Genomic DNA, 136776 nt, shown 5'->3' on the forward strand with positions numbered 1-136776 from the left:
GAGTAGCTGGGCATGGGCCAGCATGCTTGGCTAATTTTTGTGTTTTTTTGTAGAGACAGGTTTTCACCATGTTGCCCAGGGTGGTCTTGAACTCCTGGGCTCAAGGGATCTACCTGCCTCAGCCTCCCAAAGTGCTGGGACTACAGGTGTGAGCCACCACACCCGGCCTCAAAAAACATTTACTGAGAGGCTGCATTGTGCCAAACATCTTGCTGCATGCTGGGGATACAGAAATGAGTAAGACATGGCTGCTGCTGGGTGGGGCAAACTTACCAGCCGATTTCTTTAGAGCAAAGGACATTTGCTAATTTGTATTTTTTCCCACATTACATATTTTAAAGAATAAATAATTAAGTAAAATACAAATATCATCACATAATATCTTTACTCTTAAAGACCCCAAAGCTGAAAGTTTAAATAAAAAGTTAAAAAATCTAAATCTGTAATATTTTCATTGATTACCATGTAGTAGAGAGAAGAGTGGACTGGGTACCAAGATCATGGCTCACTGCAGCCTTGACTACCTGGGCTCAGGTGAGCCTCCCACTCCAGCCCCCCAGGTAGCTGGGACTACAGGTGCACGCCACCATGCCTGGCTAGGCAACGAAACCTTTGCAGGACACCAAGATCCTGCCCAAACCTGGCTCTTCTGCTAATTGTGTAAGTCCATGAGGCTTTCTGGGCCTGAGTTTCTGCATAAAATCACACTAATAACAGCTACTCTATGTCTCAGAATGTTTTGAGGATCATTGAGAAAATACTTCACAAACTGGAAGTTCTAGAAAGGAAAGCAATAATAATCACTTCTAAAATGAAGCTACTTGGCCAGGCACAGTGGCTCATGCCTGTAATCCCAGCACTTTGAGAGGCTGAGGCGGGTGGATCACTTGAGGTCAGGAGTTTGAGACAAGCCTGGCCAATATGGTGAAACCCCATCTCTACTAAAAATAGAAAAATTAGCCGGGCGTGGTGGCGGGTCCCTGTAATCCCAGCTACTTGAGAGGCTGAGGCAGGAGAATCGCTGGAACCTGGGAGGCAGAGGTTGCAGTGAGCCGAGATTGTGCCACTGCACTCCAGCCTAGGTGACAGAGCAAGACTCTGCCTCAAAAGAAAAAAAAATGAAGTGACTGCAGTGAAGTATCCCGATTCTTCGGTTATAGGTATCTTTGGCCTTAGGAGAATGGGATGATAACCTGAATCAATGCAAGACAGGGGGAACTGGCAGGTCTTCAGAGACAGCTGTTGAACCCAGGGATACTCATTCCCTTGGCCAGCCCCTGATTATGGCCATGGTCTCTAAGGAACCCGGATGATTGATCCCATAGGGAGTCCCCAAACATCACGTGGTCAATGATTTCACCGAAGGAACTTTTTCTGATGGACTGATTATGGAAGAAAATACATATAAGCCTTCTTTGCCTTTTCCACCTAAAAGTGGTCTGAAACAAGGAAGAAAAGCACAGATGTTAATCTGTTAAATATTATTTGGAAGTCGATTTGGTGGGAACAGGTTACAACTTGGGAGTCAGGAGAGGCCTTTCTTGTGGCATCCACCAGGTGGCACCAGATCCCCAACACAGTCAATAACAATCTTTCCAAGGGGCCACAACCTTTTCATCCTGGGGAGAGCAGGGAAATAATAGAAATTGGCTCTTGTTTATAGGTGGGGAAACTGAAATGGACATAAGTACATGCACTGACATGGGAACAGGCTCAAAGTCTGGAGCCAGAACGTTCACACCAAGCCTGGAGCCAGAAAGTTCACACCAACAATGCAATGTGGAGCACCCAGCAAGAAAGGGAGATTGGATAGGTGGAATTAGCCAGGGATTCAGTAGCTGCTGGTTGGATGTTGGTGAATGAAGCAATGTGCACAGCGTGGTGTTAAACATGGATGCTGAGGGAAGCAATTCCCTGAACAAACATTGCCTGGGCCCTTCCTCTCCACAGAAGCAGGGACTAGGTAGGCCTTGCCTCAGAGGTCAGTACAGGGGCCAAGAGGCAGAGGCCTGGGGAAACCTTAGGTGAGAAGGACACTAAGCAAGAAGGTGGTGGGGTCATAGGAAGTAGCATGTGCAGAGGCCCGGGGGTGCGGATGAGTGGGTTATGCTTCAGAAACTACTGGTAGGTCAGGCCAGTGAGTGGTTCATGTGGAGGAGGAAAGCAGAGGAGTGCATGGGAGCCCTTGGGGGCCTTAAAAATTACCCGCAAGAAGGATAAACCAGAAACTAAAGAGATGGTTGCCCACAGTGGGAAGGGTGGGTACCCATGGGGCAGCAAGATGGCGGAATGGAGACGGATTGGGAATGAGAAGGAATGATACTTCTCTGAGTATCTTTGTATTTAGAGCCATCGTAATGTTCCATGTACCCTGAAATAAATAATTAAACCCAACTAGGGTGTAGGGGAACCCAAGATGGAATACAAACAGTAACACATAAACCTAACTCATATGAAAACACAACCACACTGATGGGAGTGGGAGACAAAGAAAGCAACAGAACCAGCCCAGGCAATTCGGGAACCAGTATTTTAACTGGACTCTATAAAGCCAAAGTAAAACAGACACTAATACTGTAATGTAGTTAGTAAATGTGTTTCTTGCAAGGAGATGTGTTAGCAAATGGGATGTTACTTTACAGATACACCAAGATTGAACACATAAGGTAATACATTGTAGATGATGGGAGCTAAGCTGCTCACTGTAGGGGAAAGAAGTTACAAGTAAGGAAAGAAGGAAGGCCAAAACAAACCCCAGGTGTTGGACTGGAATTGGAAGCATCAGTGTCAATGTTTTTTTTTTTTTTTTTTTTTTGTTTTTGAGACAGGTTCTCATTCTGTCACCTGGGCTGGAGTGCAGTGGCGTGATCATGGTTCACTGCAGCCTCAACTTCCTGGGCTCAGGTGATCTTTCCACCTCAGCCTCCCAGGTAGCTAGGACTACAGGTGTTTGCCACCATGCCTGGCTAAATTTTTTGTATTTTTTGTATTTTTTGTATTTTTAGTAGAGATGAGGTTTCGCCATGTTGCCCAGGCTAGTCTCAAACTCCTAGGCTCAAGTGATCTGCTCACCTTAGCCTTCCAAAGTGCTAGCATTACAGGCGTGAGCTACCACGCCTGGCCATAATTCATGCTTTTTGATATATATATATATAAGACATAAAGATAGAGAGATGAAAATGTGTGTGTGTGTGCATGTTGAGGGGGGCTCAGTATAAATATTTGTATTTTCTAGCTCTGGTCACTGAGAGGGCTCGGAAGCAAATGGACCACAGTAGCAACAAGTACCAGTTGCTGTAGCAGGTCTTGATTTCTAAATGCCATTCTCCAATGAAAGGAACCAGGGCTCCTTGGAGAAATGGTTGATTCCAGGGCTGACGTGGGAAAGATACAGATGAGTCTGGAATATACTGTGATGCTGGAAAGTAAAGATGTGCCTAGGAAAGGTCGAGGACGCACTGAAAGGTCAGAGGCGGTAACCTGAGGGGCTCCCAATGGCCAGAGCTGGAACAATTTGAGAACAAAATAAACAACGGTAGTGTTGGATTATAACCTATATAATAAAATAAATGTCCATGATTCCATGCTGATATAAAAATCTACTGAATAAAGAAGTAACTAAATGATGGTGAGGGACAGCTCATGGACATTATCATTAAGTGGACATCATGGTAATGGCTGTGGCAGACAAGACCCACTCACTGATGGATGCTAAAGTGGGAATTCATATAAAGATACGTAGATACAGAGTGGGAAAAAAGCTGAGGAGAAACAGGATGTTTGCATAATCTCAAAGTCTCTCCACATGATTATATTAGTGTTCCAGTGGAGAAACTTGGCAGACACCACTTTAGCCAAGCAACCAAGGTAAACATTACCAGTAAGAAGACATATCGACATCACAAGCCCCTTGATAAGATGCACCAAGAAGGACATATTGCTTCTGGGGAATTCTTGCAAAAATGCATAACCTCACCCTAGTCTTGGGAAAGCATTAGACACACACACACACTGAAGGCCAGTCTATAAAACAACTGTCAAAGGTGTCAAGGTCACAAATGATGAGAAAAGACTGAGGGACTGTCACAGATGAGGAGAAGAAGGGGACACGTTGACCAACTGCAGTGTGGACTCCTGGAACACTGAACGGACATTACTCAATAAAGCTGTACCGATTGTAATTTCCTGTTTCTGATCATTGTCACGCAGGAGACGTTAATGTTAGAGGAATCTGAGTAAAATACAGACGGCAACTTTCTGTACTATTTTGCAAGTTTTCCTTTAGTTTAAAAATATTTCTAAATAAAAAGTTTTTAAAAAATGACTGATGCTTATGTCCTGCCCTGTGAGTGAAGGGAAACTCTCATGTTTGAGCTCTTGTTTTATGCCAGGTATACTCTGCACATTTCCTAATTGAATCCTCACAACCCCATGTAAGGTGAGCACTTGTCTTTGCACGAGGAGAAAATGAAGTTCGGAAATGTTAAGAAGGCCACATAGTGAGTAAGAGCAGGACTGGGTTTCAGAATCAATGAGTTAATGAAGACTACAAACATACAGTCTGATACCAGCTATTTAAATGTATTCATAGAAAAATGAGTGGAGGGAATACATCCAAATATATTTGGATAATTATGGGTTATTATAACACAACCCAAATGTCATCAGCCTTCCCAGCCTGTGCATATGAAGGCAGTCATGTTCACAAACACAATACTGAGGGCTGGTTTTTACTGACACGTGTTCACTGGAACTTCTGGCTCCCTTGCAGTGACCTCCTGCTCCAGGTGCTTCTGTGAGTTCCCAGGAGGATGCTTCCTCCTGGGAAACTGGTGCAAGCTCTAGTCACCTCACAGTGTCCTCTCCAGGTCCAGGTCCCCTGCCAGTGTCTGCCACCTGCACAGCTATGTGGGGGGCCAGCATTCATACCAGTATTGCTCTTCCAAAGCCAAATCTAGTGATGCCCCGGGGATGGAGGGGGCTGCTTCTGCAGATGTGGGAGAGCATCCCCTCCCCAAAGCCACTCTCCCACCACACCACACCTCCAAAAGACCCTCAGAAACAGCTGCCAGTGCCTGGCTCTTAGTCTCTCATCACATGTTGTTCAGAAGCATTCTGGCACTAAACCCCGCACCAAGAAGCTAACAACGCTGTCATCATCCTAACGCCATTTTATTTTTAAATATAAGATTTATAATTATCACTTAAAAGATATATACATCCTCTACGTTTCATTTTTTTATCCAGAAACTTTAATTGCAGAGATAGCTGGCATGTAAATGGACACAAAGGGCCACAGTGTCCCGCAGAAAGCAAATGGAAGGGACTGACCTACTGGTGACTTTCATTCTAGAATCAGGTATGTGTTGAGAGCTTTGTCCCGCAGGTTCCTCATCTCCTCGAGCAGCTCCTCTCCGGCCTTCTCTGCTGGTTGTGCTTGATCTTTCACTTCTCTGAGTATCAAAAAACCCCACAAGGAAACATGAGGACACTTAATAAAACCACGCAAGTCACCCCCCGCCAGCAGTGCTGGTGAAGGTCGGAGGAGCATTTTGTTTAATATACAAAGAAGGTTTTCACCACAGTTAGTAACAGTTTACTTACCAGTGAAAACACTGAGCTTATGAATGATTCAAACCTGGCTTCTGGCCTCAGCTGCATCAGTTTCTGAGCACGGGCAAGTTACCTAAGAATCCACAGCCCCTGTTTCCTGATGTGCGAATGGTGTAATTCCCATCTCCCAGCATTGTAGCGAAGGTGAAATTAGATCTTATTCACAGAGATCCTGGTGTGAGGTCTTCTAAATGCTCAGTCAATGCTGGCTGGTTTTTCATCTTTATGAATGAGGTAGATACACACTATTTCTGACTCTGGCAATGGCTCCAGAAGAGTGAATACCTCAGGGAGGGTTGTGCACCTGGACCAAGTAGTGGCTGATGTGGAGCCGAGGCTGATGTTGGTGTGGTGGGGATTGCTGGGTAGAACTTTGACTGGATGTGGTATAACATTGACAGGTGCAGTGGGAGTATACAAAGGGCTGAGAGATGGGGAGGACCTGGGCTTCTTAGGGGCCAGCTTGCCTCTTGGTGGGTTGGGGCCAAGGGTTAAGATGGAGACTCGGCTCAGAGACTGGATCACCAGCATCCAGATATGTGGGAGGAAATGATGAGTGTTTTGGTTAAAAGGATATATGTCTTGTTCAAAGACTGTGAACTCAGCTATATAATCTGCTTGGGCAATATAAATCCAATATAAAATAAAGTGCTTCTGAGACATTTTTTTAAAGAGGGTGACATGTTTGGCAAATGGCTGACAGTTTTGGAAAACCAGAAATACCTGAAAATGGAGAATTAAGATGTTCCCTAATGCACATAATTAAAGAAATTAATTGGTACCATTTTATGGAATCATGTTTAAAAATATATAGATCCTGTCTCCCCTTAGAGATACTGAGTAATACTGTGTTGATCTAAGGAGTGCTGAAAAATGTGTCAGCAACTAAAGTCACAATCTCACAGTTCCTTGAACATTTTATAGAGAATGTGATTCCCCTGTGGGTCTTGAAAGGGCCAAGACCGCTGTCCAGGCAGCAGAGAATCTCTCTGGTTAATTTCAGCCATTGAGAGAGAGCAGATGATTCTTTGCATCCATGAAAATAAATGTTTGCCAGAAACCAAATAAAGAACAGTCTTCAGGGGGAAATGGGACACTGCTGATGTGTTCTTTTTGTTCCGTCCCTGTCTGTCCAGGCTCTGGGTGTCTGGCAGGGAGGACTCTGTTGGCTTCTGGCTGGAGAGAAGGAGGTAAGGAAGAGGAAAAAGTAAGAACAGAGAGGAAGAAACTGAGCACAGGATTAGGCTTGATGTGAGCTGAGGAGAGTTTCTGAACCAAATCACTTTTGAAAATGGTCTGTGGGATATTAACTTGCTGAAATACTATGCAACAAATAAAATGATAATTATGTTGACAATTTTGGTTCACAAAAAATGTACATAAAATAATTTTACCTGCCAAAGAGGTAAATTTAAAATGTCATGGAAATGTTTATTGCAAATGTGTGAAATGTATATATATTTTTTGAAAAAATTAGAAGCTGACTTGATGTGCAGAAAATGTTTATAGTTCATTGTTAGTTTTTTTTTGTAAAGTAAAATACTAAAATTTTACTAAAAATACGTAAAAAATGATATACTAAAATTTACTAAAAATACGTTAAAAATGATATACCACTTTGGGTGAACATGTAAAGTAATAAATTCTATTTTGTTTAGTGATAATTTGATAACCAAATGCCATTCAACATTAGCTCCATGGTACGAAGAGTGAAGACTCATGTAAAAGAGCAAGTGAGTAGATAGGTATTGAATATCACCTTGCTCCTGGGGCAAGCCATTCTATGTCCAAGGTAATATTTGAAGTAGAAAAAAAAAAGGTTTTCATTTAAAACCCTATGTCAGGTTTTTGAAACTTGAAGCAAACACAAAGTGCATCTATGTGTTGAGGTGCAAGAGGTTTTATGTGCCGGGTAGCAGAACACAATATTCTATTAATTAACTAATTAGTTAATTAACTGATCAAAACAGATGCTTACTGGAATTCCATTTAAAATTTTTTTTCCTACATTTTCTTTTACCAGAAACTGCCAATCTATTTTCTGAGCAGTGTTGGCTGCTGCAGGTCTCTGGAACTATCACAGACAAACCAGAGAGACCTCATACTGCTCTAAGAAATGTGAGCACTCCTTTCAGAAAAGGCAGGCCCCCCACAACAAAGTAGACGACAAAATGAGAAAATAAATTTGCAGCATATATAAGAAAGGGTAATTATCTTTAATAAATGAGGAACTCTTGCAAATAAGGAAGAAATATAGGCAAAATAGGCAAAACAAGTCCCTCATAAAAGAAGAGAAATGGTTGAAAAGCATAGATAAGTTTTTAGTATAACTTGTAAACAAAGAAATTAAAATTAAAATAATGAGATGGTCTTTAAAAAAGTTCTGTCTCATTGATAAAGATGAAAAAAAAGATGACACTCTTCCATGTCGTCCAGGGCATTTGAATGCAGGCAGCTCTAACCTCTACCAGTAGGAGAGATGGTAACACACTATCTGGATGGTCATTAAGCAATATATATTAAAACCTTAAAATGCGCATTGATCTAGAATTTATCCTAAGAAAACAGTCTGACAAGTTTGAAAGGAATTATAGCACAAGGATGTTTGTTGCAGAACTATTGATAATGGAAAACACTGCAAAGAGTTTATATGTTCCTTGGCAGATTGTTGGTTAAATAAATTATGGTACATCTACTCGGAAATATAATAATTCATATGTATATTTATAAATATGTGCTTATGATATGTTGTTAAATAAAAGTGCAGAAGATAAAACAATATGTATAATATGATTGAATTTTGTTAAAACCATATGTATTTATATTGTATTTATTTATTTTTTTGAGACGGAGTTTTGCTCTTGTCACCCAGCTAGAGTGCAGTGGCGTGATCTTGGCTCACTGAAACCTCTGCCTCCCAGGTTCAAGCGATTCTCCTGCCTCAGCCTCCTGAACACTGGGGTTATAGGCACCTGCCACCATGCCCAGCTAATTTTTGTATTTTTAGTAGCGATGGGGTTTCACCATTTTGGCCAGGCTGGTCTCTAACTGCTGACCTCAGGTGATCCACCTGCCCCAGCCTCCCAAAGTGCTGGGATTACAGGCATGAGCCACCATGCCCGCTATTTATATTTTAAACCATGTATGATGGTTTCCATATATGTGGAAAATATATATTTAACTATATAGATTTATATATATTTAACCATATAATATATATTTAAACCATACACATGGTTTAAAATATAAATACATAATATAAATATATAAATATAAATATATATCTATATTTTTGGAAGACCATACATCAAAATGTATGTTACTACCTTTGGGTGGTTGTTTTTATCATATTTAAAATTTTTTATATTTTCTAATTTTTAACATAATATAAAGGCATTTTTCAAAGAAAAAGAATAAAAATAAAGTTTATACATGGAATTTCAAACTTATAAAGCATATGAACTATAGGTGGTTGACATTAAAAAGTATTCTTAAAATCTTTGTTTTAATTTGTATTTCTTTCATTACAATGAGGAGGAACACATTTTATATGTTTATTACTGTGTTTTTGAAACCAATTTTTCAAAGGATGATGCTTACTTGGCTAGTTAGCCCCTGATGGAGAGGAGGAGAGAACATTTACTGAGCTCTGGTTCACATCAGGCAACTGGCTAGGTGCTTCCATGGCTGGTAACTCATTTCATCCTTACATTTGCCCTGTGACAGGGAGATTTTATTTTCTGCATGCTACAGATGAGGAAACTGAGGCCCAGAGTTGATAAGGACAATAACTTGGCTTGAGATTTTCTATGTATAAATGGTGCAGCTCCAGATGGTCTGGCTCCAGAGCCAGTTCCTTATACAGAATGAAACTCAATCAGCTATTAATAAGAAACAAACATATCCTGAAATTGATTGATAAGCACATGGAAAATGGATTTCAGTTTTTAAAGGCTTACTTGATAACAAGATTTCAGGGAGTGTAATTGTGCCTAAAATAAAATACACATCTAAATATATGAAGCACCAGAAATGTGTCTTTCAAAGACTGAGCTATTTAGACTCAGACAACATGACAATTTTGTACTTTATGCAGAACAAATTTCATCCAAGATTACCTTTTAATAAGGCATAAAAGCATCTACTTACTTCTCCTTCCTGATGTCCTTGTAGTTCAACATAGGGAATTCCACTTTGATCATTTCTGGAGTCAACATAACTTCTACATTCTGCTCACAGAGCTCACTGCAAAGTAATAAGATGTTTAGTGGGCACTGCTTTTCCTTCCCAATGTAAAAATAGGAATGAAATATTGTGATCATTTAGGAGTTATGCAATTCTTGTGGTATTCAACTTTAGTTCCATCTACTTTTGTTGTTTACGTTAAAAGAAGCATAAGGTTGATAAATTGCTGTCCACCAACAAACAATGGTAGGCATAATGGTAGTTATTTATAACCAGAGAATATAATGCAATTTTTTAAAATGGAGGTTACAGAATTTACATTCTTTTCCAGTGCACATGGAACATTTACCAAAATTGACCATATCTTGGGCTGTAAAGAAAGCCTGAAAGATTTCAAAAGACTAAAATTAGTCAGAATATGTTCTCTGACCACAATGGAATTAGAATAGAAATCAATAGCAAAGAAGATCACTAGAAAGCCCACAATGGCTTTAAAATTAAACACTATATTTCTAAATAGTCGTCTTTTTTTTTCCCAATGTTTTTGTGGTCTGCTATCCCTTAGAGCAGGGATCAGTAAACTTTTTTCTGTAGAGACTTAATGGGTCATATGGTCTTTGTTACAACTACACAACTTTTTTTCTTGCTGTTGTAGCAAGAGAGAAATCATAGAAAAATACACAAGTGAATGGGTGTGGTTGTGTTGCAATAATACTTTATTTACAAATATAGGTGGTGGGCCACATTTGGTTCTGAGCTATAGTCTGCTGACCTCTGGCCTAGAGCTTTGTTGTTTGATGGTTCAAGCTGGGCCACTGCATGTCTGGGTTTCAGCTGGAGCAAAGCAGGGAGGGATGGTGTGCAGGAGACACACTCACTCTTTTAAGAGCTGACCTCAAGAGTGGACTGTATCTTGTCTGCTAACATTCCATCAGCAAACACTTAGTAAAATGGACAACTTAACTGCAAGGGAGGCTGGGAAACTTAGCCTCCAGTTTCAGTGCTTCTAGGACTTTAGAAGAACAGGACAACTAATTTTTTGACAGCACCCATCTCCACCACACTCAATTAGAGAAATGCTTCCAAGACCATCAAAGGGCAACAAAGGCTTCAAAAGTCTGGAATTACAAACAGGGACACTTTACTCAGCAGTGATATATGTAAAAAGAGGTGGGCATCGCAATTTTCTATTAAGAAAAATACCCTTGAAATCTGCAAAAGTTGTTCTAGCCTCATTAGATTGAAAGCTAATATTTACTGAGTAGCTGCTACATGCAAATCACTATGCTGGTGCTTTGCAAACATTATCTTCCCATTAGCAGTTTCTTTGTCTCAAAGGTGGGCATAATAATAAGAGCTCATCATAAGGATTAAATGAGACTGTTTGCAAAGCACTCCCTGGCACACATTTAATGCTCAGCGAGTGTTGGTTATTATAATTACTATTCTCATCAGCATCAGCACCTCCTTTAATTCTGACAACCCTCTATGAAGTAGGTACAACTACTCCCATTTCAAAGATGAGGAAACGGAGTCAAGATAGTGTGCACATCAGTGCTGAATGGAGGAGGAGTTGGGTATGTTTGGATCTGCTGAACATCTCCCCAGTGGGCCTGGCAGAAAGAAGCTGAAGCAAATATGAATCACCCCACCCTGGCCGCAGCCCTCTCAAGAAATGCTGTCATGCAGTGATTTGAGTAGATGGCAATTCAACATTCCTTTTCAGAGCTGAAGTCCAAGCTCTAGAAGCTCAGGTATTGTCAAGTATCATTGCATGTGGGCACGTCTTATTTGCCTCACATATTAAGGATTCCACCAATTGATTACTTACTTGTAAAAATGTACTTAAACTATCAATATAGTATGTGTTTATAAAAGAAAAAATAGAAACCGTAATCAACAAATACTTATTTTTGAGTATATATGGTGTGAAAGATGCTGTAGTCTGATGTGTAATAAAGCATTTCCTGCAATCACAAGCAGGCTGGCAGTGATCCTAGTCTGATCATGACAGTGATAATTTGCTATCAGTGCTTGAGTTATCAGAATTTCTTTGCTTTATCACAGCTGATGGTGTAATTTAGAATGCAAAAGTTTTTATGTGTTAAGAGCAAAAACATTTTTGAACAATGGAGCTAAGGAGTGCAGATCAGTAGGGTTGCTACAGGAGGCCAGGTCCTCAGATGGCCTTGGTCAATCCAGCTCTTCCCCCTCTTGCTTGCAATTCTTGGACAAGGATGTACTGAGAATGCAACATCCTAAGATAAACAACAGGGCTGTGTCCTTGTTCCTCTCAGAACAGAATGTTCTGCAATGCTTAAGCTCAGCGATCCCTGTGACACTCAGGGAATAAAACCCAAAGTAAAGTGCTTTTGGGGTCCCTCAGCTGTGATGCAATGTGGGAGACATGCAGACGAGACTGGGTCTACCCTGGGCAGCTTTACTAAGCCTTGGTGGACTGGCTCACCCTGGATCCTAGGCTTCTGTTTATTCTTGCTGCCTATCTATGAGTCATACATCTGCTTTGCCTGACTTACTGTTCTTGTGTTCTGTCTCACTAAACTAGACCTAAGAACCTTTGCAGATGTCAAAGAAACAGAGAAATATGTTGATAAATATGGACGCTCCTTGACTTACAATGAAGTTAGGTCCCATTAGACCCATCGTGAGTTGAAAATATCGTGAGTTGAAAGTGCATTTTTGACTTATGATAATTTCTACTCATAATGGGCTTATCTGGATAGAACCCCACCATAAGTCGACGAGTGTACTGGATGAGAATAACTTTCACACCGCTGTAAAGCTGAAAAATCATAAGTCAAACCAATGTAAGCCAGGTACTGTCTGTAGTTTCCATAATATTTTGATAAGTGACAGGAGTTAAATACTGAGAGCTTCATTTGCGAAGTGAGAAAGCAAAGACCATGTATAGGCACAATTCATTCATGAGCCGCATCTCAAATAAAAATGAAGACATCCATCTCACCACAGAAATATACTTCAGAACACTTCCTTCACTCACTTCAAGGCAATGCAGTCCCAGGTAACTGCTACCAGCGCAGGAGTCAGAACCAAATGCAGAATGATCAGGCAGGCACAGGGCTGGGCGCTTGGCCTGAACAGTGATCACAGCCCAGACACTTCATGCCAGTACTTCACGCCAGTCACACAGAAGCACGCAGGAGCATCTGGCTTTTGGTAAAGCAGCTAAGCTGGCCTCTTGTGTTTCCAGCTTTTCACTTGTCCCCTCCTCGTGTTTTCCCAGAACTCCCCACTGGACCAGGAGTCTTCTCATTCCCATCACCTCTCCTGCCACTGACCCTCAAGCCTGAACTCTAAAAACGCTCTGGTGATTTTATACTGAGTTATAAGTGAGACTTAAAATGTTCCCTCCCCAGAGGTAGTTTAATAGAAACAAAGTGCAAAGCTAAAGGAATGGGTCTTCAGTAATAGGAGTTCAGGAAATAGCGGGTAGGGAGGAACTCTGGGACCAAGAGTCTTCCTAATGTGCCGGAGCTCTTGTCATGCAGGGCTGGTGGCCCTCTTTGTGCTATACCCTGACTCTGCTGTCACAGATACAGCAGCAGATCCAAGTGCTCCTTTATATCCCCAAAGATATGAAAAATCAAAATTGAAAAATATCAGAAATATGTATTCATCTTCTACACTTGAGACATAACACTGGATGGAGGAAAACCTCTTGGGACATGAATACCTCTTCATCTGATGTTTTGGAAATCTAACCATGTATCTTCTCCTATTCTTATTTTCTCATAATGTTACTATTGGGTGATACAACTTCATTCTAAAGTGAGCTGTTGCTTGCCTACCAAGTGTCAGACACCGGGCTAGGGGTTTGGAATACCAGGGTCATTAATGGTAGTATATCTAATTATCAAAACCTTACTATGTGTGAGGCACTGAACTAAACATTGGACATGTAGTAATTCATTTGCTTTTCATAGGCACCCATGAGATGGGTCCTGGGATCATTCCATTTGAAGATGAGGACATTGGGGCACTGAGAGGTGAAGTCAGTGGCCCAAGGTGTACTGTGAGTGAGTGGCAGTGGTGGGGGTGGTGGTGTTGAACCCACAGCCTACCCCTTCATCACACTATTCTATACAACATTTCGGGTGCTCTATACTCTTCTAATGGAATCTAATTTTAATGAGAGATGAGTTTGTATACAACCTTATGCTATGTTGGTTAATTAAACTAGAAAACTTAAATGAATTTTACTTTTGCCTGGTAGAAAGTATCTGCTTTAAAACATATGGAACTTCTAATTTTCTCCCTGAAATTATATGGTGATATAATAAGTAGCTAAGTATATTTTTTAAAAAGAGGAAGTAATGACTCAGATCTAGAGCATTTGCAAATGGGGCAATGCCAGGTGAGCCAGCTGGAAACACGTGTGAGCTGGACGTGCGAATGCTGTATGCTCTGGTGCTCATGATGGAGAAGCTGCCCTGGGACAAGGGCACAGGCTCTGCTTGGCTCAGGTTTCCCATTCTCAGCTCTGCTGCTGTGTCTGTGGCCATCAGTTGTAAATGAGCGTAGGGATAGGAGATTCAAGACCATTTTCACTGGCTGTTGCGTGCTGATCAGTAAAATCAAATGTAAGTGCCTTACTTCTGGACTTGTATTTCTTTATGCCCATCCAAGTCCTACCTATCTTTCACATACTAACCCAAGTCCATGTGACCACTGAAGCCTTCCAAGGCCATTTGGCACCACCTCAGATCTCCTCTCCCTTGAGCTACTGGAACAGCTAAAGATCAGGAAGCCGTAGAGCTTAGAGACTGTCGATTCTCCATCACGAATTTAACATCTTGTCTAGGTGATGGTACGGATGGGTGTTAGCCTTATCTTCTCATTTGAGCTGCAAGCTCAGGAACTGTGTGCTCTTCTGAAGTTCCTCACAGCACCTTACATATTTTTGGAAAACAGACCACATTAGAGGCCAAAGGTTAAAAAAAAAAAAAAAAAGTACCGTTCAACTGTTTCTAGTCTGTCTTCTTCTGGTAAGGCATCAAGAATGGCAGGGACGTCTATCGGAAGCATAAATGAATTGAAAGAATCGCAGCTGTGGAAAAACCACACAAGCAGTCAAAGATAGAGTCACACTAGAAGTCTTGGGGTCTTTACATAATTTTCTAAAGCATTTTTATTTTACCACTGGCGAGGCCTCTACTACTCTGTCCTCCCTCACTCTTGAAAAGCCATTTATGGTTCCCAGAGGCAAAGGCAGGGGATGCAATAGGCCCCAGGCAAACCCGGGAGAATGTTGCCAAGTAAGACACGTCCTGGAGTTTAAAAAGAATCATAGAATTTTTCAGTCTGTAGTGTTTACATTGTATTATCTCCTGGGGTGAGTGTAGTTAGATACTGATATGGTTTGGACCTGTCCCCACCAAATCTCACGTTGAATAGTAATCCCCAGTGTTGGAGGTGGATTCTGGTGGGAGGTGATTGGATCATGGGGATGGAGTTCTCAGGAATGGGTTAGCACCATCCCCTTGGTGCTGTTCTCACGATGGTGAGTGAGTGAGTTACCTTGAGATACGGTTGTTTAAAAGTGTGTGGCACCTCCCCGTCACTCTTCCTCCTGCTCTGGCCATGTGAGGTGCTGGCTTCCCCTTTACCTTCCGCCATGATTATAAGTCTCCAGAGGCCTCCACAGAAGCCGAGCAGAAGCTGTCCTGCTTTCTGTACAGCTTATGGAACCATGAGCCAATTAAACCTCTTTTCTTTATAAATTACTCAGTTTCAGGTATTTGTTTATAGCAATGAGAGAACAGGCTAATACAGGTAGTTTACTTTTGGTCCTAGTATTTTCCCTCCACCTTTATACTCCTTCTTAGACATTCTATTCCATTTCATATCTTCCTCCCCACCTCCTTGTGTATTGTTCAGTATTATAACTTTAGAGCTTCATATAAAAATTTCTGGGTATTGAGAATGTTAAAAGAATTGAGATAGGGTGGAAAATACATTGTTATTTTTAAACTTGGCAGCAGCCCTTTGTTTCAAATTGATGGAATGAGCACTTTTTTGGGGTCTCGACTCCTTCCATACACACATTTCAGATGACATAGAAGGAATAAAAACCGAACACACAACAGCAAAGAGAACAAGAGAAAAGACATTAGTGGATAAAAATTTTCAATCATTTTCTGGAATAAATTTCTAGAAGCCTGAAGAATGCTGTCTCATGAAAAACAGCGAAGAATGACAGAGCCTGGAGCCCACTCGGAAGGAAACAGACCTCCTCACAGATGCTGGAAAGGCTGAGGCTGAAGGTAGGGCAGGAGGCAGGAATGGAAAGCAGGGATTAACTGACGGCTCCTTTGTGTGTGCACATATGTCTTTGCGATAAGATTCTTATCTTTGTTTTGTTATTGTGCAAAAATGCACCCACTTGCCAAGTATGAAGACTGGCTGAAAAAAAAATTATAGCATCATGGTTTTGACTAATGGGAAAAGAATGAGGAAAGCATCTGTGAGCTGATGAAGAATGACTTTCTGGAGATATTAAGTGAAAAAAACAAATGCAGAAAAGCATATCTAGAATGACACTTTTTGTATAAGACAGAAGGGAAAATAAGAAAAATATATATATTCTGCTTACCATTATAAAGAGAAACACAGGAAGGATACGTTAGAAGACCAAGCTGGCTACCTGCCAGGGGCTGGAGGGAGATGGGAGGGAGTGACACTTCCCTGAATATGCCTTTAATGTAGTTTTGAGTTTGGAAAACATGTTAATGTTCAACATATTGAAAAAATAAAATTAAATCAATAAGAAAGTGAAATAAGAAACAGGCTGAAAGCAAACTGAAACAAATCATAATATTTCACAGAAATTCCATAAAAACACTGGAAGGAAAGAGAGAGAGAGACAGAGAGAGAGAGAGAGACAGAGAGAGACAGAGAGAGAGAAAGCTAGAGGAATGAGAAAAGAAAGAGAAAAGAAAAAGAAATTACCCAAGTAACTTATTACAAGTTATTTGACTACATACCCATAGACTTGGGTGGGAGGGGCTGCGGGGGGGACCTGGAAACCAATCTGAACTTATTTTGCATGTTTATTAAGGTGGTTATGGATCAAGCAATTCTGAAATGATTTTTGATGTATTATAAAATTGAGTAAGTAAATGCATTAGAAGCCAGGGTTCTCACAGTGGAAGAAGGGAGATACAAATATGGAATGGTGGAAAGCAAGCAAGAACTCTATGGATATGGACTGGAACTGTAGGCATTGGTGCAAATTCATGATTTCTAAAATATGGATATGTATGAGTATATGTGTGTTTAGATGCACATACATTACATATATATGTATGTTGCATATATCTTTGTGTGTACATTGTGTGTGTGTGTGTTTGTGTGTATACCTGACTTTGTCTGCTGAATAGACCAAGAAGCAAACCCCGCCCCACCCCAGAAGCAATGTGTATACACAATACCCAGATTTTGGTCTTTAATCCCATTTCCCACCAAAAGGAACCTGGGCCCTGAGACACAGAGGTTAGCCCTGTTAGTAACTGACTTCGTGACAAAGAATCCAGGTATTATTAGAAAATTCTACCAAAATTTTACTTTAGAACATGTATAGTCAGAGGGAATTCCCACTAAGAAGAGGGACTGAGAAGTTCAGGGTCTGGGCCACTCTCCAGGGACCAGGCTGGTCTAGCACAATGGAATGGCAGCAACCAAGAGCTTTTCATGATGCAAAACTTACCCAGTTTTTAAATTCTGAGACCATGTTCCTCTCACTTTTTTTTGTGTGTGTTAAATATATTCATTTAAAATTGAAATGGTGATGACAGTAGATGGTGGTTGGGCATTTTTTTTAAATTTGCTTTGCTTTGTTTTATTTATTTTTTAAATTTTTGTTTATTTTCTTTTGAGATGGAGTCTCGCTTTGTTGCCTAGGCTGGAGTGCAGTGGCATAATATCGGTTCACTGCAACCTCTGCCTCCCAGGTTGAAGCGATTCTCCTGCCTCAGCCTCCTGAGTAGCTGGGATTACAGGTACCTGCCACCACACCTAGCTAATTTTTGTATTTTCAGTAGAGACAAGGTTTCACCATGTTGCCCAGGCTGGTCTTGAACTCCTGACCTCAAGTGATTCTCCTGCCTTGGCCTCCCAAAGTGCTGGGATTATAGGCATAAGCCAATGTGTCTGGCTGTTGCTTTGTTTAATTTTAATGTCCTGCCTGGGCGCGGTGGCTCACACCTGTAATCCCAGCACTTTGGGAGGCCGAGGCAGGTGGATTGCTTGAGGTCAGGAGTTCGAGACCAACCTGGCCAACATGGTGAAACCCTGTCGCTACTAAAAATACAAAAAATTAGCCAGGTGTGGTGGCCCACGCCTGTACTAGCTACTCAGGAGGCTGAGGCAGAGAATTGCTTGAACCTGGGAGGCAGAGGTTGCAGTGAGCTGAGATCGTGCCACTGCACTCCAGCCTGGGCGACACAGTGAGACTCCGTCTTAAAAAAAAATTGTTTTAATGACCTTACTTGACAAAGTAAAACCCTGACAATGCCAAGACAGTTCCCAAAGTTCTTCTGGACATTTTGCTCATCTGTGAAATCAGAAAGTCTGGGAACTATTGGATTAGATAATTTCTTCAGTTGTCACTGACTCTCAGATTTTATGGAAGTCCAAAGAGACTTAACAAGTTATCTCTGAATTTACTGAAGAGTAAAGAAATAAATGAGCTGCTTCAATTATTACAAATACAAAAATGACTTGGAATAAATAAACACGAAATAACTATATTGTATGGTTTAACAACAAACAGTTGTCAGGGGCAAAAGGTACAAGGCAAACCTCATAAGTAACAGGAGCTAATTTATTCAAGCAAAATGGCTGCAAACTTGGAATATCATTAATGGATTTATAGGAAGTTGCTACAGACTGAACTTTGTGTTGTCCCCAAATCCGTGTTGAAACATAACTCCCAGGCCAGGTGCAGTGGCTCACACCTGTAATCCCACACTTTGGGAGGCCGAGGTGGGAGGATCACTTGAGGCCAGGAGTTTGAGATCAGCACGGGCAACATAGCAAGACCCTATCCCTATTTACATTAAAAATAACAAGAACTTAACCCCCAATGTGATGGTATTTGGAGATGGAGCCTTTGGGAGGTGGGTTAGGTCATAACGGTAGAGCCCTCATGAATAGGACTAGTGCCCGTCAAAGAGGCCTGAGAAGCTGGGTGCAGTGGCTCCACTTCTGTAATCCCAGCACTTTGGGAGGCTGTGGTGGGAGGATTGCTTGAGGCCAGGAGTTCAGCACCAGTCTGGGCAATGTAGCAAAACCCTATCTCTACAATAAATAAATAAAATTGGCTGGGCATGGTGATGCACACCTATAATCCCAGCTACTTGGGAGGTTGAGGAAGGAGAATCACTTGAGCCCAGGAGTTTGAAGCTGCAGTGAGCTATGATTATGCCACTGCACTCCAGGGTGGAAGATAGTGATATCTCATCTTAAAAAAAAAAAAAAAAAAAGCCTGAGAGCTCCCTTCCCCTTTCTGCCATGTTTGGACACAGTGAGAAGACAACCATGTATGAACCAAGAAGCTGGCCCTCACCAGACACCAAGACTACTAGCGCCTTGATCTTGGACTTCCCAGTCTCCAGAACTGAGAAATAAATTTCAGTTGTTCATAAATTACATCTATGGTATTTTATTATAGCTGCCCAAACGAACTAAGACAGAATTTAAAAAAGGAATTACACTTCTTATTTTGTACCTGTTTTCAGAAATAAAAACATGACCTAGAGTCTTACATCCCATGGAAATCCATGCTAAGGAGATACAGAATCCTCTCTGATTTTATGAGCTGTTATGCAACTGCAGTTTATTTAGAAACAAACTGGCCCAACAGAGCACTCAGGCACATAAGCTGAAAGTAACAACTCATGGTTCGAGAGTTTTCTTTAATTCATGGAGAGTTCATGTTTAATTCATGGTTATTCAAGCCCAAGGTAACTGCATTCTCACTGCTTGTTGAAAGAACAGCCTCGGGAGATTTTTTTTCCAAGGAAATTGCTTTGGAAAGAAAATAGGATGTTTTTTCTTGATTTTTAAGAACCATACATGCTGATAACGGGTGGACATGGTCAGCGGGTTGCCACTTCTCACCATTCCTCATTTTTCTTATTCAGTGTCCTGACAGCACCCCAAACCCCGTTCTGAAGCATCCTCACCCTGCAGCAAAATGAGGCAGTCTGTCAATGCGGTGACAGACCATCGCCATCTGGTGGCGATGGAGTGACTGGGACGCTTAGTGGGTGGAAAAGGAGGGTAGATGTGAGAGAAGAGTTACTAAGCATGCACCAGGCATGATGCTAGATGCTTCACAAGATCATTGCACTTTTATCCTCACACACACCCAAATGTGAGGATGCCAACACTGCCTCTGTCTCAGAGAGGAGGAGATTATTGCTCGAAGGGCTTCATTAGTACATAGCTCGCCCAAGGACAGAACTGGTGATACATCCAGTCAACAATGGAGGCAGGTCTCTCCCATGCCAAAGCTTTCCTTCTCTTTGATGCCATTGTTCTCACCAGTTCTGGAGATTTGACATTCTAGAAATGCTGATTTTGAGATGGCAATAGGGTGGATGAGGAATGGATGAAGTATAACAATTGGAAAGAAACATATTTTTGAGCTCTTGCCATGTCCCAAATCCTATGCTGGGTGCTTTTTGTTTACCGCATGCTAATCTTCAGGCAAAGGAGAGGAGTAGAGAAGCCCTAAGGAAGTGACCCCAAGGGGACGGCACATGGGAAAGCCTCGACGTACATGACGTACAGCTGCATTTGGCTTAGTTCAGGAAGAGCTTACCAATGAAGCCCTTCAATGAAGATGATGAAGGAGGAAGTCAAATTCAGTGTTTTGGGGTCACAACCCAGATTCCAACTATCTCCTCAAATACCTGGGGAGGCGTGGGTGGATGTGTAGTGTACATGGGACAGCTGCACGTTGGGTGAGCTCTTGTACTCTTCTAAAATTAAAACGTCAATGCTGAGAATGGCCTTTGCAACAAGTCCAATCCCCTTGTCTTACTGACAAGAGGACTGGGCCCAGAGAGTTGGCCAAGGGGCATGACTGAGGTCACATGGCTCCTGGAGGTCATGTAGCCTCCCTGGTGAGTTTCTGAGTCAGAGGATCCAGGTTGCCTGAGTGGGAGCTGGGGTGTGTGTAAAGATCACCTACTGATCTTGGTTGGTGGCAGAGCTCAGGTTTCTTGGCCACTCTTGGGGCCATGCCAGGGCTCTGCCACCTTGGGGTGGGCCTCATTCTGGATCAGAGGATTGGAACTTTGTTTGACAGCTGATGATAATCATTTTGGGACACTAGTCACGTCTGTTCACCAATCACTCATTTAGTTGTATTTATAAGGATAGTGGACTGAAGAAGCAAATTCAAGGGCTCAGGAGTGAGCGATTGGCCAGGCAGAGTCTAATGAAAAGGCACCAGGCTACTTCTTTGATATCTTATGGTTTTGAAGAGCTATTAAATAAGCAAATTAGCAAAAATGTAGTCACTCTAAGTTTCTTCTTTCATCTTCCAACAATATTCTGATCTACCCATTGTGTATCTGGAGCAGGGCTATTTTCTGTGTGGGGATTGCCACGGTCTCACAGTGAATGCCAGCCTGTGGCACAAGAGAGCCATGGATCCTTTGGAACTGGATACAGGGACTGCAGAAGGCTAATCTTGGCAATTTATGATTTTTTTTTCCTTTTTTTTTGTTTTGAGATGGAGTCTCTCTCTGTCACCCAGGCCGCGATTTATGAATTTTAAAAAGATTGACCATGAATATTTCAGTTGAATTATATGTAATGGTTGTCTACTTGTACTCAAGCATTGCCAATTCGTCACCTAGGACATTACTTTTCAAACAAGTGTATCTCAAGATAAATTCCAAATGTGAAAATCAGTTACACATCATCAAATTTCTTTGACTAGCAAACTTCTCTCATGCTTTAAAAGTATGGTTTACATATTATCGGCATTTAACTTTTGGGGATCATTGCCTCTGTAATATGCGGGGCACACATACTCGTGAGCAAACAGATGAGCCGTGCTTACCTCTTTGTGGTCTCCATCTTGGAGGGGTCCGGCAGGGAGGAGAGAACCAGGGACTGGAAGCTTTTCCAGTGCATTATTCTGGGAATAATGTCCTGTAAGGAAAGTCAGCACACGGGAAGCAACTGTTTGGTGAGGTAAAGTTTCTGAAGGACTTTTGTTTTTTTCAACTATTTTTCAGTCTTAAAAGGCTAAGCACCAAAATCTGTAATTTCATTCAGTTTGAATTTTTCTGAAGCAAAAAGGCAATTGCTTCAGCAAAGCACATTAAACAATGCAACACAGAATTAGAGACAAAGGTGAGGTTTGCTTCCCTTGCTTCATTAGGCACTTGTACAAGCAACATGTCCTTGGGATGGAGGGCAGCTGCGGCCTAGAATCTGTTTTGTTTATTGTGAATGTGATGCTAATGCAGCACTTGGAGAGGATGGCAGCTCATCCAGCGGCACTCCAGGCAGGAGAGCTGCACATGCACGCCACGTGGGAGGAGAGTGCTGCAAGGAGACCTGGGGCTGGGCTGAGTGCAGGGTGCATCATAGAGGCAGAAGGGAATGTGGCTGGAGAGCCAGGCAGGTCACAAGGGCATTGTGCGCCAAGCTAATGAGCTTGGAGCTGCTACAGAAGGCAGCGGGGACCCACGGAGGGCTTTCGAGCAGGAAATGACAGGATCAACTGGTGCCTAAGGAAGATTTCTCCGAAGGGAAGGCTGACTGCAGCAGCAGTGGGCCAAGGGCTAGACTAGAGGGAGGTCTGCAAATCTGTTTGCTGTGTCACTGGCACACTGGTGGCCCCCCAGGGTGGTTAGATGAGGGGAATGGGGGAGAAGGAGGGAAAGGATCTCATAGGTAACTGCACGAAGTCCATAAAACAGAAAGGCAAGTAGGTGACACAGGAAGAGGAGGCAGTTGAGGGTGTGGCTGGTAGAAGTGGGGAGAGAGCTCATAATCTGAGTTAAGGGTTAATTGAGTTTGAAGGGCCTGAGGATAATCCTCAAGGGGTATCAGGGAATATTCAGGTCAGGGTGGTTCCCTGAGGGGGAAGTAATTCTTTGGAGCCACTTCTTTGCATGTGTCACACCACTACCTTGTCCATTCTGGTTTCTACACTTGGGGCCAAAGAGAGAGGGGGTCAGACCAACGGTTGTGCATACCGTGTGGCCGTTTTTACATGATTGAAATATGAACACATGAACATTAGGTGCAGCCTTCCAGAGGAATGTTGACAAAGGGCAGCAGGCAGCCCGAGAGGCAGGTGTGGTCAGGACAAGGCGGTGCGGGGTCTCCACCTGTACCCCTTTAGGGCTGGTGGTATAAGGGGCAGTGTTACCATTCTTGTTCTGCAGCTCTGGCGGCAAACCTTTGTCTCAATTCCAGCTGTGACCCTGTCCTCGTCCCCTGCCCCTCCCTGCAGCCCAGGGCCACTCTGCCAGTGAGCCTGGTGATGACATTACCGTGTGATGGAGAAACTGCTTTTGGGTGACAGGAATGCTGGACCCGTGGCGGGACTCTTTGGTGAATTTGTACTTGGGATGAGAGCATAGATGGTAATCTATTGACGTTTCTGCATAGGTCAGAGGATGCATTACAGCAAATAATCCTGGGTTGGGATTCTGCCGAAGACAGGGAAAAAATATTCTTTTTTGTTTACCAGTTTCTAAGCCAGGCATAGGACAGGCGTCATCTAATGCTGTCTGCGGCTCCCACTAGCACTAACACTCTGTGACTCATGTCAGCTTGTCTGGAAAAGAGAAGCAGGAGAGCAGAGGTGTCTTCAACTCGGCAGCATTTAAAAAATCATAGTCATTCATAAATGTCACTTTTCTGGCTTAAGAGCTTCATTACAAACCATATAGGTTTACTAAACTCACAAGAAAATAAGTACAACTGAAATCACAGCTTAAAACAGCTTTGAGTATTTGTTGCTAATGCTGATGAATTAGGGGGAGTTATTAAATGAGCAAACTGGTTTTAAAAAGCAAATAAACTTCTGGTTTTGAAAACAAAAATAGGCTTTTAAAAGCTACTTTAAAGAGATGACAAAAAAGAGGATGACATTCGATGTATCAGGAAATGTCAACATTTAACATTGTTTTGGTAATGTGTTTAATTCAGGAAGGCTCCATTTGGAAGTAGTATCTGGTTTTAAGGGAGATCCTGTTTTTTATTAATTTTCCAGTAGAACTAATGGAGGCACAGAGCAATTATATCAAAATACTAAAATATAGAGCCTTTTACTGTTCTCTCAGAGGCTCATAAAACAAAAACCCTATTCTTGTCCCAAACAACAAGGTAGCGCCCCTCCCTGCCAGCTGTTTAACCTCAGATGTTTGATGTTTAAGAACAACTACACTGAGATTCTGTTGTTTGTCTAACTTTTAAAAACAAGTTAAAAATCCCCCACAAAACCACTTAGCTTATGGAAACTCAATCTCACTGCCAAGAAACAAATGTCCCCTCAAACTTAAGTGACATGCAGCTAGACCTGAATGCATTCCAGCACCCAGAAGCAAGGTAGGGGAGGGCCCAGCGGTGGTGAGTCAAAAAGGCTGGAAGGGAGATAAGCGTTGGTGCAGAGGCTGCTGTGCCACTTGAGGGCCAGGATGACGGCCTGGGGCAAAGGTAGGGAGAGGGCTCTGGGCTGAACTCCTGGATATAAAGGAGTGGGGAGGGCAGGGAGGCAACGATGACCACTGAGGGGGTCTGAGATGCCCATAGTAATGTGGAAACAAGCATACACCTTGGTAAGCACTTGTGGTTCAGGCAGGATTTAGGGAGGCAGTGTGATGGGGAGTGGGGCTGGGTCCATCCTATGGGGATAGTGTGAGGGCAAAGGTACGCAACACCAGGGGAGGGGAAATGACCTGTGTGGGCTTCAGGAGTGTCTTCTACTCTGGTTGACTGAGGGCATGTGAAGCTGCCATGTGGCCGGCTCTCTTGGTCTGCCTTGGGCCAAGCGTCATGAATGCAGTCTTTTTGGAAATGGCAATGGCACTGTCTCCCACAGTTGTCATCCTTCAGATCCCCATTGCTACCAGAGTAACTGGTCTGAGTGGTCACCCCATGATGCTTTTAATTTTAATTTTCCTAAACTAACGCATGCATATGGTAGCGACTCACCTCGGCTGCAAGGATTTGTGAGGAAAAGCAGTGGTTCCGCAGGCCCTTCCTGTTCCCAGGCCCACATCCCAGAGGCTGCTTCTTTCCCTTGTTTCTGGCTTTTCTGACTCTGGTGGTCACCGCCCTAACTCTACACATCATGCTTATTCTTCCACTTCTTGATTGTCAACCTCAGGCAGTATCTACTGACTCATTACTATGCAAGACAAGGACTTCGCTTAAGTACACAAATGCCCCTTCCAAACTTCTTTCCTATTTTGAAGATTACATTATTCTGCTGTTGCTCACCATTGCGACTTGAAATGATACACACATACCCCTATTTCTTGTTCATCATCTTTAGTTGAGTATTTCAACTCCCCTTCAGGTGAAATGAAAACATCATTCTTCTGCTTTTCTGTACCCTTTCTTCTTGCTTTCACAATTTTCCTTTGATATTGTTGAGATTCTTAACATTTGCCTTCCAGAACGACAGCCAAGACCTTCATGCTTTGCTCATGGGTTGTCTCTAAAAGTCGAAAACTAATAAGCAGCATTTACTTTCTCTCAACTATGTAAATATGTTTCTCTGCCAGGCCAAGTAGAGGCTTGGATTACGGGTTTGGCTTATCTACTTATTTATATTTTGGCTAAAGGTTCAATATCATGACCTGTGGGCCACCGTTAGAGAAGAGTTCTGGTATCAAGGCCAAATGGATTATATTTTTAGATTTTTCCATCAGTTCTTAAAAATCATGTCAAATTTTAGTTTGGTTTCCTATTTGGAGCACATACTGATATTCAGTTGATTTCCCCCCTTGAAGATTATAATTGCTTCTTCTTTTCTTGATGTGCCTTTATACAATCCTTGAGTCTTCCAGACTCTCAACTGCACTGTTAGTGCTTGGAGCCTACCCTTTCTTAGACACCTCTTTCTCAGAGCCCTTTACCCTCCCTCCTCCAGACTGAATGACCAGAGATCAGCCCAAGACTTCACTATAATGCTTCACCGGTTGTAACCACTACAGTATTTCTTTTCCTTCCTTAGGGTCTCCTAATTCTTACTTTTACTGCTGTACTGATGTATAGTTGATGTACAATAAATGACACATATTTAAATTACATAGTTTGATATGTTTTAACATTTGTTACACCTGCAAAACCATTGCCGTCATAAACGTAATGAACATTTCCATCACCCTCAAGAGTTATTTCATGCCCTTCATCATTCCCCCATCCTCACTTCCTGCCCCTCCACACCATCCACCCAACCCATCCACAGGCAGCCACCAACCTTTCTGTCTCTGTAGATTACTTCAGATGTTCTAGACTTTTATCTAAATTGAACAGAACAGCGCGTAATCTTATTTGTCGGATTTCTTTTACCCAAGATAATTATTTTGAGGATCATCCACATTTTTACATATATGAAGAGTTCATTCCTTTCTATTACCAAAGAGTATTCAGTTGTATGGTTATGCCACAATTTGTTTATCTGTTTATCTGTTAACCTGCTAATGGACACGTATTTTCCAGTTTTGGGAACATATAAATCTGCTATGAATATTCTTGCACAAGTTTAATGCTTCCATTTATCTTGGGTGAATAGCTAGGAATGGAATGGTTGGACATATGGTGGGTGTATGTTAACTACTAACTTTGTAAGAAATTGCCAAACAGTTTTCCAAAGTAGTTGTACCATTTTACACTCCCACCAGCAGTTTTTCAAATTATAGGTATTCTAACAGAGAGATCTCATTGCCGTTTTAATTTGCATTGTTAATGATGCATTATTCTGTGCATCTTTTCGTGTGCATATTTGCCATCTGTATATCTTCTTTGGTGAAGTATCTGTTCAAATCTTTTGCCCATTTAAAAATTGGATTGTTTGCTTTCTTATTATTGAGTTCTGATAATTCTTTTAAAAATTATTTATTATATTGTGGTAACAACACTTAGCATGAGAACTACCCTTTTAACAAATTTTTAAATGTGCATTATTGGCTATAAGTGTGATGTTGTACTGCAGATTGTGAGAGCGGATTCATCTTTCTTTACTGCAATTTTATGCCTGTTGCCCAGTAACTCCCCATTTTCCCCTCTCTCAGCCTCTGATAACCACCATTCACTCTTTGATTCTGTCAGTCTGGCTATTATCAATATCGCATATAAGCAGAATCATACAGTATTTGTCTTTCTGGGACTGGCTTATTTAGCTTAGCATAATGTCCTCAAGGTTTATCAATGCTGTTGCGTATTACAGAATTTCCTTCTTTTTTTAGGGCTGAATAGTATTCCACTGTCTGAATATGCTACTTTTTTTATTCCATTCATCTGTTGATAGATTTTTAGATTGTTTCCACGTTTTAGCTATTGTGAATAGTGCTGCAATGAACATAGGAGTGTTAGTATCTCTTTGATATCCTGATTTCTTTCTCTCTCTTTATTTTTTGAAACAGGGTCTTGTTCTGTCACCCAGGCCGGAGTGCAGTGGTGCCATCATGGCTCACTGCAACCTCGACCTCCTGGGCTTGAACGGTCCTCCCACCTCAGCCTTCCAAATAGCTGGGACTACAGGGTTCTGCCATCACGCCTGGCTAATTTTTTGTAGAAACAGCGTCTTGTTATGTTGCCTAGGCTGATCTCAAACTCCTGGGCTCAAGTGATCCTCCTGCCTTAGCCTCCCAAAGTGTTGAGAGTACAGGCATCAACCACCATGCCTAGCCCTGATTTTAATACTTCTGGAAACATACCCAGAAGTGGGATTGCTGGATCACATTATTATTATTACTGTTATTATTATTATTATTCGAGACAGGGTCTCACTGTTGCCCAGGCAGAAGTGCAGTAGTGAAATCCCAGCTCACTGCAGCCTTGAACTTCTGGGCTCAAGGGGTCCTCCTGCCTCAGCCTCCCAAGTAGCTAGGACTATAGCCATGTGCCACCACACTCAGCTGATTGCTGGATCATATGGCAGTTCTATATTTAATTTTTTGAGGAACCTCCATACTATTTTCTACAGTGAATGCACCATTTTGGATTTCTACCAATAGCGTGTAAGGATTCCAATTTCTCTACATCTTTCTTAACACTTACTGTGTTTTATTTTTTTGGTAATAGACTTCTTAACAGATGTGAGGTAATATCTCATTGTGGTTTTGATTTTTTTCTGATGATTAGTGGTGAGCATTTTTTTCATATAGCTGTTGGCCATTTATAAGTCTTCTTTGGAGAAATGTCTATTCAAGTTTTAACCCATTTTTAAATGGAGTTATTAGTTTTTTTTTCACTATTGAGTTGTAGAAGTTTCTTATATATTTTGGGTATTAACTCCTTATCAAATATGTAGTTTGCTGACTATATATTTATTTACTCTGTAGGTCACTTTTATTTATTCTGTAGGTCAATTTTTCATTCTGTTGACTGTTTCCTTTGTGAGTTTTGACAGTTCTTTATATATTCTGGATACAAGTTCTTATCAGATATGTGATTTCCAAATATTTTCTCCAAGTCTGTGATTTATATTTTTATTTTCTTAACATTAATAGAAATTCTTAATTTGGACAAAGTCCAATTAATCCATTTTTTTAATTTACGGATTGTGGTTTTTTGGTGTTTTATCTATGAAATCTTTGTCTAATTGAAGATCACAAAGATTTTCTATGTGTTTTCTAGTAGTTTTATAGTTTCAGGTTTTCTATTTAGGTCTATGATCCATGTTGTATTAATTTATGTAGATGGTGTGAGGTACTAATTGAAATTTTTATTTTTATTTTTGGTAAATAGATATCCAAATGTTCTAGCACTATTTGTTGAAAGATTATCTTTTCTCTAATGAATTATCTCTGACCTTTGTCAAAAATCAATTGACCATAATGTATGAATGAATATATTTCTGGATCCTCTATTCTGTTCCATTAATCTGTTTATTTCTCCATTTATTTAGGTTTTCTTTGAGTTCTCTCAGTAATGTTTTATAATTTTCAGTGTACTGGTCTTATACATTTTTGTCATATTTACCTCTAAATATTTCACATGTTTTGATGCTATTGTTAAATGATATGGCTTTTGAAACTTAAGTTTCAGAATGTTTGTTGCTAGTATACAGAAACATAATTGATTTTTATATGGTGATTCTGCATCCTGCAATCTTGTTAAATTCCCTTATTAGTTTTAGTAGTTTTTTTTTGTAGATTTCATTGTATTTTCTAGATAGACAATCATTTTTTTTTGTAAATAAAGAGAGCTTTATGTCTTCTTTTCAAATCTGGGTGCCTTTTATTTATTTTTCTTGTCTTGTTACATTGGCTATACTTATAATCCTGAATAGAATTAGTGTTCTTGATCTTGGGAGGAAGGCATTCAGTCATTTACTACACAGTTTGATGTTGGCTCTAGGTTTTAAATAGATGACCATTATTTGGTTGAGGAAGTTTCCTTCTATCCCACACTTGCTGATAGTGTTCATCAGGAATGGATGTAAGATAATTTTTCTGTTACTATTGAGATGTTTTTCCTTTTTGGTGTGTTATATGTAAACTACGGTGAGTTTTTTAATGTTAAATTAATCTTGTATTCCTGGTTCAAGCCCCTATTTGGTTATGATACATTATCCTTTTTATATAGCAATTAATTTGATTTATTAAAATTTTGTTAAAAATATTTTCATCTATGTTCATGAAGGATATTGATCTTTTCTTTTTTTTCCTGTAATATCTCTGTCTGGCTTTGGTATCAGAGTAATACTAGCCTCTAGAATGATTTGGGAATTAGTCTCTTCTCTTCCATTTCCTGGAAGAGCTTGTGTAGATTTTGTATTATTCCTTCCTTAAATATTTGGCAGAATTCCCTAGTGAAGGCATCTGGGCCTGGAGGTTTCTTTGTGGGAAAGTTTTCAACCAAAAATTCAATTTCTTTAACAGACATAAAGCTATTTTGGCTATTTATCTCCTCTTAAATAAGATTTTACAGTTTGTGCCTTTTAATGAATTTGCATATTTAACTTAAGTCATCAAATTTACTGGCATAAAGTTTTTCATAATATTAACTTCTTATCTTTTTAAAATCTGTAGAATATGTAGTGATGTCACCTTTCTCATTCCTGACATTGGTAATTTGTGCCTTTTGCCTTTTTTCCTGATCAGTTAGGTTACAGGTTTATCCATTTTATTGATCTTCTCAAAGGACCAGTTTTTCTCTATTGTTTTTCTGCTGTTTCATTTGATTTTCTTTTGAGATGGAGTCTTGCTCTGTTGCCCAGGCTGGAGTGCACTGGCGCGATCTCAGCTCACTGCAACCTCCTCCTCCTGGGTTCAAGCAATTCTCCTGCCTCAGCCTCCTGAATAGCTGGGATTATAGGCAGGCACCACAATGTTTGGCTAATTTTTCTGTACTTTTAGTAGAGACAGGGTTTCGCCACGTTGGCCAGGCTGGTCTCAAACTCCTGACCTCAAGTGATCCGCCGGCTTGGCCTCCTAAAGTGTTGGGATTACAGGCGTGAGCCACTCTGCCTGGCCTATTTCATTGATTTTCAATTTGACCTTTATTATTTCTTTTTTCTGCTTAGTTTGGTTTCATCTGCTCTCCTTTTTCTAGTTTCTTAAAGGGGTAGCTTAGGACATTAACTTGAAACTTTTCTTCTTTTCCAATGTAGGTGTGTAGTGCTATTAATTCCCCACAGATTTTTTGTTTGTTTTCATTTTCATTCACTTAAAAATACTTGCTAATTTCTTTTTTAACTTCTTCTTCGGCGTATACGTACATATTATAGATATTTAGAAAAGATCACAAAATTATTTTCATTAAAAATGCAGGAATTGCTAAAAGATGGAATCATTGATATTCTCCAAAAAATAAAGGCTGGCAAACAATTTTAAAGGTCAAATATTGTTTAACACTTGAAATTCCAAAGAGAAAAAATATTCCCAATGAATGCTGTTTCCTGTAGAGTAATTGTTGAAATAAAGAAACACAGAAAACAAGGCTTCTGCCAGTTGTCACTTACAAAAACATACAGAGGATCATAATCTAGAGGCATGGTTAAGGCCTCAGGTGGTTTCATGCTCAAGATTGATGTCTTGCCAGAGAGCTGAGTTGTGGAGTCCTGTTTCGGAAGGGCTACAATGGTGGTGACTTCATCCTAACAAAGACCAAGGGCAGCACATTAGTTTTGATGCCAGGATAAGAGGAAAAAGATGAGAGAGATTCTGGAAGGTGGGGGTGTGTTACCTCAGCTCCTTGCTTTAGGGCTCGGGCAAGCTTTTGAGGTCTGTAACTTGTTGAAGACTTGTGGACAGAGAATGGCTGATATCTCTTAATTTTGTACAGTTGAGGAACCTGAAGGCGAAAGAAGATTGAACATCCTTAAAAACCTGTTACCATTTGGTGGGATCTACTTCTCAACAACAGCATTTCCGAGCTTCCCGGTGATAAAAGTAAGACAAGCACCACATTGTAGTCATCGGATTGTGGCTATTGTTGGTTTAGACCAGCACTGGACAGGCTTTAGTGAAAGTCCTGAGCCCTGTTCTGGGTTTCAGCACACATGAGTGTTCATGATTACTCAACCATACTACACGGCTTAAGTGTAGAAGCACACCAAAATATTTTCATTTTCAAAAACAGAAGTGGTCATATACCTCAAGAAAGGCTGACTAATTTTTGCTCACTTTATCTTGTATTTTTTCTTGAAGTTTCTAATATATGTAGTTCAGATAGCTTCATATATGCATGATATAGGTATATCCACAGAGTAGAAATCCTGGTTTGCATAAGCCACACTATGAGAAAAGGATCTGCTCTGCCTCCCATATGCCATCCCATAGCAGCAGAGTGTGCCACACAGTGTAATCTACCATAAAGCAAAACTATAAAACACTGCAATTCAAATTCAAGAATATTTTGTTTACTTAATAAGAAACTCAATTAATTAATTTATGTGACAGGTCTGACCTGCAGATTGAAGAAGGAATAACTCTGCTTGATTTGAACTTCTGAAGACTTAATTGGGACCAGTCCAAGGCCATCAGGAGCCTAAAATGTGAAAGGGAAAAAAAAGAACAGAGAATCACCACTGAGCAAGAGTGGCTACGCTTCTGTTTCCATCACATTTTGAAATATTAATGACCAGTTCTACTCTCAGAGCAACTCCTCCTGCAACCACAGTTGCCACTTGATCTGTAGGGCAGGAAGGCAGCCCTGATCACCCCCTCCTCCATGTCTCATAGTGGATATGAGTCTCTTTCATTTTCTGCGGTTGTGGAGGCTGCAATGTGTCACTCAGAAACTTCTTCAGGCTTGAAGGACTCAGCCCCTAGCTGCCAGGAGTTTAGGGATAGAAACACCTCTTGGGGGCGGGGGAGCCCTCTTCAGGGGCTGCCTCATCTGAAGGGCACTGCCTCAGTCAGAGTCAAGCACTCCTCCCAGGCAGCTCACCTCCATGGCGGGTTGAAGCCATGGGAAACATGCTGTGTCCTCTCACCCTGTGCCAGCCTCAGAGTTCTCACAGGCCCAGCTGATGCCTTTGTTGAGGTGGACCCCAGTCCTACTTCTCTCTCCACCCAATCCTGTCCCCTCTGCCTGCCTTCCACAGGTGCGAACCCCTGAAGCACTACCTAATACACTTCCTGCATGCTAGTCTGCCTCAAACACCCAGAGGATCTGGATGGTGCCTGAATATGACGGGCACTCAAAAAATAGCATACATCCCCTAATCTAATACACCATCACTAAACTAATATGATGAAACATTAATAGGCCACAATAATACCATTTCCCAATTTCTAGATGCTAAACATAAGAAAAAGGCATCTTAGAATTGATGAAATACAGTATTTATGAAATAAATTAATAGATTCTTTTTTATAGACAGGAATGCTGAGCTCCCTATTTTTCAACAACCCTGAGCAGCAGTGAAGTCTTTGTAGCACTAAAATATCAAATGAAACATATCAGCTTCAAACTATTCAAAATAATGAGGGGGGCTCCACTGCACAGTGAGGATCTCTTTCTACCCCATCAACCTCTTCATCCCATTAATTACCAAGTGTCAGACATTTATTGTTGCTTGAAAATAACAGGATTTTTATTTCTTAGGAACTAATTATTCTGCTCTTTTAAGTCACACAATTATCAAAAGCAGAAAACATATGGAATTTCTAAATTCAGTTCTGTAATTCTTGAGTAGATTACCTGCAATGCTTAAAAATATTTTAGAATGTGAATGACATTTATTCTTTGAAATTAACAAAGTATTTTGCACATGCACTTGCAATATTGATTTAAGTATACTTTTTATTACTAACGATGTGAACTCTAGCAACATTTTATTACTGGCTATGTGAATATGTGCTTCAGTTTCCTCATTTGAAAAATGGTAAACCTATCATGTAGATTTGTTGAAGATTAAATGAGGTGAACAAGGAGGACTTAAGACACTGCCTGACATATAGTAAATACAACCTAAGGGTTAACTCTCACTTTTTCAATAATGCACTGTTGTGCCCAGAAGGGAAGAAGGATGAGCCATTATACCTCCTGCTACCCCAAGAGAGAAAGATACACACACACACACACACACACACACACATGCACGCACATCCCAGAGAGAGAGAGAAAGAGAGAGAAGTGTATTGTGAGTCTGATGGGTTAGATTGTCAGTTTCTGGGGCCACATTCCCTTCTTATGAGGTCAGGCCCAGACTTGAGGGCTGCCCTTCCCTGACTTCTACCATTTGCCCAGGCAGCAGAAGGGCCCAGCTGACCAGAGCCTGCCTCCCTGGGCCAGGTGGGGCCCTCTTGGTTCCTCTCTCTGCCCTTCTGCACTCAGGCGCAGTTCCAGGGCAGTTGGGCGGGAGTCAGTGCTCATGCTGCATTTCAGGCTGGGAAGGACCCTCTGTGCAGGTGTATCAGGAGCAAGGCAGATGGCAGGAGATGATCCCTGGTTTTCCACTGCTAATACTCTCCTGGTCTTCCTTTGGAGCCTCTGGGAGGAGGTGAAGAGACTGAGGCTGAGGCAGGGCTTGCCTTGTACCTGCCCAACACGATCATGATCATGTCCACTCCCCGCCACCAAGCCTGACGGCACCTACCAGCTCATTGGAGTCCTGGGGTGAGCTGCAGTCTGGGAAAGCAAAGGGCAGCACCTCCTTGGGCGACACAGAGAACCGGCTGGTATAATCATCCTGACTGATCCGCCTCAGGAAGAATTTGAAGAAATTCGCCTCTATGGGTGAAAAAAATGGCACTTTTAGGGGGTACTAAAGGTATTTTTATGGGAAATCACCATATATTTGCATATTTTCCATATACCAATTAGTGGGTGTGTGTGTGTATATATATATATATACACTTCTATTGTCCCATTGGTTCCTTACCTCAACCTCCTTTCTGGTTAAAAAAATTTTATCTTTATTTCCAAAAAACTATAATTCATAATTAAAATATCTCTGATGAATTAAGCAAAGAAAAAGATTAAAGAAGTAAATGAAGACATTTTCTATACATCCCCATGGAATTCACAGGTAAATTTTATAATTTTTTAGAAAAAAATGTTTCTTTATTAGAAACTTCAACACCAGAGATAAAAAATAATATAGGAGGAAGAAAGAGAATCATTAAAATTTCGTACAATATTTTGAAAAACAAAACACACATTTGGGTCTCAGTGGAGTGGCAGATGGGAGTGTGGTTGTGCCTAGGGAGGACGGGGAAGGCTGAGCCAGGCTCAGAGGCTCAGGCTAGGAAGGGAGGAAGAGTCTGGAAAGATCAGGGCCTGCTTGTAGGCTGGCAAACAAACTGTGGATTGGGAATATATGTATTGGGAGAAGATGGTGATATGGTGTTTGGGCTCCCAGAAGCTACCGAGAGTGGGCCTCCAACAGTCCCAGCCAAGCTGGGCATCAGGGGATCGGAATTCCTTTCTTTTTTTTTTAGAGACAGGGTCTTGCTCTATCACCTGAGCTTGAGTGCAGTGGCGCGATCATAGCTTACTGCAACCTTGAACTCCTGGGCTTAGCTGATCCTCCCACCTCAGCTTCCTGAGTAGCTGGGACTACAGGCATATGCCACCAGTCCTGGATAATCTTTAATTATCCAGGGGTCTCACTATGTATGTTGCCCAGGCTTGTCTCGAACTCCTGGGCTCAAGTGATCCTCCCATCTTGGACTCTCAAAGTATTGGGATTACAGGCATGTACTACAGTGGCCATGGTGGCCAGCATGGAAATTTCCTTAACTTAGGGAAAGACAATACAAGATTAAAAGGCTTAATGTGCAAATGCTAGGTTGAGAAAATACCAAATTCAGCCAGTCAATCAGCAAGTATAAATGATGACTACCCTAGTCTCTGGTGACAAGAGGAAGCAGAGGGCACAAAACAGGAGGTCTAGCCACAGCCAAACTTCACAGACATTACAACTTGGTTTGGGGTTGGGGGACCTTGTTCATTGTCAAGTGGGTAGGTATTTCAGTCAAACCTGGCACAGAGATCCACTTTATATCATGAGATAGGCTGAATAATGGCACTCAGAGGTACCCACATCCCATTCCCAGGGGCCTGTGAATGTGTTATCTTCCATGGTAAAAGGCACTCTGCAGATGGGCCTCTGTGATGGGGGATTATTCTGCACTAGACAGGTGGGCCTTATGTAATCAGAGTCTGCATAGGAAGGAAACAGGGGAGTCAGACTCACACAAGGAGATGTGAGGACAGAAGCAAGAGGTTAGAGTCATGTGGGGAAGGGGCCATAAGCCAAGGAATGCAGGTGGACTCCAGGAGCTGGAAAAGGCAAGGACTTGGGCTCTCCTGAAGCCCCCAGGGGGAGAGCAGCCCTACCAGCACCTTCGTTTTAGACTTCTGACCTCCAGAACTGTGAGATGATAAATTTGCATTGTTTTAAGCCATTAAGTTTAAAAGGCTTAATGTGTAAATGCTAGGTTGAGAAAATACCAGATTCAGCCAGTCAATCAGCAAGTATAAATGATGACTACCCTAGTCTCTGGTGACAAAAGGAAGCAGAAGGCACAAGTGATTTGTTAGAGCAAGGATAGGAAACTAATATTTGTGACTGGTGAAAATTTTTTATTTGCATAGAGCTAACTTCATTCTAAGGAAAGTTCACGCTCAGAGGCATGATCAGTCTCGGCATCTCTGTGCTTTGCAGCCATACTTCACCTTGTGCTATCGATTGTTTTGCTTGGCCAATCTTTCTCAGTATACTCTCTTTGTCCATTTCACGAACAGCACTCAGCATATTGAATAATCGTCCCTGAATCATGACCTGAAATTGGAGTGGACAATGATTTCAAATTATTAATCAACACATGCTCATTTTGGCATTCAACCTAATTCACTTTCCCCAACCACACTAAGAGCTGAGACTGCCACTGTAAGTCAGAGTCCACAGGGAGTGCGGCATGCTACTCTCCCTAGACTGTGGCCACAGGGACTTCAAAGTCTGGGCAATACTGACTTGCCTGAATACAAAAAAGACCAAGTTGTCATCTGGCCTTGTCCCACCCAATTTATGAGCCTTGATTTTCTCATATTTCCAGTGTGGAAAGAATGACTAGTTCTTTGTTGTTTCTTCTGGATATGTCTGAATAGTAATGCTACCACTGTGCTATTTTCAGAGTTGAAGGACAAACGGCACGGGTGATTCTGCAGCAATAGCACTGTGGGTTACGGGCAATGCTAACTGCATACCAATGAGCTTTGCCTTCAGAGCTGATGCTACTGCAGGTGAGTGCTATCTGAGCCCAGAGCTGTGGCTGAGGGGATTGTTCATTCCATAATTTACATCACTTTCCATTCTGTAAGCAGCCCCCCTTTTTTTTAAATATATACTGTAAGTTCTGGGATACATGTGCAGAACATGCAGGTTTGTTACATAAGTATACACGTGCCATGGTAGTTTGCTACACCCATCAACCTGCCATCTACATTAGGTATTTCTCCTAATGATATCCCTCCCCTAGTCACCCACCCTCCGACAGGCCCTGGTGTGTGATGTTCCCCTCCCTGTGCCCATGTGTTCTCATTCTTCAGCTCCCACTTATGAGGGAGAACATGCGGTGTTTGGTTTTCTGTTCCTGTGTTAGTTTGCTAAGAATGATGATTTCTAGCTTCATCCACGTCTCTGCAAAGGACATGAACTCATCCTTTCTTATGGCTGCATAGTATTCCATGGTGTATATGTGCCTCATTTTCTTTATTCAGTCTATCATTGATGGGCATTTGGGTTGGTTCCAAGTCTTTGTTATTGTGAATAGTGCTGCAATAAACATACATGTGCAATTGTCTTTATAGTAGAATGATTTATAATCCTTTGGGTATATACCCAGTAATGGGATTGCTGGGTCAAATGGTATTTCTGGTTCCAGATCCTTGAGGAATTGCCACACTGTCTTCCACAATGGTTGAACTAATTTACACTCCCACCAACAGTGTAAAAGCTTTCCTATTTCTCAACATCCTCTCCAGCATCTGTTGTTTCCTGACTTTTTAATGATTGCCATTCTAAATGGCGTGAGATGGTATCTCATTGTGGTTTTGATTTGCATTTCCCTAATGACCAGTGATGATGAGCTGTTTTTCATATGTTTGTGGGCCACATAAACGTCAACTTTTGAGAAGTGTCTGTTCACATACTTCACCCATTTTTTGATGGGGTTGTTTGTTTTGTTCTTATAAATTTGTTTGAGTTCCTTGTATATTCTGGATATTAGCCTTTTGTCAAATGGATAGATTGCAAAAATCTTCTCCTGTTCTATAGGTTGCCTGTTCGCTCTGATGATAGTTTTTTTTGCTGTGCAGAAGCTCTTTAGTTTAATTAGATCCCATTTGTCAATTTTGTTTTTTGTTGCCATTGCTTTTGGTGTTTTAGTCATGAAGTCTTTGCCTGTGCCTAGGTCCTGAATGGTATTGCCTAGGTTTTCTTCCAGGGTTTTTATGGTTTTAGGTCTAACATGTAAGTCTTTAATCCATCTTGAGTTAATTTTTGTATAAAGTGTTAAGGAAGGGGTCCAGTTTCAGTTTTCTGCATATGGCTAGCCAATTTTCCCAACACCATTTATTAAATAGAGAATCCTTTCCCCATTGCTTGTTTTTGTCAGGTTTGTCAAATATCAGATGGTTGTAGATGTGTGGCATAATTTCTGAGGCTTCTGTTCTGTTGCATTGGTTTATATATGTGTTTTGGCACCAGTACCATGCTGTTTTGGCACCAGTACCATGCTGTTTTGGTTACTGTAGCCTTGTAGTATAGTTTGAAGTCAGGTAGCATGATGCCTCCAGCTTTGTTCTTTTTGCTTAGGATTGTCTTGGCGATACCGGCTCTTTTTTGGTTCCATATGAAATTTAGAGTAGTTTTTTTCTAATTCTGTGAAGAAAGTCAATGGTAGCTTGATGGGAATAGCATTGAATCTATAAATTACTTTGGGCAGTATGGCCATTTTCACAATATTGATTCTTCCTATCCATGAGCATGGAATGTTTTTCCACTTGTTTGTGTCCTCTCTTATTTCCTTGAGCAGTGCTTTGTAGTTCTCCTTGAAGAGGTCCTTCATATTCCTTGTAAGTTTTATTCCTAGGTATTTTATTCTCTTTGTTGCAATTGTGAATGGGAGTTCACTCATGATTTGGTTCTTTGTTTGTCTATTATCGGTGTATAGGAATGCTTGTGATTTTTGCATATTGATTTTGTATCCTGAGACTTTGCTGAAGTTGCTTATCAGCTTAAGGAGATTTGGGGGTGAGACAATGGGGTTTTCTAGATATACAATCATGTCATCTGCAAAGAGACAATTTGACTTCCTCTCTTCCTATCTGAATACCCTTTATTTCTTTCTCATGTGTGATTGCCCTGGGCAGAACTTCCAATGCTATGTTGAATAGGAGTGGTGAGAGAGGGCATCCTTGTCTTGTGCCGGTTTTCAGAGAGAATGCTTCCAGCTTTTGCCCATTCAGTATGATATTGGCTGTGGGTTTGTCATAAATAGTTCTTATTGAGATACGTTCCATCAATACCTAGTTTATTGAGAGTTTTGAGCATGAAGGGTTGTTGAATTTTATCAAAGGCCTTTTCTGCATCTATTAAGATAATCATGTGGTTTTTGTCATTGGTTCTGTTTATGTGATGGATTATGTTTATTGATTTTCATATGTTGAAGCAGCCTTGCATCCTAGGGATGAAGCTGACTTGATCGTGATGGATAACCTTTTTGATGTGCTCCTGGATTTGGTTTGCCAGTATTTTATTTAGGATTTTTGCATCAATATTCATCAGGAATATTGGCCTGAAATTTTCTTTTTTTGTTGTGTCTCTGTCAGGTTTTGGTATCAGGATGATGCTGTCCTCATAAAATGAGTTAGGGAGGAGTCCCTCTTTTTCTGTGGTTTGGAATAGCTTCAGAAGGAATGGTACCAGCTCCTTTTTGTAACTCTGGTATAATTCGGCTGTGAATCTGTCTGGTCCTGGGCTTTTTTTTGGTTGGTAGGCTATTAATTACTGTCTCAATTTCAGAACTTGTTATTGGTCTATTCAGGGATTTGGCTTCTTCCTGATTTAGTCTTGGGAGGGTGTATGTGTCCAGGAATTTATCCATTTTTTCTAGACGTTCTAGTTTATTTGCCTAGAGATATTTCTAGTATTCTCTGATGGTAGTTTGTATTTCTGTGGGATCAGTGGTGATAACCTCTTTATAATTTTTTATTGTGTCTATTTGATTCTTCTCTCTTTTCTTCTTTATTAGTCTGGCTAGCAGTCTATCTATTTTGTTAACCTTTTCAAAAAACCAGCTCTTGGATTCATTGATTTTTTGAAGGGTTCTTTGTGTCTCTATCTCCTTCAGTTCTGCTCTGATCTTAGTTATTTTTTTGTCTGCTGCTAGCTTCTCTAGTTCTTTTCATTGTAATGTTAGGGTGTCGATTTTAGTTCTTTCCTGCTTTCTCCTGTGGGCATTTAGTGCTATAAATTTCCCTCTAAACATTGCTTCAGCTGTGTCCCAGAGATTCTGGTATGTTGTGTCTTTGTTGTCATTGGTTTCAAATAACTTATTTATTTCTGCCTTCATTTCGTTATTTACGCAGTAGTCATTCAGGAGCAGGTTGTTCAGTTTCCATGTTGTTGTGCGGTTTTGAGTGAGTTTCTTAATCCTGAGTTCTAATTTGATTGCACTGTGGTCTGAGAGACTGTTATGATTTCTGTTCTTTTGCATTAGCTGAGGAGTCTTTTACTCCCAATTTTGTGGTCACTTTTAGAATAAGTGCAATGTGGTGCTGAGAAGAATGTGTATTTTGTTGATTTGGGGTGGAGAGTTCTGTAGATGTTTATTAGGTCCACTTGGTCCAGAGCTGAGTTCAAGTCCTGAATATCCTTGTTAATTTTCTGTCCCATTGATCTTTCTAATATTGAAAGTGGGGCGTTAAAGTCTCCCACTATTATTGTGTGGGAGTGTGAGTCACTTTGTAGGTCTCTGAGAACTTGCTTTATGAATCTGTGTGCTCCTGTATTGGGTGCATATATATTTAGGATGGTTAACTCTTCTTGTTGTGTTGATCCCTTTACCATGCCCTTCTTTGTCTTTTTTGATCTTTGTTGGTTTAAAGTCTGTTTTATCAGAGCCTAGGATTGAAAACCCTGCTTTTTTTCTTTTGACAGAGTTTCACTCTTGTTGCCCAGGCTGGAGTGCGATGGCACGATCTCAGCTCACCACAGTCTCTGCCTCCCGGGTTCAAGCGATTTTCTTGCCTCAGCCTCCCGAGTAGCTGGGATTCCAGGCATGCACAAGCACACCCGGCTGATTTTTGAATTTTTAGTAGAGATGGGGCTTCTCCATGTTGGTCAGACTGGTCTCGAACTCCCGACCTCAGGTGATCCGCCTGCCTTGACCTCCCAATGTGCTGGGATTACAGGCATGAGCCACCATTCCCAGCCAATCCCTGCTTTTTTTTTTTAACTTTCCATTTGCTGGGTAAATATTCCTCCATCCTTTTATTTTGAGCCTATGTGTGTCTCTGCATGTGAGATGGGTCTCCTGAATACAGCACACTGATGGGTCTTGACTCTCTATCCAATTTGCCAGTCTGTATCTTTTAATTGGGGCACTTAACCTGTTGACATTTAAGGTTAATATTGTTATGTGTGAATTGGATCCTGTCATTATGATGCTAGCTGGTTGTTTTGCCCATTAATTGATGCAGTTTCCTCATAGTGTTGACGGTCTTTACAATTTGGTATGTTTTTTGCAGTGGCTGTTACCGGATTTTCCTTTCCAAATTTAGTGCTTCCTTTAGGAGCTCTTGTAAGGCTGGCCTGGTGGTGACAAAATCTCTCAGCATTTGCTTGTCTGTAAAGGATTTTATTTCTCCTTCACTTATGAAGCTTAGTTTGGCTGGACATGAAATTGTGGGTTGAAAATGCTTTTCTGTGAGAATGTTGAATATTGGCCCCCACTCTCTTCTGTCTTGTAGGGTTTCTGCAGAGAGGTCCGCTGTTGGTCTGATGGGCTTCCCTTTGTGGGTAACCTGACCTTTCTCTCTGGCTACCCTTAACATTTTTTCCTTCATTTCAACCTTGGTGAATCTGATGATTACGTGTCTTGGGGTTGCTCTTCTCGAGGAGTATCTCTGTGGTGTTCTCTGTATTTCCTGAATTTGAATATTGGCTTGTCTTGTTAGGTTGGGGAAGTTCTCCTGGATAATATCCTGAAGAGTGTTTTCCAACTTGGTTCCATTCTCCCCATCACTTTCAGGTACACCAATCAAACGTAGGTTTGGTCTTTTCATATAGTCCCACATTTCTTGGGGGCTTTGTTCATTCCTTTTCATTCTTTTTTTTCTAATCTTGTCTTCATGCTTTATTTCATCAAGTTGATCTTCAATCTCTGATATCCTTTCTTTCACTTGATCGATTCAGCTCTTGATACTTGTGTATTCTTCATGAAGTTCTCGTGCTGTGTTTTTCAGCTCTATCAGGTTATTTATGTTCTTCTCTAAACTGGTTATTCTAATTAGCAATTCCTCTAACCTTTTTTCAAGGTTCTTAGCTTTCTTTCATTGGGTTGGTACATGCTCCTTTAGCTTGGAGGAGTTTGTTATTACCCACCTTCTGAGGCCTAATTCTGTCAATTTGTCAAACTCATTCTCCATCCAGTTTTGTTCCCTTGCTGTCGAGAAATTGTGATCCTTTGGAGGAGAAGAGGCATTCCGGTTTTTGGAATTTTCAGCCTTTTTGCACTGGTTTTTCCTCATCTTCGTGGATTTATCTACCTTTGGTCTTGGATTTGGTGACCTTCGGATGGGGTTATTGTTTGAACATCCTTCTTGTTGATGTTGATGCTATTCCTTTCTGTTTGTTAGTTTTCCTTCTAACAGTCAGGCCCCTCTGCTGCAGGTCTGCTGGAGTTTGCTGGAGGTCTACTCCAGACCCTGTTTGCCTGGGTATCACCAGCAGAGGCTGCAGAACAGCAAAGATTGCTGCCTGTTTCTTCCTCTGGAAGCTTCATCCCAGAGGGGCACCCACCAGATGCCAGCTGGAGCTCTCCCGTATAAGGTATCTGTAGACCCCTGCTGGGAGGTGTCTCCCAGTCAGGAGGCACAGGGATCAGAGACCCACTTGAGGAGGCAGTCTGTCCCTTAACAGAGCTTGAGCACTGTGCTGGGAGATTTGCTACTCTCTTCAGAGCCAGCAGGCAGGAATGTTTAAGTCTGCTGAAGCTGCACCAAAGCTGCCCCTTTCCCCAGGTGCTCTGTCCCAGGGAGTGGGAGTCTTATCTGTAAGGCCCTGACTGGGACTGCTGCCTTTCTTTCAGAGATGCCCTGCCCAGAGAGGAGGAATCTAGAGAGGCAGTCTGGCTACCGTGGTTTTGCTGAGCTACAGTGGGCTCCGCCCATTTTGAACTTGCTGGTGGCTTTCTTTACACTGTGAGGGGAAAATCGCCTACTTAAGCCTCAGTAATGGCAGACGCCCCTCCCCCAACCAAGCTCAAGTGTCCCAGGTTGACTTCAGACTGCTGTGCTGGCGGCGAGAATTTCAAGCCAATGGATCTTAGCTTGCTGGGCTCCATGGGGGTGGGATTCGCTGAGCTAGACGACTTGGCTCCCTGGCTTCAGCCCCCTTTCCAAGGGAGTGAGTGGTTCTGTCTTGCTGGCATTCTAGGCACCACTGGGGTATGAAAAACACTCCTGCAGCTGGCTTGGTGTCTGCCCAAATGGCTGCCCAGTTTTGTGCTTGAAACCCAGGGCTCTGGTGGTGTAGGCACCCGAAGGAATCTCCTGGTTTGCGGGTTGTGAAGACCTGGGAAAATTGTAGTATCTGGGCTGGAGTGCATCGTTCCTCATGGCACAGTCCTTCATGGCTTCCCTTGGCTAGGGGAGGGAGTTCCCCAACCCCTTGCATTTCCTGGGTGAGGTGATGCCCCACCCTGCTTCAGCTCACCCTGCATGGGCTGCACCCACTGTCTAAACAGTCCCAGTGAGATGGGCCAGGTATCTCAGCTGGAAATGCAGAAATCACCTGCCTTCTGCATTGGTCTCACTGGGAGCTGCAGACAGGAGCTGTTCCTATTCGGCCATATTGCCAGCCCAAATGGCTCTTTTATTTAACAAATATTATAAAGTGGCTACTCAGTGCCCTGTCCTGTGCAAGGCACTGGAGATACAGTAAGGAGCAAATAAATGTCCTGCCCACAAGGAGCTGATATTCCAAGTGTGTGTAGGAGGCGAAGTGGGATGACAATAAACACCAAGAGAAAAAACCAAGATAAATATCCTGAAGAAAATAAGAGGGCCTGAGGCCATGACTGGAGGGGCGGGAGGTAGGATGCCTGCCCACTTATGCAAGGATAATGAGGGAAGGCCTCTGCAGAGGTGAGATTTGAGGCAAGGCTTGAACGGTGAGAGCACAACAATGGAAAGATGTTGGCAAGAGCGTTCTGAGCAGAGGAGACAGCCAGTGCAGAGGTCCTGATGCTGGAACAAAGGAGACATGTTTAAAGGACAGAGAAATCCAATGTGACCTGGTAGCCTTGATAAAAATTGTGTATTTTATTTCAACTGTTACAGAACATCTTTGGTGGGTTTCAGCAGGGGAGAGACACTGTCACCTTTTAGCTTTGCAAACACAACTCTGGCTGCCATGTGGCACTGGATGTAGGGGAACCTGTGGCCATGGTCCAGGCAAGAGATGCTGGGAGCCTGGTCTGTGGCTGTAGTTGAGGAGATTAGGCAAGGCATTGGCTGGGGACACATTGGCATGTAGAACTGACAGGGCTTGCTTTGGCATGTGAGGAACAGGCTGAGCCATCACTCAGAACAAAGCCCATCATTGCTGATACCCTTTTTCAGGCTGGAGGGCTCGATGCAGAAGGACCAAGGTGGTCCCATTAGCAACAAGCCAGCCTGGCCAGTCTCTTGCTGTTGTTTTTCTATTGTCAATGGCTGTGCTTTCCTCCCTGGGAGCACAGCTTTGTGCTGCCTCTTCTTACCACTGTCCTCCCTGCCCTGAGCATGTCATGGTGGCCTCTGTTTGCACATATGCAGAGACCACCCAGGGAAAGCCTTACCAGGGACACTGGCTCTTGGGCCTTGGAGGCTGGTAAATAGGTGAGGGTCATGGGGCCTTGGAAGCTGGTGAGTAGGTCCCCAAGGCAGTGAGCTCTGCCTCCCTCTACCTAGACTGCTACAAGTCCAGGCTGAGAAGACTGCCTGAAAGACGAGCTGTAACACAACATTTGAAGTCCCTTATACATATTCATTCATTTGATCCTCACAACAACACTTGGAGACAGGTCTCATTATTCTCCTCAGTGTTCAGGTGAGGAAACTAAGACACAGTGGTTATATAACTTGTCCAGGATCAGAAAGTGCAAGGAAGCAGCACTAGGAATTAGTGCAGGCAGTCTGCTCCACAGCCCAGGCTTTATACACTGCTCTCCCTGGCTTCAAATGTGGCCCTGCCCACCAGGGAAGTCACACACAAGTGACAGAGATGAGAGATTTACAGGCAGCACAAGAAGCACACAGCACCGAGGAGATCCCTAAATACTAAAGTGCACAAGGATGGCCTCTTGTAGGAAAAGTGGACTCAGGGTGGCCCAAAGGACAGATGCAGTCCCATGGAGCAGAGCTGGGGAGGCACTATAGTCAGAGCTGAGAGCAGATTCACAGAGGTAGTAGCAGGGAATGAGTATGATGTGTGTGGCAGACCAGACTGGGACAACGAGAGGACAGCAGCTGCTAGAGGGGTGTGGCTGTGGCCAGACCAGGGGTCACATGACACCCTTTACTGGCATATGAGGCTCAGAAGTCTTCGTTTTATCCTGATAACAGGAAGCCACTGGAGGACCAGCATGAGGGTGAGGAAGCCACAGAAGGGAGATGACAACTCTGAAAGGCACGCATTAAGCCTGGATGCTAGAGGTATGATCCCTCAGACATTCTCAATTGTTCTCCCTAGAAGTAACTGATCAATATCCCATTTTTACTCATAATAGCCAAAAGGTGAAAACAACTGAAACTTTCATCAACTGGTGAATGGATAAAGAAAATGTGGTCTATCCATACAATGGAATATTATTCACCCATAAAAAGAATGAAGTATTGATACATGCTAAAATATGTACAAGCCTAGGAAATAAGTTATATGAAAGAAGCAGTTACCAAAAGCTGTGTATTGAATGTTTAAAGTGATGGATATGGTAATTATCTTGATTTGATTCTTATATAATGTATACATGCATTGAAACATTACACTGTGCCCCACAAATATGTACAACTATTATGTGTCAATTATAAATTTATAAATTGATTTTTTAAAAGGCTGCATATTGTATGATTCCATTTATATGAAATGCCCAGAAAAGGCAAATCCGTAGAGACAGAAGGTAGATTATTGGTTGCCAGGGGCTGTGGGGAGGAGGGAGTGGAGAGTGACTGAAAATGGGCACCAAGTTTCCTTTTGAGGTGATAAAAATGTTCTAAAATTAGATAGGGGTGATGGCTGCCCAGCTCTATAAATATACTAAAAATGACTGACGTACATTTTACAAGGGTGAATTTTATGGTATGTAAATTGTATCTCAATAAAGATGTTATCAAACCACCATTGCTTGATTTCCTTATGCTGATGAGTAAACAAATCAACATTTCCAGATGGTGCTGAGACTTACCTTGCGTGCAACATGTTGAAACCGTTTTTGTGCCCTGGACCTGCTGAGCCAAGTGTTATTAATGAGTGGATCAAAAGTAGGATGAAATTCCTTGATTTTCTGTGAATATAAAATATAGGCACATCTTACATTTAAATTTTAACTCCTGTCATAAACATCTAATAAAAACATTTTAGAGTTTGATCCCAAATCAAGTTGTTATTTATTTGCTGTATTGCTTAGTGAGCATTTATTTATTAAGCACTTTTAGTGTACACAGCATTATAAGGAACACTTCTTGAGTTGGGGGCCAAAAGTGGAAGACAAGATTAGGGTTTTAAGAAACTTATAGTCTAGTTAGGAAAGCTCAAGCAAACACATGTGACTTTGAGGAAGAATAAAGTCACCAATCCCATGTGGTGGTGCTGACAGTGCATCCAGAATTGAAAGGGGTGGGCTGTGAGATCCCCTGCCTAGGAAGGACTACTTTACTCAGCCCTGCATGCCCAGTGCTGACACATGTATTGTCCCACATGTGCCTGCATGTCCTGGGCACCAGTGTATCTAAGTTAGTAAATGAATAAGGAGGAAAGAGTGCCTGGGGGTATAGTGAGGCTGGCCAGAGCCTGAGGCACTGTAGGTTCTTGAATAAGGAAATTATATAAAAAGAGACATCAGAAGGGAATCAGCCTTACTTTGGCTTATGCCATGAGCTGCAGAGGAGAGGGAAGAGGATCAGTTATACAGACAGAAAAACCTGTTGGATTAGTCATGGGGGACACCCAAAAGTTGGACTCTGGTATGGCCCATGGAAGAGCCATTGGCAAGACTTTGTGGCCAGAATAAATCTAGTGAGGAGGAGGACAGGGAGAAATGTGGTAAAAATAATTCAGATATGGCAAACCCAGCAAAAAAAAAGTGAGAATGATGGAGGTGGGAGATTAGAATTTTATCATTGTTAAAATTAAAAGCTGGACTTTTAACCAGTGACATGGTTTGGCTGTGTCCCCACCCAAATCTCATCTTGAATTGTAGTTCTCATTATCCCCAGGTATTGTGGGAGGGACCAGATAGAGATAATTGAATCATGAGGGCAGTTTTCCCCATCCTGTTCTCATGATAGTGAGTTAGTTCTCAAGAGATCTGATGGTTTTTGTAAGGGGCTTCTCCCTTCACTTGGTTCTCATTCTTCTCGCTTCTGCAGCCATGAGAAGAAGGATGTGTTTGTGTCTCCTTCTGCTATGATTGTTAAGTTTCCTGAGGCCTCCCCAGCCATGTGGAACTGCGAGTCAATTAAACCTCTTTCCTTTATAAATTACCCAGCCTCAGGTATTTCTTCACAGCAGAGTGAAAACTAATTAATACAGTAAATTGGTACCAGGAGTGGGGTGCTACTATAAAAATACTCGAAAATGTGGAAGCAACTTTGGAACTGGGTAACAAGCAGAGATTGGAACAGTTTGCAGGGCTCAGAAGAAGAAGGAAAATGTGGGAAAGTTTGGAGCTTCCTAGAGACTTGTTGAATGGCTTTGCCCAAAATGCTGATTGTAATATGGACAATGAAGTCCAGGCTGAGGTGGTCTCAGGTGGAGATGAGGAACTCGTTGGGAATTAGAATGAAGGTGACTCTTTCTTTGTTTTAGCAAAGAGACTGGGGGCATTTTGCCCCTGCCCTAGAGATCTGTGGAACTTTGAACTTGAGAGAGATGATTTAGGGTATCTGGCAGAAGTAATTTCTAAACAGCAGAGTGTTCAAGAGGTGACTTGGGTGCTGTCAAAAGCATTCAGTTTTATGTATTCACAAAGATATGGTTTGGAATTGAACTTATGCTTAAAGGGGAAGCAGAGCATAAAAGTTTGGAAAATTTGCAGCATGATGATGTAATAGAAAAGAAAAATCCATTTTCTGAGAAGAAATTCAAGCCAGCTGCAGAAATTTACATAAGTAATGAGGTGCCAAATGTAATCACTAAGACAATGGGGAAAATGTCTCCAGGACATGTCAGAGGTCTTCATGGCAGCCCCTCCCATCACAGGTCTGGAGACCTAGGAGGGAAAAATGGTTTTGTGGGCTGGGCCCAGGGCCTTGCTGCTTTATGCAGTCTTGGGATTCAGTGCCCTGTGTCCCAGCCATAGCTAAAAGGGGCCAAGGTACAGCTCAGGCCATGGCTGCAGAGGGTGAAAGCCCCAAACCTTGGCAGCTTCCACATGGTGTTGAGCCTGTGGGTGCACAGAAGTCCAGAAATAAGGTTTGGGAAACTCTGCCTGGATTTCAGAGGATGTATGGAAACACCTGGATGTGCAGGCAGAAGTTTGTTGCAGGAGTGGAGCCCTCATGTAGAACCTCTGCTAGAGCAGTACAAAGGGAAAGGTAGGGTTGGAGCCCCCACATGGAGTCCCCACTGGGGCACTGCCTAGTGGAGCTGTAAGAAGAGGGCCACCATCCTCCAGACCCCAGAGTGGTAGATCCACCGACAGCTTGCACTGTGCACCTGGAAAAGCTACAGACACTCAATGACAGTCTGTGAAAGCAGCTGGGAGGGAGGCTGTACCCTGCAAAGCCACAGGAGCAAAGCAGTCCAAGGCTACGGGAGCCCATCCCTTGCATCAGCATGATGTGGATGTGAGACATGGAGTCAAAGGAAATAATTTTGGATCTTTAAGGTTTAATGACTGCACTGTTGAATTTCTGACTTGCATGGGGCCTGCAGCACCTTTGTTTTGGCCAATTTCTCCCATTTGGAATGGGTATATTTACCCAATGCCTGTACCCCATTGTATCTAGGAAGTAACTAACTTGCTTTTGATTTTACAGGCTCATAGGTGGAAGGGACTTGCCTTGTCTCAGATAGGACTTTGGACTGAGACTTTTGAGTTAATGCTGGAATAAGTTAAGGCTTTGGGGGACTGTTGGAAGGGCATGATTGTGTTTTAAATTGTGAGGACATGAGATTTGGGGGACCAGTGGTGGAATGATATGGTTTGGCTGTGTTTACACCCAAATCCCGTCTTGAATTGTAGTTTCCATAACCCCACGTGACCCTCATGGAAGGGCATGATTGTGTTTTAAATTGTGAGGACATGAGACTTGGGAGGGGCCAGGGGCAGAATGATATGGTTTGGCCATGTCCCCACCTAAATCTCATCTTGAATTGTAGTTCCCATAATCCCCACATCATGGGAGGGACCAGGTAGAGATAACTGAATCATGGGGGCAGTTTCCCCCATCCTGTTCTCATGATAGTGACTTAGTTTTCACAAGATCTGATGGTTTTATAAGGAGCTTCCCCCTTGGCTTGGTTTTCATTCTTCTCATTCCTGCCACCATGTAAAGAATGAAGTGTTTGCTTCTTCTTCTGCCATGATTGTCAGTTTCCTGAGTCCTCTCCAGCCATTCAGAACTGTGAGTCAATTAAACCTCTTTCCTTTATAAATTACCAAGCCTTGGGTATTTCTTCATAGCAGTGTGAAAATGAACTAATATTACAAGACAGAGATAATCAGGTGGATGGGGCCACAGTACTCATTTTAGATTTGAGAACAGTAAGGCACCACAGCCAAGAGGCTTGCCAAGGTCCCAAATCTGTCATAGAGTTGTAACTAGGACTCTGGCTTCTGACTCAGATCTGATTTTGAATCCTTTCTACCAAAGGAAGGGGGATAATGAACAGAGGCCAAGGGACCCACCTTGAGGACCTGTGGACAGGGGCTTGGAGAATGAAGGAAAACAAAAAAGGAGACCCAAAACGAGAAAGTAGAGGGATGAAAAGGAGTGGCCAAAGTATGTAATGCTGTTCATTTCAAGAGAAACATGAATTACAAGTTTTGATACTTTACTTGCAAAAATATAGTAACATTCTGAAAATGTATGCAAATTAAAAAGTATTAAATATCTCTTGGTAAAGGATTTCTATAAAATTGTTTAGCATTTAAAAAAATAAGCATTTAAAGAGCTGCCAATAATCAGATTCTAAATAAAGGAAAGTTACCTACCTCTTCTTGATTGCGAACGACCCGTTTATGGCTAACTTCTGTTTGAAGTCGCTGAAATTCCTCATCCAAAATAGGATCTCCTCTATCTAGCTGGGTTTTTAATCATCAAAATAATTTAAGTTGAATATAAATGCATAAAACAATTTGTCTTTAAAACTTGTAGAAACCCATTAAGCAATTGGCCAAATCCACCCATGACGTTCCCATTGGAAATGGTGAAACACAAGTGGGTAAAAAAGATCAGTATGATTACACTGTTTAAACATACGGAGCTCTTATCAAAGCACAGACTCGATACTGTCTTTTTTTTTTTTTTTGACGGAGTCTCGCTCTGTCACCCAGGCTGGAGTGCAGTGGCGCAATCTCGGCTCACTGCAAGCTCCGCCTCCCGGGTTCACGCCATTCTCCTGCCTCAGCCTCCCAAGTAGATACCTTCTTTTTATAACTAAAAGATAGTGTCTTTGGAAATTATTTCCAAGACACTTAACATTCATAGAAAGAATTTTAGGAAACTGTAACTATGGGACTATACAAATTTCATTAAAAAGACATTTAACGTCCCTGTAAAGTTTTAAGCTCCTCAGAGTCAATTATCCAGGTGTCAGGTTTTAAGGAAGGCACGTGGGGATTCCTCCCTTCTCCTGGGTGGTGGCAGCTGACAGGTCTTCCTGGGCTGTAAAGCAATCTGCGGTTCCCTGGAGGTGAGTGAACCCAGACTGCTCTCCTTCCTTCACCTGCCTGCTTACCTGATGGCGCCTGGGCCCTTTTTCTTATTCCCAGGAGCCAACAATGACTCCTGGGGTAGGCTGGCTGGGATGGGTTCAGTGTCTATATGTATCTGCCCAGGTGGGAAAGGGGACTGCGTACGCCGCAGATGGTGTTAGTTTTTGCCTATCTGTGTGTTCTATTAATTGTTTGTTGGGTAACTTCAAAAACCAGCTTGGCTCTTAAGTATACTGTTTATAAAAATTTTAAAAGACTTATTTGGAATAAATCTATTCTGATCATCACATTAACACCCTATTCAGAAATAAGAGAGGTGTGTTATTGTCAGCAGGGTGGTGAGCTGCCTAGCTCTGACTGGCATATATTGGGAAGTTGAGTTTGAGACTGAACACATTAAGTTCAAAGTACAAATTTCGTGGGGAGACCCAGACCCCCACCAGCATTAGGAGTAAAATAAAATAGGCAATATAAATAAGGGACTGGCAAACAGATCATTAGCTAGAATAATGACAAGGGAGATTTATTATATCTTTATTAAGACACTGCTGATTTGATGATGAGTAAAAGCTCATCATCCTTGAGGGCTGTGCCATCTCACTCTGAGGCCAACTCCTTCCTTCCCCCACCATTTCTCCTCTTTGTTTCCACCACATGCCTGGGGCCTCCAGGAGTTCCGTGCCACTGGGTCACCTGCCAGGACTAATCTCTCAGATAAAATCCCCTGGACACACAGAATGGGGTCCCTGAGATGTTTGATCTCCCATATTCCAGGGCGTCTGGGCTGCCTGCTCATCCTCCTTGCCCCAGGAGCCATGCTAAGGATGGGACTGCTCCTTGGCTGTCACTGCCCCCAGCCACAGCCTCAATGCCCACAATGACTGATCTGGGCATGTCTGTGCCAACTTCACCTTTAAAAAGGTTAGAAAACAGCATTCCACTGTTGGGTTGACAGACAATACTTGATGTTTTGTTTTTAAGAAAGCATGCAAAGAATCTGAACACGTGGAACTAAATTTAAATGCACATCTAATATGTGCTTTTTCTAAATGCAAAGATTTACCAATGTAATGATTTTATATTCTTTTGTCTTATGAAAAATGAAGAAAAATAAGACAAATTTATTTAAATATCTAGTTGGACTCCAAATCTAGAAAGAAAAGTACATTCTCTATGAGAAACAGATTCATATCTGACAAGAAATGTTTTTCCCCAATCCCTCCCATCCACTGCTGCCCAGTCAGTCTACCTGAACCTCACATTCCCCAGCTCAAAAATCTGTGTTACGGGTTGAATTGTGTCCCTTCGAAATTCCTGTATTGAAGCCTTAACCCCCAGAACTCAGCATGTGATGGTATTTAGAAATGGAGTCTTTAAAGAAGTGACCAAGTTAAAATGAGGCTGTGACAGTGGGTCTTAATCCAATATGACTGGTGTCCTTATATCAGAGGAGATTAGGACACAGACACAGAGGAAGACCACATGAAGATATGAGGAGAAGGTGGCCACCGATAAGCCAAGGAGAGAGGTCTGGAATGGATCCTTCACTCATGGCTCTCAGAAGGAATCAACCATGCTGAGAACTTGATTTTGGACTTCCAGCCTCCAGAACTATGAGAAAATAAATTTCTGTTGTTTTAAGCCACACAGCCTGTGGTACTTTGTTATGGCAGTCTGAGCCAATTAATATAATATGTGATCATTCTGCAAGTCCTACCAATTAAATTCAGACACAGAGCCCCAGCCAACCCCTGTCTCCTCTGGCCCATGTGTATTCTGTGTTTTAGCCACTGTGGACTTGTCCTCAGTGTTCTCTGCACCTGTGTGTAGGTAACAACCATCTTCAAAGCATGGTGAGGCCATGGGTGCTGCACAGTCCCACAGTTCCCATCCCTGAACCTACAGGGGCTATCTTGGCACCCCAGGTGTGGTCCCACTCCCCTCAGCCCAGTTTCCCTTTTTCTGCTCAGCCCCTTTGAGGGTCTCTGACTTGGGACTATCATTTGCATCTGTCTCTGATGTGGGTCCTGGTTACCAACTTTGGGTCTCTTTTGTCTTCATGCTCTGCAGATCATGGGACAGGGGACCCCAACTCAAAATTCCAGCGCAAATTTGAGCCATTCCCTCCATGTGAATGCCTTTGTCCTCTTTGCTACTTTTCAAAAAATTATACAATGTCTTCTAGGAAGCATTCCAATCAGATGAGTTCTCTCTCCTCTCTGGCTTCTGAATCCCCACAATACTTAGTATAGGTCTCTGGTGACATTTATAGCCAGTCTTGATTTATGGTTGACAATTTACTTGTCATCAGCCTTTCCCACTCCCAACTTAACTGTGGGTTTTCCTCCACCTGGCATATGGCATATAGTAGGAATTTAAAAACATCTAGTGAAACAAATGATAGCAAATTAGCAGTAACTCTGACCTTATATTTGGCGCATGCTTTTTGCCACTCCTCAGTAAGCTCCTTTTTAAGTTTAAAAGACATAGGATCTTTACCAAGGTGCACCTGCCTGGGGAGAAAAAAAAAAAACTGTGTCCAGAACCCATCAGAATACCAGAGTCAACTTTAGGATGGAATATTTCACTATATTCCAAAACTGAAAAGGAACCCTGAGATGCTGGAGGAGACACATGGGATAGAGAAGTTATAGAGGCTTCAGCAACATAACTAAGATGAATAATGTGTTCTACAAAGTGAAGCTTATCTTAAATATTTATGAATAACAACATCTGGATGCTCAACCTTCTAAATCATTAGGGAAATACAAATCAAAGCCACAACAATACACCCCTTTACACCCACTGGGATGGCTATGATGATGATGATAATGGAAAATAACAGGTATTGCTGAGCAAGTGGAGAAACCCTCATATGTTGCTAGTGGGAATGTAAAATGGTTTGGCCACCATGGAAAACAGTTTGGTGGCACCACAAAAAGTCAAACATAGAGTTACCATATGACCCAGCAGTTCCACTCCTAGGTATGTACCTAAGAGAACTAAAAAGATATGGTCACATGAAAAAGTGCATATAAATGTTCATAGCAGCATTATTCATAATAGTCAAAAAGTGGAAACCACTGAAATGTCCAGTAACTGATGAATGAACAAGCAAAATGTTGCATATCCATTCAATGAGATATTATTCAGCCATATAAAGGAATGCAGTACTAACACATGTTATGATGTGGATGAATCTTAAAAACATGTTAAGTGGAAGAAGCCAGTCACAAAAGACCATGTATTATGTGATTCCTTTTATATAAAATGTCCAGAGTGGGCAAATCCATAGAGACTGAAAGTAGATTGTGGTTGCCAGGGGCTCCAGGGAGTGGGGAGTAGGGGGTGACTGATAATGGGTATGAGGTTTCTTTTTCTAGTGATGCCTATGTTCTGGAATTGGGTAGTGGTGAAGGTGATGCAACATTGTGAATTTACTAAAAACCTCTGCACAATATACTTTAAACTGGTTAAAAGATGAATTTTATCACAATTTAAAGAAACTAATATGCAATGTATTCATCACGAAACCCAGCACATATCTTAAATAAATAATAGTTATGATTTTTAAAATGGAGGTGGAGGGATGTTCTAGAGAACTGTTTTAGGTTAGAGGAGACTAAAGGGACACGAAAGCTAAATACAAATGGTATGATCTTTGACTGGACCCCGGATACCTCTCTCCAAAAACAAAACAAAAACAAAACAAAACAAAAACAAACCAGGTATAGGCCGGGTGTGGTGACTCACACTTGTAATCCCAGCACTTTGGAGGCCAGGGCTGGTGGATTGCTTGAGGGCAGGAGTTCGAGACCAGCCTGGGCAACATGGCAAAACCCTGTCTCTATTTTATTTATATAAAATTTAAAATAAATATTTTTAAAAAGACTAGGTATACAGTACATTTTGGGACAACTGGCTAAATTTGCCCATAAGACTGATTATTAGACAATATTATTCTATCAGTGTGACATCTCTTGGAAGTGATTACAATAATGTTGGAAAATGTCTTTGTTCTTAGGAGCTACATACTGAAGTATTTTGGGGTGAAGCTTCCTGATATTTGCAATTTATCTATAAATGGCTCAGGGGAAAAAGGTGCATGCAGGTGTGTGTGTGCATGCATGTGGAGTGAGGGGAAGTGTATGTGTCATAATGTCAACAATTAGTGAACTGAGGTCAAGTGTATGTCAGTTTAAGATCTTTCAACATAAAAATTTCGGAAAAATATTAAAGGAACAACACAGCATTCAGAATGGGATTTGGGATGTGACTTCAAGTGTGATACAGAGATGCATAGAAAGAACAAAAACACCAGTACTGACAGTGGCCACTGGTCACTGCTGACTGGGGGCATCACCGTGATTTTTTTTTCCTTCTCTATATGTAAAAAAACATGTTTTCAGGTTTCCTACAATGATGAACTACCTGTTTTTCATAATAGGGAAAAGGTGTTTATAAACATAAAATTTTCAGTTCCTTGGTGTACTTCCCGTTAACTGAGGCGGGACCATAACTATAGACTTAAGCTGAGGCAGAAGGGATTTCTCATGGAAACAAGGGCCATTCCCCAGAGACAGGGGAGCAGCCCGGTGGGCACCTTCAGAGGGCTTCAGGTGAGGGCGTGTTCTCATGTGTCGGGAAGGGTGGAGGCTGGGTCATGGAGTAGGCAGCCTCTCAATGACACTCTCCAAGAGTCTCTTTTTTAGCCCAGTTTACTTTAGCTCAGGCATGGTGGCTCGTACCTGTAATCTCAGCACTTTGGGAGGTCAAGCAGGAGAATACTTGAGCCCAGGGGTTCGGGTCCCACCTGGGCAACATAGTGAGATCCTATCTCTAAAAAAAAAAAAAAAAGAAAAATTTGCTGGGCATGGTGGCATGCACCTGTGCTCCCAGCTACTTGGGAGGCTGAAGAGGGAGGATCACTTTAGGTTGGGAGGCTGGGGGTGCAGCCGGCCATGATGTGACACTGCATTCCAGCTGGGGTGACAGAGTGACACCCTTTCTCAAAAAAAAGAGTTTACTTTTCAGCTAAATCTGTACACATGCATATGCTTGGTCTGATCTGGTAAAAAAAAATTGTGAAAAAGTTTCTAATTTGGGCACAGAAGCACAAGAATTCTCACATCTCAGTTTTAAAACCTCCATTAGGAGCCCCCCAGAGCCTCACCCCACTGGGCTACCCAGAAGGCCTCTGGGGCACACGGCCCAAGGCACAGGGGCTCCTGGTGAGATGGAGGATGATGGGGGTGACATTTGGGGTGTTCAAGGCACCCAGATCTGTCCTGGAGTGAGGGGGTGCCAGCAGCAGTGGCCAGCAGGAGCAGGGAGCATCTCCCACAATTCACTCTGGTCCTGCTACTGGTCACACTTAGGAAACAGCGTGGTTTGGTCACATATATTTATTTATTTATTTATTTTATTTTTTTTCTTTTTATTATTATTATTATTATTATTATTATACTTTAGGGTCTATGGTACATGCGCGCAACGTGCAGGTAAGTTACATATGTATACAGGTCACATATATTTATTCCTAATAGAAACTTCCTACTGAAGGACCACTGGCAGAGAAACAATCATTAAATTCTCCAAAGTACCTAAAAGGTTATTACATTTTACTGTCTCTCATTTATAAAAGATCATCATCTAAAAATAACTGTACTGTCACTTGATACAAATAATAGCTCAATATTTACCACTTAAGATGATTTTCCATCTCTTCGTGAATGTCCTGTCTGACTTTCTGTTCAAAGAGTGCCTCCTTTATCTGTCTCGTTTTTGAAATTTCAGTGCCCTGGTCCAAAACTGAAGGCAGGAGCAGACAATGTTTATACCAGTAATCAGATTAAAATCACATGCAGAGAGAAAAACACATTTCTAATGGCGAGGCATAACAGCAATCTAACTGAATTTTGTTGTTCATAGGTAATCAGTGTGACCAGCAATAACTCTTTCATATTCTGCTCAGGGGCTGCTTTATGGCCAATCAACTGGTTACCTTCTCTTAATTCTTTAATCTTCAATTTTCCTGGTTCTTGGTTTAAAACAGTTGCCACAGCAAATGGATTCGATAAATCTACTGGAAATCTGAGGTTCTGGTACTCAATTTCCTAAGAGACCAAATCAATAGGGAAATCAGTTAGTCTGCCGCTCTGCTACCCTTTCATCGCACCAAGGACAAGGCCCACCGTACCTTCACCTTCTGAGGCTTCGGCTTCGCTGGTGGTCGGTGAAAATTTATATGCATCATTGCTTTTTCTGGAGGAACATTTACTTTCTTAGAAAGGGTATTCAACCTTTCAAACTCTTCTAATCTATAGGTTAAAACAAATGTTAAATTAGTAAATAAGCCATTAACTCAAGGTTCCTAATGTTTTATGTTCCTTCTGATAACACCACAACTTGAAGTCCCTTATTATATCTAAACTGAAAATAAATGTGTGCCCCAACAGTGGTCTACGAAAATAAATGTGATGTCAGTGCATTAGAGTATAATCGGCGATATCAAAATTGCCCACCAATGTTTTTTTTGCCTTACATTCTTTTTTTTTTTGAGATGGAGTCTCACTCTGTCGCCAGGCTGGAGTGCAGTGGCATGATCATGACTCACTGCAACCTCTGCCTCCCGGGTTCAAGTGATTCTCCTGCCTCAGCCTCCCGCATACCTGGGACTACATGTGTGCACCACCACGCCCAGCTAATTTTTGTATTTTTAGTAGAGACGGGGTTTCACCACGTTGGCCAGGATGGTCTCGATCTCTTGACCTTGTGATCCACCGGCCTCTGCCTCCCAAAATGCTGGGATTACATTGCCTTACATTCTTAAAGAACATACTGACTGAAAACATGACATGCTGAAAAATGCTCTCAAGGTCTAGCATAATCAATTTCTAGCCTGTTGGTTTTCAATAGTTAGATTTATTACACTTTAAAAAATCTTACCTTGATTTATCTTCCTAGTAAAAGAATGATTATGCCAATTGTTTGTAGCAAGATGTTTCAAAAAGAGACTCAGACTAATGTTTGGGATCTTTTCTGTAATTAGAAACTGACTTTGGACATGGGTAGTTAGAGATAGTGCAGCTAATAGCCCGCAGAAGCTATTCAGGTTATCTGTTATGAGATGCAGTAGAACTGTGTTCTATTCAGAAATGCTACCTATGAAGCATTTCTTTTTTATTTTTTTAGAAATTATTTTTATCTAAATAGTTATATTTTTCTGCAACACAAGGCAAAGTTACAATTTTGAAAATAACCATTTTAAAATTTATTTGTTCAGTACCAATTTGGCATAATAGCTTAGGGGAAGCATTTCTTTAAGCAACAATGTGTGGACAATTGTTTTATAGGATAAACACTTGTTTTCCACGACAGTACAAAAATAAGATAAAAATAGGTGAACATTCACTCACTCTGACAGTTAATATGTATTTGCTGACCACCCACTGAACAGGCCTGGTTGCATTGTATGGAACTTATGTTAGCAACCTCAAATTTAATGTGTCTCATGTAAGAGCATCCTTACAACCCAGGGCATGGGAGAACCTGTCCCTTGGTGAGACTCACACCCACCGACATGCTCTGATGTGCAGGGTGAGATGTTTAGCCAGGTAGCGAACTGAGGTTCAGCATCCCTGTCTCAGTGGAGCCTTGACACCACCTCTGTTGTTAAATACTGGGGAGCAACTAAACCTGGGGGCGTTAAAAAGCAGCCTCCTAAACAATATCCTCAACGTTGATGATGGAAATGAAGAGGTCTAAGAAAATGATAAATCAGTTACATGTGGAACTTGGCAGTGCCAAATTTAGACATGAGTAAGTCTATCACACACCCTATAATGAAATGAAGAAAGCAGTCTATGAAAATTTCAGAGAGCACTACAGCCAGTATTTTTCCCTGTTCAGAAACTACAGCTAGTTTTTTTCCCCTCATGATAGAATTTATATGTTATAATATTACTTGCAGTTCGGAGAGACATGCAGATCTTAAAACACAGTCCTTGAAAATGTCAAGAGTATACTAGATAAGATACTAACATAATAATTTAGAAATAGCGTACACCTGCATTTGTATGGTGCTTCTGTCATACAATGCTGTCGTGCATGTAAAAACACAGCTATGGAAGGATATACAAATAAAAATTGCACTCACGTTATGTCTTTAAGAAAGTCATTTGAGTATTGTAGCATCTGATGTGAAGTGGCAAACACCATTTTGCTCACCTGCTTATTTGCCATCAGAAAAATCAGCAGTTTTAAAATTTGTGTTCAGTTCTACTTGTTTGTTGCCCGAGTGATTTCAATGATGGTTATTTGCAGGATTTGGGTTCAGCAGGCCATACTAATATCCTACAGTTGACTTAGGCTGCTTTGAATTTTTAGGAAGAAAATCATGATATAAATATCTAAGATATCATGGAGTGAGTTCATATTTTGATAGAAGGTTGCTACTCCACTTGTAATATGCTTAATGATGTCAATATGTGATGTGTATCCATGTGCAAAGAAGAGGAAAACCAAGATATTTCCCCATTGTTTTCAAAATAATTGTCAGAATCTTCTAAGATTGGTATTTATACTGTGACAACTTTTTTGTTTGTTTGTTTGTTTGTTTGAGATGATGTCTCGCTCTGGCACCCAGGCTGGAGTGCAGTGGCGTGATCTCGGTTCACTGCAACCTCTGCCTCCCAGGTTCAAGTGATTCTCCTGCTTCAGCCTCCCGAGTAGCTGGGATTACAGACACGCCGCCACGCCCAGGTAATTTTTGTATTTTTAGTAGAGATAGGGTTTCACCATGTTGGCCAGGCTGGTCTTGAAAGCCTGACCTCAGGTGATCCACCCGCCTCAGCCTCCCAAAGTGCTGGGATTACAAGCGCGAGTCACCATAACCAGCAACTTTTAACGTTTATATAAAAATCCTGGGTATAAGAAAAAAATCATGATGTTAACCAGAGGTACTGACATGTAAAAGTACAAGCTCATATTCAAATGGAAATGGAAGTTCAGAAAGGATTTGTTATGAAGCACAACTTAATCCCATTTCACATCTTCACTCTGACTTGAAGTCTGATGGTGCTTTGAAAAACCTCCTGTGTTTTTCAAACATTTCTGTTTTTCAGACATTTCTGTCGCTGCCTCATGTGAAATCACTTGTTATATGACTTATTTTGGTCTCTTGAGGTTGTGGGCCATTTCCCATTGAGCTTTGCAATGGGCACTGCAAACAGCAGGGACTCAATTAATTAAAATGCTATATGGAAACCTTAAAAACAGTTATGTTGTTCTGGCCCTATTGTTTAAATTTTTGACTAGGCAATAAGACACGCATATGGTAAAAAAAATTCCAACAGTGCACCAGTACTAATCAGTGAAAAAACATGTCCTTCAAAAATCCCTTTTTATTGTTTCTTCCCTTCTTGTCAGAAGCAACTCCTGCTACTAGCATAGATATGTTCTATATTTCTGTTAAGTTTTAAAGTATATTTTATGTTGGCTCATCATTTTAAATAAGTTTTTGATGACATTCTTTTACAAGAAAGACAGAATGGAAGAAAGGAAGACTTGGATTTTCGAAAAATGGTTAAGAATAAACAAAAACACTGAAAAGACGCCATACGGTAAGGCCATGTTGGGATAGCATGTTCCAGTGAAGACACATTCGTATGGTTGAGAGTTGAACTGTGAAATCCATAACTGCATTTTTATTTGTGCAGTCCCATACTGAAAGGGTGTAAACTTAATAGTCACAGCCATCTTCCCATTAGCTGGAATTATTCCTGAGAGGAAAGAAATGAGAAAATGTGATACCCTCTCTTCTTGCCAAGTCCAGTCACAGGCTGACACACACACAAATATGGCTGACCCTCCGACAACGCGGAGGTTAGGGGCGCTGACTCCCCACACAGTTGAAAATCCACACATAACTTTTGGCTTCCCAAAAACTTAACTAATAGCCTACTGTTGACCAGAAGCCTTAAAGATAACATAAACAGTCAATTAACACATATTGTATATGTTATATGTATTATTTACTATAAACCAGAAAAAAGAAAATGTCATTATGGAAATGATAAGGAAGAGAAAATATATTTGTTATTCATTAAGTGGAAGTGGATCATCACAAAGGTCTTCATTCTCTTTGTCTTCATGTTGAACAGTCTGAGAAGGAGGAAGAGGAGGGATTGATCTTGCTGTCTCAAGGGTGGTAGAGGCAGAAGAGGTGGAAGAGGTAGAAGAAGAGGCAGGCACACTCAGTTTAACTTTTATTGAAAAAAATCTGAATATAAATGGGCCCATGCAATTCAAATCCATGCTGTTCAAGGGTCAACTGTACGTTCTTCCCATGCTAAGCACAAGTACAGTCTTTCTATTATCCTTATGTAGCTTTTTCATTAAATACATGTGAATCAACTTCTGTGTGTTTACATTGATCTTATTTATTACTTATTTATTAATTACTATATTAATCTTTTACAATAATTATTTGATTGTGTCACTTCTACAAATATATACACATCAATCTGCATTAGTGATTCAGACATGAATTCCCAGAACTATCATCTGTAAGCAAATTACCAGATGTTAACATTAATGCTGTAAGCAACAGGAAAAGCTAGGAACACACATACAAGTTTGTGTTCAAATAATTCAGTTCTTTTTTTGTACAATTTGATTCTTTCTTTTCAAATATTTAGGATGGACTGCTATTCTCTCCAGAGTCAAACATCACACCGCGCCTAATTCCTCTTTTGTATCTCTGGTGCCAACAGGGCTTGGAACATAGTAAGTGCTAACAAATGTGGAGAGAAAAAGAGAAGAAAGGGAAGATCAATGTTATTTATTTATTTACTTATTGCTGTCCCCAACTAGCATGTAAACTGGAGGACGAATGTTCTGACTTCCACTGAAGGCTCTTGGGTTTGCTTTCTAGATGAGATCGTCTGCCCTTGTGTATCTGGTCCTCCCACTGTCCCTGCAGAGGCCTCGCACAGTCCCCCCATATGTGCCCTCCTTTGCATCCATCCACTTCCTGAATCTTGTGCTACCCTCCCTTCTCCCTGCGCCCAACCACATGGGCCTTTCCTTCACCCATTCATGTGCTTATTGAGTGCTTACTGTGTGCCAGGCACTGTTTTAGACACTAAAGTTAGAGCAATAAATAAAACAAATCCCAGATCTCACAGTTTACATTCTAGTTGGGGACAGCAAAACATAAATAAATAAACAAATGAACATAAAATACAAAGTCAAGACATGAATACCAACAGGCACGGGGAAGCAAGTGGGTGGAAAGGAAAGGCCCCCCTTGTGAGGAGAGGTGGGAGCAGGGGTATGAGAACGAAAGGGCCTTGGCTCTAATCCCTTTTCATTGGCTCCTGCTGGCTCTGCACTGTGCACTGGCTCAGCAGTTGAAATTCCCTAGGCCTGAAGAACTCTCTCCAGATTTTCTTTTAGCTTCATCCTACTCCTGGAAATTATTGCATTTACCATCTGCCTTCTCCTAGTTAGAGTGTAAATTTTAGGAAAGCAGGCACCTGCTCATTACTGCATTCCCAGCTCAATAAATTCTTGTTGAATGAGTGAATGAACCCAAACTTAAAAGCCTATATCAACCTACGTATTACACCAAACTCCCCATGCCTCTCCCTCCACAGGAACCTTCTGTCAACCCTACTGAACTCGCATACCCTTGATGTGTTACCTTTCAAAATTTTCCTGTCTCCCGACTAGGTATAAAGCTCATAAGGCAGACACCAGCCCCATACCTTTTATATCTTCCTGGATCCCCAGCACAGTGCTTTAGAAATAGGTCTTCATCAATTTCCTGAGAGCAGAAGTCAAACTCTTTCAATGATACCCACTAGTGACCCTAGAATCCACTGCAGGGAGGAGGGAATCAGCAAAAGACCTTGGGTACATCAGCCAACCTAAGACCAGCTGGATAGAAACTGTGACTCTCCATCATGTGTGGGGCTTCAATACTTTGACCACCCACTTGGTCAGAAAATAGCCCCCTTTAACCTATAAATTGACCCGGGGCTCTAAAATAAGAGCATTCTATTGCTTCTGCTCTAGCTCATTAACTTAAAAAAATAAGGACAAGCTCTGGAAGCAAAGATTAATGTTTGCCTTGACCTGGCTGATTTATTTTTAAGTGCTGCCAGCTCAGACCTAATACATAAAGCACACTGTGAAGGTGTAGTCTAGGCAACCAGAGTACACTGCTTTTTCCATTAACAGGGATGCCAGTTAACACAGGGAGCAGCGGATCGTCAAATGTTAGCAGCTGTAAAAGGTGTGCCAAGGAGTTACAGCTTACTGCTCAGCCAAAACTAACAGTGGGAGAAAGGAGAGTATGTTTCATGCTTTTAAAGTGAGAAGGGCACCCCCCACCCCAAATTGCTCTCTTATGCTCCAGGCCAATTTCATCTGGTCAATTTCAGATCACCCCCCTTAACATAACCAGGGGTAATGTGGAATCACAGGACATGGAGGGTGGTGAGCAGAGACAGAGAGAAGAGGAAAAAACTCAGAAATCAACTGAAGGATAAGAACACCCTAGTTTATCAATATGATGGGTATCATAAAGAAAAAGTAACAGCACTGAAAAATAATATAATGAAATAAATGAAATCATGAGGAAATACCACTGTGTCTTCACTTGGACTACAATTATATAAAGCATGTGCATAAGTATGAAAAGTTATTAAAAGGAGACAGAAACACAAAAGCACATTACTTGTTATGGCAGTGAGGCCCAGGATGGGGAACATTAAAAAAAATTTCTTCTTTCCCATGTCCAGACAGTGTTACTACAACATTATATTAACACTGTAAAATTATTTAATTTTAAAATAATTTTTTCTTCAAAGATCTCAAAAAGTACAGATCACTCTCCCTAAATTGTCATAGAGCCATTCGATCCACATACTTAAGGTGTTATTGAGGCAGAAAAGAGTCTGGAGACAAAGAACCTAAGGCCGATTCATGCTGACCTCCTAGAACTAAATCAGAAGGAAAATCCCAACTCTCCACACCTAAGCAACAAAACGACTGGAGGCTACTCCCTTTGTAAAACCCCCCACATTTTCTGCGTGGCAGACGGAAAATTGAAAGTATCTCTGATTGCTTGCAGAAAGCAACCAAAGCATAGGAGTCTAAGTTTGTAACTTCATTTCAGCCTCTGATTGGGGGTCACTACTTCATTTACATAGTGTGTACATCAAGTAACCAATGGGAAACCTCTAGAGGGTATTTAAACCCCAGAAAATTCTATAACGGAGCTCTTGAGCCCCTATGCTCACTGGCTCCCACCCTGTGGAGTATACTTTCGTTTTCAGTAAATTTCTGCTTTTGTTGGCTCATTCTTTCCTTGCTTTGTGTATTTTGTCCAATTCCTTGTTCAAAACGCCAAGAACCTGGACACCCTCTACTGGTAACATTATAAGTATTGGTTTTAATATTCCAGGATTTAGGGTTCCTCTAGCTTGGTGACTTTGGGTAAACTACTTGATCTCTCAAAGCTAATGTTGGGAAATTAATAGCTATTTAGCTTTAAAATCATCCACATTCTAACAACACTTTCGATTCACTGGATTACAGAAGGGAGGGCTACCATCCCACTCACAGTGGCAACACTCCGCAGCCTCTGCTGCTGCCCAGGGAGTGTGGGCAAGAGAGAGGCCCCAGGACCACACAGACCCTGACTTAGATCTTGCTTGATTATACATGAATTGTGTAAATCCGCTTGGCTACCTTAGCTGAGGCTCAGTTTTCTCATCTGTAAAATGGGACAAGGCTTAAAGGAGAAAATAATGTACAGGGTCTGGGATAATGCTTGGCACATAGTGTGTGTCCTATAAATGTGGCCTTCCCAATCCTTATGCTAAATAAAACAAGAAACAATTTATTGTGTATTAAATTGTCATTAAAATATCAGAAAGAAGAAATATTTCTTTGAAAAACTTACACTTAACCCGTTTGAGTTCTTACACAGGAAGAGGCAATTGCCTCACGATGCCAAATCACTGGGATGAGCATCCCAAAGCACTAGGTCTTCCTTTTGCTCCACAAAAGTGCCAAGTGCAGGCGATCTATAGCTCAGAAGACAAGGACTCAGCGGCCTCTACAAGGTCTATTTTAAAACATAGGCCTGGAGACTTATCGTGAAGAGGTGAAAGAGAAGCCCCGAGGGCTTTTGGATACCTGTTCATGTCTAAATTTCCCGGGAAGAACAACCCCTGCTCAGCCACAGCAGATGAAGACACGTGTGGTGCACATACTGAGATGCTAATAATCCCTAGTACTTATTTTAATCTTTTATTCCTTTCTCCCTCCAGCAAGCTTTTTTGACTGGAACTAGAAATAAGTGGTAAAATTAAGTCTTTTGGAATCTACTAACTTTCTGTTTCATCCCTGTTCATCAAATGTCCAAAATGCAGACCTCGGCTGCAACACCAGACAACCTGAGGGCTGTGCCTGTGGTGATGGGGGGATGTGGAGAAGGAGTCTGAGTAGAGGATGCTGGGGAGGATGCCAGGCCAGGAGGAATTCCTTTTCCATCAAGTATATAAGCTGCCGACCAGGAGCAATGCATGCAGCACACAGGCATTGGTGCCTAACATCGTGGAGACAGCACCCGTGGAGGGCAGGGCGACTGGAGGGGCTTCAGAGCCTGCTCTAGGAGCTGCAGGAAGTGCAGCGCACCCCCCAGCCACCCGCTGCTGGAGCCCATTCACTCCATCATCTGTCCCTCACCATCTCCAAGGTCACCACCCATCCGAGCCAACCTCAGCTCCTTCCTGAGGGGGAGGCCTGTGCCCACCTTGTGCTACTCCAACCCGCATTCCCCTCAGGAGCCAAAGAGACTTTTTAAAATATGCATCAGGCCATGTCACCCTCTGCTTCAAACTCTCCAGTAGACTCCCACCCCGCTCGGAACCCAATCCTAATACCCACCCTCCTCAAACGCCTGCCAGCCTCTCCAATAGGCCTTGCACACTGCTCCCCTTGCTCGCACACCCTGGCCACAATGGGCTCTCGTCTTTCCCTTGAATATGACCATTGCCGAGCCTGTTCCAGCCTTGCAGCCCTGTGTGGGTTGCTTGCTCTGCTTGAAACCCTCTTCCCAAGTCTGGTGCCTTTTTGTTAACTGGGTCTAAGCTGACATGACTTTTCCTCCAAGAAGCTCTTCTCGACCACCAAGTTGAGAGCAGTCACCTGGTCACATCACCATGTCTTATTTTTCTCACCACCATTTTTACTCTGGACAATGTCTTTTGTTGCAGGCCTGCCTCTCTCCCCCGACTGGCATCTCTGCTCCAACACAGCAGGGACCAGGTCTGTCTTGCTCTCTGCAGTACCCAATGCCTATACCAGTGTCTGACGCCCAGCAGGCACTCAGTAGTTACTTATGGAATGAATGGACGGATGAAGTATGTAATACCACAGGGAGGAGGTGAGCCCGGCAGAAACCAAGCGCAGAGCATTTCTGGGAAAAGATAGTGAAGTAAAGCTTCAGCTCAACTACCCTTCTTCAAAATCACAAAACAATAAGGAAAAGAAGGGTAAAAATGGTAAGGAAAAAAATCTATTAAATAGGGAAGTGGCTATAATCCTAAAGCACAAACAAAAAGCATGACTACCAACTCCTGTAAACTGAGACATGGGAGCACGCCGAGAACCAAGAAGTGCAGATTTCCCCTAAAGTAAGAGTCACAGCCCTGGAAAAGTCTCTAACTACTCTTTGGTTAAAGTGACAAAATGTAGGAGTCTGGCTGGGCCTTGAGCAGGGACAGAGATAAAAGAGACCAAACCCCAGCATCACAGACCAGCAGGGGAGGGGGCTGAAGAAGCAGCTAGGCTGCCACACCATGCCCACTGTCTGTGACCTTGGACCCAGTTCAGAAGGCACTGAAAGTGACCTGGTAGGGAGAGAGGAGAGTCGTGACCACTGCACAGGAGCACACAGCACAGGTGACTCTCCTGGGAGCCACCAGCCCTTGTGACCACTGAGCAGAGACGGGAGACATTCTCTCAGAGGGCTTGAATACACAGACTGTGGGGCTGGGTTCCCTGCATTGCAACCCCAGCTCTGCTGCTTCCCAACTGTGTGCCCTCATGCAACCTACATAACACTCCATGCCTCAGCTTCCTCATCAGCAAAGTGGACAGAATAATAGAATCTACTTCATAAGAGTTGTTGGGGTATTAAATGAGTTTATACATCCAGAGTAGTGTCTGGCACATGGTAAGCACGATGTAAGAATTAACTATTCAAATTATTATCCCTTCTTCCACATTATTCTTTTGCTGGTGGCAGGCTCTATTCAACATTGAGTAGAGTGCTGAATAGAACACCACAGGTGCTGTGCATGTAAACTGCAAAATTAGAAATTAATACTTTTTGAAGGAGGAGAGGAACAGAAAGAAAATCACATAAAGAATACACATGATGACTGGGTGCGGTGGCTCACGCCTGTAATACCAGCACTTTGGGAGGCTAAGGAGGGTGGATCACGAGGTCAGAAGTTCAAGACCAGCCTGAACAATATGGTGAAACCCCATCTCTACTAAAAATACAACAACAACAAAAAATTAGCCAGGCGTGTTGGTGCACACCTGTAGTCTCAGCTACTCGGGGGGCTGAGGCAGGAGGATCGCTTGAACCTGGGAGGCAGAGGTTGCAGTGAGCCAAGATCATGCCACTGCACTCCAGCCTGGCAACAGAGTGAGACTCTGTTTCAAAAAAAAAAAAAAAAAAATACACATGATAAGAGGACAACCTCAGGACACAAGTAGTTCACCAGAGTCTTAAAGAAAACAGACAGTATGGCCTCATCACAGGAACAGTCACCAGAATTCAAGGAAGCAATGTAAGAACACACTCAAAGGAGACGAAAAGAGAACTGGTGGAGCTCAGGAGACACATGGAAAAAGAAAAGGAACTGTATGATATGGTTTGGATGTTTGTCCCCTGCAAATCTCATGTTGAAATGTGGTTCCCACTGTTGGAGGTGGGGCCTGGTGGAAGGTGTTGGGTCATGTGGGTGGATGCCTTATGAATGGCTGAGCACCATCTCTTGCTGATGAGTGAGTTCTTGCACTGAGTTCACATGAGAGCTGGTGGGTTTTTGTTGTTGTTGTTGTTGTTGTTGTTGTTTTTGAGATGGTGTCTTGCTCTGTCGCCCAGGCTGGAGTGCAGTGGCACAATCTCGGCTCACTGCAAGCTCCGCCTCCCAGGTTCACGCCATTCTCCTGCCTCAGCCTCCCGGTAGCTGGGACTACAGGCGCCTGTCACTACGCCTGGCTAATTTTTTGTATTTTTAGTACAGACAGGGTTTCACTGTGTTAGCCAGGATGGTCTCAATCTCCTGACCTTGTGATCCACCCTCCTCTGCCTCCCAAAGTGCTGGGATTACAGGCGTAAGCCACTACACCCAGCCAAGACAGCTGGTGTTTAAAGAACCTGGCACCTCCCCACCTCTCTCTTGCTCCCTCTCTCACCATCTGATACCGCCTACTCTCCCTTTGCCTTCTGCCATAGTTGGAAGCTTCCTGAGGCCTCACTAGGAGCAGATGCCAGCACCATGCTTCTTGTACATCCTGTAGACCCAATTAAACCTCTTTTTTTAAAAATAAATTACCAAGCTTCAGATATTCCTTTATAGCAACACACAGACTAACACAGGCACTGAGGTGGAAACATCAGCAAAGGAACAACAATAAACACACACTCATATGTATACACCACACTCATGCAAATACCACATACATGCACACACATACACACACACTGAAAACACAGGTAAGGATGTGGCAGGTAGGAATGAGAAATCCACACAAAATGAAATTATTTTAAAGCAGATAATAGATACTGAAGGCAAAGGAGAACCAACATACACACATAATTGGTATTCCTGAGGAAGAGAACAAAGCAAATAGAACATGAAAACATTCAAGGTTTTCATTAGTTGAAACATTTCTCAAAGTAACAAAAGTCATTTTTCTCCAGATCAAAAGGACATGCAATTTTCCAGGGGACAAAAATGATGCAGAACATCACCAATACATATCGTGGTGAACTGCTTAACCTCAAGACTAAAAAGAAAATTTCTGAGGGCATCCAGAATTCACCTTCAATGGGGAACAACTCAGCCCAGCCTCCAAATTCCTAGCAAAGCCAAAGCTGGGGACAATCAGCAAGGTCTACTAAGTTCTGAGATAGACCAAGTTGGAAACCAAGACTGTTATACCTCACCAGGTTGTCTTTCAAGATTGCAGACAGCAGAGAGACACTGTCAAACATGCGAGCATGCAGGCATGCGGCCTCAGGAGCCTCTGGTTAACAAGCCACTAGGTGACAGCATCCAGACAGCCAGAAAAACTGAAGTGAAGAATTTGCGAATGTAGGGAACATGGAATAAAGAATAGAGGTGAAATCTGTGGCTCCATTTCAATAGAAACTAAATAGCTATGGCATTCATGGTCACAAAGAAGAATATAAATGCTATAGACAACATAGAAGGGTACGACAAAGCCGTGAGTTCTAAGAGGGGAGGCAGAAAGTACACGCATGCTGTTTCCCATTTTCCATGGCCAAGATTCCAGCTGAAGGTGAGGCACACAGTTGAAGAAGACAGTGGCTCTGACCTCTTAATGCCTTCATTATCTCTTTTCTTAATTTTAACAACAAATTTTAGGAATGAATATTGCATATACCAAGGAAGTTCACCAATTCCTTTTAGCTTCACTTGTTTTTCTTCAGTCAATATCAAGTAACAGCATTTTTACATATCATATGATCCAAGTTTTCTTGTAGTTTTCCGTGTCTCTGCATCATCGTATGCCTCCAGCCTCCCTCTTTCTCCTCTTTGTACATAGGCACAGAGAGGTGTCTGCAGGGATAAGTGTTCATGATAGTTACTTCTGGAGTGGTGAGATTCTCGGTAATGTTTTTTCAACTTGGATTTGGTACTTTTCTTCAGTGTTTTAATTTTTAAATAATAAACACATTTCATTTTTTATAAAGCCATTTTTAAAGAAATATTTTTATTTGCTGAACCTCATTTCTTCTATACTTATTTACACCTGGAGTGGCTCTTTTTTTCCCATAGTTGCTGTTGCCTGTTTTCTGGCACGGCACCTACCCCAGACCAGTGTTGTGGGACCCCTAGAAGTGCCTGCTGTCTATCATGAAAGCCGCATTCTCTTCCAGCCTCCTGGAAGACTGGCTTTCCCAGCAGGGTGAGAGGCTGGGCCAAACCATCTGACTTCTTCCTGGCCTTGCTGGAACAAGCACTTCTGTATGGGCAGTAGAGGTGTGAGGTAAGAGTTTCGTTAATGTACAGGCATTGTCCTCTGGGTCAAGTTCACTGACTGCTGCTGTGGTCAACTGAGCTCAACCAGCCCAGAATGACAGCCCATCAAATGGTCCTCTTGGACTGGGTTATAGAATTCAATGAGATGGTGCATGTGATGTGCTTAGCACAGCACCTGGCATGTGGCTAACAGTCAGTAAATAGAAGCAATTATGAACATCATGCCAGCCACACTGTGTGCAACCACTGCCACCCGTCAAGGGTATATTGAGCACCAGGTAAAACTGACCATTGCTACCAACATGACAGAAAATTGCCACATGTCTGTCCAGCTTTTCCTGACTTCTTCAGTGTGTCATTATTAATTACCTACATCCTCTAAAAGCTAGGGAACTCATTTGCATCTCATATATTAACTATCCCTAATGATTCGCCCTTCCTCACTATTGGGTTTGGTGCTTTGGAAAATCTTTTAAAGGTTTGATCTCTCTATTTTACCTCTCATAAGGACTCTTTTCCAACCCTGCATATGGCCCCCCGCTGTTCCTCCATTTGCTGACCTGGAAGGTTATCATTATCAGAGGCCCTCTGCTGGTTATCTCACTAATTTCCATCAATTGTTGAAAGTGAACCTTGCCAAAGACCTGCATGTTGTCATTTCTGTAAGCAGTCATATAGCCAGGATGTGTTTTCTGAGATGAGGCTGTTCATCATGGTCCTAACTACCAGCAAGAAGCATTTTATGGGGGCCTGCGCTGTGTGCTGGAGATCTGGTCTCACCCTCCCCTTGACAATCCTGATCTGTCCCCTGCACAGTTTGTGCTGGGGTTTGGGGGTCTTCTGTCTCACCTGTCTGCAGGAGTACAGTGAGACACGGAGGAGAAGTAGGGGAAACCTCCCCTCATCATTTTCCCTTGTGGATGTAATGGCTCTGCTCTGGAATCCCAAAGGCTGCTGGACCCTGCAGGTAGGGCTTCTTATGTGATAAACTACCTCAGCCAGGGGCCAAGGGGCCTTTGGAGAAAAAAGAGGCAAAAAGGAACCAGCACATGCTCCCTTTTGAAATGTAAGTGGGTAAATGCTGGTGTGTGGACAGCACAGTGGCAGGTATGGCCGGGAGTATGGCTGAGCCCAGCCGAGACGGCATGATTGGACTAGGGGCAAGTCCAGACAGGCTGCCCAGAGCAGGTGCTGCATGAAAGTGCCTTGAACCTCAACAGGCAGGGTACAGTGCTCTTGGTGTCCTATTCATTCTTTGCTAGAAGGTGCTTCCTGCTGGATTGGTGGCCCCCAGGTAATGTCTATAACCAAAAAGTGGTTTGAGGCCAAAACAAGGGCAGAGGCTCTGGGTTTACTCCCAAACTGATATAAAGTTGTAAAAAATGTGCATTTCAGAAGAAAATGCAAAATATAAAATTATTTGTAAGTGGCGTATATTTTTCTTATGATTAAAAAAAGACAATGAACTTATTGAAACTTTATATAAGAACTGTAAGCAACAGCCCCCAAGGAACTCTTGCTTAGCCAGCCACTTAATGCTATAATTTACTATTTATATGAGTTAGATGCATTCTTCCCTAGCATTTGTGACAACAAGGGAATGTCCAGGATCACAAAATAGTGACAAGTAGACAAGTTCAACAATTTTTTTTTGTGGCATTTGCCTGATCTCTGATGCTGATAAGATCTTGGTCAATACTTCTCTTCAGAGTTCATGGAAAAAAAAAATATCTTGGCCAAAGTCGTGTATTTCTGGCTCTTCCAAAATTATCAACAGAGTGTTCTTGAAGTTTTGGTTGCATATGATTCTTGTCAGCAGTACAGGAAGGTCATAAAATCCTTTATTCATTTTCTCTAGCCTCAGGAATATCTTGGCCCCCAACAACAGCAGGTCCAGCTTTTGACAGCTACAGAGCCCACCTGCATCTTAAGGATGGCCAGTTGAGTTAAAGTTGAGGGCATACCTTATAAATAGAATTATTAATAGCTTGATTCAAATTGTTTTTTCATTTGGCAAACTTGAGCATAAAATGCCTGGAAGGTGTGCGTAGATGATGCTTCTAGTTCCTAGAAAAGATATGGCTTCATAACCTAACAGACTAGGGATGTCCCAAGTCTTTTAGAAATCAGTTACCAAACACGTGCTGGAAACAGTGTTTACAAGTATACATGCTAACTGTAAAATTAGCCCAGTTTCTTAGTCTATCTGAACCCAGTTTGTAAAACGGAGGCAATAATGCCTTGTGGCCAAAAAGCCATCCAAGACTGTCCAGCTGTATGGCCTCCGAGTCAAGCCAGATGCCTGGCAAGTCAGGAGACCAGTGAGTGCAAAGATCACCTGAGCTGCACTCACTCTCCATGCAGCCAAGGCTTTCTTCGCTGCAGGTGGAATCCTGGAACCTCAAAAGTATAACAGCCAAAGGTGTACTGATACATCATCAAAGTGGGAAACCAAACCAAGAATGTTTCTGAGACTGGTGGAGCAACGATGACCTGAGATTCATAAAATAGCTACCGAGGAGGCTGAAGGGCAGAGCCCATGAGACCAGTTTGGAATGCCACATCTGCAACATCATCCACACAATGCAGGTCATTCAAACCAGCAAAAGAGGGGTCCCAAAGTCCAAGAGCCCTGGCTTGCCGGGCTTCCTTCCCTCCTTCATTCTCTTCTTTCGCACTGCACTTTCCTGATTTTCTTCCTTGGTCTTTCTTTGTTCCTGGATCCACTTCCCCTTGCTGTCCTCTGAGTGTTTTAGTGGCCCTTGGTCCACTTCTCTATCCACACTCACTCCCAAGGTGACTTCACGTCCAGTCCCATGACTGTACAAATGCACAACACCCAGTGACACCCAAGTGTATGTCCCTAGCACTCCCCGCTCTCTCAACTCCAAACTGGTATATTCAATTTAATTTCACTTAAAGGACAAATTTAAAATATTAAGTAATAAACAAAGTACCAAAACAACCACAATCTCTTACCTGATGAATCAGACAAAGTATCTCATGTATCATGCATTTGTCTGAATTATGTGGCTCTGCATTTTATAATCTGAGCACCGGGGGAAAGGCCTGCATGATTTTTTTAAGTGTGTCATACATAGCTGTCAGTCAATTCTGCTTAATGCTGTATTTTATTATCTGTGTAGTACCCTGATTTTGAATAGGTTGTGTTTCAAAACCCTCTGGGTAAATTAATATTCTGAGTCTTAGGTCACAGTTTTTTAGAGAAGTATGGCTAGGCCATAAGCTGTTGAGCTTTTCTTCCTTTTCCTGGCTACTGATGTCAGCTCAGTTCAAGATCTCAAGTCCTATATGAGTTCATTCCAACACCATGAATTCCTGGACTCCTGTCTGTACCCACCTCAGTCATACCTGTAAACCTGCACGCTGACCTGTCTAAAACGGTTCCCATCATGACTGCTCAGAAATTGTAGTGGTCCCTTCTGCCCATGGAACTTAATAGAATTATGGACCATCAGAGGGGCCGGGACCCACAGAAAGATTTACTGTGAGAATATCAACTATACTTAACATCTGAAATATTATCTTGTTTAGTATAATTTTAGTGACCATTTATTTTCCCTTCTTTTTTAGGCCCACACAGCTGAAAATAATAAACTTCTTCTCTCTGAAAAGAGAATCAAGTCCTGTGTTTTTGCAATATAAACAGTGGTTACCTTATATTTTAAAAAATCTCAGAATTGGCTCCTGGTCCTCTAGAAAATAATCTAAGTACATTTCATAATTTAGAGTTAATTCACAGTTTCTGCTTTAAACACTCATTTGTTGGACAAAATATGTACTTACAGTACTGAAAGAGTTGTAAACAAATGAATACCCAGACTTAAAACCATTTTAGCAATTGTTAAATTGTTTAAATTTAACAATTTTAAATATCTGTCCACAGTAGACCACAGTAGACCACTGTGGAAAGATACTTAAATCCCAAACCTAAATATCAAGAGACAGGAACTGGGTAGCAGAGATTACTTTAGGTGTAAAATCCCACTTTCAAATGTCCTTAGCAGCCTAGCGATCTATGTCCTCTGGGGCATGCAAAAACATACTGTCCATACCACAAATGAGACAAATTCATCAGACCCTTCACTAAGATTCTGAAAGCTCTGGAAGAAAGAAGATTCCTATTTTATCTGAAATTGAATTATAAGGTGGATATGAAACCAAGGATGTACGAGGAGCTAAACTTAGCATGGGAATGGATCAATTTCTGATTTCAAGTGTCGATCTTGGAAGAAACTTACCTGAACATTATTAAAAGTTATCTGCATGATACAAATGATCCCAAAGTGTCGTTATTCTGACGTGTCCAATTCCATTATACATCATGTCAGTTATGTGTAAAATTCATTACTGTTATGTGTTTGAAAATATAACATTCGAATGCAGCTTATTCTTGTTTTTAGAACTTGACACCTACTTTTCAAATCCTCTCTCTGATCTGAGAACTCAAAAGAAATTGGAAACTTGAAATCTTGACACTCCTTACCTGATGTTGGCTCAATAGCAAAGGCTTGATGAGACTGAATCAAAGTGATATAGAACTCAAAATCTACAGGGCAGCTGCACTGCAAAGGAATAACATAAGTTTTGCTGCAAAACAAACAAAAAAGAAAAGAAAAATATTATTTTTCTTTATAACCGGTTCTTTTGGTAGCAAGGAATGGAGACTCAAGTTATGTAATAAATGATGATGACTGCCAATGCTGATCTGGCACTTCCTATGTGCCAGGAATAACCCCAGGCATTTCCCATATATTAGCTATTTTAATCCTATGAGGTAGTGCTGTGATTATCCCCACTTACAGAAGAGGAAACTGAGGCACAAGAGAGGGTAAGTGTTCCACACAAGGTGACGTAGTTAGTTAGTGGCAGAACCGTGATTTAACGCAGTCTATTGTGCTGGGTGTCCCTACTCCTCACCCCACTGTCCTTGCTACCTCTCGAGTACTGTTAGGTTTATTTTCCAGAGTTGCAGTGATAGGGAAAAGGCAGTCTCTACCACACAGCTTGGCCTCACCGAACCAAGGAAAGGCCAAATAGATGGGCTTACAGAAAGCCTGGGAGACCCCTGGCCTTTCATAGAGCCTGGACGGGACAGCGTGGAAGAAACCACACTTTGGGCTGTGTTTGATTGAAATAGGCTAGGTACTCTTTATTTGGTCAGAAGTCCAGCAACCATTAGAGAACGTGGAGGAGGTCTATGTACTCAGAAATGGTCTGTCACCCCAAGACAAGGCGGACCTCTAAGCTAGCTTGAAGCTGTTCCTTACAGCACCCCAGGAGCTGTGGCAGTGGTGGCATTTCTTGGAGTGCCCCACGCTTCCCATAATGTCCTCTCCTTCAATCAGGGCAATCCAAGTCAGCCAGAGTTGACTGCCTGGGGGAGCAGAGCTCTCCAGGGTAATTCTATGTCCTATGCAGTGCTGGGGGCAGGTTATCGGGTCCCCTTGCAGCAGTAGGAAGTCAAGTGCCTCCTTTCAAGTGACCCAGCCACTCCCTGCATTCCTGATTTTTTTGCACCCCCTCCCTTCTCCTTAAGCCATCAGCCAGCTTCATCTTCGACTCTGTACATCTCTTCTCTACCCCACACCTTCTGAGCCCTCACCCCATCACAGCCCTCCTGACTCGAGGCTGGCCCAACCTCTTATCCTTTTAGCTTCTGGTCTCCCTGCCAACAGCCCATCCCCTCATTTTCCAGTTCATACTCCCAGAACACAGTTGTAATCTGGTTTGAGCAGAGCTGCCAGACCAGCTGGGCTCTACCGTCTGGGCAGGACCCATCCGAACCCATCTGTCTGTGGACTTCTCCAATAATGACAGGCTTCCCTACCTGCCCAGTGTCTGTCTTCCCTAGAGATTCAGAGTCCTACGAAGGCAGAGACCAAGTCCATTTGGGTCCCAGTGTATCCCAGAGTGTCACATGGACCAAAGGCTCAACAAATATTTGTTGGTGTGAAGCGAAATAACCCTTTTTTCAGTAGCAATTTTGGGGATATGACATAACTCACATGTGGCTTTTAAAATTATGCCCAAAACATTTTTATTTGGCTTTAAAATTCATTATCTTTAAAAAATCTGTGAAATATTTCAAATATAAAGAAAAATGTAAAGAACAATAAAATAACGACCCCTTTATCTACTACTGAGCTCTAACAAATCTTTTGCTTTGGGTATATCAGCATTATGTTTTTAAAGAAATAAAACATTACAAAAGAGTTGAAGCTCCCTGTAGCTCCTTCCCCAGTTCTCTCCCTCTTCCTCCCTGCTTTAAGATAGTCAGGTTTATCAACCTTTATTTTGGAGAAAATTGAAATCTGTTCCAAACTATGAACATGGCATGTCTCTAATTTATTCAGGTTTAATTTTATGTCCTCAATCAAATTTTATAAGTGACCCCTACCCTGTATTCACTGTTCTACCATTCTCATGCATTCTAGTAATATTACTACTTACATATGTATGCATAAAAATATGTGGTATGTATAAAATATATAGTATGTTGTTTGTTTTTTAACAATATTGCTCTGAAACTTGCTATTTTTGCTCAGATTACGTTTTTGAGATTTATCCACGGATATATGTAAAGGTCTGTTCATTCATTTTAACGAGTGAAGAGTATTCCGTTATATAATTATATCGCACTTTATTCAGCCACTCTCCTGTTGATGGGTATTTAGGTTGTTTGCATTTTTTCACTATTGCAATGTGGCAGTGAAGATCCTACTGCATGACTCCATATGCACCTGCAGTAGAGCTACTTTAGGAATAACCCCAAATGGGACTTCTGGTTAGTAGCAAAGTAAAAATGTTAAATTTACTAGATAGGACTAAATTTTTTTTCAAAGCCCTTTACCAATTTACACTTTTACTAGCAGAATAGGAGAGTTTCTGTTGCTTACCAACATTTAGGATTCTCAGGCATTTTAACTTCTGTCAACCTGATGGAGGTGAAATGGCATCTCATTTCACTTTCATTCTCATTCTTTTGAGGTTGAGTTTCTATTCCTGTGTATTCATTTGGGTTCCCTCTCCTGTGACTTGCCTGTGCATATCCTTTGCCCATTTCTCTATTCATTGGTTTTGTCCTCTTAGTCATTTGTAAATTCTTTTTTTTTTTTTGAGACAGAGTCTCACTTTGTCACCCAGTCTGGGGTGCAGTGGCATAATCATAGCTCACTGCAGCCTTGATGTTCTGGGCTGAAGTGATCCTCCCACCTCAGTCTCCTGAGTAGCTGGGACCACAGCTGTGCATCACCATACCTAGCTAGTTTTAACATTTTTTGTAGAGATGAGTTCCCACTATGTTGCCCAGGCTTGTCTCGAACCCCTGGGCTCAAGTGATCCTCTTGCCTTGGCCTCCCAAAGTGCTGGGATTACATGCATGAGCTGCCATGACTGGCCTCATTTGTAAATTCTAATATTAATTTAGTTAATTATATGCATTGCAAGTATCTTTTCCAAGCCATAGTTTATTTTTTGATTTATTTATGGTGTTTTTTGTTGGACATAAATTTTTAATTTTAAGGTAGTCAGTTTTATCAATCATTGTTTTGGAGAAAATTGAAATCTGTTCTAAACTATAAACATGGTATGTCTCTAATTTATTAAGGTTTAATTTTATGTCCTCAATCAAATTTTATGTGTCTCCATAACGAGCTTATACATTTTGGTTAAGTTTTTCCCTAGGTGTTTTGGTATGTTTGGGTTGCTGTCATAGAATACCACAGACTGGGTGGCTTATGAACAACAGAAATTTATTCCTCACAGTTCTGGAGGCTGGGAAGTCCAAGATCAAGGTGCTGGCAGATTTGGTGTCTGGTGCAGGCCTGCTTCCTGGTTCATAGATGACCATCTTTTTACTGTGTCTTTGCATAATGGAAGGGGCTACGAAGCTATCCAGATCTCTTTTATAAGGACACTAATCCTGTTCATGAGGGCTTTGCCCTCATGGCCTCATCACCTCCCAAAGGCCCCACCTCCTAATATATCACCTTGGGGGTTAGATTTAAACACATACATTTTGAGGGGGAAACAAACATTCAGATCATAGCACCAGGTAACTTATAGCTTCTGTGTCATAGTGAATGGAATGTTTGTCTTTTATAATTCATTATTACTAGTGTATTGCAATGCTACTTTTGGATTTTGATTTAAAACCCTGCTAAAGTCTTTTATGGGTTGTAAAAGTTTATCTGTAGATTTCCTTAGATTTTCTATGTAGAAAATTATACAGTCTAGGCCAGGCACAGTGGCTTGTGCCTATAATCCCAGTGTGAGTCATAAAATCTAAAAAAAAAAAAAAAAAAGAGATTATTTCTTATTTACTCTCCCAACTCTTATAACTCATATATTTTTTTCTGATCATTGCATTGATGACTTCTAGTATAATACTGAATGGAAGTGAAGAGAGCATCTTTTTCTTATTTTGACTTTATTGGAAATACTTTAATTTTTTACCACTAAGAATGATGTTTCTAGAAAGTTTGTGATAGCTTTTATCAGGTCAAGGAAATTTTCTTCTATTTCTAAGCTTTTTTTTCCACTTAATGAGTTTTCTTTTTGTTAAAATTTGCTTGGTATACATACCTCTTCCATTCCTTCATTTTCAAGCTTCCTGAAAAGTTTTATTTTAGGTGTGTCTCCAGAAAGCAGGATATAGCTGGATTAAAAAATGTTTAGCAGGTAGGATAATCTTTTCCTTTTGATAGGTGAGTTTAATCTGTTTTCATTTGTCACAATTAATAATAGACATATTTGAACTTATTTCTACCACCTTGTTTTGTGTTTTCTAAAAAACATCTTTGCTTCATTTTTGTTCTTTTGCCTCTTGATGGACTGACTGCTTTTATATTTCTACTTTTTTTCCTCCTATGACTTGGCAGCTATAGACTGCATTTCTATAATTTTAATTATTACTCTAAATTTTTAAAAGATATGTCTTATTGACAGCTGGGTGCTGTGGCTCACGCCTGTAATCCAAGCACTTTGGGAGGCCGAGGCGGGCAGACCACTTGAGCTCAGGACTTCAAGACCAGCCTGGGCAATGTAGCAAAACCCCATCTCTACAAAAAAAATACAAAAATTAGCTGGGTACAGTTGCGTGTGCCTGTAGTCCCAGCTGCTCAGGAGGCTGAGATGGGCTGATGGCTGGAGCCTGGAACATGGAGGTTCTAGTGAGCCAAGATCGCATCACTGCACTCCAGCCTGGGTGACAGAGCACAGGCCCTGTCAAAAAAAAAAAAAAAAGATATGTCTTACTTATTGAAAATTCCCAACAAAGTCTAAACATACCTAGTATTTCTATCCTCCCAAATACAGTGTGGTTAGCCCTACCTGCCTATTGAAGACTCTTTCTTACCCCTCCATCTTGTATATGCTTGTATATGTTGAGTTGTAGTTTTCGCTTAAACAGCAAAAAGTACTGACTTTTAAAAATGGTTAATCAATTAAATTTACCAACATATGTAATTAATTTTGGTGTTTGCCATTCTCCTTTGATTCCCATGGCTACTTTCTGGATATGTTTTTCTTCTTGCTGGCATATGCCTTTTAAATTTTCTTTTAGTGAGTATTGTGTGTGGGAAATTCTTATGTAAATAAACTTATTTTTTATTTTCTTCCTTGGGAAAAATTTTAGGTTGATTGTTTATTTTCCCTTCGCATTCTGAAAATATTTACTCCACATCTTTCCTTAATTGTTTGTTGTTGATGAAGAACTGTTGTCATTTTTTTGTAGATTATCACTCTTTTCTCTCTGGCAGCTTTTTAAAGTTTCCTTTTTTTTTTCTTATTTATTTATTTATTTTTTATAGAGATGGGATCTCACTTTGTTGCCCAGGCTGGTCTCAAACTCCTGGGTTCAAGTGATTCTCCTGCCTTGGCCTCCCAGAGTGCTGGAATTACAGGCAAGATTTCTCTTTATTCTTGATGCTCTGCAGCTTGACTCTTATGTGTCTAGGTAGAAATTTATCTTTATCCTGCCAGATATTAATATTTGAATGCACTTATCAAATCTTCATAATTATCTTTAACACTGAAAAGCTTGGTATTATTCTGTACCATTCCCTCCACTCTCTCCTGACAGAACTCTAATTTATTAGACACATATATCTTGGAGCTTTTCAGTCTAGCTTCCATACCCCCTGATTTCCCTTCAAGTAAAATGTAACCTCTATGAACTCTATACTGGGTGAATTCCTGTATTATTACTATCTTCCAATCTATTAGTCTTTTCTTCAACTATGTCCAGTGTAGAGTTTATTCAGTCTATTGAGATTTAAGTTTTTGGTGTCTATATTTTGAATTTTTAAGATTTCTAATTGGTTCTTTTTATGTATCTGATCTTTAAAAAAATTTCCACCTATTTTTGTTTCAAAATTTCTTGATATTTTAAAATGGAAGTTTGCCTCAATCATCTCATTGAGAATCCTAAATGTATCTATTTTAAAGTTTTATTAAACTGTTTTTAATAATTCATTTCACTCAATTATATTCTGATTGTTGGGTTTTGGCTTTCTTAGCACAAGATTTATTCGTGTATTTTGGAATTTGGATTTGCAGGCTCATTTTGAGTAAAAGGATTTAATCTATATTCAATTTTATAACTGCATATTGGGGCTCCTGCCAGCCAGCTATTTTAGTGCTACAGTGAACTCAGTCACTGGGCCAGCAGGTAACATGGCTCACCTCTGCACCACAAGCTGGTTAGTACTGTCCTTTACACTGTCCTCTGTCCACAACCAGGGACAAGGCCCCAGGCCCAGGCAACAGGTCAGCAGAAGGTTTCCAGCTTCCTTTCGTGGGCAGTGCAAAGATGGGGCAGCTTACCTCTTCTCCTCGCTGCAGGCCAGATGTGGATCCCCTGAATCAGTGAGACACTTGCGGTCTCCTTTACCCCATGGAGTGGTCTCCAACACTGCCTGACTGCTTCAAAACCTGGAGCCTGCAAGCCTGTGGCTCCACCCTGCAAACTACTCAGCATTTCTATGCTGTTCCTGCTCTATGGAGTTGTTCAGCTTGTTTCTGAGCCTGAGTGTGTCTTTTTGGAGGTCTCTTTTTATATTTTGTTTGTCACTAACTAGTAATTTTACACAAAAAAGGTTCATTGCAATGTGAGCACACTGCTTCATCTTGACCAGATGTCTCTAAATGTACTTTTGAGAGATCTACACTCTGAACGCAGAGTTCCTAATGTCAGGCAGTGCCCTGTTTCTAATTAATTTGCACTGGCATTTGTTTTTAAAACATTGTTCCTTAGCTATGACGTCTCTTTGAGAGGAACGTAGCTGTACTGTGAGCACATGAGATCCCCAATAGGGTACAGGCCTGCATCAGACTTTATATACTCATGTTCAGGGGCCCTAGGTTTCTGATAAAAATTCTGACTAAGGGTCACTGTACAGAGTATGGTCTTCAGTCAACGGTAAAATGAGAACTTCATAGGATTGTCTACCAAACTCACAAATCCTGTCTTAAATCAGGCTCTGTTAGAGGTATGCAGTCAATCTTCACTCTGTGATATGTTTCCTAATTCTGAAAAACAGAATATATGAAGGTAAGGCAATTCATGCTAATAGGTGCTCAGGCCCCACTGAGTGTCAGCTATTCTACCAGCGCTGGGTAGATAAAACCAACATTACAAGTTAGTTACACATGCGTGTGAGGTATTTCTGCCCCTCAGAACCTAAGTAGGCCTTGGGTAATGTGCAATGTGAAGTGTTAAACGGCCCAAATATGGTCTTTGAAGATGAGGCCAGTGGACTCACATAGCCACACAGGCTGTGCTGCCCTAGGTCAGTAACCCAGGGGTCTGCTCAAAGCTGTCCAGCAAAGCAAAGTCTGATACTCAGGGCTCCTCTGCTAAAAGCTGCATGTTTGCATTTTCCTGAATTGAAACAAACAAAAACTCCTGGGGCTTTTCCCATTTGTTACATATACTCAATTTTCAATTAATTTCACAACTCTGATAAGTCCCACAGAAAAGGTGTCAGAGTATTTGTTTAATAATAATTATTTGAAGCCAAGTTCCTGATGCATTAGCCAGTGTGGAAAAACAAACAGTTCCTTAAGGGCACAAAATTCCAAGTACCATAATTCAGAAGCTGATATAGCAGTACAAGTAGTACAGTTTTCAGTGGAATTGCTGAACTTTTGCTTTCACTACTGCTGTGCATATTATGCATGTCAAATTAGTTTGCATGGCCACCATAATCATAAATCAAAGACAGTCCAGATGAATTTAAGTCAAAAGGAATTTTGGCTAATATGAAGTTTATTTAGAAGTTTTTCATATTTAAAGAGACAGAATCCTATTAGAGTCTGAGTGGAATTTTACATTTTAAACTAAATTCTCTTTGTTAAATACCATTAAATCTGATATATAATGAAGAAATATATATATATATATATCTCATGCCTGTTATTTCTCAGAAGTGAATAGGATACTGAATTAGAGCTCTTCTGTAACTTATAGGAATCAGGCAACTAAAATATTAAGGCAAGAACATGTTAGTGCTTTTGGAAGTAACTACAACTTTTATCCCTGTTACCTTATTATTTAAACATTTTATCAATTATGCTAAGGCTATACATAAAAATATATTAAGTACTTTAAAATAATTATCCCTTATTTGAATAAAATTGAACTCAAACCTTTTAAATAGTAGACTTTTATATTACAATCATGTGGAAATTTTATGCCTATTAGAAGAGAGGAAAATTTGCCTTACAGAAAGTAAATACAATAAAATGACTTAATAGAAATTCAAATTTCTTTCTTGTCCTTTCTCTAGAACAAATGATCTTGAACTTACTTTAACACAAAATCAAATACACTGTCTAATTAAAAATATACTCTAACTAAAAAATCCCGATATCTAGAGAGGAGAGTGAACAGGCCAGTTTGCCATAATAGGATTTGGCTTCTTTTCTGGAAAAAAAAGGTTAACTGACAACAAGCATGACAAATGCTAACTTTTTCCACGATGACTAGATTCACAGGGCACAATAAATTAACCATTAGTTATTATACTTGTATGAAATTTGAGGGAAACATCAAGATAAAACAAAGCCTTCACATAGAGATGTATGGATAAGGTAAGCTATAACATAGAAAATAACGTGGTGGTATCAAGTGAAGCTTGGAGTTAATAGGCCCAGTGATCTCATTTTAGGGTTAAGTCAATTTAGTAAGACTTTTCCATTGTCAACTGCTCATTGATATGAGAATCATTCATAGATCAAAGGATGTGGACAACAATGATATATCATGTGTCATTCTTTCCCCTCCGAAGGTACAGAAGACTCACAAAATAATCCAGGGCCTGGGCAAGCTTTGGGGTTACCTGATGTGGCAGGTTTCAAATAAGTCTGCAAACTCTTCAACACTCTTTCCACTTAGAGGTGGAGTCTATGTGTTCTTCCTTGATTCTGGGCTCTAGGACTACTTAACTAATAGAATACAGTGGAAATGATGCTGTAACTGTTTCTTAAGGCCAAGGCCTAAACAACTGGTATCTTCCATTTCTCTTGGGATGCTCATTCTAGAGCCTTGTCACCATGTTGTAAGGAAGCCCAAGTAGCCTGTGGAGAGACCTACCAGGACAGAACCAGACTTCCAGCCCTCAGGCCATCTGAGCTCCCAGATAATAGCCAGTATTTGAGTGGACCATCTTGAGAGTGGGTCTTTCAGCTCCCAGTTGAGCAGCCCTAGCCAGCTGTGCATGAAGCAGAGAGGAGCACTCCCCATCAGGCCATGCCCAAGTTGTAGATCCATGAGCAAAATAAATGACTGTTGTTATAATATAATTAAGCTACTACCTTCAGGGTGGTTTTTATACAGAAAAAGGAAACCAAAGAACATTCTCTTTTCTGCTTCATTTCTCCTTCAACGAATGATTATCTTACCCCATTTCTGGCTGCCATCTTAATTTGGCAATCTTAAAGTCTTTGTTTTGGTACTATCTCTTAATATGTACCAGCTGTTGTGCTTATATGTCATCTAACTCTCTTAACAACCCTATGAGGTAAGTACTATTATTATCCTCATTTTATAGATACATAAACTGATCTATAGAGAGGTCCAAGGTCACATGGTTAATAAATGGTGAAGTGGAGTTTTCAAGCCAGGTCTCTAGAATCTGAGCTCTTACCTGCTGTACTACAGCCCCTCTCGTAGGTCTCTAATATTACAGAAAAGCTTCTGGCATTGAGTTGTTTACATTGCAGTCCCCTTCCCTCCTGCTACTCTCTTTGAAACTGATCCCTCTGTGCCTTGTTTGTTAAGCTTTTTAGAGGGCATTTCTTCTAATAAGCAACCATCAAAAAAGGAGTATAACATCCCGTTATGGACTGTTTGTGTCTCCTCAAAATTCATATGTGGAAGCCCCAATTCCTATGATGGAGGTGGGGACTTAGGAAGGTGATTTGGTTTAGATGAGGTCATGAGGGTGGCACCCTCTGATGGGATTAGTGTCCTTTTAGGAAGAGGAAGGGACTTTCCACCCCATGTGAGGAAAGCTGGAAGAGGGCACCCACCAGAGCTCAGCCATGCTGGCCCCTGATCTCACAATTCTCAGTCTAGATATGTGAGAAATGTCTGTTCTTTAAGCCTTCCAGTCTATGGGAATTTGCTATAGCAGCTGGAGCTGAGGCAAATGCCAAAACCTTTTATAAAATGTTACCAACCTCCTCTCAAGGACCGGCATACACATAGAGAGAAGGAAGAAAGGGAACTCGCCAGTTGCTTTCATTTAAGCTTTAGATACAAATTGCTATATTCAGAATGTGATCAACAAAAACAGAAGGAAATAAGGCACAATATTAGCTGTTCGATTAAACCCTAATCCCCAAAGAAACAGGCAACAATTTGAAGAGCTATAAAGAGCTGAGGGTAAAATAGGTTTCAACTTTCAAATAATGCTCTTTTATCTAAGATAATTTATGTTCTTTTGAACTTTCCTGTGTTGCTTATCTTGTTTTCAAAGACACAATCAATCTCACTGGGATTGGAGCCTCAGACCAGAAGTACGGTAGTCCACAAACTTTAATGATATAATCAAATAAAGATAAACACAAATTTAATAAAGAAACGTTTAAGTAACAAGCATTTACTTATTTTTTACATCTAGAGAATTAAACATCACCCTCATTTTAGATTAAACTTAGACCAATATTAGAGGTAAAGGGAATCAAATAGCAAACTAATGCAGAAACAGAAAACCAAATACTGCATGTTTTCACTTATAAGTGAGAGCTGAATGATGAGAACACATGAACACATAGAGGTGAACAACACACCCTGGGGCCTACCGGAGTGTGGAGGGTGAGAGGAGGGAGAGGGGCAGAAAAAACAACTACTGGCTATTAGGTACTAGGCATAGTACCTGGGTAATGAAATGATCTGTATAATAAACCCCTGTGAAACGGGTTTACCTATGTAACAAATATGTGCATGTATCCCTGAACCTAAAATAAAAGTTGAAGGAAAAGAAATGAAGTTAAAATTCCCAAATAAAACTTTAGTTTAAGGTTAAATAAAAAAGTGTGTGGAATGGAAGAGTCAAGGGGGCTTGATGGTTTCTCTCCTGGCCTGACCTTTGACTTCCTATCCCTTAGTTCAGTTCCCTCTTCAACCTGACTTAGTCCCACCTACTGGTAAAGCTGCTCCCACCCCTCCACCTTCACCTCTGTCCCAGCAGTTTAAGAAAAGGAAGAATTCTGAAGACACTAGGGAACAACCTGAATTAAATAAGGCCGCCTCTTCATACTTGGTAAAGGAAGTGAAGGCATTTCTCTGGAAGCTGGATGGGAACTGAATTCAGAACAAGTTAGAGGTGACCAGATGACATGATATCTGTCATCTGCAGAGATCATATGTACCCTATTCATATTTCAAAAACACAGGTTTTTAAAACAAATGTGGTAAAATATACATAATATAAAATGTACTATTTTAACCATTTTAAGTGTACCATTCAGTGGCATTAAGTACAGCCATGCTATTGTGAAACTATTACCACCGTCTGCCCACAAAACTTTTTCATCCTGCAAAACTGAAATGCTATATTCATTAAACACCAACTCCCCATTCTGCTTCCCCACAGCCCCAGGCAACCACCATTTTATTTTCTGTCTCTGTGAATTTGACTACTCTAAATACTTCATATGAGTGAAATTGTACAGTATAAAATACCAATTAAAAAATTAAATATTAACTGCACTTAAGATGAAAATATTAATAAAATTAACACATTTGACAATAGCTCTTTGCACCTCACCACAGTTGCAGATTACATGGAGGAAGGTGAAGTGAGGAAGGAGATTCAGGAGGGCCGACTGGAGGTGGGTGCAGGGCCTGTGGCTGGGGCCCGAGAACAGGGCAAGCTGGCATCAGGAGCAAAAGCCATGGTTGAGGGGAGGGAGGCAGCTAAGATGGATGTGAAGGGACATGAAAAGCATCCTGCAGACTAATTTCTTTTTTTGTTGAGAAAACTATAGCATTTATTGGGGAAAGATAAGAGGACACACTAAAAACTGCTGCTAGCCTTTTCTCTTAGAGTAGGCAGCAGAAGAAACCACACACTGACCATCTTCAAACCACACTTCCTCAGAGCTAAATGACCCATAATAACGTTTGGCCTGAAACAGCCAGCAGGATCCCCAGCTGCCAGTTTACTGGTCCCAATACCTTACCCACCAGCAATAATTAAAACAAGAAGCTCACTTGGTGCTGGAGTAAGAAATCCATTTTTAAAAAACAAAGCAACTTAAATTCAAATACTTGTGGTTTTGAAATTGCAGTATATAAGAATCTGGGGTGAGAAATTTGGGGCAGATTTAATTAAAAAAATTATTTAAGAAATTATAGTCACGGTTCAGTGAATGGGTTGGTAGTTACTCTATTCTAAATATTTTGACAAGCATTACATAATCACATGCTAGAAACTACATTAAAAGTGCATGTATGCGAGTGTGTGTGTGTGTGCATGCATGTGTGTGCAGATACTACAAACCTGGGCTGCTGCAGCAGAAGCAGTGGCCAAAGGTGGCTACTTGTGCAGTGTTCAGGTGTCAGGTTTGACCGCTGTATTAACCAGGCAAGGAGGAAGAGAACCCAGAAAGCACTCTCAATGTAGGGGTGTCTCTCCAGGGCCAAAAACCATCCACAACTGTCACCTTTGCTCCTCCCAGGAATGTACTGTGGCGCAGACTCTGAAATTCCCTATGTTATTTTCTTAAATATTTGTGGGAATTCATCCATGAACACTTTTTCTAATAGTACTTTAAAGTTTCTTACTTCTCAGTACTGATACTAGCTTGGTAGTTTCACAGAAGCCACAATGTGTACATGCTGTTGAATGTAATGAATCATTCCAAGAATTTATACAGATCACACAGAAAACCCTAAACAAGAAAAAGGTTCCACCTGTAACCACCGCCCCTGGTACATACAATCATCTGCTCTAGACGTTGTTCCCAAATTTGTACCCCTCCACCCCTTGGCCTCATGCAAACCAATTGACCCATTTGCACAAAGTCTAGGGGAGGAGAGCAGAGTATTACCATTTTCAAGGTAGGCTTTTATAAGGTCAACACTGGCTTTCTTCATCTTAGGTTTTTCAGTCTATCATTTGCTTTCTCTAGGAACCACAAGTCTAGAATTTAACATTTTGTGAGAAAATTTTGAAAAGAATAACCCAAGTCTTCCACTGAAAGTTCCCTTTGTTGACTATATCAAGGTGGCGCCCACTTCGGTAAATGAAAGGAAGAAATATGTATGCCCTTTTATTATTGCATTACAGATCCCTATAGTTTAGAGGTTGGATGATTTTCTTTTCTTGCTAAAATTCATAAAAGAGACTGGGTCAAGATGAGTAACTAGACTGATATTAGGTCAGCAAAGGTATATTAAATTAAAGAAGTTTTACACAACAATGTATGGAAGAATTTTTCCTATAATAAACATTTAGGCTTTTTAAAAATTCTTTACTTTTTAGTGATGAGGTCTCGCTCTGTTGCCCAGGCTGGAGTGCAGTGGCACCATCAGAGCTCACTATATCCTCGAACTCCTGGGCTCAAGCGATCCTCCTGCCTCAGCCTCCTGAGTAGCTGAGACTACAGGTGCACCCAGCTAGGCTGTTGTTAAATGACAAGAATTGTTTTATGCAAATATCAATTTGCAGTAAAAGCTCACTGTGGATTCGACACCCAAATAGGGGTGAAAGTAAAGAACGACTATGTCGTGAGCTCAAGTCACCCTGGTCAGATGCTTTCATAAAATGCTGCTGCTCCTTTCCATCAACTTCAAGCTTGGGGCATATAAAATGAGTCCCTCATATGAGTAAGCAGTGTTTCCCTTGACAAGCTGAAAAAAGTGAATTTTTTCTCTTCGAGTAGGGAGGGCTTCAAAAAACACTTGTGAACATCAATTTGATCGTCTTCTCCTGATATCTGCATTTTAACCCAGTTACAGCTGGTTCTCAGCCCTCTCTCCTAGAGACTCCTTATTGACACAATGCAAGACTGGTGGCTGTCTATGTGGGGGCAAACTCTCACCATCAATCTTCCTTCTTAGCACTAGCTTAAGAATGCACATTCCCATGTGGCCCAGATGCTTTAAGCTCCAGGGGCAGTAGGAGAATTTGGTTACACTCAAACATCATATTCTGACCTTGGTTGTTCCCATGCTTTCTAAAAGGAGCCATGAGATTCACTAAATAAGGAAAAGCATCCTTCCGTAAATTTCTGAACTCATGACATAAAAGTTCAAGAAGCTAAAGTATCCTGGCTTTGGAATGGGGTCACCAGGAGCCTCTTCTGTGAATGTTGTTAATGTGGCCCTGCAGGCTACAGAGCCTCTACAGCCTTGAGATGAGTACATGGTCCACTTGCTGCAGGAGCCCATGGCGGCCTTGCCCATGGCATCATTTTACCAGATCTTCAGCCACCAGATCCACAGTGGATCCTCTCCTGGATTTGTCATCACTTCCCCAGGTGAGTTTCAGGCAGGTTTGTCTAGAGCACGCTAACCAATCGGTTAAAGTCAGCTTGGTGCAAGGAAAATGAGTTGATGGGAGAGCAACTGGTCAACCAACTGGACCTGCTCCAAGTTTCAACTAGTTATCTGGTACCGGGAAGACGCTGTTGGGTAAACTACAGAGCATGATGAATTAACATGAATCTTTTTAGAACCATGGGAATGGAAAAATATAAAATTTCTGTATCTAATATAAGCATATCCATATTTACTTATTATAGGAAGATTGAGATTGTATTTTATCTATAATACTCTTTAAGATATTGAATGATTACAAATTTTAACCAGCCATAATGGTTAGGGTATCTAGTTATAAAGCACAGTTTCAACCTACAGAAGGGAAAGAGAACTGAAAGTCCTCTGTACCCCACAGATGCTGTGTTTGACTTGGAAATGTTGGACAGAAACTGGAATGCAACTTTCTGTTATTTACAGAAGCTGTCAAAATACATTTTACCAGATCTTAAGCCACCAAAGTTGTTTATAGGTGGCTGGCAAGTGCCCACATAGAATTTTATCTCTGTAAGGAAAATTTACAACCATCAAATCCAGCCACTGAAAATGCATCTGACGAATATATACCAGCCCACTTCAGAACCTTGGGGAAAATGTGCTGAGGTCTCATCCTACCCTAAGAGAGGCTCTCCCCAGACTGCAAAAGCAGCCCCAAAGTAAGGGGCAATCCCAAAGTAAGAAAGCAGAATTAGTGGTATTAAACACAAATCCTACAACCTCTGACAATTCTGTCCCAGTTGATTCTATGTGAAAGGGAAAACATACCCTTCTGAATTCACCTTTTGCTGAATTTATGGTCTCCCATCAGCTTTGTGCTGTCTCATCATGTACAGTATTTCTTTTTTAGCTGTGAAAGTAGTTGTGAGGCTGGGTGTGGTGGCTCACACCTGTAATCCCAGCACTTTGGGAGGCCGAGACAGGTAGATCTCTTGAGCTCAGGAGTTCAAGACCAGCCTGGCCAACATGGTGAAATCCCATCTCCACCAAAAAACACAAAAAAGTTAGCTAGGTGTGGTGGTGCACGTCTGTGGTCCAAGCTACTCAGGAGGCTGAGGTGGGAGGATTGTTTGAGCCTGGGAGGCAGAGGTTGCAGTGAGCCGAGATCCTGACACTGCCCTCTAGCCTGGGTGACAGAGTGAAACTCTGTCTCAAGAAAAAAAGCTTGAAAAAAAAAAGTGGTTGTTGGCCAGGCGCGGTGGCTCGTTCCTGTAATCCCAGCACTCTGGGAGGTCGAGGTGGGTGGATCACCTGAGGTCAGGAATTTGAGACCAGACTGACCAACATGGCGAAACCCCGTCTCTACTAAAAATACAAAAATTAGTTGGGTGTGGTGTCGTGCACCTGTAGTCCCAGCTACTTGGGAGACTGAGGCAAGACAATTACTTGAACCCGGGAGGTGGAGGTTGAGTGAGCCAAGATTGCACCACTGCACTCTAGCCTGGGCGACAAGAGTGAAACTCCAGCTCAAAAAAAAAAAAAAAAAAAAAAAAAAAGTGGTTATTATACTAATTTAACGGTGTAAGTGCTACTGGAACTTCATACATTGCTGGTGGGAATGTAAACGGTACAGCCACTTTGTGAAACAGTCTGGCAGTTCTTAAAATATTAAACATAGATTTACCATACGACCTAACAATTCCACTTCTAGGTATTTACCTAGAGAAATGAAAATATGTATCCTCATAAAAAAATATACACAAATGTTCATAGCACCATTATTCATAATTGCCCCAAAGTAGAAACAACCCATATGTTTATCAACTGATGAATGGATAAATGTGTTATATCCATTAAATGAAATATTATTCAGCAATGAAAAAGAATGAAATAGTGATTTGAGTTGGATAAACTACATGTTGATGGCCTTTGAAAACATGATTGCAAAGTGAAAGAAATCAGTCACACTAGACCTCATGTTGTATGGTTCCATTTATATAAAATGTCCAGAACAGGCAAATTTATAGAGACGGAAAGTAAAATCGGGTTTGGCTGAGGCTGGAAAGTTTGAGAGTGGGATATGGGTAGTCGGTATGGGTTTTTTTGGTGGGGTTATAAAAATGTTCTAAACTTGCATGTGGTGATAGTTGCATATATTAAAAAAGAGTGAATTGTACGTTTTAAATTAGCAAATTTTATAATATGTGAATTATACCTGAATAAGATTTTTTTTGAAAGTATAAGTGTGTCTTTGTTCATGCTGTGAAATCAGAAAGAGAAATACCCAGTTCTAGCTAGCTCTAGTCTTTACATGGGAGAATGAAAAGACTTAGCTCCAGCCCACTAGCCATTCTGTCTCACCTAAGCGGGTGGGGGACAACTAAGAAGTACTTGTGAAGTTCACAGTCCAGAGGCACAGGCTTAATCATGGGATTAAGACCGAGACTTAATCATGGGATTGTAGAATACCCTCCTGCTGTGACTTTACCAACACATCACAAAAGTCTGCTTACAGCAGTTTCTTTTACCCAGTACATGATGTCTGGCTATCAAGGAAAAATTACAAGACATACTAAAAGGCAAAAAACAGTTTGAAGAGACAAAGGAAGCATCAGAACCAGAAATGGCAGAAATGCTAAAATTATCAGACAGGGAATTTAAAACAACTATAATTAATACGCTAAGGGCTCTATGGATAAGTAGACAGCATGCAAGAACAAATGGGAAGTGTAAGCAGAGAGACGGAAATCCTAAAGAAGAACCAAAAAGAAATTCTAGTGATCAAAAACATAATAACAGAAATGAAGAATGCCTTTGATAGGCTTATTAGCAGGTTGGACACAGCTAAGGAAAGAATCTCTGAGTTTGAGGATATATCAATAGAAACTTCTAAAACAGAAAAATAAAGAGGAAAAAAGACTGAAAAACAAAAACAAAAACAGAATATCCAAAAACTGTGGGACAACTACAAAAGGTATAATATACATGTAATGGGAATGCCAGATGGAGAAGAAAGAAAAAAAATAGAAGAAATATTTAAAACAATGACTAATAATTTCCATAAATGAATGTCAGACATCGAACCACAGAGGATAAATGCAAAAGAAAAAAAAAAAGGCAAAAAACCCTACACTTAGGCATACTGTGTTCAAACTAGAGAGAACCAGAGAGAGAAAAAAATATTGAAAGAAGGCCGAGTGCGATGGCTCACACCTGTAATCCCAGCACTTTGGGAGGCTGAGGCGGGTGGATCATGAAGTCAGGAGATCAAGGCCATCCTGGCTCACATGGTGAAACCCCGTCTCTACTAAAAATACAAAAAATTAGCTGGGTGTGGTGGTGGGTGCCTGTAGTCCCTGAGGCAGGAGAATGGTGTGAACTCAGGAGGCAGAGGTTGCAATGAGCCAAGATTGTGCCACTGCACTCCAGCCTGGGCGACAGAGCGAGACTCCATCTCAAAAATAAATAAATAAATAAATAAATAAATAAATTGAAAGAAGTCAGAGGGGAAAAAAAAAGCTTTCCCTATAGAGAAACAAAGATAAGAACTACATCAGACTTATCCTCAGAAACCATGGAAGCAAGAAGAGAGTGGAGTGAAATATTTAAAGTTTTGAGAGGAAAAAAACCACCGACTCAGAATTCTGTGCCCTGTGAAATTATCCTTCAAAAGTGAAGGGGAAATAAAAACTTTCTCAGACAAAAATGACCAAGGGAATTTGTTGCCAGTGGACCTGGCTTGCGAGAAACGTTAAAAGAAGTTCTTTAGAGAAAATTAATATAATATGGGTCAAAACTTGAACTTACATAAAGAAAGAACAATCGTTGCAGCACTATTCACAATAACAAAGACATGGAATCAACCCAAATACCCATCAATGATAGGCTAGATAAAGACAGTGTGGTACATATACCTCATGGAATACTATCCAGCCATAAAAAGGAATAAAATAATGTCCTTTGCAGGAACATGGATGGATCTGGAAGCCATTATCCTCAGCAAACTAACACAGGAACAGAAAATCAAACACCACATGTTCTCACATATAAGTGGGAACTGAACAACGAAAACACACGGACACAGGGAGGGGAACAACACACACTGGGGCCTGTCGGGAGGTGTGGGGCACGGGGAGGGAGAGCATTAGGAAAAATAGCTAATGCATGCTGGGCTTAATACCTAGGTGATGGGTTGATAGGTGCAGCAAACCACCATGGCACACATTTACCTATGTAACAAACCTGTACATCCTGCACATGTATCCCAGAACTTAAAACAAAAATAAAAATAAAGGAAGAACATTGAAGAAGGAAAAAATGAAGGTAAAATTAAAACTTTTATTTTTTATTTTTAATTGATCTTACAGCTAACAGTTTGTTCAGGATAATAGCAACAATGACTTCAATTATGTGTTCTTATGTATATATCTTATATGTTCAAATAGTCACAGACATGTGTATACATAACACTAATGTATACTTATATATAACTGAAATGAGTGACAGCAATTATATATGAGAGGAGAGGGAGAAATTAGGATTATTTTGCTATCTTAAGGTACTCAAACTATCTGTGAAGCAGTACAGTGTTATTTGAAAGTGGCTTGGATTAGTTGTAAATACATTTTGCAAACTCTAGGGCAACCACTAAAAAAAGGAAACAAAGAAATATAACTGATATGCTAAAAGAAAAGAGAGAAAATGGAATCACATAAAATACATGGTTAAAACCACAGGAAGATTAATAGTGGAAGATAAAAAGAGAACCAAAGTACAAGGGCAACAAATGCAAAACTAATAAATATGGTAGATATTAATAGAACTATATCAATAATCACTGTGAACATCAGTAGTCTAACTGCACCAATTAAAAGAAATCATCTGAGTAGATCACTGTAGACACTTTGGAAGATAGTTTGGTAGTTTCTTTTAAAACTAAACATATTCTTACCATACAATCCAATAATCATGTTCTTTGGTATCTATCCAAAGGAATTGAAAACTTACATCCACACAAAAATCTGCACATGGATGTTTAATGCAGTTTTATTCATAATTACCAAAACTTAGAAGCTGCCAAGATGCCACTCAGTAGGTGGATGAATAAATAAACTGTAGTACATCTAGACTATGGAATATTATACAGCACTGAAAATAAATCAGCTACCAAGCCCTGAAAAGATATGGAGGAACCTTAAATGCATATTTTAAGTGAAAGCATCCAATCAGAAAAAGACTAAATACTATATGATTCCAACTATATGACATTCTGAAAAACTATGCTGACAATAAAAATAAAACAGTGGTTGCCAGGGGTTGTGGGTGTTGGGGGAGGAATGAATAGGAGAAGCATGGGATTTTTAGAGCAGTGAAAATACTCTGTATGATACTACAATGGTGGACACATGCCACACATTTGTCCAGACTCATAGGCTATACAGCACCAAGACTGAACCCTAAACTACGGACTTTGGGTGATAATGATGTGTCAATGTAGGTTCATTGATTGTAACAAATATGGCACTTGGGTGGGGGTTGTTGATAAGAAGCTCTGCATGCATGGCGCAGGGAGAGATGGGAAATCTCTGTACATTCCTTTCAATTTTGCTATGAATTAAAAACTGCTATAAGAATATAAAGTCTTCAAAAATCTCCAGGCCCTATTATGGTAAGATAAATAGTCATAAAAATGGCTAAGATGGTAAATTTTATGCTACATATATTTTGATACAATACAATAAAAATAAAATCTAAAACTTAGTAGGAAAAAAAAAAACCCTGCAAGCACAGTCAGAGGTCCCATCTCTGAAAGACACCATGACAAGTAGATGGTTAAGCCAAAAGAGGCACCGACCCAGGAGTTGCCTCTGAGTAGGGTGTGCAGGTTGGAAAGACTGGTAAGGTAGGGCTCAGAAGCCTCCAGGTAGCTGGGACATGTGCCAAGAGGCAGCACTCAGAGGTGCACATTTCTAGGCCCATAATCCAATGACAAGCTGTCCCTGTAGAAAGGAATGGAGCCATGTTGAGGGTGCTCATGTCTGTAGGGGCTGGGGGGTGCTCATGCTAAGGCAGAGAAGGAACAAAGCTGGACCGCAGTCAGCACAGAGTAGGATGGCTTGATGGGTCTCACAGGAAACAAAGTGCTGTGACACGAACAAAAATGAGAGTGGCAAGCTTGGAGACCACAGGGGAGATTGGCATTTAAGGTGATAGCTTCTCATGCATCAGAGGCGGTGGCTGGGAGCAAGTCCACCCTTGCAGGAGGAGTATTTTATCATTGGCAATATTCAGAATTGTTAGTGCATGGTAATATGCAAAAGCTGACTCATTTTTAGTAGACTTGATTGTTTTAAAATTTTCTACAGATGATGATTCCTGGAACACCCCCTCTTCTTTTCTACTCCACACCCTACTTTTGCTGGCTCATTTCTAGTCAAATTTCCAAACTCAGCTCAGGCATGTTCTCCTCCTGCAAGTGTTGCCTGAGCTCCTCGGATCCTACCTGCCCCCAACTCACCTCAACCAAGCCAGGTCATCCCTTCTCAGCATACACTGAATTAGGAATGGAAACTGTCTATCTAATCATGGTACCAGGTCTTGATCATCTCTGCATCCTCAGAACCTAACACAGTGCCTGGCACGTGGCAGGCATTCAATAAAGGTTTGTTAACTGACTGACTGAATGAATACTGAATAAAGAGCCCACCCAAATGATACCTTCAACCCCAGGGTAGCCCAGGATTAACAGAAAACACTTTAGCTGAAAACATTTTCCAGTAGTCACCCCCTGTCCTGCTACCACACATTTTGGATTGAAGGTAGCATAGGACAGTTTGAGTAGTTAAAAGTTGATTATAAACCATTACGTTAAGGGCATGAAATCTTGGAAGGCTATGCCTGCTGCAAGAATGTCTGGAGGAAAACAGCAGCATGCTTATCTTTTGAAAGATTTTTTAAAAATATCACATCATTATATACAATAACACAGTTAAATAAACTGTTTAGCTGAAATTTTCATTCTGGTTACAAATGAAGGGTGTTGTATACAAAGTAGCTTGGGAACAGCCTCTAGGGAGGTTAGTAGATTTTCATTTTAAGAGCCCAAGGATGATGTCTGCATTATTAGGCATATTATTTTCACCAGTTTTATAAATCATTGTTCTCAACTCATAAGCCTGGCTTATGATCCAAACAAAAAGTAATTTATGGAGGGGAAAAAAGAAGAAAATAAAAAAGAATTAATGAACTAGGGAGTTAGTTGTTTTCTGCCACTTCAACTTTGATAAAAATTGCTGTATTTGCCCACTCAAAGGAAATATCTGTTCTCAAAAAGGATTCACCTTTTTAAACTCTTGGGGTCCCTGTACAGACCATTTAATACTGAGGAGGAGTGAGTGAACACAGGAAGGGTTGGTGAGCGGGAAGGAGGAGGTACCGTGGTGGAGTTCTTGCAGAATTTTTTGGGAAAAATAAATAGAGAATGGAAGAGCACGGGGCTAAGAATGTAAAAGTCACCAAAAATGCAGAAGTCTGATAATTCCCATTGTTAGCAACAATGTAGGAGAAACAGAAATCCTCACACACTGCAGGTGGGTGTGTAAAGGCCTACAACCATTTTAGAAAACAGACAGTCATTACATAGTAACCCAAACTGTGCTGTGACCTGCAATTCCCCATTTAGGTATATACCCTGGAGAAGCTCTAGAACATGTGTCCAGGAGCCATGTACTTTACAAGGATATATACCAGCAATGTTCAGCATAGCAAAAACAAAACAAAACAAAATAGTGGGAACTACTCATCAGTCCATCAGCAGTAGAGTGGATAAAAAACTGTGGTGAATTCATACAGTGGACAGTATATAGCAGTGAGCTACAACTGTGTATAATAATGTGGCTGAACCACAAAAACATAATGTTGAATGAAAAACGCAGGTTACAAAAGAACTTACACAGTAGGATTCCATTTATGTAAAGATCAAAAACTGGCAAAGCTAAACAATGTATGATTTAGGGGTGCATGTGTATGCATCAAAACTACTAAAGTAAACCCAGGGAATGGTTATTACAAGATTCAGAAGAGTGATTGCAAAGGTAATGGTCATATTTCATGCCTTAAAACCAGTATTCATTGTTATTATTATTATTTAAATTGTGCAAATTATTATAGATTCTTTTATATGTATTATTTATTTTACAATTTTTAAAGAGCTTTTTAAAAACAAAAGTAAGCAGAGAGAGTGAGGGAGAAGCTTACTGTCTCACTCTGGAGCGGGCAGAGAAGAGGGCCATACATCAGCTGAACCAAGGAAATTGTTCCAGATCTAAACTTTGGAGTTCCACTCAAGGACAGCAGGTTGTACTGAAAAAGAAGGGCCTCAAAGCTCATATGCACGGTCCATAAGCCTCCACCATCACTAAAAGGGTTCTGTGGCTGCAATTTCTAACTTGATCCACCCGGTCATCAGCAGCTTACAGTCCCCTGCTCAGTGCTGCCTGCAGGCTCTTTAGGCCTTGCTTTCCCCTCCATAAGCCTGCTGAAGCCCACAGTCTTTATCCACCTGCTAGCCCTATATCTAGAGGGATCTAGCATTTACCAGATACTGAGTGGATTAAAATCTCCCAGTGGCCATTCATCACCTGCCACTGGGAGTGATGGAGTCCATGCTCTTCGCTGCCATCACGCCTTTGCAGAGGCTCTTTCTCTGCCTGCGGTGCCATCCTCTTGTCCCCAGCCCATGGCATCCTTGGAGGATAACCCAGCTGTCACCTCCTGTATGAGTTGTACTTAGCAACTGGAGTGAGTAATTGATGACATGGTCCTATCCCCATTAGACTCTGAGGCCTCCAGAACTGGAGCCTTTATTTAGTCTTCTTTTCACCATGAGTGATATTCAAAATATCAACCCATCAGCACTTCACAGACAGCAATCAATCAGAGAGAATACTGTATAAAGCTGGAGCCAGGTCCTGCAGATGTCCTCCTCCACTCCTAAATTGCTAGGTATTAACCCTTTAGTTGCTGAATCAATGGGGAGGAAGCAGGTGGGGGCAGGGGAGGGTCCAGGTGGGGTGGAGGGATAGGGGACTCAGGACAGTATATATTTTCCAACCAGTACAGAAGTATTTAAATATTTTAACAACTGGCATGGCCATTATACACTCGGCCCTCTGCATTTGAGGGTTCCATATCCATGGATTTAACCAACCACAGATCAAAAATATATGAAAAAGCAATGGATGGCTATCTCTGTACTGAACATGTATAGACTTTTTTCCTTGTCATTATTCCCTAAACTATACAGTATGACAACTATTTACATAGTGTTTACATTGTATTAGCATTATAAGTAATCTAGAGATGATTTGAAGTATACAGGAGAATGTGCATAGGTTATATGTAAATACTATGCCATTTTATTTTTTAGAGACAGGATCTCACTCTGTCACCCAGGCTGGAGTGTAGTGGTGTGATCACAGCCCATTGCAGCCTCAAACTCCTGGGCTCTAGTAATCCTCCTGCCTCAGCCTCCCAAGTAGCTGGGACTACAGGCACACACCACCATACCTGGCTAACTTCTAAATTTTTATTTTGTAGAGATGGGGTCTTTTTTGTTGTTCAGGCTGGTCTCAAAGTCCTGGGCTCAAGCCATCCTCTGCCTCGGCCTCCTACAGTGTTGGGATTACAAGTGTGAGCCACCAAGCCCACTCTATGCCATTTGACATAAGGGACTAGAGCATCCATGGACCCTGTGGGGGGTCCTGGAACCAATCAATCCTCTATGGATATTGAAGGGCAACTATATATCAATATCTAACAGCTCAATATCCATCTAGGGACAGACAGCACTATGCCTGGTAGTAGACATTTAGTATTTACTGAAAGAACAAGACATTCCTTAAATTACATTGGAATCATTCACCATTTTCCCAAAAAAAGGAGAGAATCTGAGCATTGGCTCCTATAGTGAAATTCTGTTGTCTTTGCCTTCGTCTCAAAAACAGATTGGTTAATGGATGGGTATATGAGGTCTGATAAGCCTCAGTCTTGGGGTTTTGCTTGAATGCCCCCAACCCCTCCACCCTCTCCAATCACCTCATCCCCAGGCTAATGTCTGGAGCTACTGGAGGCTGTCTTGCCCCCATGAAGGGGACCTGTTGAGAATGAAGCGCAAGACAGTGGAACTAAGATATGGGGAGGGTCAGGCTCCTGCAACCGGATTTAAATCCCTAGATCCAGAGGCACCTGAAGATCCACCCGGACTGCACCTTTCAGTTAATTGACCCAATAAATTCCCTTTCTTGCTTATGATCTTTTGACGCATGTTTGGTCTTTGTTTTTGCTTGTTTTTTTGTTTTTTTTTTGCCTTTTACAATGACACGTCCAGTCTATTTCCGGTGGAAGGATGAACTTCCATTAGGAAAAACAGAAGTCTAAGGTTTTGAATGAGTATCTCTTAGTTTTTCACATCCTATACATTTTGTTGACATTTTGGTAACTCACCTTTCACCAAGTAGAACATTTGACAGATTTATAAATGAAGGAAAGTCTAGTGAGTTCATGACTGGATAGGCATGAATAGGAACAAGCAAAGTGTCATCTCCCTAAAATCAACCAGAAAAAGTCAAGTTTAACATTCTGAAGACTACAACTTTTAGACAAACTTGTAGATGCTTTATTTCTTATCTTGTTTTCATCATTAAAAAATATTTCCTTAAGAAACTTCGGCGCTTAACTACAACATTAGACGTACTGAGTTTTCTTAGCCATAAACAAAGCGTAGAAAATTTTAAGTACTCTTTATCGAAATGATGTTCGCTATTATCCAAGGAAGCTAAAGATAATGACGCCTCACAGAGATATGAAGACAGTAATCTATCTGCCTCTATTTCAGAAAATTATAAAGAAACACAATCTTCAGTGGCCCAAGAAAAAGAGAAACCAGCACAGAATCATCTGATCCAGACAGCACAGAAGAGAAAAGAATGTATTGGCAAGAGGGCACAGAAACCTGCTTCTTGTCTCATATGACTTTAACCTGCAGAAGGACTTTTAGCCTCTCCAGGCATAGTTTCTTTCTTTGCAAAATGGAGATAATCACATCTTTCCTTGAAGGCATTTTTAAGAATTAAAGCAGATGATGGCATTAAAATGTCAAAAGTATTGCATAAAAGTGAGGTATTATTATTAGCATTATTTGGTAGTAACAGGAAATGTGTCCTGGCATTTTATACAATGCCTGTTCTAGGGATTCTTCTTCTGTTCAGCACAGAATATTCCATCTGAAAGCAATATTCTGGTTTTGTTTTTAGTTTTTTTATTTTTTTTGAGATGGAGTCTCGCTTCGTTGCCTAGGCTGGAGTGCAGTGGTGCAATCTTGGCTCACCGCAACCTCCACCTCCTGGGTTCAAGTGATTCTCCTGCCTCAGCCTTCCAAGTAGCTGGGACTACAGGTGCATGCCACTAGGCCTGGCTAATTTTTTGTATTTTTAGTAGAAATGGGGTTTCACCATGTTGGCCAGGCCGGTCTCGAACTCCTGACCTCAGGTGATCCACCCTCCTCAGCCTCCCGAAGTGCAGGGATTACACACATGAGCCACCGCGCCTGGCCATTTTTATTTTTTTTAAATTGAAACTCCAAAAAAAAAATAATGGTCTACCACATTCTTAAGGAAATGTGCGTCTTTATCTAAAATACTATTGTGGGTATGTTGGGTCTAAGGTTCTTTCCCTCCCCCTACGGAAATGCATCTCTAATATGACGAAGTGAGTCACAGACAACACTATCAATTTATAAAAGTTAACTTTGCAAATTTTTATAACTTTTTTGGAAAGAAAAAGTAAAATGCTTTCAAGGCAAGTCACCTTGTTGTACAGATTGCAGGAAATTTGCTTGAAAAGAAAAAAAGTAGAAACTCATTTGTTACTAATGTATACTCTTGGTTTTGAAACATCAATAATTTAGCTAACCTAAGGGCTTCTCAAGCTGAAGACTGGGGTCTGGACTATAGAGCAAAGGGAGGGGCAGAGGGGGCAGTTATAAGAGAAGGAATGACAGCAGTTCTGGCTGGAGGCCAAAGGATGAATTAGGTGACCTAGGAAAGGCTCAGAAGAACTCAAACAGTTCCCACCTCCTGGAACCACCTCCATCCCCTGCACCAGGGCTGCGTCTGCAGACATTCCCAGGCATAGGCCAGTGGTTGGTGTTTATAATCATAACTTGGATGGTTGTTAATTTTTCAACCTAGCATTTAAGGGAGTATGTTGAAGTTATTTGAAAAGGCTTCGGCAACTGCCAGCACCACATGATAGATGAAGCTTTAGGCACAGGGCAGTGGGAAGCCTGCAGCAAACCACGTCTCCTGACTCTGTCCAGGTCCTCTGCAGCCTAACACTTTCCCATCTTGGGCCATGTCACTGGGCAACAAGCTTTGCATGCCAGTCACACTGGTGACCTGGGGAACACCCAGTACTGGGCCAGGAAAGCTCTTAGTGGTCATTCCACCTCTCTTTCTGCCACCCTTGAGAATGTAAGTTTTAACCCACCATCAAAAAAAAAAAAAAAAAAAAAGCAATTTTAAGAGACCCACCTTACAGTGAATACGGATGCAGTCATAATAGTATCGCCACTCATCTGGAGAAAACGTAACGGTGACCGTGAGGGACAAGCCAGGGACCAGGTGGTGTTCCTGGAAGACAGGGGGGATCTTGTCGGGACAAGGCCCGGACTGCACAGAGAGCAGCACTGGGGGTGACAACACACCACACACCCACCCCACACAGGCCTGAGATGCAGACAACCACACCGTGGGAGAACAGGTAAACCAGTGACGCTTACCTTTCTTACATAATTGATCTCAAAGTATTTGGTTTGTGGGGGTAAAATATGAACACTTGTGTCTTCATTGGAAACATTGACCAGATGCTGGGAGAGAAAAAGAAGTATTTAGAGGAAATACACGGCTTTATTTATTTGCATATTCATCTCATTTATGTAGACTTCATCTGTTCCTAAAAGAATTTGAGGAGATATCCTGTATTTTTTAACTTCTCAAAATATTTGAAATACATCATACACCATTTAAAGAATAATAAACATAACATACACCATTTCAAGAATTATAAAACGTGCCCCATGTCCCCACTTTCCCCCTTAGGAACAATACCTGCAGTACCCTCCCACCCCAGCCTGAGACTTAGCATCCTGTAGAGCCCCCTCCCCACAGTCCTGAATGTTACTGCAAGTGCTTTTTGTTTAATTCAATTTAGTCCTGTGATTCAATTGAGCTAAGTCAGGCACCAATTCCTAAAGGTTCTCTAATTACATGCCACTGGTTTAGGGGCCCAGAGGACACTGAGACCATCAGAAAGTCAGGAAAAAGAATGTGACTAAGACAGCCTCCAATCCACGCCTGAGCTGATGAAAAGGAAGTCGAGGGTGGGAATTCTCTGACAGTGACAGGAGAAGGCCATCCCTGTGAGGCAGGATCATCTGGTGGATACGTCAGCTGGGTCTCTGAGGAAAGAGGTGTTTTTCCTTCCTTTGTTTGAAAGGGACACAAGAACTTTGAATTCTGGGGATCTGGGCTTTGCCTGGGCCAGGGGAAGGTTAAGAGACCTTTGGTTTCTGAAATCGAGGCCAGAGGCTGGGCCTGTCCCAGGGGCTTGGAAGGCCCATTGCTTGAGGCCTGACATTCTTCAATGCCCTAAATTAGACTTTAGACATTCTCTCCTGATGAGGGTACACTGTGTTTGCCTGTGTTTTTTTGTTGTTGTTGTTGGTTGTTTTTTATTTTTGAGACAGGGTCTTTCTGTGTTGCTTGGGCTGCAGTGCAGTGGCACAATCATAGCTCACTGAAGCCTCGAACTCCCGGGTTCAAGCAAACCTCCTGCCTTTGCTCCTGAGTAGCTGGGATTACAGGCATGCACCACCATGCCCAACTAATTTTTATTTTTTATTTTTTGTAGAGATGGGGTCTCATTATGTTGTCCAGGCTGGTCTCAAACTCCTGGGCTCAAGGGATCTTCTCACGTTGGCCTCTGAAAGTGCTGGGATTACAGGTATAAGCCACTGTGTCTGGTCATGCATGTGTTTAAAAAATTCTTATTTGTTACATGTGAACATTCTTAAAGCACTACAATTTTTGTGACCCTGTTTTGGTGTATCTTCCCTTCCTTATAAAACTTGTTAAAAGCCCAAACAAAAAGTTTCCTAGGTCTCTCTTGGCCTCCAAGGGGCCCTGCTCATGGGCAGTCCTGGTGAAGGGATGAGTTCCCAGGGGACAGACCCATGAGAGCAGCCCTTTTGAGAGAGACTGGGAGGAGAGGTGTGCTGAGTCCATCACACTCAGAGCCCTGGGGTGACAGGACCTGCCAGAGGATGGAGAGGGGCCACTCAGCCCCAGGCCTGGAATTTTAACAAAGAGCTCTGTCCCCATGCTTCTCATTGAGGGAGGGCTGTGAAGTCCTCAAGCTGGAGTCCAGGAAGAGCTGGAAGCAGAAGTGGTTCTATCATCTGTTATTACTTAAAAATAATTCAGTAAGAACACTGCAACAAACAAGGGTGCATAAGCTGGTTTTAATATGTACCCTGGGAGTGGTTAAGCCTAGAGGAAATCAGCAATCTGCACTCTAGGGGTGCTTTTTTTTTTTTTTTTTTTTTTTGAGACGGAGTCTTGCTCTGTTGCCCAGGCTGGAGTGCAGTGGTGTGATCTTGGCTCACTGCAGCCTCTGCCTCCCAGGTTGAAGTGATTCTCCTGCCTCAGCTTCCTGAGTAGCTGGGATTACAGGTGCATGCCACCAGGCCCGGCTAACTTTTGTATTTTTAGTAGAGACAGACGGGGTTTTACCATGTTGGTCAGGCTGGTCTTGAACTCCTGACCTCATGATCCATCCACCTCGGACTCCCAAAGTGCTGGGATTACAGGCGTGAGCCACCGTGCCTGGCTTCTAGGAGTTCTATGTGAGCACTGAAGGATCCTAACCCAGCATCTACACTCCAGGGGCAGCCACCAGAGTGTTTCAATTATGCCACCTAAGTCCATTCTGGAGAGTCTTCTATAGCAGCAGAAAGGATATTCAGAATCTATGGATTAACTAGAAATATTATCCAGGCATTTCCACTCTCAAACAAAAGGGGTATGAGAATCTGGTGAGCGCAAAAGACCAATATCCTTCAGAATGACATTCAAGGGCCCCAGACTCCCTTAGTCCCCCATGCTCTGCACTTTACTAAAGTATTCAGTCAGCCAGTTGTCATATGTGCTGCCATCAAAGCCTCCCCACTAGGAACTACAGCTGGGACTTCATGAGAATATAAACACCATGATCGTTTTGCCTGCTTGGTAGCAAGTGTTCATATGTGTTGCAGAGTGTCTTCTCAGACCTGTTTGCTGCAGCAGACCACCTGTAGCAAGGCTGCTGAGGAGTGGACCTATGACTCCCACATGCTGTTAGGGTCAGATTCTCACTATCTGCCTGACAATTAGAAATAAGCTCACTGGCTTAGGTCAGTTTCCAACAAGCGACATTATGGGCAGAAGACCAGAGCAGAGATCTGTCCTCAAAGCTGCTGGATTGGCTCCATTTTTCCAGTATTTCTGAATGGTCCCAAGGAAGGCAGGAACCTAAACTCCCAAGACTGGAGATCCAGCCAGCACCTATGGACAAATAAAGAGACCTGACCTTTCCTCCAACCTGAGTGTGTCAGAGCAAATCCAAATCTACCCACTACCCATTTGAACATGAAGGGGGCATGCTAGAACTCATGACATAATATCTATATTGTCAAGTGAGTAAAAAATTTGCAATAGGAGGGCCGGGCACAGTGGCTCACACCTGTAATCCCAGCACTTTGGGAGTTCGAGGCAGGTGGATCACCTGAGGTCAGGAGTCTGAGACCAGTCTGGCCAACATGGTGAAACCCCATCTCTACTAATAATACAAAAATAGCTGGGCACGGTGGTGGGAGCCTGTAATCCCAGCTACTTGGGAGGCTGAGGCAGGAGAATCGCTTGAACCGGGAGGTGGAGGTTGCAGTGAGCTGAGATCGCGCCATTGCACTCCAGCCTGGGTGACAAGAGTGAAACTCCATCTCAAAAAAAAAAAAAAAAAGAAAAAAAATTTAGCAATAAGAAAATACTAGATGATTTTCTTGAAGAATAAAACAACATAGATCCAATTTGTGATAATAAAAGATACATTATTTGACTATAGTTTCCCATGTCCACCTTTAAAAGATTCTTGAACTGGAATTGTTCATTTGGATCAACAGAGAAATAAGAAACAACATACTCAAACAAAAGTGTAGATATTTAGTTAATAGGAGCTCAGAAACAGGAAGAAAATGTTCAGCTTCTGCTTAAGATCTGAAGTGAAATGGAGACTAGTGGAGACTGAAGGCCTGGATAGCTGGGTGCAGTGGCTCACGCCTGTAATCTCAGCTACTTGGGAGGCAGAGGTGGGAGGATTGCTGGAGCCCAGGAGTTTGAGGCAGCAGTGAGCTGTGATCCACGTGGCAGATGGCAGAGCAGGCAGTCAGCAGACATAGTGAGGATGCGGGCAGGGATATTTCAACCAAATAATGCCTAAGACAATTCCAGGGGACTTTGTGCCAATGAGTTTTTTCAATGAACTTAAAACAACAACAAAACATGACAAATTATAGCAAAAATGAACAGCTTATTTTCTACACTTTAGAAAACAAAGTCAACATCCAAAAGACTGATTTCCAAAATAGGAAGATTTTATTAATTTTGCAGTTCTCAATTTTTGGTTGCAAGTGCTCATTACTTCCCATAATCATCCATGTTCTTTGTCCTATTAAAGATTTGTCTGAGCCCAGGAAGACTGCAGAGGCCATTTTGTGCAATGTCCTTATTTAATGAAGACACAGTGACCTGGTACTGTCCATGCTACAGGGTGAGTGCAAGACCTGGGCCTAGAACCTGGTCTCCAGCTCTGGGCTAGGGCTCTTTCCACTACACCCTACCGTCCCATGGCTCAGCACATCTCCGTGCCCAGCCTGCATTTCCTATCTTTCTTTTTATACTTTATCAGCAGATCAGCTTTATTTTTAGATCGTTATAAATAATATCCCTTCAGGGATAAAATGGCAGTCCTGCCTTTCCATTTATAACTAAAACTGGGGAAAATAATAATCATTCAAAGGAAAAACAAACCTTGGGAAAATCAATAAAGTGCTTAGAAAGTGTATGTTAAATTAATATGAAGAGTTTATTTGAAAACATAACAAAACACAAGTAATCCAGCATTACCCTTAGGCAAGATAAAATTGCCTAAAATCCTACCCTGTGTTTCAATTTTTGGTCAGTAGACCTCCTAGTCCCTCCGGGATCTCTGTTCCCCTGGGAGCTGACCTTCTGCTGGCCCGGGGGTCCCTGTTTCCTTGGTGCTGTCTCCACAGGGCACCATATTTACTCCAAAGTGAAATTCAGCCCCTTCTAGAGTTTTTCAGAACCGCTTCCCACTCCACAAAAACCATCAACCACACATCAAATAGTCATAAGTTTAACAGCCATTACTCAGGATTTATAGGAATTTCCCCAAGAGGGCTCACAGCTCTCTTCACCCCCAGTCCCATAATGCTTCAGGCTCCCTTCTGTGTCTCCTCAGGAGAGTCTATTGTCCTCCTTCTAGAGGGAGCGGCAGAACCTGCCCTCCAGTGAAGTCTTGGCTTGGAGTGGGTCCCAACCCTTCAAACACAACCTTCAAACACAACACTTTGACCTGCAAGTTCAGTGGCACAGCTTCTCAAAGAAGGTTCATACTTTTTTTTTTCTTTTATTATTATTATTATTATCATTATTATTATACTTTAGGTTTTATGGTACATGTGCGCAATGTGCAGGTAAGTTACATATGTATACATGTGCCATGCTGGTGCGCTGCACCCACCAACTCGTCATCTAGCATTAGGTATATCTCCCAATGCTATCCCTCCCCCCTCCCCCCACCCCACAACAGTCCCCGAAGTGTGATGTTCCCCTTCCTGTGTCCATGTGTTCTCATTGTTCAATTCCCACCTATGAGTGAGAATATGCGGTGTTTGGTTTTTTGTTCTTGCGATAGTTTACTGAGAATGATGATTTCCAATTTCATCCATGTCCCTACAAAGGACGTGAACTCATCATTTTTTATGGCTGCATAGTATTCCATGGTGTATATGTGCCACATTTTCTTAATCCAGTCTATCATTGTTGGACATTTGGGTTGGTTCCAAGTCTTTGCTATTGTGAATAATGCGGCAATAAACATACGTGTGCATGTGTCTGGATACAAAATCAATGTGCAAAAATCACAAGCATTCTTATACATCAATAACAGACAAACAGAGAGCCAAATCATGAGTGAACTCCCATTCACAATTGCTTCAAAGAGAATAAAATACCTAGGAATCCAACTTACAAGGGATGTGAAAGACCTCTTCAAGGAGAATTACAAACCACTGCTCAAGGAAATAAAAGAGGATACAAACAAATGGAAGAACATTCCATGCTCATGGGTAGGAAGAATCAATATCATGAAAATGGCCATCCTTCCCAAGGTAATTTACAGATTCAATGCCATCCCCATCAAGCTACCAATGACTTTCTTCACAGAATTGGAAAAAACTACTTTAAAGTTCATATGGAACCAAAAAAGAGCCCGCATCGCCAAGTCAATCCTAAGCCAAAAGAACAAAGCTGGAGGCATCACACTACCTGACTTCAAACTATACTACAAGGCTACAGTAACCAAAACAGCATGGTACTGGTACCAAAACAGAGATATAGATCAATGGAACAGAACAGAGCCGTCAGAAATAATGCCACATATCTACAAGTATCTGATCTTTGACAAACCTGACAAAAACAAGAAATGGGGAAAGGATTCCCTATTTAATAAATGGTGCTGGGAAAACTGGCTAGCCATATGTAGAAAGCTGAAACTGGATCCCTTCCTTACACCTTATACAAAAATCAATTCAAGATGGATTAAAGACTTAAATGTTAGACCTAAAACCATAAAAACCCTAGAAGAAAACCTAGGCATTACCATTCAGGACATAGGCATGGGCAAGGACTTCATGTCTAAAACACCAAAAGCAATGGCAACAAAAGCCAAAATTGACAAATGGGATCTAATTAAACTAAAGAGCTTCTGCACAGCAAAGGAAACTACCATCAGAGTGAACAGGCAACCTACAAAATGGGAGAACATTTTCGCAACCTACTCATCTGACAAAGGGCTAATATCCAGAATCTACAATGAACTCCAACAAATTTACAAGAAAAAAACAAACAACCCCATCAAAAAGTGGGCGAAGGACATGAACAGACACTTCTCAAAAGAAGACATTTATGCAGCCAAAAAACACATGAAAAAATGCTCACCATCACTGGCCATCAGAGAAATGCAAATCAAAACCACAATGAGATACCATCTCACACCAGTTAGAATGGCAATCATTAAAAAGTCAGGAAACAACAGGTGCTGGAGAGGATGTGGAGAAATAGGAACACTTTTACACTGTTGGTGGGACTGTAAACTAGTTCAACCCTTGTGGAAGTCAGTGTGGCGATTCCTCAGGGATCTAGAACTAGAAATTCCATTCGACCCAGCCATCCCATTACTGGGTATATACCCAAAGGACTATAAAAAAAGAAGGTTCATACTTAACATGAGGGATCCGGGGACAAATTCAAGCAGCCGTATAAGTTCTTTAAAGCGTTTTATTTTAAAATGCATCTTGGTCATGCATTTGCTCTAAAATTTTGCTCTATATTGCATTTCTCCAAAATGTAAGAGTAAAACTGATGCTCTAGAAAGACGTACTATGTTTATACTGTGGTTTCAATTCCCCCATCCCCACACACTGAGAAGCCAATGGGATTCATGGCCCTGATTTTGAGATGCAAGATCTTCAGGGTCTCTAAGGCTGTAATAGAATAGGTCTCTAATGTAAACTGATGTAAAAACAAATATTATTTGACAAAGCCAGAAGAAACTGTTCATTTATTTAAGAAAAGACTTTTTAGGCTAACAATTTTGTTTTGGGCTGGCAACAGCAACACTGGTTGTCTTGAAGGAAAATTGATGGATTATTTACTTAATTTCCAGGACCAAATCACTCCACAAAGGTAAAAACAAATTTAAGGGGTGTTGGTTTTGAGAAAACCAGGGACCATTATCTCAAATTTTAAAGTAAATTGAAACACTGATTTCAATATGAATGCAAGCAAAATGTTTCAGATCCTTTAGCCAGATCTGGATTGATCTGAAATGTTAATGAACAATTTATTTGTGGTTTTAAATACACATTCAGTCATTCCATTCTTGGGCAATTTGCATAGTTTGCCGTAGCAAAACCAAGATAAAAGCAGTTGTTGGATTTTCCACCTTGTTTGGCAAGAATTTCAAGGTAATTGCCTTAAGCTTCCGCTTCACTTTGCCATGGAAACTGGGGGCTGGCTCTCCCAAGATTTCCGAGAATGTTATTAAGATGAAATCACTTTACTTTTATCTATTTCTGTTTGATTTAATGTCTGATCGAAGCAACATGACCACCTAGACTTTACATTGTATTTACTTGGAATTAATGAGCCTCTGCCACTCTTCTAATAACCTCACAACTCATAATAAAGTGAGTTCCACATCCTTCACTCACTAGGGCTTGTTGGGTGCCTTCTGCATGTCAGGCACTGCACAAGGTGCTGGGGAAGCAGCAATATGAAAGACAGACGTGGTCTCCGTTCTGCAGCAGAATGACGCCGAGCTGGGGCTTCATATCTTTTTCAATGACTAAACCATACTCCCTTGCTCCCCACAAATTCTCAGTGGGGGTGAAATCACCCACAAGGGAAGGAAGTGAAAATTGATTCTTGGGAGGACAAAGGAATCTTAGACATTGCGATGGCTACAACCTTTCAAAGCTCAATCCTACCTGACAAAATCTTATTCCTTAGTATTTAGTTTCTCTCATTCATGTCTCCCTAAGGGATGCTAATGAAAGAAAAGGTTGAGAACCACATTATCCTCTAAAATTCCACTAAGTTGATCTTCCTCAAACGCATCATAACGCTGCTCAAAAATACTTCCTTAACTTCCTGCTGCTTTCTGAATCACATGCACACTCCTTATGTTGATATTCTTGTCCCAAGCCACATGTCCCACCTTCTCCATTACCCGCTCCAAAGCCCTACCATCCAGGCAAACCAGCCTCCAAATACGCCGTTTGTTGGCTCAACTCAAGCCCCTGCATGTCTTTCTCTGGGCCCCGAATGCCTTCTCCCCACTTCCGACTTGGCTTTTGGGCTATCACCAATGGCCTCTCTTCCACACACCTCTAACACCCTCCTACAGAGGTGAAACAGTGCCTTTTCTCCACAGAACATTTTCTTCGGACTTCCTCATGCCACCTTGCTTGCCTGGTCTCGTGTTTGAGTTATTTGGTGGTTTTGAAACACTTTCTGCTACTTGGAAAACTCCTTGATTTTATTTATCGTAGCATTTCCCATAATGCTTCAACACTTTGTTTGGCATGTAATAGGGACTCTCACCAACTGTGTGTGAAATTTAACAGAAGAAAATCCTTAACTCTATTAGAAACAAGGTAACATCAACCAGACAGTACAACTTCGTTAGAGATAACAAAATAATACGCAATTTCTTATTTATTTATTTCTTTAATAAGAAATAAATAGTAAAGTGTAAAATATGATTAAAATTATGAGAAGGCTAAAATATTTTTAAGTTTAGTAACATTATTGGAATCACTAACATTATACTAAGCAAAAAAAAAAAAAAAAGGCCAGTTTTAAAAGCTATGTTGTGACCCAAAAGTGTTACGTTGTTAATTTTTTTGGTATAGCGACTTTTTAACTTACCAGTTCATTATTAACTCTAATAGTTGCCATCATTTAAAAAAGTCAATATTTCTTGAAACTACAGGACTCTTAGCAAGCTAATTATGACTATGTAATTCTGAGAAAAGTCTATTTTAAGGAAGGTGAGCCCTCCTCTTCTGAACTCACACAGGTGGAAAATATCCTAGGGCTAGTGACAAAAGTTATAAAACATTTATTATAAAAAAGAATTGTGACTTAATATTCTTAAGGTTGCAATATTCCCCAAATTGATCTATAGATTCAATGCAATTCCCATCAAAATCCCAAAAGTATTCTTGCAGAAATTGAAAAGCTGATCCTAAAATTCATTTGGATTGCAAGGAACACAGAATAGCCAACATGGTCTTGAAAAAGAACAAAACTGGAGAACTCGCACTTCCTGATTTCAAAATTTACCACAAACTACAGTAATTAAGGGTGGTACTTCCATAAGTGTAGGCATACAGATCAATGGAGTAGAACCGAGGGTTCAGAAATAAACCCTTACATTTACAGTAAATTGATTTTCAGCAAGAGGGCCAAGACCATTCAATGGGGAAAGAATAGTCCTTTCAACAAATAATGGTAGAACATGCAAAAGATTGAAGTTGAACCCCTACCTCACACAATACATAAAAATTAACTTAAAATAAACTATAGGTCTAAATATGAAAGCTAAAACTATAAAAGTCTTAGAAGAAAACACAGGAGTAAGTCTTTATGACTTTGTTAACTGTTTCTTTAATACCCTAAATTTGTGATATGGCAGCCACAGGAATCTAACAAACCATATAACCCAATAACGCTCCTCCTATGTATATCTCCAAGAGAACGGTAAATATGTCCACAAAAGCAAGCCCATGAATGTTCATAGCAGCATCATTCATGATAGCCCCAATGTGGAAACAACCCAACATCCACCAGCTGGTAAGCGGATAAACCAAATATGATCTATCCACACAATGGAATGCTGTTCAGCCATAAAACGGGATAAAGTACTGCTACATGCTATGACTTGGATAAGCCTGGAAAACACTATGCTAAGTGAAATAAGTCAGTCACAAGAGACCAGGTATTGTATGATTGTGTTCATATGAAATGTCCAGGAAGAGGCAAATCTATAGACAGAAACTGGATGAGTGATTGCCTAGGGTGGGAGTGGGATGGGAACAGGGGATGAGTGACTGAAAGTGGGTGTGGGGTTTCTTCTTCAAGTGATAAAAATGTTCTCAACTTAAGATTGTGGCAATGGTTGCACAACTCTGAGAATATACTAAAAATTATTGAATTGTATACATACTGTAAACGGGCAAATTTATGGTAATAAATGATCGCTCAATAAAGCAGTAAGAAAAGAAAGAAAGCATAAGGAGCAAGTAATAAAATTTTATCTTAGCCTTTGGCATATATTTCATTTATAAACAATTAGTAATTATGAATCATAATTATTTTAGATCTATCCTACCACAGCATAGACAGCAAACCTTATAACCAGGAACAGTAGGCTTCAAAATGAATCATTAACTTTGGTCTTTGGTGCTGTGTTGTAAGAAATGTGACCTTGGAGGTTGATGGGTGAAGTTCCTAACAACAGTTTCAAATCCTAACCCTTTTCCTAAGAGGAAATACTTGGCACCTAACAGGTTCCCCTCCTCATCTATTCTTGTTACTCACTTCATTGTATAAGGATTCATGGAAACCGTGTTCTCCTCTGTTCTTTGGGGTCTTCCTGACAGAAATTTCCTTCCTGATAGCTTTACTATTTGTCAGTTTCCTCCAGTGTTTTGCCTCACTCTAAACAATCGAACGTGATAGTTAGAACTTTCTTAAAATGATCTACCTTAAGATACGGCTTCTAAGAATGCTGTACATCTAAAAGTAGTCTTGTGGTGGCTGGAGACAGGGCCAGAGGAGGGACATCACACACAAAGGCAGAGTCTCAGAGGGTGCATGTGAAAAGAACCCACCTCTGCCCCTCCCCAACAACACATGGGGCCAGTTTGGCCTGGATCTAGGGCCGAACTAGAGTAGTTCTGAGAAGTCCTGCCAGGCATGACTAGGGGATCATGGTGAAGTCACTGAGGTTGTTCAGGTCCATTTATGCACAGGATGCTTAGGCGGGACCCTGAAGTAAGGCAGAGCCCACCCTAGTCAACATCCAGGTCAATGAAGGGGACCCAGGAAGGGCTGGGCCTCAGTGTGGCTCTGTGCTAAACAGCAGTTACTATAGGCTTTGGCTACTTTGCAGTCCAGCCCTTCAGCTGTCTCTTCAGGAGCTGTCTCTTCAGTGGGGCTGACCCCTGCCTCCCTGGACCTAGACAGATTCTCTCTGGCCAGAGTGACTGATTAGGCATGGGCATCTGACCCAAGCAGGTAAAAGGAAGCCCTGGCTGGAGCTTCGTAGGAAAGGGACACCCCTCTTCCTCGTGCTACAGGCCTGGAGCAAGAGTGATCTGGAGAAAGGCAGCCCAGGAGCCAAATTCCGCCTCTGACACTTAGCGGCTCTGTGTCCTTGAATAAATTATTTAACCTTTTGGAATCTCTGCTTCCTCATCTATATGTATAATGAGAGGAATAATGCAGCCTCCATAGAGCTAGCATAAGGATTAAATTAAATCATGTAAATCATGAAGCACAGCACCTGGCCCCTATGAGTCACTCTGCAATGACACCTATCTGGAAAGAGTACAAGGGGAGCCTTTGGCAGGAGGAAAGTAACTTGTCCAAGACATTGATGCAACCTTAAAGTTTCTCATCATAGAAGTACCTTTCTGGCCCAATTTACTCTTGCACTATGGCTGATTATGCTGTGCTTTAGATAAGTGAATAATATAAATTCAGAACATTTTTGTCACTTCATTATGATGATTAATTATCCCATTTAAAAAGTACCTACCAGAATCTGTTGGTGGTGTTTTTCTACTTGATAGCCTCCAAAATGTATTATGCCAGGTCTTGCCTGTATGACCTTATTGTTCACAAGTTTTGCATAAACCTCTATAAAAACAATGTAGATAAGCACATCATGAGACATCAAAGAAAATATTAAATAAAAGTTGATCCTTATTAACATAGCTTTCTTTAATTTAGGGCATTTTAAGCATATGAAAGTTGCAGGCATTGGATCCAGCTGTCAACAAGATTAATTATCTGTTCTAAATAAACTGAACTCCTTCTCCCTCTCTATTTTTAAACATCACTTGGGAGATACTATCATTACAATACAAAGTCAGGTAGATTGTCTGTTACCTAGTAAAAGAATTAGCTCTTCACACATTTTGTACACATCTTTGTCATAAATCACCAGCTCATAAAGAGCACATGGCCTGTCTTTGCTCTGCCTAGCACTGAGATTACTTATTACATAATACCCAGCTCAAAGTATCCAAACACCACACACTTAATTTTATTACTATGTATTTAACTTTTATTATTTGATTTCCTCTGATTAGAATTACAATGTGATGTAGAGTAATATTAAAACTTAAAGCTCTGAAAAGTTATCACTCGGAACTGTAAGTCTCAAACTGCTTTTGGTGTCATGTGAATGTCCCTTTTAAACGGCTGAGCTCACAAAAGTGTCCAGGTCTACGAAAATTTTCCCAGCTCTTTATTTAGGCAGGAGCAGATGTGTGGAGAAGGTGCTGAGAACCCACTCTATGTAAGTGCTTTGTGCCAGGCAGCGCTATGCATACATTTGTTTATAATCCTCACTCCAGCCCTTTGAGGTAGGTATTATTTCTACTTTACAGATGAAGGAGGTAAGACTTAACAAGGTTAAGAAACTTGCCCACAGCTGGTAATCAAAAATCAAAGCTAGGCATGGTGGCTCACACCTGTAATCCCAGCATGGGAGGCTGAGACAGGAGGATTGCTGGAACCCAGGAGTTCGAGACCAGCCTGGGCAACACGGTGAGACTGTATCTCTACAAAAAATTTTAAAATTAGCTGGGTGTGGTAGTGTGCACTTGTGATCCCAGCTACATGGGGGGCTGAGGTGTGAGGATCGCTTGAGCCCAGAAGATCAAGGCTGCAGTGAGCTGTGATTGTACCACTGCTCTCCAGCCTGGACAACAGAACAACACCCTGTCTCAAAAAAACAAAAAACAAACAAACAAACAAAACCAAGTCCAGGTCTGTCTGATTCCAACCAGTAATCTGCCTTCCTCATGAATGTGCTGTCCACCTTTTTACAAATGATAATATTTGACTTTGACTGCATCCAAATCTTGTGAGACACAGACACCCTCACCCCATCCCTTTGATCATCATCATTCTAGGACACATCTGAAGTGGGTGTGAAACATTTGGTGTTTTTTTCTTCTCACCAAGTGAGCTGTCACTGTCATCCACTTGGGCCAAACTGAACAGCTAGAATGCGTTAAGGCTGGTGTGGTAGGGGAAATGATGATCTCTGTAGGTTACCATTTGGTCATTTTTAAGCCCTGAAATTACCATATTCTGTAATTTTTAAATTTATTTAATTTTTATTGATTGATTATCTTTTTTTGAGAAGGAGGGAGTCTCACTCTGTTGCCCAGACTGGAGTGCAGTGGCGCCATCTTGGCTCACTGCAACCTCTGCCTCCTGGGTTCAAGTGATTGTCCTGCCTCAGCCTCCCAAGTATCTGAGATTACAGGTGCCTGCCACCACACCTAGCTAATTTCTGTATTTTAGTAGAGTTGGGGTTTCACCATGTTGTTCAGGTTGGTCTCAAACTCCTGACCTCAAATGATCCGACCGCCTTGGCCTCCCAAAGTGCTGGGATTATAGGAGTGAGCCACCGCACCCGGCCTATTCTATGATTTTTTTAATGTTGAAAGATTTTATTTTAGATCCACGAAGTAGATATAAAACTGGCATTTTTCTTCTAATGCCCAGAAATGGTCAAGTATATAAATTTTCACTTGACAAGTTCTACAGTGACAAAAGAAGCATATCCAAATACAATATTATGTCCTCACATTTGAGATGGGCTTGGAGGGTAACCAAGCATGTTAAGAGCTAGACCCAGGGCTCTGGTGGCTGAACACCAGCTCTCCGCTTACCAGGTGTGCCATGTTGGGGAACTCATGCGGTCTCTTTGAGTTTCACCTTCTCCAAGAGTAAAATGTAAATAGATCCTACCTCATGATGTATTGTTGTGTGGATTGAATGGGAAAAATGTAGGCAAAATGATTATCCTTTTCCATAATAGCTATAGGATTTCCCAGGCTTTCCAGGCTACAGGATACGTACATGAAAAGGCAAAAAGGTCTAAAATGCCTGTGGTCCGAAGGACAGGAAGGAACCTCATGTAGCCAGAGCTAAAAATGAGTGGGGCATGGCGATGGGGATGGTGCTGGGTGGATAGGTTCAGATCAGACAGTGAAGGGGGCCAAGCAAAGGAATTGTGACTTTATTCTGTATGCAAGGGGGACTGTTGGGAGTTTCAGCAGATTAGGGATAAGAGCCAGCCAGGATTTTAGAAAGCAAACTGACAGGAGGAGAGTGGTGGGGGAGGAGTCCCAGCAGCCTGCTGAACATGAGAAACAAGATGGGGGAGCAGATAGGAAAGACATTAGAAGAAGTGGTAGCAACAGAACTTGATTAATTTACATACCCCACAAAAATCTATCAGTTAAGCAGATGGATCTAAATAGAACTACTGTTCTTAGTAATAAAAATTAGTATAAGCCTATAAAATGATATAGATAAATCAGCACTAAAAGTCCCATTATGCTTTCTGGACTTTGGCTCGCCTGGGAAGATGTGAGTTGTAAAGCAAATCTGTCTTCTAGCCACTTACTTGATTCTAGGAGGTGATTAGGTACTTCTTTTCTTTTCTTCGGCTCCTCCACTAGGTTCTTCAAGAGGTGGGGTGATGCATTATTAAAGGGTTCTTTAGCATTCTTTAGTCCTCTGCTGGGGGTTTTCACCACTGCCATTTTATCATGAAAAATGGAGTCTTCTTTTTAGAGCCAAAGGTCATGTCCTGGGGAGGAAAGAGCTGCAGTATAATCATCCATGAGAAACCATGCACATTTTTTTCTCTTTCTTTGATAAATGTACCTCGTCTCTGTGTGGTTCACTGCGGTTCATGCCCTCCCGGGCTCTCCTCTCTGCGGGCCACTCCATTCCCACACATGGCTGTCCCATTAATCTTCTTACATAACCCATCACAACCCAATGTCATGCCATTGCTCCAAACCCTTCTGTGGTCCTTGATTCTCCCCAGGAGCTTTTCCTGAAATGTACTTCTGAGGCGCTTCTTGAGCTCATTGCAGGGGCCCGAGAAGGGAAAAACAAAGGCTCTCAGTCAAACAAGTTTGGAAAGTATTGATGTAAACAGTTAAATAAGATTTCCAAATAAGACTCTTCTTTCAGAGATTTCTCCAAATGAGTTTCTTAGAGTATGTGACTATGGAAGCCTTTAACATTTGGAGGCACTGTTCACAGGACACTGGCATTTCAGAGTCACCCTCCTCCATCCCTCTGCTAACAGGGCGATGAGGAGGGGGTGATGAGGAGGGGGTGATGAGGAGGTGGTGAAACTTACGGCCAGCCAGGTGCCAGACATGGGGGCATTCCAGCTCTGTGGATCTCGGTTCATGTCGAACCCTGTGTCCGACTTGCCTTCCCTTAACACACTCATTTTAAGTTCCACTTTCTTCATGAAGTTCACAGTGATCCCAACACACTTTAACATTCTCTAGCAATCACTGCTTCTATTACTCATTTGGTGTTAATAGTTTATAGCCCTGTAACAACATTTTACAAATCTCACATTCCCTTATATTTTGCACTACTAAATCTCTTAACTTGGGGCCCTTGTGCAGGCCATGGGGCTGGTCGGTGAAGCCTCTGAAATGTAATGTTAATTAATGTGGATCTTTATGTGTTTTCTCGGTTTTGTTTTTTCTGGAGAAGACCCATAGCTTCAGACGCCCGAGACGGACAACATCAAGCGACACGCAGTGAATCTATGAAGGGAGGCGCTTAACAATAACTTTCAGAAAGAAGTTTTCCCCTCCCCTCCCCTCTTCTCCCCTCCCCTCGCACCACCTCTCATAGCATGGCTGAAGGCTGCATGGCCCCCTCCTCACCTGCTTCCCTTCCCTCCAGCCCTTCAACGCCAGCCCTAGGATCAGCCTGCAGCCCGTCTCCTCCCGAAGCCTCACATCCCCTGTGCTTCAGGCAGGCCCAGGAGCCAGGCGGTCTCCACGCCGCCCACACGCCGGCTCGCCCACCGCCCCGGTAGGCCTGGCTCCGGGTCTCACCGCCGCACCCTCGTTCCCTCGCCCCATCCTCTACCGGGCAGGCCCTCTCACCCCGGGCAGGCCCTCTCACCCCGGCCAAGCGCCTCCTCCCCTCCGCGACCTTTCATTCCACTCCTGCTAAGGGTCAGGGTCGCCCCAGGCCCGCGCACCGGTCCCCCCACCATCCTCATGTCACCCTCTGGGCCCGACTCTCCTCGGACCCAAGCCGCAGCCGACTTGCGGCTGGACACCACCCGGGGCTCGGTCGCCTCAGCAGCTAGGCTGCGGCGCCCCAGCGGCCGACCCTGGACCACCCGGCCCCAGGTCCCTGGCGGCTCACCCTGGAGGTGGTTCCCGGGCCGGATTCGGCCGGCGCCGGCGCCCGCTCGGAGCGTCGCCATGACGACGCGGACGCGCTCCCAGGGCAGGCGGCCGGGCGCGACCAAACGCCCCAGGGCGGGGGAGCCGGGCTGCTGCGGGCCAGGACCGGAGGCGGCGGGTGATTCCTGGGAGCTCGGAGCAGTTTTCCGGGCCTGGTCAAGAATAGACACCGCGACTTATGGCATGGGATACGAATGGATTCCCGAGGGGACATGAGAAAGTTGGAAACACCACACACTGGAACCCTTCAAGAGCGGAGCGCGGGAGAGAAGACGGACGGGGCGGAGCCTCCCGAGCCAGTGGGCGGGGCTTCACCTGACAGGCCTCTCTCATGACGCCCACTTTCTTGTAGTTTCTTTTACATTTTCTGTTACGGTAAATTTCAAACATACACAAAGGCAGACCGAATGGTAAAACAGATCTTCAACACCCAGCTGCAACGATGATCAAATCCTAGCCAATCCTGTTTCATCCGTATCTTTCCCTGACTCCTTGTATTATTTTGAAGAAAATCCCAGATATTTCATCCATAAATATTTCAAAATATAACTCCAAAACATAAGGATTCTTAAAAAAAACCACAATGCCTTAAAAATTATAATTTATTAACATCTTCAAATTATCTCATGTCATATTTATTTTTAGAGTTTGAATCAGAATTCAAATACAATTTGCAAATTGGAATAGATTGATGTGTCTTTTAGGTCTCTTTTCATCAACAGATTCCTCTTTCATCTCTTTTTTAGTTGTTGCAATTTATTCATTGAAGAAACCGTTTCTGTCCTTGATTGATATTTAGGGGTTGTAAACATGAAACCGCGCCCGCTCCTCTGACCTCCTGCCCTGTCCATTCCACCCTGCTCATCCATGAATATTTTTTTTTTTTTAAAGACAGCTCAAGCTTCTCTTTTCCCAGGAACTGTCCTTGTCTCACTCCCTCCTTGTATGGCTTTGATACTTGCTTGATGGTACTTACGGCTTCATGTTGACGAGAGGCTATAGTAAGAGTCCAGTGAGGGTACCTGTTTTGCCTACATTGCCAATTGTGCTGGATGCGTATATTCCCTCCCTGCTCTTTCCCAATGGGAAATGTTCATTTTTTCCATCTTCCCATTCTCCAATTCCTCTCAGTCCCCTACCATTATTACTTACGAAAAATCTCCCCATCTTTCAAGGCTAGCTCTAGATAAGGTCTCCTCTCCTCCCCACCCTCCTCCTAACCCACCAGTCCGGAAAGACTCTTTCCCTCCTCTGGGCTTCCATAACTCTTTGTTCCGCCATCTTTATATTCCACCCAACATGATTCATGTCTGTGACTTAAACTGCAGAATTCTTAGGGGAGGGAACTGTACCTTGTCTTAGGATCGCCCAGAGCCCTGGACACAGTTTTTTTTTTTTTTTTTTTTTTTTTTCTTGAGACAGAGTTTTGCTCTTGTTGCGCAGGCTGGAATGCAATGGCCCAATCTCGGCTCACTGCAACCTCTGCCTCCCGGGTTCAAGCGACTCTCTTGCCTCAGCCTCCCGAGTAGCTGGATTATAGGCGCCCGCCACCACGCCCAGCTAATTGTTTGCATTTTTAGTAGAGACGGGGTTTCGCCATGTTGGCCAGGCTGGTCTCAAACTCCTGACCTCAGGTGATCCACCTGCCTCGGTCTCCCAAAGTGCTGGGATTACAGGCGTGAGCCACGGTGCCCGGCCGCCTTGACACAGTTCTTTGTCCATATTGATTACTCAGTAACTGTTGGCCAAGGGGGTGAAACGATTCATTTGTTTATAGAGTAGGTTGCTTTAGTTCTTTCTGTTTTGTTGGTACAAAGCTGTAGATTTCAGAACAGGTACTATGCTTCCCACAGTCCCAGACCTCTCCATCCAGCGCAAATCATGAGATATTTGTTTTCATATACTTCTTGATTTTTAATTTTTTATAGGGGTGGGGGTCTTGCTGTGTTACCAAGGCTTGGTTTGAAATCCTGGCCTCAAGCAATTTTTCTGCCTTAGACTCCATATGCCTTTTAATGGATATTGGGTAACACTTTTTAATTTGTACTTAACTTTTTTAAGAAAAATCACCAAAGTTCCTATTATATATATGGATAACCCGTAGGTCTCTATATAAGCAGTAAACCCATTTGAATTTTATAGTGTAGTGGACACTGCTGGTTGCCTCCTTCCACTTTCTTTCTAATGGAACCACAGCTTTCCTCAAGTTTCTCCCCAGTCCCCAATTCTAACAGTAGACCCTGATTAGTCTAGGCCAGGCCGGGCGTGGTGGCTCATGCCTGTAATACCCAGCACTTTGGGATACTGAGGTGGGAGGATCACTTGAGCCCAGGAGTTTGAGAGGAGGCAGGGCAACATAGCGAAACCTCATCTCTACAAAAAATTTTACAAATTAGCCCAGTGTGGTGGCTCACACCTGTAGTTTCAGCTACACAGGAGGCTGAGGTGGGGTGATTGCTTGAGCACAGGAGTTGGAGGCTGCAGTGGGCTATGATCATGACACTGCACTCTAGCCTGGGTGACAGAGACCCTGTCTCAAAACAAAACAAAACAAAACAAAACAAAACAATGCAATCCGGGCCAAGTATGGAATTCCCGATCCCCTTGCCAACATTGCCTATGATTTAGTTAGGGTTGGATATGTAGCCCCATTCTGGCCACAGGGACAGGAAAAGGGTCCTGGGGACCTCTGGAAAAGATTTTCTTTCTCCTAAGAAAGATATACATAGTGTCAGGAAATGACTTCTTAGTGTCAGGAAATGATCCCAGAACTGCAGCTGCCATCAGAGGCCATGAGGGGCCCAAGTGTTAAAGAGGTGACAAGGACAGGAGAACAAGGAAACAGAGAGACCCTGGGCCTGGATGATATCATTTCACTTCTATTTGTTTGGTCCTTGCATTCCATTTTCTCTTTCTTCCAACTGAAAACAACTGACATATAATGACTTCTGGACACTTCTCAAGGTGTAAACTGTGGCACAGGAGCTTGTTAGGAATGAAGAGTTTTGGGCTATACCAGACTTTGGTTCAGGCTACTGGACCAAAACCTGCATTTTAAGATGCCCCAGGAGATTCATAGGCACATTAAAGTTTGAGAATCATTAAACTGATGGAGCCCTACAATTATAGCTACATTAGATAATCAATTATTTAATCCATTTATTTATGTGGTCCACATTTATTTCACTTAGAATTTACAATGAGTGGAACACAAAGGTGTCCCAGCATCTGCCATATGAGTGCAATAAGACAAGTGTGATAAAAGGTTTGGAAGCTATAAGCTTCAGTAGTACCTGGGGAGCCATTAATTTCCTTGCTTAAACTCCTTGGTGGCTTCAAATTGTACAGAAGATAAAATTCAACATCCTTAACACTCTTTCCCCCCCACCCAACAAAAACAGGGTCTCGCTTTGTTGCCCAGGCTGGAGTGCAGTGGCGCCATCATAGCTTACTACAGCCTTGAACTCCTGGGCTCAGGTGAGCCTCCCAGAATAGCTAGGACTATAGGTGCATGACACCATGCCTGGCTAATTTTTTTTTTAACGTTTTGTACAGACAGGGTCTCACTATGTTGCCCAGGCTGGTCTTGAACTCCTGGACTTAAGTGATCCTGCCTTAGCTTCCCAATATGCTAGGATTATAAGTGCAAGCCACAGTGGCTGGCAAAAAAATCCTTAACAGACTTTTAGGGCTTTGTAGGACCTGGCTGCTGGCCCCTTGATTCGCCTCCTCCTCGCTCTGCTTCATTGTGTTCCCCCACCTCCCCTTTGCCTGGTATAGAGAGTGAAAGCTGGCTGCAAATTCTTTGACACTGCTCCCATGAAGAGGTGGGGTCCCTGTCCCCTTCCCTTGAGTCTGGGTGGGTCTATGACTGTTTTAACTGCCCAGTGGCGTCCTACCTGAATTCTTGACACCAGAATTTGTGAGATATAATAAAATGATGTTGTTTCATGCCTTTGAGTTTTGGGATAGTAGGTTATTCTGTAGCAATAAATAACCAGAAACTTGGCTGATTCCTACTCAGCCTAAGGGTTTCTTCCTCAGTGGGGCTTTTCCTGGCTTTCTTTCTGTATCAGGTCCTGCACCTTGGTGCTGTCTCCAGTACTGTGTTCTTTCCCTTCATAGCTGTCTTAGTCTATTCTGGCTTCTGTAGCAAAACCCCTTAGACCGGGTTCCTTACAAACAACAGAAATGTATTTCTCATGGTTCTGCAGGCTGGGAAGTCCAAGGTCAAGGCACCAGCACATTTGGTGTCTGCTGAGGGACCACTTTCTGGTTCATAGATGGAGACTTCTGGCTGTGTCCTCACGTGGTGGAAGGGGTAAATGAGCTCCCTTAGGCCTGTTTCGTAAGCCCATTTCACTTATGCCAGTTTCATTCAGCCCATTCACAAGGGCTTTGCCTTCGTAGTCTAACACATTCCAAAAGGCTCAACTTCTGAATACCATCACCTTGTGAGTTAGGTTTCAACAAAGGAATTTTGGGAGACACATTCAGACCATAGCTGCTGGGTTTACCTCTTTGACATCTGCCTTCTTGGACTATAAGTTCAGTGAAGGCTGACTAGTTCACCACAGTGTATGCAGTGCCTTGCACACTACCTGGCACATCCTGGGACCTCAAAAATATTTGTAGAAGTAACTAATTAATGAGTTATGCCAAGTGATTTCTAAAGTTTAAATTATATATATCTTTGGAATATGGGTAATATAGTCATGTGGTTCAAAATTCAAGAAGTAAAAAATCTCTCTCCTTCTTCTGCCTTTTGCCATCAAGTTCTCTCTCCCGGAGGTAACTCATGTTACGAGATCTGAATTTATCTTTAAAGGAATATATTATACATATCAAAGCAATTGTGTGTATGCTTATGTTTGTAAGAAGTTTATCCCTTGTTTATTTTATTTATATATTTTTGAGACAGAGTCTTCTTTGTCACCCAGGCTGGAGTGCAATGGTGTGATCATGGCTCACTGCAGCCTTGACTTCCCAGGCTCAGGTGATTCTCTTGCTTTAGCCTTTTGAGTAGCTGGGACCATAGGCATGCACCACCATGCCTGCATAATTTTTTTGTAGAGACAAGGTTTGGCCATGTTGCCCAGGCTGGTCTGGAACTCCTGGGCTCAAGTGTTGAGGAAGGCCCACCTCAGCCTCCCAAAGTGCTGGGGTTACAGGTGTGAGCCACCGTGCCTGGCCTTACCCATTGTTTAAAAAGCCCAAATTGCTTACTTTTCTGTCTCCCTTTTCTTCACTTAAAAATATATCTGAATGATTATACCATATCTGTACTTGAAGTACCTCCTCATTCTTTTTTACAGCTATGTAATATTCCATATTTCTTTAACTAGTTCCCCATTGTTGGATATTTAGGTTGTTCCTGAACTTTTGCTATTATAAGCAATGTTTTAATTATTTTTATAGATGTGTACATCACTTCTGCAGACACATATATACATTCATTCATATACATATGAGTATATCTGTAGGAAAAGTTTCCAAAGTTGAATTGCTAAGTCAAAAAATCTGTGCATTTGTAATATTGATAACTATTGCTAAATTGTCTTGCATGGGTGTTGTATTAATTTCTACTCCTATTTATAATGCATAGGAGTGCTTTTGTTTCTTTACAGCCTCACTGAGTATATTATAAAACTTCTACATTTTTGTCAATCTGATGGTAAAAAATAATATTTCAATGAAGGTTTTATTTTGCATTTCTCTAATGATGAGCATGTTTTCATATGTTTAGGAGACATTTGGTTTTCTTTTCTGTAAAGCCATGTCACTTACCCGTTTTTCCATTTGGCTCTTGGTCTTTTTCTTATTGAGTTGTTGGAGCTCTTTATATATTAGAAACATTCATCTTTCATTCTGTGATAACTGTTGCAAAATTTTTTCCCAGTTTGTCATTTGACTGTGCTGTTAATAGGTTTTACCTGGCAGAATTAGAAATTATGTTGTGTTTATTATCTATTGCTCCATAACATATTACTCCAAAACTTAGTGATTTGAAACAACCATAATCCTTTATTTTTTCTTATGTTTTTTCTGGGATAGAAATTTAGACAAGACACAGCAGAGATGGTTTGTTTCTGCTCCATGGATGTTTGGGGGCACTGGGTGGAAAATATGAAAGCTGGAAGATAGAATCTTCTAAAGTCATCACAGAGGCAAAGGAATTTTTTTCCCTTTCCCCTCTGAAGGTTTGGGTCTGAAATATACAGGCAATAGACAGATTAAGAGGAGAAAAAGCATGCCAATTTATTTACATGCACAGAGGTATCACAAGAAAGTGAGTACCCAATAACCCAATGAGATCTAGAAGCTCAGATAGTATTTTGAGTTATAAAAAGAGAGTTAAAGGCACCTGGGAGATGCTGGTGACAAACTATTGGAGGGTGAGGGGAGGAAATGCACTGTAAGCAAAGGTTATCTTATTGTGCAGATAAGGTCTCTCAGGTAACAGCCATCAAAAGAATAGGTGATTGCCTGTGGTAATCTCCGTCTTGGGAAGATATCAGACCCTCATTCATCTTTAGGCAGATAAAGGGGCTTCAGAGAAAAACTTTTGTTTGCATCTGCTGTTTACTTTACTATCATAGATAGATATAAATTCCCTTTATAAAAGGACAGCTTTCAGAACTATTCCTCTCTGGAGTTCTCTAAATAATCAACTTGAAATATGCCAAAAAAAGATATTCTGGGGTGGCGTATTCTGACTGCCCACAGCATCAGCTGGTGGTTGATACTAAAGCTGTCAGCTGGGAGCCTGACAACACAGTCATATGTGGCCAGACTTCCTCACAACCTGGCCGCAGATCCCAATGGCAAGTGTCCCAGGAGAGAGCCAGGCTTAAGCTGTATTTCCTTCTATGACCTAGCCTTAGAAGTCAGTCATATAGCATCACATCCACCTCATCCATTAGTTGAGGTAGTTACGAATGCCCACCCAGTTCTAAGAAGAGGAAACATAGACTACCTTTGGATGGAGGAGTGTCAACATCTTTTTTTTTTTTTTTTTTTTGAGACGGAGTCTCTGTTGCCCAGGCTGGAGTGCAGTGGCATGATCTCGGCTCATTGTAACCTCTGTCTCCCTGGTTCAAGTGATTTTCCCGCCTCAGCTTCCTTAGTAGCTGGGACTACAGGTATGTGCTGCCGCACCAGCTAATTTTTGTATTTTGGGTAAAGACGGGGTTTCACCATGTTGGCCAGGCTGGTCTCGAACTCCTGACCACAGTCTCTATTCTTCTGAGGTAATTGTGGATGTGAGGCTGCAGAACTGCTGTAGCCACCTGGCCACCATCCTGGTGTTATCCAACTCCAAGGAGGGCAGAGCCAAGAGAACCATAGGCAAACACAGGCTGGTCCATGCATGAGTCCACCCTGAAACAGGCTCTGTGTCTGCACTCTCGTTATGTGAGCCAAGAAACAACTTAAATGCTGTTTAAGCCAGTTTGAGTCAGGACTATTGAAACTAGATTTGTCTGCTGTCAACATTCTTGTCTTTGTTTCAAAGGCCTTATCAGGCAGAAATGTGGGGAGTCTCTGGGAGGTGGGGGTACACCTGACCTTTCTTTGCTCCATCCAGTGAAGATAAGGCCTTGGGAAGACTAGTAACAGTGTCTTTCAGGCATGGTTCTTATTTGCTCTCTTTTATTCGATCTGTGTTAATTATAATAATTTATATAAGTATTCAAAAGGATGCTGACAAATGGAGGAGAGAAATAAGAAAAGTAAAGAAAAGACTGCTTTCCTGAGAAAGCCAGTCCACATTTCCAGAGTGTAAACAGTGAGCCTGGGCCATAGAAACCTCATTAAAATGTTAGTGTTATACCTTTGTACTTCTGGACTGAATAGGAAATCATGCTTGTCCCATTATTTATGGCTCATCAATAATACATTAGCTCAGCTCCCAGTAAAGCTGACATTCATGAGAGGACAGATCGTTTTGTTTGGTTTATTCAACACCGCAAAGGAGCAGAGCAAGTTCATTGCACTTGTGTAGTCATGTGATGAAGACCTTAGGCCCAGACACGCAGGGGTAGCCAATTTCTCACTTCCTTCCCAGAGCTCTCCTTCCCCCTTACCACCCCCTACCCTCACTCCTGGCCCCAAATCAGCCCCTTCAGCTCAAAGATCACTTCACCAGAAAGCCTTCCCTAAGTATAAGTCAGGGCTCTTTCAGTTACTAGTTATGGAAATTGATTTAAACAGTTGAAATATATGGGAAGGGGGTGAGGGTGCGGGGTGGGGAAAGAGAGAGAGAGAGAGGCGTCAGTCACAGCTGTATCTAGGTGCTGATGATATCAGGATTTTGTCTGACTCCATCTCTTGGTTCTCCCCGGCCAAGTTGGCTTCATTCTCAGCCAGGATCTCCTTATGCTGTAGAAAAGGCTACCATCTTCCTTTTAGCTTGATCATAATGCCAACACATAGGTTTTGTTGGTGCCACTCCTATTGGTCCAGGTTGAGTCCTGTGCCCATCCCTGAAGAAATCACTGTGGTTAGTTGGTTGGAGGATGGGTGAAGCTCTTTATCCAGGCCTGGGTCATGTGCTCACTCCTGCGGTTGCTCATGGAGAAAGCCCCACCCAAATTACATGGTCTGAGAATCGGGGAAAGGAGGTTCTTATACCAGAAGAAGGGGGAATGAAGGCTGGACAGCAAAACCAACAGATATCTATTAACTGGAATCTTACAACATTGTTGATATTCAAATGTATTTGACCTGCAAAAATGATGGCTGATATGACTCAAGCTAATGCATTAATACTCCAGGCTTGGCCTGGTCCTTTCTTATATGCTATCATAGAATTTATCACAATTTGCAATACCATCCACCATACATTCTGCAGTTGCTAGTGTCAGCCATCCAATAGGTTTGCTAAATATGGGATTACGCAAGTCTCTTAATTCTTTAATCCCAGCCTCAGTCGTCTTTCTGGGCCTCCTGGGAGGGAGTGCTATCATAGCACCCTGGCTTTATGTGGGTCTGGAGCTGCCAAAGGCAATTTCCTCAGGTCTCTATCATCTTAGCGTAGCACCTGGGACAGAGTAGGCGTTCAGTAAATACTCATCAACTGAAAGTTAGTTCTCCAATAAGCGTTTATTGCTGTTGGAAAAATGCAAAGAAACATAAGTCATAATTGGAAAAGTAATTAAAAATAAGATCTTCTGTCAACCTGGTGAATCTGCTCCACAAAATGAGGAAAACAATGAAACTATTTTATGATGAAAGAAGCATCAAGCCAGACTGTGATGTGCATCACTGGCAATCCACAAGAGTTTGCCAAGACAGATAGAAACCTCACCCTTCTATATGGCCAGGCAGATATAATCTTTTATAAACATGTAATTGTCTTTATCAAATAGAAAAAAATATTTCAGATTTCCTAATTGTAAGAAGCAGGAAATCACAACGAGGAGCCAAATGCCTAGGCTAAACCCCCCACAGAGACAGGAAGACAGGGGGCCATCTCCTGGGTGTTCCCATTTCAAGAAGATGGATCTAAGGCCTCCAAGAAACACATTCCTGGGATGCAAATTGTCAAGAGGCTTGTTTAGGTTTTTAAAAGATTTGCATACATCTCAAAGACGCAGAGAAAGGATTCCTTATTCCGTTTTGTTCTGTTTTTGTTTTTATTGATACACAATCTTTGTACATATTTATGGAGTACGGGTGACATTTTGTGACATACTTAGACTACATAATGATCAAGTTAGGGTCTTTGGGGTGTCCATTACCTCGAGTATTTACTATTTCTGTGTGTTGGTAACATTTCAATTCCTCTCTTGTGGCTATTTTGGAAGAAACAAGATTTTGAGACTCAGAAAACAATGGCCCAAAATGAAGCCCTTAGAAGCAAAAGTTTTTCTCTGACCTTCTCTTCCCCACCTATCTCTCAGTCCTGTTCTCTCCAAAGGCTAGCCACTGAAATGGGTCCTTTTCCCTAAGGTAGATCATAGAAACCAGAACTCCTTTTCTCCAAAGCCAACCACAAAAACCCAAAAATATTACTCTAACTTTTCCTCTGCCTTTCTGTATAAAAACTGGCCATAAAGAAATCATCTGACCTTGGCCGGGCACAGTGGCTCACCCCTGTAATCCCAGCACTTTGGGAGGCTGAGGTGGGTGGATCACGAGGTCAGGAGATCAAGACCATCCTGGCCAACATGGTGACTCCTCTTTTTGGAAGGAACCTCTGTTTTATCTCATGAAACTTCATATGTTATAAATGGACAAATTTCTCTCAAGCCTAAAGCACTACTCTCTTTTACATTAAACTCCTTTATGTCTTTTGTGTTAAAATACATACATGTATGCATGTGTATGTTATACGTTGTGTCTACATACATGTATATGTCTAAACATGTGTTTATATATTATCTACACATGATACCAAATTAAAGATAGTGAGTACTCATAAATTAAATAACTATCACAAATACTTTTCAAATTCATGTGACTTTAGTAACCTTTGGTACATAAATAGAGTTTTCAAATTTTTGGTAAAATAAAATGAAAATATCTTCACAATTTAATTTAGACATTCTTTGCCTGGGTTTATTGGTCAGACGGGTTTATACTAGAAGTTTGAAGGTCTCTACTAGAGACCTTCAACTTGAAGATCATAAAGCTGCTGCTTCTATGATATTTTTGACACTTTCTTAATTTCTCTGTGAGCTTATAAAAGCATGAAAGTGTGGTTTTTGTTGAAGGGAAAGTAATTTTATCTAATTAGAGCACTTTAAAAGTTGTTTTCAATTGAAGGAAAAATGATAGATAAAACTATAGACTATAGTTTGTTCTAACCATTAACCTTTGTTTTTCTTTTGTTTCCATGGAAATTCCTGTGAGGTTTCATCCACATAACATGTCCACTTTGCTAGCCAAGCCTCCTCTTCTCTCCCTCCTACAACCTGTCTTGCCACTATCACCTGATTTATCATCAAAACCTGGTTTTGGCCATGCTCTGAGTCCCCACTCTTTCTGTCACCTCAAGATGATATATAAGCCTCTGTACTCTCTCAGGGAGTAGGCAATCACTGTGTGGTTCTCTGTATACATGTTAATAAATTTTGCATGCCTATCTCCAATTAACTTGTGCTTTGTGAGTTGATTGTTCAGTGAACTTTCAGAGGGCTAATCAGGCCTTGGATTCCCTTAAGTGTGGCTTCCAGAAGAGCAGAGCTTTGGTCCTACCAGCTGTGCCAAACTGTAGGGGCCAAGAGAAATTTTCTGTTTTGCCCTTTGAAGGTAAACTTTTAAGTAAACTTTTGACTATTGAGCTCTTTTAAAAAATTCCTTTTAAATATTTTATTATCAGATTTTAGCTGAGACACACAGCTGATATTTATGACTTTTTGACTTTTTTTTTAAACCAAAGTTACCTTTTAAGTGACTTACCAAAGCCAGTTAGCCATAATGAAGGTTATGACTTAACCAAGGACACATAAGGGGAGACAGCTCAGAACAAAAAAAAAAAAAAAAAGGAAAGTTTTGTCAGTACAACCCACATTTCTGTCTGGCTTATTTTCTAGGGTCTCACCTGAGTATCTACAGAGAAAGGTCCCAAATCCTTGTGTCCCCTTATAGATAGAAGACAGAAGATCGAAAGTAGCTCATGGTAAACCCAGGGGATTGAAAAACACATCTAGCAGAGATATTATAAACCTTCAGGAAGGTTTATAATAGAAACCCAGGAAAAAATGTCTAAATTAATATCTGAAGGCATGTCTATTTTATTTTACCAACAGTATTGAAACTCTTTATTTGCTGAAGATTATTAAAGTCATGTGGACTTGAAAAGCATTTGGGCTTATTTACTTAACTTATGAGTACTCATTTATTTATAAGTCAATTTGATACTCATGTAGACAGTCTATAGACAGACATATACACATACATGTAAATATACAGATAGACACAAAAACTTTATAGTATTGGTTTTATAATTTTGTCCACAAGACAAATAAAATTCACTGGTTTAAAAGGACAGCTGGATTCAAACTATGCCTTTGTAAATGGAACAAGTTAAAGGTTATTTGTCCCACATGGTCCAAGCACTTACTGAATTTTAGAGAAAGCAAGGTAGCAATTTACGTTCCAAACATACACACACACACACACAAAAAAAAAAAAAAAACAGAGAGAGAGAGAATTTAAGCTTTTTCAAGGAGTTTGGGTGTGTTAGAGGAAGGTTAAAAATGGATGTCAAGGTAATACAAAATCATAGGAATTTACTATAGAATTTTATAAAGAGATCAAGTTTATTTAGATAGGTAGCATTTAATTTAGTGTCTGTTTTCCAACTGGACCACTGGGATCAGGGTGGAGCCCATTAAGGAACAGGACCAACGAAGCATTTACAGTTTTTAGCGCCTAATGATTTAAATATGTGACAAGTAGGCGCAACTGAAGGCAGAACATTTAGACCCTTAAAGATCGAGGATCTCACTTTTACATTGATTTCTAGGTACCCGAAAAGAGGGAAACATATGCATCACTTTCAGAGTGCACTTTGCTACAAAGACATTATAAGTGTTTAAACCACACATTTCTTATCTAAACACAAAGAAATAAGTAGCCTCATGTAGTAATAACCGTTTACTGTAAACAAGTGCTCTTGGCCACCTCCAAAACTGCAGCTGTTGCCAGTCATCACACACACCAAGGTCAAGTTCTCTCTCATACTACAAAGCAATCTCTGGTATCCCCAAAAGCCAAAGAGATCAGGTAACACAATACAAAAGAGAGTAGAATTTTAGACATGAGAAAAATCTGTTTACAACTCTTTAGACTCTACAGGAAGACAGAAGACCACCAAAAGGGGGCAGTGGTACTTTTCCTATGTTCCTTAAAGTGTTCAAATCATCAGATGTCACCCCCAGATTCTTTCTGTGGTACTGAAGGCAGCAAAGAGAAAGAAAGAATAGGGAAGAGTAGAAGCAAATAAGAGAACAATCCTTAAGAAGGGAAGTAAACACAAGGACCAAGCACATAATTTCAGTCTACTGGAAAAAAAAAGTCCAAAAAACAAGATCCAAAGACAAAAAGCAGAATTTTTTTTTCTGCTCTGTGTGTGTGTGTGTGTGTGTGTGTGTGTGTGTAACAGTCTGGTCATAGAGCTCCTTTTAAAAAAATTCCTTTCAAATCTCTTATTAGATTTTAGCCAGGACAAAAGGCTGATATTTCTGGCTTTTGAATCTTTTTTCCCAAAGACACCCTCCCAAGTGGCAAAGCAATATCCCTAAAAGTCAAAAGTCATGCAAACATCAAACCAAAAGGAACTGGTTCCCTCACCAGGAATTGAACATCAGCCGTAGCAGCGAGAGCTCCAGATTCCAGATCCTTGCCACTAGACCACAGGATGGAGCGCTTTTATTTACTTCTTTTATTTTTTTCTTTTGGCAAATCTTGCAGGTGATACAAAGCAGGTAGTTTGAGCATTTAAAGGATTTTTAAATTTAAATTTAAATTAATTAATTAATCAATTTTCAGACTCTTTTTTTTTTTTTTTTTTTGAGACGGAGTTTCACTCTTGTTGCCCAGGCTGGAATGCAATGGCACAATCTTGGCTCACTGCAACCTCCGCCTCCCGGGTTCAAGCGATTCTCCTGCCTCAGCTTCCCAAGTAGTTGGGATTATGGGCATGTGCCATACATCTGGCTAACTTTGTATTTTTAGTAGAGATGGAGTTTCTCCATGTTTTGGTCAGGCTAGTCTTGAACTCCTGACGTCAGGCGATCCGCCCACCTGGGCATCCCAAAGTGCTGGGATTACAGGCATGAGCCACCATGCCTGGCCGCATTTAAAGGATTTTATCTTGTTTCAGATCTAATATTGCTTAGCAAATTCCCTGGATATTAGCATTTCAGCATCAGTGTCAGTGAGTACTTCTGGTTTAGGAAAGATTTGTTGGATCTGCATTTTTATAAGCTCAACACTTTTATTTTCATCCATTTCCCCCTTTAAAAGACTATTAATCTTTTAATTACGTGTTTTATTACCCTAAGCAATTGTCAGCTGGGCAACAAAGTTGTGTTTTGGAGACTCGTCTTGTTTATTGAGTGCTCTTTTTAATTGGGCACAGAACAGTTCAGAACCAGATGCGGTTCATAGTGACTCTGGAACTGCCACAATAGGAGTTTCAGGCAGGGGCTCAAAGACCTGGGGAACTTCTTCAGGTGTTGGTGATGGACATCTTTGGTTTGCCTCCTGAATGAAGGCAATTTTTCTCAGAATTTGTTTTAAAGGATTTTGGGTGCCACTGGGGGCAAGTCCCCTATTTAAGTTGTCTAGTTCTACAGCCAGTTTTTTCTGGTTGTGTGTGCAAATAAATTACTTTAGGTATTTCAAGAGATTCCCCCTCCACTTTTTCTTTTGGTCACAGTTGCTTATGACCATCCTGGGTTAGGTGGGTCCTCTCTCCTAGACATCCACAAGACAGTGCTCCATAAGTGTTATACATAAAATCAGCTGCTAGTTAACTCAAAGGAGTTGGTCACAAATAAAAAATCAAACCCGAATTTCAAAAACAAGAAAGCAGCTGCAATGTTGAAAGTATGCTATGTAAAGCAAGACCACTGGTACCTAATGCCAGTCCTTTGACCCAAACCTCCGCTGTGAGACAGAGGCAGAAAAACTTTGACCCCAGTCCTGAGACAGAGGCAGAAAAAAGGCCATTCTCTGCAGTGCTTTTTGCCTAAACCTCCTGTCCAAAGACAGACTGAAGCCCTCACTCTTAAAGGAAAGAGAGGGTCTGAAAAACAGCCCCCAAACCAAATCCCCAACCAAAGAGTAGGAAGTCCGAATGTAGGAGAACATCTGAAACACCCAATGGGGCTTCTGAAGAGGGAATGCTCATGCTGGTACCAAGGACGCTTTCAGAGACACCAGGTGGTCTGTGGGAGTAACGCTGAATCCTGCCGACTTATGCCAGATATGTCGACCTAAAAGGAAGAAGCTGAGGCAAAGTTAATATAAGTAGAGCATTTATTTGGGCCAAGCTTGAGGATTGCAGTCCGGGAGCACAGATTCAAGTTGCTCTGAATTAGCAGCAGTTACAAGTGGATTTTTAAAGGCAGAAAAGGGGGACAACGGAATGGGCTGATGCAAAGTTGTCTGTCAGTAATTCTCATTGGTTTATAGGAATAACATTGATTAGTGTTTGGTTATAAGTGGTAAGCTGTAGTATATGGGTTACAGCGTCCAGTGTGGCGTTATTAGGCTAATCTGTAGCTCTTCGTGGCAATAGCAAGTGATTTCAAGAGATTAATACATAGGCCAGGTGTGGTGGTGCACACTTGTAATCCCAGCATTTTGGTAGGCCAAGGTGGGAGGATTACTTGAGGCCAGGAATTTGAGAGCATCGCAGTCAACATGGTGAAACCCTACCCACTACTAAAAATACAAAAATTAGCCGGACGTGGTGGCACATACCTGTAATCTCTGCTACTTGGGAGGCTGAGGCAAGATAACTGCTTGAACCTGGGAGGAGGAGGTTGCAGTGAGCTAAGATGGCACCACTCCACTTCAGGCTGGGTGCCTGGGTGACAGAGAGAGACTTTGTCTCAAAAAAAAAGATAAATACATAGGCCAAAATGGGGAGGAGGATGTGAACATGGTCTCATTTTAATGTCTTTCTGGGCCTGATAATTTAAAGGATTTGCATTCCTCAAATAACAGTTTTCTCAATATCATCTTGAGGTTACAGAAAGAATGGGAGGCTTAGATTATGGCAAAACAGGTTATGGAGTGGGGGAGACAGTCATTCTTTTGAGGGGCAACATGACTTCTAGGGAGAATGAATGGATGGGAAATAGAGATTAACTTGTAAATGGCTTTCTTTGGAATTGAAGGAGTCTGAGACACAAACATCTTGTAAAAGGGTCTGTTCAGGTATGGTTACATTCTTGGTCTTCTTTTCTGTAATAGATAATGAGATACCAGAGAGAAGAAAAGCAATTGTTCTTGGTAGGTCCTGACTTTAGGCAGATAAAGGAACTTCAGGGAACAACTTCATCCTACGCTTTGGGAGAGACAGGGGTTGGGCAGGGATAGAGGGGAAGGTCAGACAGACCTTAAGCCTTCTTCAGATCAGCATGTCAAAATGCCATATTTTGGGGTAACAGTTTCTGAGCCCCAACAGCCCTTACAGGTGACCTCTCTCCAAAGAACAACTCTTGCCAGCTTTTAGAAGCACTGCTTTCACTCTTTGCCCCTTGTTAAAGAAAAAGTTACTTCGACACTTGCTAAAATGGTAAGGATGATTTCTTTCAAGACTATAGCAACAGGGGCTTTGCAATGGGGTGGAGCAATCACGCTCTACTCCAAATACAACAGGGATAAGTGAAGATTTACAGCCAAGGAGCAGGGTAAGTGTCAGTGGATGGAAAATTACTAAGAGGAGATATCAAGGCTGGCAGGATTCTTGCTAAACCTTCTAAATAGAATTTTTGCTAAAGGCAGACCAAGGGCTTAAATAGCAAAGATGGAGAATGAGGAACAGAAGCAGATATCAAAAGTAATGAGATATCAAGAGCGGAGGAGGAGTTCTTGCTAAACTCACTTCACAGGATCCTTACCGAGACTGGGCTAGGGAAACTGAAAACAGGACGGGGAGCCAAGGTCAAGGCTTAGCTGGGAAGAGGGCTAGAGGAGCCTGACCAAACTTTAGTCAAGGAGTGTCTTCGTCACCCTTCAGACTTCCTGTTGCCAATCCCTCCACCTCACCATCCCTTGCTGGTTCCTGCCTACTCCCTGCACATAGTCCTTTCATTAAACTCCCTTTGATTAAACCATTTGAGCCACAGTTTCTCCTTCTCCTGCCAGGCCCCTGCCTGCTCGTCCCTACCTACCTCACAGAGCTCTTTTAATGAATAAGAAGATGCGCGCAAAAGAACTTGTGAAGCCTAAGTATAAGGAGACCATCTCCATGTTGGAGAGGAATCCTAGTACCATGCAAAGAGCTCTAGGCAACAAGGAAAAACTTCCCTTTTGCCCTCTGAAGTTCCACTGAAAATCAACTGAAAAAAAAGAGGCAGATTCATAGGAGAAAAGGCATGCAAATTTTAAAATGTGCACAGGAGTCTTTCAAAACACAACTCAAAGAAATGGCCAGAGGGTGGACGCTTTCATATTCTATCTTGAAGTTACAGGAAGAATGGGGGCTTATGGTGTGTGGCAAAATAGTTTGGGGGGTGGTGGAGAAGAGGAGGCCTGGCTGGTAAAGTTGGGCTTGTTATGCAGATGAAACCTCACAGGTAGCAGGCCTAACAGAGGATAGATTGTGTGTGTGTGTGTCTTTCAGACTGTTAAGGTATTGAACTCTCAGTTAACCTTTCTTAGATCTGGACATGGGAGGTTCCACAGAGAAAGCCTGGCTGCATCAGTGCAGAGTTCTCTCTCCAGATGCAATGTCCCCAATAAAAGACAGCCTTGCAGGGCTACTTCTATTTGGAGGCCCTCTGAACAGCCATCTCAAAATATGTCAAATAATAGGGTGAAATATTTTGTTTCCTTCATGACACAGGCTTGGGCTCAGTCCTAGATTCAAATCCTGGCTCCTTCCCTTATTAGCTGTGCTGATGGAGGCAAGCACTTATCTTTCCTAAGCCTCAAGTTCCCATCTCTTATATGGTCTTGGAGGACTGGATATGATAACACACCCGAGCTTCCTAACAGACTCCCCAGCACGCGACAGGTGGTAAATATATGGTTAGTTTTCCTACCTCTTCCTTTCTACCCCTATTGTGAAATTGTTGTCTCAGGCAGGTTTTAAGGACCTTTCAAGGAGCACTTCAATCCCTTTTCTCAACTCTCTAAGAGGCAGAGCTTCCCATTTAATCAAGAATGGCTTGCTACAGGCCAGAAATGTATTGAATTGCCCAGAACTAATGTTGTTTTGCTTTTTCATCAGATATCATGAGGCTCTGGTATAAAGCACGGATTGCATTTTTGTGTTGTTTTCTTTTTATTTATTTCAACCCCAAACAGCCATACACAGCGTTGTTACAGAAAACATTCAAACAACACAGAAGTCTGTATAGTAAAAATTGCAAGTCCTTA

At 41.6% G+C, this 136776-nt stretch overlaps 1 protein-coding gene across 12 annotated transcripts; it reads right to left on the reverse strand.

Moving 5' to 3' along the window:
* Positions 1-5153: 5153 nt before the first annotated feature.
* CFAP221 (cilia and flagella associated protein 221) lies at positions 5154-118953 on the reverse strand. Of its 12 annotated transcripts, none has more exons than XM_002812412.4 (24): positions 118670-118953; positions 116880-117065; positions 113988-114088; positions 102043-102129; positions 101795-101893; positions 99708-99808; positions 74703-74806; positions 60493-60652; positions 57070-57190; positions 56875-56986; positions 56573-56681; positions 53296-53383; positions 50148-50237; positions 46176-46274; positions 36181-36286; positions 34097-34230; positions 31960-32040; positions 31237-31344; positions 31013-31147; positions 23364-23522; positions 21917-22008; positions 14795-14887; positions 9763-9858; positions 5154-5453 (listed from the first exon to the last, which is right to left on the reverse strand). In XM_002812412.4, exons 2-24 carry the CDS (start codon positions 117016-117018, stop codon positions 5345-5347), a joined length of 2523 nt encoding a protein of 840 aa, XP_002812458.3. In that variant the 5' UTR covers positions 117019-117065; positions 118670-118953; the 3' UTR covers positions 5154-5344. The 12 variants fall into 12 exon arrangements, 11 of the variants coding, with proteins under 11 accessions (XP_002812458.3, XP_054405213.2, XP_054405212.2 ...); XM_054549238.2 differs by having other exon boundaries at positions 57076-57190; positions 118670-118806; XM_054549237.2 differs by having other exon boundaries at positions 118421-118728.
* Positions 118954-136776: the final 17823 nt, after the last annotated feature.

Source organism: Pongo abelii, chromosome 11 (genome assembly GCF_028885655.2).
Source record: "Pongo abelii isolate AG06213 chromosome 11, NHGRI_mPonAbe1-v2.0_pri, whole genome shotgun sequence".
Taxonomy (NCBI): Eukaryota; Metazoa; Chordata; class Mammalia; order Primates; family Hominidae; genus Pongo; species Pongo abelii.

Excerpts from the sequence above, each read along its gene's own strand:
- CFAP221 (XM_002812412.4), bottom strand. The coding sequence starts at position 117,018 with ATGGCAGTGGTGAAAACCCCCAGCAGAGGACTAAAGAATGCTAAAGAA. Across the intron at positions 23,523-31,012 it reads ATGATCCTCTGTATGTTTTT|AATCCCAACCCAGGATTATT; the intron begins GTAAGTGACAAC and ends TGTCTTCGGCAG. Across the intron at positions 22,009-23,363 it reads AGCAGTTTCTCCATCACACG|GACATTATTCCCAGAATAAT; the intron begins GTAATGTCATCA and ends CTTTCCTTACAG.